The sequence below is a fragment of the Lissotriton vulgaris genome, chromosome 5 (assembly GCF_964263255.1).
Source record: "Lissotriton vulgaris chromosome 5, aLisVul1.2, whole genome shotgun sequence".
In the NCBI taxonomy this organism is placed as follows: domain Eukaryota; kingdom Metazoa; phylum Chordata; class Amphibia; order Caudata; family Salamandridae; genus Lissotriton; species Lissotriton vulgaris.
The window spans coordinates 550,793,253-550,937,431 of NC_141693.1; the positions used below are offsets into that span (position 1 = coordinate 550,793,253).

The 144,179-nt window shown below is 44.2% G+C and overlaps 1 protein-coding gene across 2 annotated transcripts; it reads right to left on the reverse strand.

The window, feature by feature from the left end:
• Positions 1-296: 296 nt before the first annotated feature.
• LOC147711222 (neuronal vesicle trafficking-associated protein 1-like) lies at positions 297-107,746 on the reverse strand. Of its 2 annotated transcripts, none has more exons than XM_086922008.1 (5): positions 107,727-107,746; positions 74,704-74,844; positions 45,604-45,723; positions 37,910-38,023; positions 297-3,720 (listed from the first exon to the last, which is right to left on the reverse strand). In XM_086922008.1, the coding sequence occupies exons 2-5, from the start codon at positions 74,827-74,829 to the stop codon at positions 3,517-3,519; spliced, it is 564 nt and encodes a 187-aa protein (XP_086778134.1). In that variant the 5' UTR covers positions 74,830-74,844; positions 107,727-107,746; the 3' UTR covers positions 297-3,516. The 2 variants fall into 2 exon arrangements, with proteins under 2 accessions (XP_086778134.1, XP_086778133.1); XM_086922007.1 differs by lacking the exon at positions 107,727-107,746 and adding an exon at positions 106,732-106,823.
• Positions 107,747-144,179: the final 36,433 nt, after the last annotated feature.

Genomic DNA, 144,179 nt, shown 5'->3' on the forward strand with positions numbered 1-144,179 from the left:
GTGGCCTCCTAGATATGATTTTGTTGTCTGAGCCGTTGGAGGATCGCAAAAAGTGACGCTCCGGTGGTGCAAGGGGATCATAAATGTGCCCTTAATTTTTTCACCTTTGTCTACTGTGCACACACACAGGCTTATCCTGTTACATACACAAGCATTCATGCGTTCGGGCCCCTGAGGGGTTGCCTATATGCTTTCTGTTGACACCCTCCAACTCAGGTTATACTTGGAGTCAGATACATGGCAGGGGTCCCTGAGACAGGTCGCGAGAGAATAAACAGAGACGGAGAAGCAGGGCAGACATTTATATGTTTTACTAACAGAAAAATGTGCATCAGAACAATCATTTGGCACTTGAGACACATGGGTGTGCAGCTCTGTGAATGCAACAGATCACAAGTTCTATAAAAAAAAATACAAAGTGTTATTAGAGCAGCAGCGCTTTCCGGGGCAGATTGAAGCCAGGCAGCGAAGGAGCTCAGAGCTGACTGTGTAAGGAATGGGAAGGAGAGAGTATTCGAATCAGAGGAGAGAAGCGGGGGAAAGGGAATGACGTAGGGAATCATGGAGGTAATATAAGAAGAGGGGATGAGGCCACCCAAGTGTGAAGTAGCCAGGAAAGGAAGGGGAATTGGAAGGGAAGGGGAAGAGGAAGGAGAATTCAGAGGAACTGTAGAGTGGGGCTGGGCTAGAAGGATGAACAAAGGAGAAGTCAAAAATAGGAAATTTTGAGAGGAGACAGCAAGTAGGAAAATCAATGGACAAGGAGAACAAGCGAGTGAAGAGGAATGAGAAAGAAAAGGAGAGGAAAGGAGAAGATCTAGAAATCACAACATTTAAAGGGAGGTTTGACAGGCGGGATAGAGCGTGAGAAGAGGAAAGGCGAAACAAGTGGATGAGCAGAAGGGGTTTTTGGGTGAGACAGATAAGAGGAGTGCAGGGTAGGTGGAAGTGGGAGGTAGGTATTGACTTGAGGAGCAGGGGAGCAGAGGAGGCAATCCTACTCCGGTGCAAATAGCAGGTAAGGTGCGCTGGGCAGGTAATGCGGAATCCTAACAAAAGCAATGGAGGAACATGTTCATCCAAGTCATGAATAGCGTTCAATTGGCAACAAAGATGCAGCAGAGCAGCCAGTCCAAGGGGGATGAGCAGGAACAAGGACAAGGAGGATTTCAGAACCAGAATCACAATGGTGATGGCTGTATTCCTGGAAGAGGTGGCTGTTCTCAGCTCCATCTTAGAATTCATAAAAAATTAGAGAGGAAGTCAATAGGGGCGTTGGGGTGTTTGAAGTTGAGATCCAAGAAATGCCTGACATGAGACTCATCGTTCCTAAGTGCTTCCAGCAAAGGTATGAGCTTTGCTTAGTTTGAGTTTAGTTTGCCTATGCTCAACCTGCACCTTTATTGTGAGCCAAGTATTTATTTTGGTACATTTCATGACTCTAACATAATGCGCTTTCATGCACTCCTTCATTTTTTCCAAACTTTGTTGGCAAACTATATATTTTTGCAGAACTGCTTGAGAGGGACTGCAGCACTTCTGATTCTGCATCCCCAGTAAGGGGGTGTGGTTAAATAGATTCAAAATAGGACCCCAGGCATCTGCCACGCCCCAAGCAGAGAGAGTTTTCCTCCTATTGGCTGCTTTGAACCTTCTGGGCGGGGGCACACCTTGACAAGAATGTGTGGATTCGGCAAAGGTAGACCAGAGCACTGGCTAATATGCGGTGAGACCCTCTACTTCAGGTCTCACCCTCTTCGGAGGGCTGCATTTCCACGACTATTGAGCTCAAACAAATATACTGTGTCTTTGCCTTGGTGTTCATCTCTGCCCACCCTGTACCCTTGTATGGCTTTCAGGAGTGGTGATCATCTCTTTGCAGTTTTGGGTCAGTGCCTGCTGACACCCTCAACACCTCAACGAATAAGAGGCCAGCTAAGATAGGTTTAAATCACCAGTCATGAATGTCAGCTTTGACATCAATCTAAATCACGTGTTTAAAGAAATTCATATGTTGCTTCTGAACTATTTCATAGGAGGGAATTATAATTGCAATAGGTTGCTTTTCCAAGTAGGGTCAATTCTGTTGTTTTTAAACAGTGGCCCTAATATCATCAGTGGTGGAGCAGATTGATCAGACGATGAAGATGATGGTGGAGCCCCGCAGAGGAGCCTGAGGTTAGGTATGCGCACAGATAATTCTGCTGATCAGGACCACTGAGTTAAGATTAGACCGCAGATTTTAGTAGTCTGTAAATAAATGAAACTTTAACAAGGGCAGAGCTGTAGTGACTTCATTCGTTCTCGGTTTTTTATTGGCTAAGGATTTCCGTACTGTCCAGGCTTGTTTGCAATGGGCTGCCACATTTGTCTATGTATTGTAATGTGTTACTACTCTGCCACTGGGGGCAGTGGATGGCAACATGCTGGCAGTAGGTGAAGCTGGTAGTATGAGAGTGTTGTGACTGTGGAGGCAGCGGGTGGCGCGGGACTCCCCTAAAACAGTGTGGGTGTGACACTAATTTATTTTGTATATTTTTACATATTAAGCACAGATATGGTACATTAGTGAGCCTTACATAGCCCTACTGGCCTTTAAGTGGTGTCAGATATGTGACTGGTTCTCCCTTGTGCCTGCACCTTTGGATGTGAGGACCCTCTCTGTTGAGCAGGTAGGGTGGGCTGCCAATGTAGATGTGGAGGCTGTATGCAGTGGTGAGTGACAAGAAAAAAATTATGGAAACAGGTGATAGGTGAAGAGAAAAGTTAAGCTAGGAAAAGCTCAGAGACTAGAAGTAAGAAAGGGAATGTAGGGTGGAATGTCAGCTTTGAGTTACATATCCTTTCTTGGTTTCACTGACTGCACTGAAGCGCTATGCAAAGAAACAGCCCCAACATCAAATAATACATAATTTGAAAATGCTAACTCTCGTTTTCAGACATAACAAGCGGTAAAACCAAAAAGCACAAAAAACCCTGTGTCATTCGAGGGAGAAGCATTCTCCTGCCACAAAATGATTTGAATCCAGGCAGAAGTTCTGAGGTCCCCCAGCCTTGGTTCTGGGGTGTCAATGAGGGAGGGGGAACACCGTGATAAACTGTGGTGCCAAGGGGCTGTGGTTTGGGGCGAGAGATGAGGAAAGTTATAGGAACCACAGGAGGCAGGGTAGAGTGCAGGAGCAGATGTCTGCTCTTCTACAAGACAAATACTGGAGTTTCAAAATATTACAAGGTATCTCCTGGGGAATGATCAATATGTTGTGTTGGTGACACCTCCACCTACCCTTTGCCTCACCTCTAATGCTCAAGGAGAGCACCTCTGTGGTCCGTGGCCTGCTTCTGATTTAGAATTTACTTTCGAAAGCAAGTGCTGTGTGTATAATGCTTTTATACTGTCCCCCAAAGTATCTGCGGTACTCCAGTCGCACAATCCAGCCTCGCCTCTCAGGGTGGACATGCTGTCTGATGCTGAGAGGGACCAATCAAGGGCCTCGTCTCATCCGCCACCCCACCGACCTACTGCGGTGAGGCTGCTGGCTTCTCTTGCACCTTGCCAGTCACCTTCTGGGTGCTGGGCACCGGAACCCAAGACGAGGTCAGCACAGGGGCACTCTTCTTGGCCTGGCTGAGGTGGCTGAGGGCTGTGTAGAGGCTTCCTCCAACCCCACCATGTTCCTCGGCGTAGTACATCTCCATGGCCGCTGGGGTGCAGTGCTTATGCTAAGCAAGAGAGAGGTACAAAAAAGTCAATGTGAAGTTCAGGTTTGGGTTGATCGCTAATAAACATGCCATTTAAAAAAAATGTGTTTTTAAATTAGATTTTAATTAGCAAACAAAGTACATTGAAATGCCACAGTGTAGAAGAGATAAAATACAGAACAGATCTAATTAAAATGTAACAAATTAACATTTATATTGAAACATATCCCTTGCACATATTTATATTTATTTTTATTAAAAAAGGGGGAGGGGTACAAATATTCTAAATTTAAAAGGGAAAAACTGGAAAAAAACATTTGAAAGTTAGAGCAAAAGATCATCATTGGCCATGCGCCACTCCATTGTCTTCAAAGGAGTTCTTTACATTCCAATGTTTTAATACAGATAAGAGCAACACAGTCATAACAGCAAATGATGTTATTCCCAATAGCGTTACAGTTTTACAGCCCCCATAATGACTATAAAAACCTTTCTTTCCATATTAGCCAATCTTTTGAAGTCCTTCAGCCACATTATGACTTGTTCATGTGTCAGATATGCAATGCCACCTTTTGTTCAGACCATACCAGAACAATGCTTTCTCAGGCCAGAAAACGGTCTTGGCCCGTAAGTGTCATGTGTCCGAGCTGGGAAAAACAACAAATGCCTCTTTGGAGCTTTTGTCTCTTCTAATCAATTCAAATTCTCTCAAAGTTGGACTCCCAGATCAACCATGGACTAGAAACCATGGACCATGCAGCACAGAAGAGCAAACGCCTAGCCTTCCGGCCATCACTTAAAACAAAAGAGAGAATGAAACCTCCCTAAAGGGCCCCATTTTGTGCATTCCTTCTGTTCCCTGCTTATATAGACTCTGGGTAATCTCCTGCTATTCCCTGGTGATTTTCAATACTACTTCACACCCATGCCCATCCCAAATCGATTGGATTACTTTATTTTTTTGTCTTGACTTCTGCATAAAAGAGGAACTTACTCCAATGAGGCCGCCCTTTTTTCATATTGAGGACTCTTCTGCTCAAGCTTCCTCAATTGGAAATACTACTTTGAGCCTCATACGGTCATGGCTTCAACTTGGTAATTGGTATCATTGTCCATAATACTGCCAACAGCAAATCTTACAAAAATTTACCCCCAAAATATTTGTATTGTTCATTTTTTCTTTGTCAATGTTTGTTCAAAATCAAGTGAACACAACTACTGCTTACATTTTAATATAAACATTTCTGATTGTATGTGAGAAGACACACCTGCCTTTCTGGGCACATTTAGACATCCTACACATTCATATATTGCATTATCATTGTCTGAATTCTGTGGGACCAGATAAGCAACCCAATAATAGATGATTGAATCTTCACTTCCAAGCTGAAATCAATACCTAGTGGCCTTCAGCCTCCCACCACAGTCTCATTTTATAACCTGTTGTTCCTACGCCGCACCACAGTGCCATATCATGATCATCCTCAGCTGTTCTTATACGGTCAATAATCACATAAAGCAAGACATGCAAGTGCTAAATGAAGACAAACTCATTGCCCCTCTTTGGGGCTGACTCCTGTATTAAGCAGAGGAAAGTCTAGAGCAAGGATATTTCACCACTTTAGGCAGTGGTAAATAGTATTGTTTATCACATGTACTTTAAAGGCATGTGCTGCTTTTGGCTGTAAATGTAGCTGCATCTGTTCACATATCTATACTACTATTATAAAGGAAGAACTTTGAACCTTTGAGGCGGGTAAACTCGGGAACCACAGCGCCAATCCACACACCCGATACATCGTTGTAATCGTCAGGGTGTGCAAATGGACATAGGCTATATAAACTTAATAAATATACATTATTTAAAAAATGTACCGAAAAAAAAAGTAGTCCCTTGGAAGAAGCGCCAGCCGCGACGTGCGTGCCCGACATGAGGAGCGCGGGGAGGAGCGGCATCCAAGAGCGCGAGGAGGACCGGCGGACATGACGCGGGGAGGAGCGGTGAGGAGCGGCGGGCAGGCGGTGAGGAGTGGCGGACAGGCGGTGAGGAGCGGCGGACAGGCGGGGAGAAGCAGTGAGCGGCGGATGAGGTAGGTTATTTATTTATTTATTCAGGAGCGGTGAGCGGCGGAAAAATGAAGTAAAAATGAAAATCGTGAGCAAGAGGAAGCAAACGGAGCATTACAAAAGTGAGCCAAACGGTGCATTACAGGAGGAAAAAGTTACATGTGCAGGTTACAAAAGCGTACATCGTGAGCAAGAGGAAGCAAACGGACCATTAGAAAAGTGAGCCAATTGGTTCATTACAGGAGGAAAAAGTTACGTGTGCAGGTTACAAAAGCGTAGAAAGTAAACATAGAGGTATAGGAGGAAAAAGAGACGTGTGCAGGTAGCAAGAAGAAGCAAACGGAGCATTAAAAAAGTGAGCCAAACGGTGCATTACAGGAGGAAAAAGTTACGTGTGCAGGTTACGAAAGCATAGAAAGTAAACATAGAGGTATAGGAGGAAAAAGTGACGTGTGTTGGTAGCAAGAGGAAGCAAACGGAGCATTAAAAAAGTGAGCCAAACGGGGCAGGAAAAAGTTACGTGTGCAGGTTACAAAAGCGTAGAAAGTAAACATAGAGGTATAATACTGAAATGTATGGAGGAAGGCTCAGGGGGACCCACGAACAACGTCGGGGCGGGCAGGGGCCCTGAAGCCTATTTGCTCCCGGACAACGTCGGGACGGGCTGCTAGTCTAAAGTAAACTAAAGAACATAACACAATAACATACAAAAGACACCACAACAACAATGTAAAGCAACAAAACAGGAACGCAACGCGCAATCCCAGAAACACAATATCATATTGCAGTAATGCTTCACAAAAATGCAGCAGCACAAAAAACAACAGAACCTATCACCACCACAACAAAATGCCACACAACCAATGCAAACAGATATTCTTTTCACTCATTGCCACCTCCAGAGACCTGCTCCATAATACTGTGATAAAATGTGTTTCGAGCAAACACTGCCTTAGCTTACCACCAAAGACGACATAAAATAGTCAGCCAGAAATGTTTAGTGATGCAGCCCCTTATTTCAAAGTTTGACCCCTTAATCCTAAACGCCTCTAAATATCCCGTTCAAACCTTATCTTACAACGTCTCCTCTCCAGGCTGATACTGTGAACTTGTGTCCAAAATCCCCCACCATGATCATAATGCAACCTCTTAGTTATCTTGTATATGATGTGTGATCAACATTGAAACCTATATTGATCATTGTAAGTAAAGCTCCTTGATAATGATGAATCGGAAGCGACTCCGAAGAGGGGTCTGTGGCGACTACCTTTACATTTATGTGTTATTGGTTTAAATGACAAGCCTAAGAAGGTGAGAGAATTAAGTGTGTACAAAAAAGCAAGAAACAATACATTTAATTATTTTCATAAGAAATACAGGTTGTGTCCTGTATGTCATTTCCTGAGGGCAGTCTCCTGTCAGTCAAACATGGGAACAGACATGTAATAAAATTGGTAAGTCAATCTCTGCCTTTAAAAAATTGAGAAACTGTGGAGAAATCAAAGAGAGCAACTCAAAAATGACCTATGACACCTCTGGGTGGGGGTTGTATCCTCCAAGCAGGAGGATAAGTAGGAAGAGATTGGGAAATGGTGAAAAGGCTACCAGGAGGACCCAACCAGGGGTAAAGGAGAGCTCAGTAGTAGGTTGGGGGATGGACATACCTGTAGATGGGGGGCCCACAAACCTAAACCAGGTGATGGGGGACAGAGCTAGAGACAGAGAAGAAGTAAGTAGGCATAACAGGGAAGAGAGGTCAGAGGGATTACTACAACACCGACAGCTAGAACTCCCTACAGATAACTGGGTGTTTGTAGAGCCATTAGGACAGGAAAAGGGGGGGAAAAGAACAAGGAAATTAAACCATTTAAATCGTTCACAGCTCCTATCATCTTTTGCAATGTGTCCCAGCCTAAGATATGTCAGCACCGCAGATTTAAAAGAAGTTGGGTTCATGGTGAATAGCAAGGGGAAGGAAATAACAAAGGTTCTACTCCACTCAGCCCTAATAAAAGATGCAATAGAAAAGGCAGAGTCTGAGATGCGTTGGGAAGGAATTCGAATAGTAAAAAGGGAAGAGGTGTTACTGAATAAGACAGGGAACTCTTTCCTTAGGAACCACGCAGCACTAGATGAAAGACAAATAAAGATGATTAGCCTGGGGAGAGGCAAGAAAGATGCCCTTGAAATTACGATAAAACCAAAAGATCAGAGGTGGAACGTGGAAGATGTCCTTGCGGGGAATAGATATAGAGAATTGGCCTATATGAATGGTGAGGAAGACAGCTATATGAGTAACATTGATTAGGAAGAAGGGTCGTTGCACAGCCTTGCCATTCTGTCCTGGAATGTAAATGGATACAATAGAATAAAAGCACAGAAAGATTTCAAAAACATCTTGAAGAAAAATGATATTGTATGCCTCCAGGAAACATGGCTGTGCGACGAAACCCCTGTTACGGAAGGCTTCACTCACCATGTAAAACCAGCAAAAAAGAACCAATCAGGTAGACCGTCAGGTGGCCAAATGACGCTGATCTCAACAAGGATAGTTAAAGATATGGAACCCCTCGAACTTAAGTGCAAATGGGCGTTGGGTAGTAGAGTGTGTACCGTAAACAACATGCTGGGGGGTGAAAACCTATGTATTATAAATGTGTACATACAGAAAGGGAAATCAAACGAATATAAGACTGATCTAGATTGTTTAAAATCAGACCTGGAGTACCTATGTGATTGCTATCCAAGAGATGTACTAATATTATTGGGGGACTTTAATCATAGACTAAATCCCATCAAAACGGACTCCTGGTTGAGGGATATGTTGGGAGTATATAAAATAGAGCTCGCACATTTTCCCCATTGTGAGATCTCCACTCAAGACGATGAGCTTGGGCAACTGCTGGGGGCCATAGGTATGGTCTGCGTAAATGGAAGGAAGGAAGCAGACCGGCCAGCAAATCGTACTTTTAAGATAGGACAACAAATGTGCCCAATAGATTATGCATTCATTCAGGCCTGGAACTTTTATTTAATCAAACAATTTGAAATTCTTAGGCTTGAGGGTAGTGATCATTACCCTCTTCAGGTAGAACTCCAGGTACGCAGTTCCCCACATAGACAAAAAGTGTTTCAAGTAGAGGTGGAATACCCCAAACGACTTACTACGAGAATTACCGATGAATATATAAAAAAAACTGAGTGCACACCAGCTAACGGTGAATTTAGATAATCTAGCACCAGTGGAGGGCATAATATGGTATGAGAACACAATAAGGGATATGGTGGAATGCCTCAGGTTAAAATTAAAACACGGTAATCGTAAAGTAGTAAATAATATGAAACCATACCCCGATAGTACCTCCCATTGGTTCGATGATGAATGTCGTAAGGTCAAGGCCACTATTAGAAAACAGGAGAGATATCTAAGAGCTTATTATAGTGATGAAGCGGTAATAGAACTTAAGAAACTAAAAATAAAATATAAGGCCACCATTAGAGATAAAAAAAGGACATTTAAGGACAAATGTTGGGGGAATTTACTTGAGACAATTGAAGAAAAGAATGTGAGAGGTTTTTGGAAGGTAATTCAGGAATGTACGGGGAAAGCCTCAGGAACCCTACACTGCTCGGTCCCAGAGGACAAGTGGGTGACATACCTGAAAGAAATTTATGGCATATGGCCAGAGAGGGAGGGGAGAACGGCCAATGATTGGCCTAGAATAAGGGAAGAAATTAAAGCACACTTCTCCCCAGATGCCATTAGAAGTATAATAAAAAGGCTAAATCTAACACGGGCTGCAGGACCTGATAATTTACCAGCAATTATAATAAAAACGAATGTAGATTGGTGGGCGGAGTTTTTTTCTAATATGTTTCAAGAGATCCTAAATACAGGCAAGTTCCCAGATAATTGGAAAGGGGCAATCGTCAGGCCAATACATAAGAAAGGAGACGTAAACTCCCCAAAAAACTATCGCCTAATAAACCTATTGGATATAGGAGAAAAGGTCTTTTCAAAAGTAATTTTGGGTATACTAAAGGACTGGGTGGATAACAAACAGATAATACCACCAGAACAGGGAGGGTTCAAAGAAGGCCACTCAACTGTTGACCACTGTTTCGCTCTTTGGTCCATTGCACGGAAGTCGATCGATCAGGGGGGAAAATTATTCGCCTGTTTCGTGGACTTCCGTGCAGCTTTCGATCTGGTGGACCGGGTGCAGCTGTGGACATCACTGGTTGGCTATGAAATACTGGGTGATCTGCTAGCCATAATCCAAGAACTGCATACAGAAAACTGGGCACAGATAATCCTGGATAAGGAGGGAGGATTGACGAAGAGAATCCCAATTGGGAACGGTTTAAGGCAGGGTTGTGTACTTGCCCCCCTACTATTCTCCCTGTTCTTAGCAGACCTGCCTCAAAAGCTGAGAGAGGTTAGAGGGGCAAACCCAAAACTGGGAGGAAACCAGATATCATGCCTCCTATATGCTGACGATCTGGTAATCATGGACCAGACGGAGATTGGGCTCCAAAGAAAATTAAATCGATTCAAAGAATACTGTACTACCAAAAAACTAGTAGTAAATATGGAGAAAACAAAAATTGTTTGTTTTGGTAGGAGAAAAACAAAGTTCTCTTGGTACCTGGGCACAGTATTACTCGAGAGGGCATCTGAATATAGATACCTGGGAATGTGGTTTTCTGGTACCCTGAAATGGCATACTCATTTACAAGCACTAAAAATGAGGGCATTGGCTTCCGTGAAAGGTCTAAAAAGATTCAACAATATATACGGAGAAATGTCGGACAGACCGGTCCTGAAAGCCTATCAAGCAATGGTGCCCCCTCAATTCTTGTACGGAGCTGAAGTCATTTATTTAAGCAGTAAGACCCCCTGGGATAGAGAGGAGGGTAATATATTAAAAAGCCTATTTGTACTGCCTAAATCTTCTATGGTACAGGCGGTTAGACTTGAGTTGGGAATTACCTCGTGGGCGATAACCGCCTGTATGGCCCTTGTACGATTCTGGCAGCGATTGGGAACAGATGAGCTCCTCAAAATCTCCCAGTGGGCCAAAGAGGAAATTACAAAGAGCGACCTACCCTGGGCAAAGGAGGCTAGAGCATCAATAAGGAATGCATACAGGGTGCTCGATCTGAAGGTCTGCCCACTACAAGATCATATAATAACAGGAAAGAGAGAGCTAAGGCTCCAAGGCACGGATATGTCCCGCACTTATGACCGGGAGTACCTCTCACAAAAAAGCTCAGTAGCCCACATGACATCTGCCTGGGAGCTTGATCAACACTTTCCGTATGTGGACCGGTTACCAAGTCATAACTTAAGGCGGGAAGTCCTAAAAATGAGAATCGGAATAAACCCATGCTACGCGAATAATGGAGCCCGAAATCAAATGATAAGTTGTAATGGGATCTGCACTTGCACTTTAGGTACTACCTGTAATATTATACACATTTTATTAGATTGTATGTGGTTTTTAGATTTACGAAAGGAGATTTTACGTCCGATTTTTAAAAATTATAATATTGTAAATAGGATGCAAGCTGCTAAATTGTTGATGGAAATGGAGAACTTAGATATAGCCTGTGCCTTGGGGAAATATATGAAAAAAGTTAAGGTATTCCTCAGCTGCACAGAGTAAGATCTAATAATATAAGCCCTTGACATCAAATAAACGTGAAACAATTAGTGATTAAAATAGTGCTGTATGATTAAGAAGATGATGTATAGATATGATTTGAGCGTCTCATTTAAATTAATTGTGATAACATTCCGGTTTTAAAAACGATAGTCAAAGTATATGTATATTAAGATGTAATATGTTTATTGATACCGTCGTGCTATGTATTTACTGTTGTTTTTATTTTCCCTGTTTTAGTAAGATAAGAGGTAAATTGTACTTTTATGGTTGTAACAAACCAAATAAAGTTTGTTTTGACTTGACTTGACTTGACTTGGGTTGTATGATGGGAAGGGGAGGGGGTGGAGGAGAATGACCAAACATACTGTGCATGCTCCTCTGCCTCTGTCCAAGGAATTATTGGAAGAAAACAGGTTTCTAATTCAAGAGCAATTTTAGGAAAAGCAGTGCAGCCTTACTATACAATCTCTTGACAATAACCAAACCTTTGACCTCTCTAAGTTGTCCTAGGTTTTCTGTGTTCTAGTACAGATAAACTCCAGGAAAATGTTTCTTGCCTGTGTCAGTCTCTTGTATAGTATAGCCTAGGGCACAGGTCAGAATAAATGGGCTATTATAGGAAAACGTGGTGCTGGAAAGAAGTACCAGGCAGGACTCATCCTGGCCACATTTGCTCTCTTCCCTGGCTTTGGAATCTTTCTTAGACCAGGTCAAACATAATCAGATATTAATCAATTTCAGGGCCCCCGGAAGGTTGGGAGAAGTAAAAGCAAGTCAGCAGATTAGGGTTTGCTCTTTGCTTATGGGATAGCTTTTTCTTGGGATATCCTAAGGTTTCAAGACCAAGGCAGATGGGCATGATCACAGAATTTGGAGGACAGTGTGAAATGGAAATTATGTGGCAGACGTCAATCCTTTTGATTGTAAAGGTGGAAAGGTCACATAAATTTAGTCTGCATTCTGAAAGAAGTATACAGATCTTTCAAACACCTTGGAATACAGAATACAAGGCTTCAGGACAAGTTCCTAATGTTCAATGTAAAAGTCTTCAAAGTGTGAAATGATGAGGGAAATTACCACAGTACTATCTAAAGTGAAACTACCAAAATGTGTATATACCTTACAAAATGTGACTTTTGAATGCTATTTCCATCTCTAAGAAAGAAGATGGAGATGCACGAGAAAAGTACCTAGGGGTCAGGCCAACCTTGTATCACACAGATGGTGCTGCACAGTTAGGTCTATGTGGAAGGGTATGGTTTAAAATACACATCTTGAGGTTCAGTAAGTAGTTTGAATTGCCAGTTGCCAATCTGTGGATGTGGGTGCCCTGGCCTAGGTAAGACATTGCTACTCCAAGAAAGAGGCAATTAGTGGAAGATTATTTTCAAACTCTGACATTTGGTTCACAACGGTCTGTCTCAACTAATTTCCCTTACACCTCACTAGCAATAGAAGATCACAAGGAAGAATGAATAGGTGGTAGTGCCACTGCACAATTCTAAGTTCTGTTTCTAAACTGAACTTATTGAAAGGGTTTGTCAGATGGAATGAAGAACTATGCGGGCATTTTATACCTAAAATCTCTGATAGGGAACTCTGGATTAACAGAAAGGAATTTTAAAAACATCAGCAGTTTCAAAATGCATTCAAAACATACACATTGCTTTTAGTCCCCATTATAGTTTTACTTCCTGGGATAAACATATGAACCTAAAACTATTTCAATATTATTTGGTGCACTGCTTACTCTAATTCAAGATACACTACATAAATGAAAAGACATTTGGTCAGATGGAAAAGTGGCGATGGCGGGAAGTTCTTTTGGGCCCCAGAGAAGTGAATTCTAACCAAGATTGTGGTTGGAGCAGTTAAAATATATCCAGAGAATTAGAAACTGCAGATCTTGATCAACTCAGATACACTGAACCCCTGTTTATATTGGCCTTTGTGCCTTATTAGACATAGGGTCTGATTACAAGTTTGGCAGATGGGATACTCCATAACAGACGTGACGGATATCTCGTCTGCCGTATTCCAAGTTCCAAAGGATATAATGAAATTGTAATTTGATGGAAGTAATATCCGTCACGTTTGTGATGGAGAAACCCTGTCCACAAAAGTCGTAATTTGGCCCACAGATATTAAATTGAGGAATAGGCGTATCAGGCATGGAAGGTTTAATGAATAGCATTGATACAATTGTAAACTTTGAAAAAATGGTCTACTTGAACATGAATCCCCTATAAATATGAAAAAACCTCTGGCTCACATATGTCCTGTTACCACTTTTAATTTGGAATGAATCAAGCTCCTCTGAGGATTGGAATTTGAAAAGGAGATCCGCACTGAGGCATAAGGGTGAAAGAAGCTACAAGCCTGCAGTGTATTTTAGACTCTATCTTCCTGAATAGAAGAGTTTAAATGAATTCTTATAGTCCGAGACACCTGGCAGAAAGAGACTGTTCTGAGTTTTTCAGTGAATGTCCTTAAAAAAATATTGTTATTCCTCTCTTTCAAGCAACACATTGATTTGGCTGGTATGCCTAGATATGTTTTGCTGAAGTGTCTGGAGTGTGGCTACTGCAAGCATTTACAGGGCTTCTATCAGTTTGGAGCTCCTGTAGTTGCTCTTAACATTTCAGCAATTTCAGAAAATGGTCTTGTCCAATTAAGCAAAATCAAATATGTTGTTCTGTTGCACATTCTAAGTTGTTGAGAACCTCCCTTCAGCTGATAGGTGGCCAAAGGATAGCTCATAACATTGCCTTTTCAATTTTACTCAAGAATGTCCCCCAAATTATGCCATTTCTCTTCTGCCTGCCTTAGAAAAGAAGACATCAGGAATCACTGCACAGGCAGGCCTAGTCCAGACCCCATGCAAGCAGGCCAGCAGCAGCCAAGGTAAGTGAATGAAGAGCTGCCAACAACTGAACGTGTAGACATTTTACTCTTATGTGAACTGTTAATTTGCCATTGCCAAGTTATCAACTTACAGGAGAATGACATTTCTATACCCTGTGTTCAATGCTTGACATTTCATTTCTTATACATCATGCCTGCAGCAGAGTGTTCATAATGGAGAAATGCAATCCATGTGTACTTCCCCATTCTCAGTCATTTAACAGGCAGTAGGGGAAGTTATGCCCCGGTTTTTATACAATGGCTGTGAGGTTCAATTGGTTCAAATGCAAAAACAACAGTTGATGGACAGAATGCAGAACAATGTCATACATTCACCCCAGTACAGAGATCTGGGCTTAAATCCATCGTTTTTTTGCACTCCACACCACCCCAGTTCAGACATGGCCATATGCAAATCAGCCTTGACCCTGTGCCTCATGGGGACAGTCCAGCCCGAACTGCCAAGCCATGCCTTTCCTGGACCGGAATCAAGCATCCTTGGATGCTTGTTTCCGGTCCAGGGAAGGCATGGCTTGGCAGTTCGGGTTGGACTGTTCCCATGAGGCACAGGGTCCGACTGATTTGCATATGGCCATGTCTGAACTAGGGTGGCAGAGTGGGCTAAAGAACGGTGATGGATCAAACCCAGATCTGTTGACTGGGTGTGAGTGTTTGATTGGTTCATATGCTCCGTCCATCACCACCCCCTTTTGTACCGCTTTGTTCGCCATAAGTTGGCAGGGTATGCTCAGACGTGAGTCCCTTGCTCACTTTGCCACTGGATTCAGACAAGCCGGGCTGAAGACGGCTGAAACGCCAGAAATCGGTCCTGGGAAGCTTGTTTCCAGTCCAGGGAAGGCATGGCTTGGCAGTTCGGGCTGGACTGTTCCCATGAGGCACAGGGTCAGACTGATTTGCATATGGCCATGTCTGAACTGGGGTGACAGAGTGGGCTAAAGAACGGTGATGGATTAAACCCAGATCTGTTGACTGGGTGTGAGTGTTTGATTGGTTCAGATGCTCCGTCCATCACCACCCCCTTTTGTACCGCTTTGTTCGCCATAAGTTGGCAGGGTATGCTCAGACGCGAGTCCCTTGCTCACTTTGCCACTGGATTCAAGCAAGCCGAGCTGAAGACGTCTGAAATGCCAGAAACCGGGCCTCGGAAGCTTGATTCTGGTCCAGGGAAGGCATGGCTTGGCAGTTCGGGCTGGACTGTTCCCATGAGGCACAGGGTCAGACTGATTTGCATATGGCCATGTCTGAACTGGGGTGGCAGAGTGGGCTAAAGAACGGTGATGGATTAAACCCAGATCTTTTGACTGGGTGTGAGTGTTTGATTGGTTCAGATGCTCTGTCCATCACCACCCCCTTTTGTACCGCTTTGTTCGCCATAAGTTGGCAGGGTATGCTCAGACGTGAGTCTCTTGCTCACTTTGCCACTGGATTCAAGCAAGCCAGGCCGAAGACGGCTGAAATGCCAGAAACCGGTCCTCGGAAGCTTGTTTCCGGTCCAGGGACGGCATGGCTTCGCATTTTGGGCTGGACTGTTCCCATGAGGCACAGGGTCAGACTGATTTGCATATGGCCATGTCTGAACTGGGGTGGCAGAGTGGGCTAAAGAACGGTGATGGATTAATCCCAGATCTGTTGACTGGGTGTGAGTGTTTGATTGGTTCAGATGCTCCGTCCATCACCACCCCCTTTTGTTCAATCTGAAGTAGGCAGCTGAAAATGACCTCTTCCTATGGAAACTAGGTTGCAACTAAAACTACTTTACGGAAACCACCTGTAGGGAATATATATTTCTTCACTGAAAAAAAACGAAGGCTACTGAGACTTTTTAGTTAGGTTTACTTTTTAATAACACTAAACCATAGAATTCCGCAGTTATAGTTATACTTCTTATGTTAAGAAACTATAACTTGTGGCCTAAAGTTACTTAACTTTGTAAAGCTAAGGAGTTAGACCCATTTGGGGCGTGGGGGAGGCTGGGCCTTAATATTACAAGAAACACAAAAATTCGCCTCCACCACCCTTATTTATAACTGCTCTTACTTGTGAAGGTCAGATCGCAATTTCTTTAGTTTGACCAGGTATTTTTATTTATACCATTCTTATATATATTTTCTTTTGGTTCAAATATGCAGAAAAATAGAACTACTGTACATTCCTCTATTTATACTAATATACAATACAATGTACACACATAAATTCACATATCGATGTTCAATCGAAAGAATACAAGAAATACATCATACATCCTAAAGAAACTTTTAAACAAAACAAAACATCACAATTATGCATACTATCTATTCCAAAAAATGGAAGACAAAGTTAACAAGAAAGGAGTACAATCATTAAATGAAAATGATCTTTGCACTAGCGATTGCTAGTTCACATCATGGATGATATTATTCGCTCCTTCAAATTCACCGACGCGTTTCGAAACCAGGAAACCAGTTCCTGGAGTCTGATCAGGGCTTTGTCATTTCTCAGATATGAAAAAATGGGGAGCTTATGATTAAAGCTTTCTTTGATCCTACTGACAAAAATGTTAATAAACGATCTGGGGCGACTTGATGCCCATGGTTGTGCTTCTTGATAATCTTCTCCAATTTAGTTGTGCAACAGAACCTTTGAACTTATTAATGAAATGGAAGCCAGTCATTTTCGTTTTTTGATTGGCAGTTTAAGCACTGCAGACGGCAACTTCCATCCTGAAACTGTTTTACAGTTGCGGCTTATTTTTTCTTTTTATGGTTGTGTGCAGGTGGTGTGAATCACCCGTGGATTGAGGCAACACCACGGCGTTGCCCAAAGATAAGGTACCCTCTGATCCTGCACACAACCATAAAAAGAAAAAATAAAGCCTGAACTATGTTTTTTCTCAAGTTGTCAGGAATCCACTTAAAAAGTCTCCTTTGCAATTTTAAAATAGCAAAACATTTGACAAAAGTGGCCTTTACCTGTTCTGGCATAGATAATGAATTATCTGAAAGGACTCCTAGACTTTTCGCTACCTTCTTGGACTCTGGTGCAATTCCCAGTGGGGTAGGCCACCATGAGGAATCCCAGATCCGATTGGCCCACCCAAAAAGTAGAATCTCTGACTTCTCAGCATTCAGTTTTAGACAATGCTTAGTCATCCAGTTTGCGGCCTTCAATAAACAATTAACCAGTTTGTCCTCGTATCCTAGCCAGGGGCGAAACATACACATTAAAAAGTGTCGGACTCCACATTTGACTGCTGTTGGGCATGATATAAATGGGCCTAGCTGTACTGTCCGAGTTCTGTTTCTTAGGAAAGAGCTAAATCATTAAGAGTTTTGGAGTGAAGTCCACTTTTCATCAGAAGTCTATGTGATACAGTATCAAATGCCACTGACAAGTCTATTAGGATCAGGGAAGCAGCTTTGCCCTGATTAACCAATAGTTTGATGTTGTCAAACACAGCTAAGAGTTTGGCCTCTGTACTGTTTTTGGCTCTGAAGCCTTTTTTAGATGAACATAAGAGATTGTTACTCTCCAGATAAGTGATCAGTTGTGTGTTGACCAATTTTTCCAACATTTTAGATATACAGGAAGCTGAGAGAGTGGCCGTTTGTTAGAAAGAATGGAACAATCCATGCCAGCTTTTTTTCTTGTCAGGAGGACTACCATTGCTTGTTTCCACAAATCCTGATACACTTCTTTGCCTAATGATAGATTGAATATATGTGCTAGGTAAGGGCATAGTATAGTTGCTAAACAAGAATAAATAAAATGAACACATGGTTCCAGAGAGGATCCAGATTTTTTTCTCTCTTCCTAATTTCTCAACTTGCTCTTGTGTAATAGTTTCAAATAATTCTAAATGTGAGGTTACATTCTGATGAGTTCCCAGAGATTCCCAATTTGACTCCTCTAATGCTGGTTGTGTCTTAAATGTTGAATAGATATTAGAAATGTTATACTTAAATATGTCACTGACTTCCGCACAGTGGACTACAGAGGAGGTAAGCACTTGGGAAAGAACGGTCGGAATAGCAAGTTCTTTCACTATTTAAAAAAATTCTTAGATGAGCTACTATTTTCTTCAATCTTTTTCACATGTTCTTTGTTTGTTTGAGCGCTTTGTGATATTTATTTAGTTCCTCTTTGTATATTAGTCTGTCTAATGGATTTTTGGAATGTTTCCACCTATGTACCAGAGATTTACACTTTCTCTTCATTGTTCCGAGTTCAGGCGAGTACCATATTTCTGAAGGTGGGTCTCTGGCTGGCTTTCTTGGTGAATGTATGAATGAATGAAATAGTGCTTGTATGGCGCGTTGATACCCTGAAGCCTCATAGTGCTTGTGGACCGCAAGGAGAGGGCAAGTCACTTTAGGGCATATTGCAAAAAAGATGAGTTTTAAGAAGTTTGTGGAAGGCCAGTATGTTTGGCTCATCGCGCAGGGTGGGGGGCAGAGAGTCCCAGAAGTTTGCGGCATTCAGGGAGAAAGGGCATCCGCCCCACTTGGCGCGACGAACCTTCCTAATGGTGGCGAGGAAGGCTGAGCTTGAACGCAAATTTCTTGAGGGCTGGTAGGGGGTGAGGAGGGAATGTGAAATAGCCGAGCCAGATTTCCACATGGCTCTATGAGCCCGGCATATCGATTTAAACTGGATTCTGGCCCGGATTGGGAGCCAGTGCAGCGTCCTCAGAGCAGGTTTTGCCGATTGTCTCCTGGGAATTTGGAGCAGTAGGCGGGCTGCGCAGTCCCGGATTACCTGGAGTTTTTGCAGGGTTGCCTGCGGGGCACCTAGGTACAGTGTGTTCCCGTAGTCCAGGCGGGAGAATATTAAGGCCTGTACCATGATCCGTCTCACCTTGAAGGGAAGCAGAGGAAGAACTTTCCTCAACATCCTCAGCAGGCCAAAGCAAGTGGCAGCTAGCTTGGTGGCCTGGTGTCGAGCCACATGCAGAGGCTCTTTATCTGCTGCTTAGGAGCAGGCATTGGGGCAAGACAGGTTGGCCATAGCTGAGCCGACAGGGGAGATGGCAATTTTCCCAAGAACATCAGCTCAGTCCTGTCGCCGTTCAGTTTGAGGTGAGACATTTCCATCCACTCGGCCACTGCCTCCAGGCAGCTGCCAAGAGAACAGGATGAACCATCTGGATGGTTTAATGACACTGTCATCTGCGTATGTTATGATCTGTAAGCCAAATGGACTAACAACCTCAGCTAACTGCGCCATTTAGGTGTTAAAGAGTGTGGGGCTCAGGGAGGAGCCCTGAGGGACCCCACAGCTAAGCGGCCAGCGGTTAGAGGAAGTGTTGCCCTCGAAGACCTGGAAGACCCGGTCTTTGAGGAAGGACCGTAGCCAAGAGAAAGCTGAGTGGGTCACTCCCAGGCTTTTTAGTCGGCTCAGCAGGATGTTATGATCTACAGTGTTAAAAGCGGCACTGAGATCTAAAAGAATAATGGCTGCAGAGCCGCCCTGGTCCAAAAGTCGCCGAGCTTCTTTGGTTACAGCCAGAAGGGCTGTTTCTGTCCCCAAACGGGGGTGGAAGCCAGTTTGTGAGACGTGAAGCAGATTGTTGGACTCTAGATACTGTACTAAAGTAGAGTTTATATGTCTCTCGGTCAGCTTACTTAGCCCGGGCAGGAGGGAAATGGGCCAGTAGTTGGATAAATTAGAAGGGTCCAGACTAGGTTTCTTCAAGAGGGCCCTCCCCTGGGCGCATTTCCAGGCAAGAGGAACCGTGCCAGCTGAAATGGAGGCATTTAAGGTAGCCAAGATGACTGGGCATATAACATCCAAGACTATGGAAAGGTGTCGCGGGGGTGGGGTCTAATGGAGAGCCTGAAGTCACTCTAGGGATGAGTGTTTTTAGAGAAGCCTCGTCTAGTAGGGGGAACTCTGTTAGGGAGCATGCATGGTTGGGGAGAGAGCTCCAGGTGTTGGACTCCAAGGTGTCGATCTGGGAGGGGGGAAAGAGTGGACAATCCGTTCGATTTTTGGGTGAAAGAATTCTGCTAGATTGTTGCATCGTGCGGGTGCATCCTCTGGATTATTTTTTTTGGGGGGTATAGTGACCAGGGATTTGGCGATGCAAAAAACCTCCTTTGGGAAGTTGGAGGCTGCACTGATTTTCTCCTCATAAAATGAGGTTTGAGCAGCTTTCAATTCGGACTCGTAGTTCCTAATTGCCTTTCTGTAGACAGTTTTCCTCATTTCTGTTGGGTTCCGTCTCCAACTTCTCTCTAATTTCCTGCAGATTTGTTTGAGTTCCCTTAGTTCAGCAGAAAACCAGGGTGCTGTTTATGGGTTAGATTGTTTTTGGAGAGATCTTTTGGGAGCCAGCGTGTCTAATGAGCTTTGGATCCAGAGGTTAAATTTGTTATTTGCCCTCTCTGGGTCTGGGCTGGTGGGCGGAATGGTTTCCTCCAGGAGAGTTGACCAGTGGCTAGCGGAAAGGTTTGACCATTTCCTTTCTAGGATTAGGGTGGTGCTCTTGGGCGGAATGCTGGCTACAGTTTCCCAGGTAAAAGGAATTAAGGAGTGGTCGGTCCAAGGGAGGGGTATGGGGGAATTGACCCGGAGATTCCGTGCATTACTAAGCACAGGATCCAGGAGATGACATTTTACATGTGTCGGAGCGAAACCTTTCTGATTGATTTGGAGTGCAGAAAGACTGGATAAGAGCTCATTAGCCAGATTGTCAGAAGGGCCGTCCAAGTGGATGTTGAGATCCTCCAGAACAGTGTAATTTTCTGAGGAAGGAACTAGATTGGCGACCAGAGTCGAGAGAGCGCTAAGAAATTGTCCTAGGGGACCTGAGGGGCGGTAGAGCAGTAAGACAGAAAATGTGCTGGTAGGCGAGAATTCTAAAGAAAAATTCATATTTTCACAGTCTGGCAGCTCCTCGATAGAGAACCGGCAACGGAGTTGCTCCCTAAAGATTATCGCTAGCCCTCCCCCTCTACCGAATTTACGATCCACTCTTTGAATCAGGTAGACAGGTTGGTAGGGTTTGAATGACAGCTGGATCTACTTCATCCTGTAGCCATGAGGAATATTGCATCAGGTTTAAGATCTTCTATTAACAGAACGAGTTCCACTGAGTCTTTAGGAAAGGAGCGACAGTTCACTAAGTAAAATTTTATGGGGGGGCCGATAAGTGAAGCCTTCTCACTATGTGGTTGGAACTTGAAGTTACAGTGATGGCAGCCAGGGGGGCTATTGGCCATATCAAGCGAATGTAGGCATTTAGCGCTAGAGGGCCCTGTTTTGCCACGAAGTGTCTGGGCACTGTATGATAGGATGCCTCTTGAAGAACAGCCAGGGTTCATGGCCCCTGGTCCCGGTCGGGCGCGGACGGGCGCAGACGGGCTTGTCTTTGGCGCGCCTTCAGCGCTCCAGCGGCATGCCCACTGCGCGCGTCCGCTGCGTATCTTGCAAGGCATCTGTTTTTAAGGTGTTTGTGCTGACAGCTGCAGGCAGCTGATTGGCAGTTTGGCCCCGGAAGTCGTGAATCACTTCCAGGTCCCAGAATCTTGTCCCGCGTCCCTCCACGCAAACCAAATAATGGCGGTGGACCGGGGAGCTTGGAACTACAGGTGAGTCTGTGCAAAATACAATTGAAGTACAATTATGCTTTTTTTTTAAAAGATCTTAAATACCGAGTATTGTGCAACACAGCTTTAAATAGTTTGTGATTTTAAAAATGAGAGCGAGCCCTTCTCTGGTACTCCTTTCACAGCGTAAAAGAACTTGCCTTCCTCAAGCGCGTCCCTCCATGGAGCACAATGGTCTAAAGATTTTATAATTGCTATGTTTAAATTATCTACCCGATTGGCAAGTGACCACTCGAGCATAAACTGGTGGCAAGAAATGACTTGCAAATGAGTCTGCATTTATAAGGCTCCAAGGTCTTTTCATACATCTATAACAGGTGTTTCTGTTTATAGACTTTCAGTGGGGGGAAGATAACGAATATGGATAGCTATAATTTGAGCATCATACAAACATGTGACGAGGTGATCAATAATACAGGAAATAGGACTATTTTGCCACAAAAATGTCAGGAAGCATAGGGAAGAAGAAGCAACAAGAAGCATCTTCAAATGTGTTTGATGAATCAGATAACCCTGAGGGAAACTGTAAACCTAGAGTCCCAACCAGCACGCAAGTGAATCTTACCCAAAAAGCTAAAAGGTCAGAAAAGTTAAGCAAGTTTAAAATGACCAAATAGTGGAAAAATATTATTTCGCTTTGGATGGAATCCCCCATGGATTCTGAATAGTGTTAATCCCGAAATGCTAGGGGGATGGGAAAACAACAATGTGACAGCCTCTATGGATATGCAAACTATTTTGGTGTAATATAGATAGAGAAAAAGTATTAAAACAAATAACAGCTTTGAATAATGATTATCACAAGAAAAGGGCAATGTTCTAGTGGAGTATTTAAAAACGAGATAACATCTAGACTAGCAAAAATTGAAGATATTAGAAAGAAAAAAATTGAGAAGTATATACCAGATCAAATTATCATAAAAACGGACAACGTGCACACATTTGCTAAAATGTTGAACCAAATATGGAAACATTTAATTCAATGTAGTTGCAGCAGGCAAGAATCTTGAACAACAGCATTTGAATTTGGAGTTGGACACCGACATGCAAGATGAAGTAACAAACTATAACAAAGATAGAAAAGTGTATTATTTTGTGGAATTTTGCATGATTCAACCGGTGGCACAACAAACATGAGGAGGACTGAGAAACAAAGATGAAAAGGGAATCAAGAAGTGGAGGATATGGTGCCAAACACAAGATAACAGTCGAAGTCCAACAATGTAAATAAAAAAAAAGAAAAACAATGCTATTGGGGCAAATGCTGATAATTCAACACTAATGGGTACAATAGAGGAAAATACCATAATCAACCTGAAAATCAAAACTCTGACAAAAGCTGTGATACAGATTTGTTCACTTGTCAGTGTTTCTGTCTAGAAACATGTTTTGATTATGTAGAGACATGAGGTGATATTTTTAAATGTATTCATAAATAGAAATTGAACAAACACTACAACCTGAATGAAAAAAACCAGATAGGTTACTTCTACCAATAGGATCAATCTTGCTGAAAATGTACAAATTAGAGACTTGGATTTAATGAAAGTACTTGACAGTTTAGAAAGAGAATATACCAATGAGGACACCAATAGACATGTGGGCTAGAGGGCTGGGTATATGTGGCTGTGCTAATACTAGTTTTAATCCCAAGTTGAAATAGATCTCTCGAAGTTCAGAAGACTCTATAGATATTTTTTATGAACTCATATTAAATGACTTAAAAGTATACCAACAGAAACTGATAAATATAACAATTACAACAAACAATATATTGATATAGTAAAGAAGCTCAAATGATTGTGAAACCCACAGATAAGTGTGAGAACTGTGTGATTTTTGCCAATGACCTATAATAAAGGGAGATGGAAAGACAATAGAGCGGTCAAACATTTTAAGAGAAAAGAGATCATGACGAGCATCTACAGCAGAAAATAAAAATGGGCTGAAATCTGCAAGACTGGCATGACCAAGGTTTAATCATGTATGAAAAGTGTAATAGCTTGGAAAATGATTACCCCGTGGTTCCTGTGTTATATTTGTTACCTTAAAGTACTTAAAATAGGGAACTTTCCCAAGGGAGACCTATCATTTCACCCAAAAGCAGGATCTTGGAGAACGTTTCAAAATATATTTATTACATATTAGGAACCTTTGTTAAACTGTACCATCATATTTGAAAGATACTACTGACTTGCTCAAATGTATATAACACATCCATCAGGAGCAAACATCACTTCTGATCAGTATATATCTTGATGGTGAATTACGTGGAACTGAGCTTTTTCGGAAATCAAGACCTATGACTCGGTAAAGGCACAATCCTAAGCTATTGAAAATGATACATCTATGTTTAACAGAGAACATTTTTTATTTGACAATTAGTAGTACAGTCAATTACAATGTACTGCTAGTGGGGCCCTTGTTTCTTGCCAGCTATGCAAATTGACACATAGGCTGGTAGGAAGAACAGGTATCTGATATGAGTAATAGAAGATCATGGTGGAAAATATATTATGGGTTTGATTCATAGATGGAATGGCACGGTACCTTCGACCAAATTGTTTATTGAAAAAAATAAACAATCTGAATTTGAATTTCACGGCCACTCTAAGCAGGATGGAAGTTGTCTTTCTAGAATATTGAGCCAGAAACTGGGTGGGATGAATTGAAACATCCATGCAGAGGAAGGGAATACAAGAAAAAAAAACATTCTACATGCTGATCGCATCCATTCCTATTCATTGAAACAGAACATAAGTTACTGCAAACAGCTTAGGGCAAAACACATGTTTAGTAATCCTGTAGCCTTTAAGACAGAGTAAAATAATATCTACAACAAACTAGTTAAGAAGGGATACAAGAAAACATAAAACAAAGCGCAACATACATAGAAAATTCAGTAAATAGAGAGACACTAATATTTGGCCAAAAAGAGAAGGATACAAATGATCAGGGACCATGATTAATAATTACCCCAAACAGAAAACAAAAGATGGTAAGCAATATAATTTGTAGGAAATGGAAAATGATCACAAGTGATCCTGTTATAGGAAGCTTAGTACCTAACAGACTGCTCAACTGGCCTCAGAAAGTGGAGATCTTTGAGAGGTCATCTTGTAAGAAGTCAGCACGAAGGACCCAAATAAACAATGGTTAACCGTAAGGAGGGTTTTAAGGGATGCAAAAATATGCTGTGCCTGTTAATACAGCAAGGTTTGTATGGAATTGTTCCTCTCCAATCAGAAGCAACCAAGAAAGATCATGCGAAATCTGAGCTGCAAAACAAAATATGTGGTGTGCATGTTGGTATGTCTATGTCCCAAAAAAGAATATTGGCAGCACAATTTACAAGTAGAAAAACACATTCTCCAACATGTTAGTGCCATCACAGATGCTGGTAAAAACACAATCCCTTAGCCACTTCCATAAATACCACCATGAAGGGAATGTTGAACTTTTATGATATTCAGTAATTGATTGTGTGCCTAAAATAAGCAAAGGGGGGGGCAAAGAATCCCTCCTGAGAAGACTAAGTGGAGTAATGCGTCCACTGTAGGGGCCTGGGTTTGACCACATGGTCAGAGGTTCAAATCCTGGCGGTTTCACCCAGCTTTTCATCATTCTGAGGCCCATACAATAAGTACCTTTGAGTTGGGTAACAATAAACATCTGTTATTCAGCACCAAGATACCCTGAACGTGTCCTTTACAAATACATCGGTTATTTTAAGACTGGAATCTAGGTGCATAGTCTTAATGAACAATACAGAGCCCAATAGCTTAAAAATTGACTAAGCATCATCTTCGAAGAAGTTTTTATAGCCTACTCTATAAGCAATAGTAATAGTTTATTTCATATTTATTTTTCACACTTCTTTTTAGATAACGGTGGATCTCTAAAAAAAACGAATAACAATTACATGCCATGTCCCGTTGAATTAGTAGCTAGTAAGGACCTTTCTTATTTCTAGTTCTACATATGAACTACCTACTTACAACTTTGGGAGCCCCATGGAGATAATGTTGCTAAAATGGGAAAAAAGGAAAAATATAAGTTACTTTAAGCTGTGTGAACAAATGTTTTAACACAAATTGCCCCACTTCGGCATACCAGAAAAAGAAAACCTGGTTAATATATTGCGTGGATTAGGGTACAATGAAAATTAAAAGAGTACGGGTGTTTGGTACCCTTATCACAACAATGTGTTTATATTTGAACAATGTTGTTAAAATGATTCAATACCACCTGAAAATTAATACGCCCTTATATACAGAATATGAATGACGAATATGAATTGGAAGGATGTTGATCTCGTTGATGTACGTTTTCTAGCATTGAGCACGATACACAAAGATTTTCAGCTAGATTTATCAAGCGAAATGCGCTCGCAAAAGGGCCAGATTCTGAGAATCTAGCCCTTTGCAAGTGCAATTTTTGCATTTGGGATTCATCATCCCAAATGCAAAAATCGCTAATAAAGAATTTGCAAATTTGCGAGGATTAGCATTTAAGGAATCTCTATTAGAAATTCCTTAAATGCTATTCATGAAACTTTTAAAAATTGCGAAGTCGCAATTTAGGACCGCTATTTACCACGAAGTCAAACCTCGTGGCAAATAGCGAAAACTTAGAAAAATGCATTTAAATGCATTTTTCTAAGGTGCATGTTACACACACACATGTCCTTTGGACATGTGTGTGCACAACACCAATGTAGATTACATATCAGGGGTGCTACAGGGTGTCTTTTGGACACCCCTGGCACCGTTGAAATTGCATCCTTATTTGCGATTAGCAAATTGCTAATCGCAAATAAGGAATAACTCCCCATTCATTCCTATGGGCCTTTAGGCCCATAGGAATGAATGGGGAGTTATTCCTTATTTTCGATTAGCAATTTGCTAATCGCAAATAAGGAATGTGTAGGCATCGCAATTTATTTAGCGATTTCTACATGAATCCCGTTTTGCACGTCCTTAACCCCTTAAGTGCTGCTGACGGCCAACGGTTGTCAGCAGCGCTACCTCCCCAGTGCTGCACACGACCATTGGACGTCCATTCAGCACTGGTTCCAATGGACAGCGCAGCACTGGGGAGGGATGTTTACACGCAGCTAAGGTGTTAATAGCGATTCCTTAATAATCGCTATTAAGGACTCGCAAAACAGGACTATGATGAATCTAGCTGTTTGTGTCTTTTTATGATTGAGGTGATCAATATACTGTGTACAATGCTATGTGCAATGAATCTAATTGGGAATCTGACAAGATCATAATATACGTATGTATATAAATTACGCTATTGATGGAAAATTAATTTTAAAGTTTGAAAAAGAATGATTTAATATGTTGATGGTCTATTTAATGCCAGTTTCATCGTACACCATGCTTACCCCACTCTCATCCAACAGGGGTGTGTGGCACAGTTTGTAATGTATTGCTTTAAATGGTCCAGAATGCAAGCAGGCAAGAGAATGTTGTCGCTGGGATGTATTGAACATTCAAAGGTTTAAGCAGGTAGGAGATCAGGTGCTCCCACTGTTCTTCGAACAAAAGCAATTGGGACGCAAACCAGGCTTACTAATCACACACCTTGAAAAGAATGATCTAATACAGAACACAGGTCTAGAAATGCTAAAACTGTTCAGAAGGGATCATCTTACACCAATAAAACAGATGACTTGGGGTCTAATATGGCTCTCACTGCTATTACGGTGGTTCTGGAGAGGGGTAATGGACTGTACTCTAAGGGGTTTGTCTACGGCAAAGCCTGCAACAATCAATCTGGTGCATGTGTCTTATGGGGACATTTCAGAGAGAGATAAAGTAGGAGAAGTGAAGACAGGAAAACAGCATGTCTGGGTGGGGTCTCAGGGTACCAAAACAAGGGATGAATATGTACCTGGACCTGGAACATAAGGTCTGCAGGACAATGAAGTCTAAATATTAAAGACTGACTATGAAATTGTAAGAAGTAGTTGTGATGTCAATGAGGCCAAGCGGATTTGTTTATGGGAAGGTGAGAAATAAATTACTACTCAGTTGCAGTTTGAGGTTTAGTGAAATGATTTAGTGTAAGGCTTTCAGGCAGATGATATGATATAATATCATATTTGAATTCCTCAAGTAAATTAAAATCTGCCTTTTATCAAATAAATTACGTTTCTGTGGGTCAGCCATGTTTTTCCACCAAAGCAGCTAAGGAGAAATCCTGGAACAGTGTAACCCCATCAAAACAGGAAGAATCCTTACTTTGCCACATTTTTAGGTTTGACTTGACAGCATAGCTGTCGCCAGACCTTATGCGATCAACAAAAAATTGTTTTTAGAGTACTACTAAGAGAGCGGAGTATGCTCCACCCACATTTTGGGTGCCCTGAGTACTGGATTTGATTGAACCAAGGTTGTATGTTACCACTGAAAAGAATGTTTGTACTGCACTTTTTGGCTTGTGGCAAAGTTAATACTCATTACAGAAAGACTAAGTTGGTTATTCTGGCAATCCAAAGATCATGACATTAGGCCTGATCTGTTTATTATGAAATGTTACAATAAAGGCTATCAGCATGTCATATTTATTGTCAAAAGCATATATTAGCATCAATACATTTATGAGTTGATTGTTATTACTATGAATGAAAGCCTCCAAAGAAGAATTTTGTTACATGGAATCTCACAGATTACTGTAGTAGGCAAGGCTTTTGGTGGTGGCTACACCCCGTGACAAACTGTGGATGTAGATTTGCTCTGTGATAATTCTTGTTAGGCCCTCTTAGGTGAGATAATGTTTTGCCTTAGCCTTAGCTTCTTTATTATGAAAAACATTTGTTAAAGTCAGTCAGCCGTAAACTTGCTATCACATTGTATTACAGGCTGCAGACACATATTTTGTTGATGTAATCTCAAAGATTACCATAGTAGCCAAGAGTTTTGGTGGTAGCCACCCACTAAGAAAAACCGTAAGGCTGTTCACTGTGATGCTTCTTGTTATGCCTTATTGAGATGGGCTGTATATTGCTTCGCAAACTGTATTGTTCTACATATGTCCATTTTTAAAACTGTATACCTACCAGTATATGTGCACTTTAATAGGCCCAAGTTGGTCACAGTGTCAGTCCGATGGTAAAGGCTGTATGCCTTATTGGTTCACTGGCAAAAATGTATGTATGATACCTTAGGTGCGATATTGTTTATAATAAAAACAAAGACAGCAGGCCTGAATAACGATTGTGAAAATCATATGTTAAAGGCATTAGGCTTTTATGGGTGGGTTGTTATTTCACTGTACTAAAGCCTGTGGGCAGGCTTATTACATGTACTCTCACAGATTACCATATTAGACAAGGGATTTGGTATTGGTGACCCACCCTAACAAACCACAGGGACAGAAAAGTCCTTTGCGGGCTCTTTTAAGAGGAATTTCATATTGTTTTGTAAACTGTAATTGTGTACACATTTGTAATTTTTTAAAGGTATTCCCAATAGTTGTCTTGTGGAAAAGCTCATGCACAATAGGCTTGAGCTGGTTATGGTGGCAGGCCACTGATAAAGATTATAGGCTTGTTTGTTTATCATAAAAAGTTATGATAAATGCCTGACATATTGATTTTTGGAAAGCACATGTAAAGTCAATAGGCAATGGATTGTTATTACTCTGTATAGGCAATTTGTGGCATGAAATATCACTGGTTGTCATAGTAGGCTATGGTTTTGTGTTGTTTACCCATCTGACAAACTGTAGGTACAAATGATTTGTTCTGCAATAATCCTTCTTAACCCCTCATAGCAGAGTCAGTATTTTACTTTGCCAACTGTAATTTTGTATACTTTTGTAATTTTATGACTGTATGTCTAATGGTTGCATTGTAGGAAAACACACGCTCAGTTCAAGAGGATTGAGTTGACATGAGTTGGTTATGGTGACAAGCCAATTATAACAGCTATATGCTTGATTGTTTTACTAGGCAAATGTATTTCAGATGCCAGTGTCTGACCTGCTGATTATGAAAAGTTATGAAATAGGTCATAGGCATGATTTATTTGCTATGTAACTAAGGCTCCCTGTTTTACGTTTTTACAGATTTTTACAGATAAATACAGATAGAAAACCATTTACATTCCGGTCTGTATTTATTTTTAAATGTGAATAAAAACGGAAATTGGTTGTTTTTGAGTGATTCTAAATCCTGTGAACCATGACTAAAAGGCCAATAGCTGTGCAGATTAAATAGGCAAGGGGGATATTAAACAGGCAAGGGGGTAAAAAAGGGAATTTAAGTAAAATACCTTAAATAGCAGTTTAATTCTAAAAGTGGCATGTTCTATCATCTGAGTGTGTTTAATCATTGAAACCTGGCAGACATTAAGGCACGAGTGTACATTAACTGGTTAAATAAATGTAGAAATATACACATTTCAGCTTAATTATTTCACAAAACCTAAAATAAATATGGATAAATACAGATAAAATGAGCACAAAATAAATATGGATAAATACAGACGGAAATGTCAAAAAATAAATACCATAAAACCGGGAGCCCTATATGTAACACATGCTAAAGCTTAGGTATAGAAGGCTTGAGCTGCAATGATTCTTGCTAGAATCTCTTTGGAAGGACTGACAGGCATGGCTGTCTGACAGGATATGAAAGTTAAAAAAAAATAATAATACATACACACATGTATATAAATATATATTCATTTACACAAATATAGGAACTTTGGGTCAGCCTTCTCCTGCCATTTATCTGTCTGAGTGCCATTTACACTCTGCTACCATCCATGAGAGTATACTTCATGAGGTAATGGTTCAGACTATATCAGTAATTGGCTCTCTTACTCTGTGAATGACGGAATTATGTGATCACATGTGCATATCAACCTAAAAATGAGTGTGTTTCAGTATCAGGGCCGGTTAGTCAGTCTTTTAGTTTTCAGTTTTTTACTTATACAGATTTACTTTAATTCTGTTGATTCTCCACTTTTTAGTAAATTTTTTCTAAAGAGAGTACTAAAAATTGTAAATTGATACTTGTATAGCGCACTACTCACCCGCAAGGGTCCAAGGTGCTTGTACGAATACCGCTGAGAAACCCATCCTGGCTTTCCCTGTGAGGCGTCCACTCCTGGGCACTCTCAAGGTGGAGGCCAGGCATCCTTAGCGTTGTGTGGACCGTTGTGGAAATTAAGCAAGCTATTGCCCAGAGTAGCAAAGTGGGACTCCATGAGTGGAATAGGCACTGAGGCGAGAATTATCAGGTCCGTGGAATTTTGAGCCCAAGACCCACCAAGGCGGGGAATTGAACCCTGGTCCCAGGCTAGACCTCTGCATCAGGGTCTGCTGCTCTAATCATTGAGCCACACTCAATGTTAACAGGTTGACTGCTTACCGCTCATCTTGTCTCTAATTCAGCATCCCATGTGGCTACTTCCTCTAAACAAGGCAACGATTATGGAATGCTGTTGCCCATAGTGAATCATTGTTTCACCATTCCAAGACATTGGTTCTAAATGTTGCAGCCATTCAGAAACTGTAAAACAATGATAGACTGTATAATACAACTACAAGCTGGGCACTCGTTGCTATGTTTAGTTTTATTATTGCACTCTATGTGCACCATCTTTAGGCTGTAGTATGTTTTCTTTTTCTACCTGTATTTTTAATTTATCCAGCCTATGCTGTTGTGTTTATTTATGTTTTGCTGTGGTTGTGTCAGAGGGTAAATGCAAGAATGAGTCAGTGGATGGATGAATAAATACATGAGTGCTTTGATGAGTAACTGTGTATATATGACAACTTTATTGAGTGCCTAAATAACACAAAAAACCCTCTATTCATTCGTAAGTCAGACTTATTGAAATTGCCATTGCATGTTTTCTGTTGAAGAGGAGGCTTTATAGTGCAAATCACACCTCGTCCTGCGTGGTCTCCTGCTCTAGTCATCATGGAGAATTGGATGCCAGCACAGAAGAAGTGCGACGAACAGGGCAGAGCGGAGATGATGATGTGACAGATGTGCACAGGTCACATTGGAGGCAGAAGACATATGCAACGTAGCCTTAAATAGATGGCCTTTGAAGTGCTGACCCTATGCAAGATTACTACTGTACTGAGTACTGTAATTATGTACTGTGCTTCATGTATATGGAAGGAGGATGTAGAATGCATAGGTGCAAGAAGCAAGAATTAATGGTGAGTGGTACACTTTGGTGGCTTACCTCAGGGAGTATGACAAATGTTGCTGAACTGGTGCCCCAATACTGGTTGATATGGTTGGTTACTGTACAATTGGCAGCCAGCATTGACTAACAATATGAGACAGAATCACGTTAAAGATTCCCTGCTTCACATAGGAATGCATTGAAGGTGTAACCCCCAAATGCCTTCTAGAAAGGATTTTACAATACACCCCAAAAAGGAGCCTCCCTCTTGCAGACGATCGTCTCCTGGTTACCACCAAAACCAGATGCAAACATAGAAGCAGCTGCTGTGTCTTTGTGCAGCCCACCGCCTCTGGAAAAACCTGCCCAGGCCAATCCACCACAGTCAATCATTGATGTAGTTCACTATTGTAACCTTGGTGCAAACAGCTATGCTACTGTCTCGCCTTTGTTGTACATTATGCAGGCCATGCCTCTCCTGAGTTTCCCTGCCAGATCCGACTACCACTTTCCCAGATCCTTTTGCCATGCTGTTACCAGTTTCTTTCTCTCTTTTTTCCCATTACCAACCTCTTCAACTGTAGTACAAGAGGCAATGTGTGCATTAACAGCCACAATGTATGCCATTTTACACTTGGGAGGAACCACAAGAAAAATAAACGTAATCTTAAAATCCAAAAGAGAATAACTTGAGCACGAAGCCTGGAAGATATTTTTCTAACAAAGGTGAAAACATTCAAAATCCAGAAATGTCATGAATTTCGTTGACATTTCACAGCGGTGCAATCTCTCGCCATTTTTGCCTGTGGGAAATTGCTTTGAGTAAAAATAGTCACATGGGAACAGTACAACTGTAGCTTACAGACTTTTTCTCATATACACTTTTTAGGTAAATATCTCTTTTTGTACGATTACCTCCCAAACTGCTGTTTTTTCAACTCAGTAGATCACTTGGCTCGGCTGACCAGGCCCATGTGCATGTGCTCTGACCCCTAATATACATGTGAAATTGACTAATACCTGAGTAGTATACTTAACTTACTTCAAAGTCCCTAGTATATGGTACTCTTGGTACTCAGGGTTTTTAGGTTAAGTGTCATTAGTGGACTGCAACACTTTCTGTGACACTACTAGAATGACAGGGTGAATACATTACTGTATGCCTGCCACTGCAGTTTTTAAACTGCCAACTTGACTTGCCAAAATAACCCTTTTCCAAGTCCAAAGCTTTCTTTTTGATATTCATGAGTTACCGTTAGGCTAGGCCTTAAATGCCCTGCCTTATGGGCTTCTTATATTTTACAAGATGTCTACCTTATGTTTTACATGTCCTGACTGTGAAATTCACCAATGTCGTTTTCACTGTAGCAACGCTGGTATTCCCATTGACTAACATGGGGTTACGCTCACACAACTGTTAAGTGCTAACTTCCAAATGCCAGCATTAATGACTATTGACATAAAATACCAGTATGAAAGATGGTAAACTATACATGGTGTTCATGGACCTGAGCACGGCCTTAGACTGCGTGGTCCATGATAAATTATGGGATATAATGGAGAGGATGGGGGTTGAACAAGCTATCTTAAATTACATTAGGCAATTGTATGTAAACGCCACGGCTTCAGTGCGCTATTCTAAATCGGGAGGAGTCAGACAAGGCTGCGTACTGGCCCCTTTTCTCTTCTCCTGATATACAAATGGAGGAGAGAAGGCGCTAACAGTGGCTACTAGGGACGTTCCTCTTTATGAAAATCAAATATAACCGATATTGTCCTATGCATACGATGCGCTTTTAATTGCAAGAACGGGAATAGGACTACAAAGGCTTATAGCAGCGAATTTCTCTTTTATGGAATCACTACAGCTAAAAGTAAATCAATCTAAGTCCTTTATAATCATAGCTGGGGTACTAAAAGAGATAAAGTCCCGTATTTTTGCGCAGATGCAGGAAGGTTTTCTTTTTGATAAAGACCTGTCATGGGCAAAATTGATGGAAGGCAGGAGGATGGTGATGGAGACGGGCATTGCTTCTGTAAAATCGTTTGCAAATAAATTGGGCGCCAAACCCCTACTGCCAATAAAAACATATATCAGGCTAGAGTAAGATCGGCTGTGACTTATGGAGCTAGGGTCTGGGGTACGGTTGCAGCTACACCTCTACAAATCACTGAACATTTTTTTTTTCAAATCTGTAGTGTGCCTCCCTCTCTCCTTTATGAATGTGATCTTACATACAGAACTAACCCTCCCTTACATATCAGATTACATAAAACTAGCCCCACTCCTCCTATGGCATTCCATTTGGAAGAGAAACAAATTACCTCTGACTCAAATTATATTTAAGAGTTGCATAGAGATGGAGAAATGGAAAAGATCTAAGTGTCTAAGCTATGTGGAGACAGTTTTAAAAGAGATCGGTCTTCACAAACGTTTTAAAGATCCTCTGGTCTGTAAGAGGGTGTCCAAGCAGAAAGTTATTGCTATGTTTATGTGGATGGTTGAATATAAGCGTAGGGAATACCATAAAGAGAAACATGTAGCACAGGTCTATTATCCTAACCCACCATCAATGGAGGGAGATTTCTCTTACCTGGTCAACATAAACAGTTCACAACAAGGATTCTTACTGTTAAGATTTCGTACCAACTTGATTCCCCTAATGCTTGGCTACCCTGAAAAAACGTGTAACCACTCCAATCTAAGTTTGTGCCCATGTGAAAACGTATCCCTTCAGACTGAACTGCATTTGGTTTTATTTTGCAAACTCTACGAGAGTAAACGGAAGGCCTACTTGAAGCCAATTTGAAAGAAAATGGGCTTTAAGCAGTGTAGGGTAGCATTATCCTTTTTAAAAACACTCCAAGGTTCTTTGGTTTGCTTCTCTGTCGCAACTTTCCTATGGGCCTGCATGATAAAAAGGAAGGGAATGACATGCAGTAAATTGAGTTTGATTAGCAATCTCAATGTAACTAGACCCATGATATGAAATGTTTTTTCTATATTTTTTATCTCTTTTTTGTCTTTTATACACTCTCATCTCAGCTTAGGATTGTGAAGAAATATTCGGAATTTTAAATGATAATATTTTGTAATAATATTTTTTTTATAGATCGATTTGTATGTGCTTTTATGGTTATTTTTAATATGACCAAATAAAGATGATGATGATGATGATGATGACCCTATGCCTGCCACTGAAGTTTTTAAACTGCCAACTTGACTTGACAAAATAACCCTTTTCAAAGTCCAAAGCTTTCTTTTTGATATTCATGAGTCATCTCTACGCTAGGCCTTAAATGCCCTGCCTTATGGGCTTCTTATGTTTTACTAGATGTCTACTTTATGTTTTACATGTCCTGACTGTGAAATTCACCAATGTCATTTTCACTGTAGCAACACTGGTATTCCCATTGACTAACATGGGGTTACGCTTACACAACTGTTAAGTGCTAACTTCCAATTGCCAGCATCAAAAATAGCACCTCAAGATATCAAATTAATAGTTAGATTGAATCTGAAATATTGCCTAAGCTGGATTTAAAGTAACTATTAAAGTAAAAATGACTTTAGAATGTCACCAACTTCTGGCCTAAAGTTTCTAGTACCAATTTCTGATTAACTCCAGCATCTTCACCCGAGACAGTCTGCTGTCATCCTGACAGGAGGGGTAATGGCTCGAACAGCAGGAGAACAAAGGGCTTGGTAGTAGGAGGAGGTGTGATCTCTTCCTGACAGGATGGCTGGAGGACTGTGCCCTGCAAATTGCCAGGCTTCAGAGGGGCAACTGCATGTCAAAGGCAAATGTGAGACACACCTTGCCTGCCCTCACCTTTGCACCAGTAGACAGGCAGGCATCGAACCCTTTGACCCAGGGAAGAAAAGTTCTGACATCTTGGATTTGGGCAGAGCTGCACTGTGGTATTGATTAGTGCCAAACACACAGGAAGTGATGTAGGAGTGGGTATGGTTGCCTGTGTGATTTGTACTTTTATAGGACCTACCCACCAACAAACTAGAGGCTAGCATAAACATGGCACTCCTGGATATGCATTTCAGAACACTACTGGACCTGAGGAAGACAGAAGAAGGACTGTGCCTGCTTAAGTCCTGTTAGACGCTAGCAAAGAGGACTGCACCTGCTGTAAAACTGGTGGAGAAAATCCCAAAGGGCTGGACCTATTTCCACTGCTGCCCATGACAGAAGAGTGGATTCCAAGGGCTAGTTGGCTACACCTGTTAAGCTCCAGGAACACAAAAGCTAAAGGTGCCCTCCATCTGTAAGAGCCAAGCTGAACAGTTTCAACTGGATTTGCCCTAAACCCTGACAATGCATTCTGGGAGTTCGACTCAACCCCCTAAGAAGAGCCCACAAGGTCCCTCCTCTTTGGCTGGTGATAAAGTATACTCTTTGTGCCTAGAAGAACTGCAATGGAGGAGCCTAAATTTCAAACTATAAAGTTTTTTTGCAAAAGAACCAGAGGCAACCAGATAACCGCAATTCAGTACCCTGCACACGTCAATGCGTCCCCGGGCTCCAGGCTTGACATAAGATTTCCATGCTGAAAGTTTCGCCGGATTGTGGGTAGCCTCGAACACCCCACTGAGAACCAAGGCTTTCAATGGACCGCTAGACCATACTTGTCTGCTGACAGCGGGCCCAGCATCGTACTCTGTTGCAGAAGATCACGTCGGCGAGCTACATTGACAGGGAAAAAACTCGGGCAATTTCTACGTGCAAATGTAAAACTCTCACCGGGAACAACCAGACCTCCGTATCCAACATGTGCTCCATCAAAAAAGGTCTTAAACTTTGACTTCGTCCCAGACAATAGTTTAAAGCTCACAGAGAACCGCTCACTGAGCGTAAAATGCGGTGATTACTGAAAACTTTAAAAAATCATAACTCCAGTTCCCTACATTCAAATTTTGACGTGATGATGTCTACTGTTAAATGCTTTACACTTGTTTCCTTTGCGTTAAGCGTAACTGCGCTGTGCCAAAATTACTAGGAATAAGCTAGGGTTTACATAAAAGTAACCTAAATGGACATGATACAGAATAGTGACAATATCATGTGGAGAAGTCTCAGAAACACCACACCTATTAATCCACTTTCCCACATACCTATGTTAAATCTGCACGCAAGACACCTTCCAAGTACATTTTGCGCAAATTTCCATTAAAAGTACGCATGTAATAAAATAAATCACAATTTTGCCCACAGTACATAGTGCAATTAAGTGCATTTTTGGGGCTTTGATTTTATAGAGCTCAGGATGAATATGAGTCTGGAGTGGGACATATATTAAAGTACTCACTGTTGCTAACAAAAAGCAGAGGATTTTGAAAAGGCCTAATACATGTTAATATGTGAGAAGATCGAGTACCACAAGTTGGGCATGCAGGAAGGTCATGCAGGAATATCGACTGCAGAATACGGAGTAGCATTTACTATTCTAAACTCCACATCTACATAGCTTAGAGATATAGATATTTCATCAAGGATAGCTGATGTGGAGTTAAGAATAGTTAATCTGCACTCATCTAGATACACTTACCTTGTCAATGTAGTGGGACTGAATGTCCTGCATTCAATATCCTCTCAGGACGATAGTAAACCCTTGCTATACTGGTAGTTGACATATGACTACTACATTCACCTATACTTTTACATTGTTACAAAATCAGAACAAAGCAGAATCAGCATCCATGCACATAGGTCACTGTATTATTAGTCTCCACATATCTCACTTGTGCTAGTCTAGCAGTGCTGTGTTGCAAGAATGTATGTCTTACCTTAAAGACAAAGCCTTCGGGACAGCTTGATTGATCGTACCACAGGGCCTTGTACATGACCAACATCAGCAGACATGCCAAGAAGGCCACGGTGATGAGTATCAGGCCTGTAAGCTGAAGGGTAGAAAAGGGAAGAAGAGTAGAAACAAATTTGCACCAAAGCTGAAGAAAGGATGAAGACACACACACTATAAGGCAAAAGGACCAACTCCTCCAGGACTAAGGCACCATGCAAAGACTAGATGTTATATCATTACTGTGTGACATTCATCTGTGAGTATTCGATGGGGGTGAGAGAGGCACACCATTTATTGGTTCAATCTCTCAATATTGAGAAGAACAGTTCATTCGAGAATTCCATGGGGGTGAGAAATGCACCTCTTTTATGGGTGCAATCTCTCAATATTGAGACGAACAGTTCATGCGAGAATTCCATGGGGGTGAGAGATGCACACCTTTTATGGGTGCAATCTCTCACTATTGAGACGAACAGTTCATGCGAGAATTCCATTGAGGTGAGAAATGCACTTTTTTTATGGGTACAATCTCTCAATATTGAGACGAACAGTTCATGCAAGAATTCTATCGGGGTGAGAGATCCACACCTTTTTTATGGGTGCAATCTCTCAATATTGAGATGAACAGTTCATGCAAGAATTCTATGGGGGTGAGAGATACATGATTAAAGGAAAACAGAAATATGGCTCCAATCATTATGATAAAAAGGATAAAAACAAGTTGATAATGTATATATATAACAACGAGCAGCACAGGACTGAGTTTCCTATCATGATGGATGACTAAGGATAATCGAATTTTTAAAAAATATATAGAAGGAGAAATAATTGGACCTCGCCACTGAAATGAACAGTTTTTATCATATATTTGAGTTTTCATTAGTTTGGAGGAGTATGGTTACATATACTGTAGTTTTTTGACATATCACATTGATTCGAACATGTGATTAAGGGTTTGGGGCTTGATTCAGTATTGAATGTTTAGAGAGATGAGGTATATTCCATCATGGGAAGTGTAGTTGCAATCATGACTATTAAGATTAGAGTAGAGGGAAAAAAGCAAGATGCCAGCCCGTAGTTTAGCTTTGGCTTGGAATGGGGAAGATGCTGGTATTCACCTGGAGGTACAAAAGGGAGTGGTGATGGACGGAGCATCTGAACCAATCAAACACTCACACCCAGTCAACAGATCTGGGTTTAATCCATTACCGTTCTATAGCCCACTCTGCCACCCCAGTTCAGACATGGCCATATGCAACTCAGTCTGACCCTGTGCCTCAAGGGAACAGTCCAGCCCAAACTACCAAGCCATGTCTTTCCTAGACCGGAATCAAGCATCCAAGGACCGGTTTATGGCTATCAGCCTTCTTCAGCCTGGATAGCTTGACTCCAGTGATGTGGAGAGCCTGGGACTCACGTCTGAGCATACCCAGCCCACTCGGGGTGAAAATTGCAAAAAACACAGTTGATGGACAGAATGCAGAGCAATGTCTTACATTCACCCCAGTACAAGGATCTGGGCCTAAATCCGTCGTTTTTTTGCACTCCACACCACCCTAGGTCAGACAATGGCTATATGCAAATCAGCCTTATCCCTGTGCCTCATGGGAACAGTCCAGTCCGAACTACCAAGCCATGTCTTTCCTAGACCGGAATCAAGCATCCAAGGACCGGTTTCTGGCTATCAGCCTTCTTCAGCCTGTATAGCTTGACTCCAGTGATGTGGAGAGCCTGGGACTCACGTCTGAGCATACCCAGCCCACTCGGGGTGAAAATAGCAAAAAACACAGTTGATGGACAGAATGCAGAGCAATGTCTTACATTCACCCCAGTACAAGGATCTGGGCCTAAATCCATAGTTTTTTTGCACTCCACACCACCCTAGGTCAGACAATGGCTATATGCAAATCAGCGTTGACCCTGTGCCTCATGGGAACAGTCCAGCCCGAACTACCAAGCCATGTCTTTCCTAGACCGGAATCAAGCATCCAAAGACCGGTTTCTGGCTATCAGCCTTCTTCAGCCTGGATAGCTTGACTCCAGTGATGTGGAGAGCCTGGGACTTACTTCTGAGCATACCCAGCCCACTCGGGGTGAAAATTGCAAAAAACACAGTTGATGGACAGAATGCAGAGCAATGTCTTACATTCACCCCAGTACAAGGATCTGGGCCTAAATCCATCGTTTTTCTGCACTCCATACCACCCTAGGTCAGACAATGGCTATATGCAAATCAGCCTTGACCCTGTGCCTCATGGGAACAGTCCAGCCCGAACTACCAAGCCATGTCTTTCCTAGACCGGAATCTAGCATCCAAGGACCGGTGTCTGGCTATCAGCCTTCTTCAGCCTGGATAGCTTAACTCCAGTGATGTGGAGAGCCTGGGACTCACGTCTGAGCATACCCAGCCCACTCAGGGTGAAAATTGCAAAAAACACAGTTGATGGACAGAATGCAGAGCAATGTCTTACATTCACCCCAGTACAAGGATCTGGGTCTAAATCCATCGTTTTTTTGCATTCCACACACCCTAGGTCAGACAATGGCTATTTGCAAATCAGCCTTGATCCTGTGCCTCATGGGAACAGTCCAGTCTGAACTACCAAGCCATGTCTTTCCTAGACCGGAATCAAGCATCCAAGGACCGGTTTCTGGCTATCAGCCGTCTTCAGCCTGGATAGCTTGACTCCAGTGATTTGGAGAGCCTGGGACTCACGTCTGAGCATACCCAGCCCACTCGGGGTGAAAATTGCAAAAAACACGGTTGATGGACAGAATGCAGAGCAATGTCTTACATTCACCCCAGTACAAGGATCTGGGCCTAAATCCATCGTTTTTTTGCACTCCACACCACCCTAGGTCAGACAATGGCTATATGCAAATCAGCCTTGACCCTGTGCCTCATGGGAACAGTTCAGCCCAAACTACCAAGCCATGTCTTTCCTAGACAGGAATCAAGCATCCAAGGACTGGTTTCTGCCTATCAGCCTTCTTCAGCCTGGATAGCTTGACTCCAGTGATGTGGAGAGCCTGGGACTCACGTCTGAGCAAACCCAGCCCACTCGGGGTGAAAATTGCAAAAAACACAGTTGATGGACAGAATGCAGAGCAATGTCTTACATTCACCCCAGTACAAGGATTTGTGCTACAAGATTGCATGATCCAATTGCCTTTATCTATTCCACTGGGAGTCACAGTATCAAAAGTTCACGAGTATCTGTTTTTTCCCTAGGCTCCACTTGGATTCTGTATTAGGTCAATATACCCGTATCCAGGGGGCCAACACCGAAACACATCAACGCCTTTTTTTGTAGCACAAATATTGAAAGCCACAACTTTTTCTGGGGGGTTTGTTTGTAGAGCAACATTAGGTGTTGTCTGTTTTAAAGATTAGGATTCGCTTATGTTTTTAATCTATTGATGTCTAGAGTGTATGAAGTATTGCAGATAATTTTGTAAAAATGTTATGAAATAAAATGCACAATGTTTTTTTTTAAAAGTATTGTTTTATTGAGATACATTGTCAGAAAAAGTTTTTCTTGTTGAAATTTTAAAATCATGTGTACAGGATAATCCATTTATCCCACTCTTCTCGCTTTTTTTTAATAAATAAAGAAGATTGTAAATGTTACATTCCAGTGTGGAAACTTCAATTGAATGTTTTTTTTAATAATGTATGTTGGACGTATGGAAAGTTGTTAGACCATTAGGACAATAGTTTCTCCAGGGAATTTTCTTTGACTTTTAGATATCATTCAATGCCAGTATTATATACCATGTTAGCGGATGGAGGGGTAGTAAGATAATACTGTTATGTTATGTTGGTGAACAGACAAAATATCGACTCCAAAATATCGACTGGACATAATATCGACTTTTAAATATAGACTGGACAAAATATCGACTGGACAGAATATCGACTACAAAAATATCGTTTTTAAGGTAAGTGAAGTAATATCGACTGTATAAAATATAGATAGCAAAAATATCGAATTTGTAATAATATATAATACTTTATAGTGTATTTTTATGTAATAATATGTGTGAAAAGTGTGTATTAATGTTATAAAATATTTTATTAAATGAATTTTGTTTTTATAATAATTGCGTAATGTAATTCTGTAGCGGGTTGTGGGTTTATAGGGGAATAGGTTGGGAAGTAATTTAATAATAATTAATTAATTAATATATGTTTGCAATTTTTTTAAATTAATAATTAATTGATAATTAAATAATATTAATTAGTTAATTAATTAATATAATTTAGTACATATTTTTTATTAGTAATTAATTGGTAATTAATTAATTGTAATTAGTTAATTACATTAATTAGAGTAAATTTTAAATATATATAATTTTGTGTTATTGTAAAGTAATTAATTGGGGTAAAATAATATTAATTATTAAATTAATTACAGCTAATGTGCTAATATATTTACTTTATTGTTATTGTTAATTAATAATTAATTGGTAATTAAATAATATTGATTAATTTTGGGTAAAGGAGTATTTTTAGGGTTCAGGGTCAGTTTTCAGTTTTTGGGTAAAGGGGTATTTTTAGGGTTCAGGGTCAGTTTTCAGTTTTTGGGTAAAGGGGTATTTTTAGGGTTCAGGGTCAGTTTTCAGTTTTAGGGTAAAGGGGTATTTTTAGGGTTCAGGGTCAGTTTTCAGTTTTAGGGCAAAGGGGTATTTTTAGGGTTCAGGGTCAGTTTTCAGTTTTTGGGTAAAGGGGTATTTTTAGGGTTCAGGGTCAGTTTTCAGTTTTTGGGTAAAGGGGTATTTTTAGGGTTTAGGGTCAGTTTTTAGTTTTTGGGTAAAGGGGTATTTTTAGGGTTCAGGGTCAGTTTTGCGTTTTTGGGTAAAGGGGTATTTTTAGGGTTTAGGGTCAGTTTTGGGTTTTTGGGTAAAGGGGCATTTTTAGGGTTCAGGGTCAGTTTTCAGTATCTTATTTAATTATAGTATGTTACTATATATATATGTTTTAACAAATAATATTGTAAAAAATGTTTTTATTACTTTCATTTATTATTTAATTATTATAAGTTAATGTAAGTATTTTTAAGTATATTTTAGTAATTACATTTTAATATTAATTTAATTTAACACTGTTTTTTATAAAGTCGATATTTTTTACAACTATATTATTGTAAACGATATTTTGTACTCAATATTTTTGTACTTACCTGTTTGTAGATACAAACTCGATATTTTGACTGTCGATATTTTGTCCACGATATTTTTGCAAGTCGATATTTTGTCCCTCGATATTATTTCAGTGATCCGTTATGTTATCTGAACTTATAGGGCGCAACGGTTACCGGGAAATGTCCTGATGCTAGTTATTATCCCTTTGGTAAAGAATCAGTGGACTGCGAGTTACAGGTTAAAAAGCCAAGTCTTTAGTCTCTTCCTAAATGTCAAGAGATCTGTGGAAGAAAAAATACTTCAGCTTGGTTGCGGTATTTCGGCGAATACAAAGAACGGAAGCCATTAAATAATTAATAAAGACAGAGAGATAGAGTGTAATAAACTGTGAAATATTTAGTAGGAGCAAATAGAGATGGCTGCGAAGAAGATTCATCAGGAAGGACTTGAGAAGATAAGAGTAGAGGTTAATGTGATAAAGCAGCTGTAGTAAGTGGCTACCTGTTTTGAGTATTTGACGGTGGTGGAGTGAAGAAGCGATACAGCCAGGAGAGTTGTCTGAGATGGTTTGATCAAGAAGTGTGAACCAACCTTCAGCAATATTTGAGGGCAAGGAGAAAGGCTGGCAAGGAACGACCCAAGGGCAGTATGTTATGCTATGTGAATTTGTAAAGTGCGGCTAACCACCTGCGAGGGTATCCAGGCGCTGAGCAGGGTGAGGGCCCGAGTAGTGATACACATGTGAAGAAAAGTAAACTGAGATAGCAGTCTGAGTATTCTATTAATCATTAGAAGTGCTATTTCCTGTTAGCTAATTGGGAAAATATTATTGTTATTGAAGAAGGTGATAAGATATTCTGGTGTTCCATTGCGACGATCGTCGTAGCAAACAAGTGCAAGACTGGCTTACATCTTCCTGAACACAGTTTGGCAGTCAATGATTCACTGAAGAATACCAGCAAGAAGAATTGATGGGTCTGAAGTACTGGGCAAGCTAAGCCTCACGCTCTTAATGCTCATTGAACTGATTTTTCTCTTAAAGAAGCGCAGTCCTTGGCTTCAGGATGCTTATCATTTACGCTACACATAGGTTTGTTATCCATTAAGAGTTAACCTGCATACAAGATGGGGGAAATTGTCAAAAGTGACAATTTAAGAAAAAAGGTGGTGACATCTGGTAAACTTTTTTACATATATATTTTAAAATATGCTTAGATAATATAACATAAAACTTTGCTGTATGTCAACATGGTAAATGCATTGTAACACATGATGAAGGTTTAGGGCTTCCAACTCAGGCCTCCATTAAAACAGACGTTTGAGCTCTCTGAAAACAAATTGCTAATGTTCGACTGCCACATAGTTTTCTGTTGCGCACATTAATAGCCAGAGAAAGCATGTTCCCATTCTCTGCATCTTTTTAGTCTTTTTTGTAGCTAGGGATCGTTGCAAGAGGAGTGACCTTGTGTAGTTTTGTAGCGTCGGAACTAAAAAGATACAACAGAGATGTTTCTGGGTTCATTCTAAATTGAAAAGAAGCATTGTTTACTGGCCTGTGTAACAAGCGCAGATGCCAAGTGTTAGGAGTCCCTCCTTTCTCAATAGGTCATAATAATCAAAGACGGTTTGGCATTAGTCTGTGGTGAGGCAGATGGACCAATTACTGGCGGGGATGTCGAAAGACAGAACTCCCATTTGAGACATATAGGCATAAAGGTATGCAGGAGTTATACTTGTCTTGGCAAAGTGTTTTAAAATAATAATACTAAAAGCCAGCTCTAAACCAAATAAATATAACACAGGGACATGGATTAAATTGGTTAGATATGTATGATGAACAATGATTGGGGTACACCTGCTGTTTACCCTTCTCTCGATTCTATTCCTTAGTTGCTTATAATTATGAGAACAATCACTCATAATAAATATTAGTTTATCCAAGACACTTGGGTCCCATGTTTCCATGCCACTGGAGTCAAGCTAGCCTGGCTGATGAGGGGTGGAACCCCGAAAACGGTCCCAGGATGTTTGTTTCCGGTCCAGGGAGGACCTGGCCTGGTATTTCGAGCTGGACTGTTCCCATTGGGCGCAGGGTCAAGACTGATTTGCATGTGGCTGGGTTTTAACTGGGATGGCATGGGTAGCAAAAAAAACGATGGATTTCGGCTCAGATCTCTCTGTTCTGGGTTGAATGTTTAACATTGTTAAGCATTCTGTTCATCAGTCGTTCTTTTTGCATTCATTTCCTTCCTGTCACCTTATTTATTTACTCGTAAGTGTAACTTAACTCTTAATTAATTTTTTTTATCTTTAATTTGTATGTATATAAATGTATCCTTACAATCGAATTACTATGTACTGAAATACATGTTAATAACCCCTTTAAGGTCGATAGAGGTTCTTGAATTGTGTAAGGATTCTTCATACCACCTCTATTATTCTGTGCACTCGCCCAGCCCCATAGTGAGATATCACACAACAAAGACACTCGTCGGTGGTGTGGTCTGAGTTATTGAGTGGGATTAGCATTACCTTGACCTTCTCCGACACCTCGTCATACAGGTTGATGTTGAGCCGTTTAATGCCGGGCACTTGTAGGCGCCTCTTCTTCTTCTGCTGCAGCTGGTATTCTGTCCTGGTCTTTACAATCACCTGTAGAAGGAAGGGTTTCAGCCAGTCAGTATCGCTTACTTCACACAAAGCAGATACAGCTTTGGCCTCTGTTAGAGACAGAATCTAGAAGGCAGAATTGTGACTGTAAGCAGTGTGAAAAAACATCTATTTTTTCAGGTAAGAGATTAAGGCAAAATTGTATCACCAAATTCGCAGGAATAATTATTTCATGGGAGGTCGGTGGGGAGGCACTTTCCCAACCATCCCTTACTAAATTGAAAAGCAGCAGTTTTTTCCTGCATACGTAGTTAGAGAAAACGGAAGCACAGAAATCCTCTCTGCAATAGAGCCCATCTCAACACGAAAACCCTAAATTCGTTTTTTTGAGGGATGAACAAAACACTAGTCAAATACTCAAATGCAAAATGCCCCCTGCACTCAAAATTAAAGTAAAGCAACAGATGTGTCCAGTTGGACACCACAATGATACAGTCACAGCTGCTAGAAAAAAAAGGACAATGTCTTTGAAGTGTGTCTTCGTTTAATACTGTTAAAGGCCAGCCGACACGTGTTTCGTCGCAATGGAATGTAACTTCCACAACTCCTCAGGGCTGGGAAAGATACAAAATAAAAATGCAATGTACAACATGGAATATATTTTTTGAAATTTACAATACATTGGTTACGTGGTTGGCATTGTTTACGTGTTGCATACTCAACTCACGGCGAGTCAAATACTCACCCAACATGGTGGCGTCAGAACTATTCCTAAACATTCCTACATCATAGTTCAGCTAAACTGATCTTAGTTGTGTGATACAGCGGATCAAAACTATCCCTATGGCTTCTTCAGCTTGACAGAGGGGGGGGGGGGGGCTCATATACTGCCCTCTTTTCTTGGGGATGCTGGTTCATTCTACACGGTCTACCTGCACTAGGCCACAGACTATGCACACAAAATCAATAATAGCAGCCGGCGCTCTTCAGTAGGTGCAGCAGCAACAGAACTGCTACTGTGGCAATTATAGTGGGATTAGCCTGGTGGGAATTGGTGACCTGAAGGAAGGGCCTCAGAAGAAGCAGAAGCTTCCACCATAAAAGGACGGGGTGGAGGGAAGGACTTTGACAAACTGTATGAGGCTTAGGGTATTGAAAGTTGGTAAATAGCCAAGTGTGAGTTGTCAGGGTTAATATGTGTCAGATATATGTTAAAAAGAGCCATCATTAGTAGACAGTCTCTGGGAGGGTGAAGAAAGCTGAGAAGACATTGGCTGCCTTTTTGTTCTCCCACCAGTATTTGTTGCCTTCACTCGTGGCAAGCATGGACTAGTCATCAAAGCAGACCTAACACACATTAAGGGAGCAGTCAGGACAGACATATTGGACTCCTAGGGACCTCTCTAGGAGGTTTAGTGGTGAAAGGGGTTAACACCCTCAAAGAAGATCAATGGTGTTTGTGGCTTCAATAGAAGTACACACATAATGCCACCCCTGCCAACTGAGTGATAAAAACCTGTGTAAGGATCAGGGGATTCGCAGAATAGGCTAAGAAAAGATGTTACAAGAAAAAATGCTTGATTTCGGATGAAACAGGCATGTCAGACATAACCAGTCAGCTATTGGGTGCCATAGTTAGTAGTTAACATTTTATGAGGGTTAGTAGAAGGAAATCCCGGGTACCTTTGGGGAGGGTATCTCTATTCAACTACATGCACAAGGAATCAGCTGGAGATAACAGTGGTGGTAGTGACGAGCACATGTTGATTTCTCACATACCAATGGGAACGAGCTAGTAGAAAGGTCTCCTGGACCATGGGAGAAGAGATTTTCTCTGTAGGTCAAAGTGCACTGCAGAACTTCACGTTAATGCTCTTGTCCCATCATCAAGGAGAAAAGTTGAGCAGAAGTCTGCTGGCTTGTCAAGCAGAAGCATGTCTTAGCTCATGCCTTCAGGAGGTACAGCCAAGTGGGAATGAGGATGGCAGTAGAAGCTGAGGATGGAATATCAAGAAGAGGAAACCTGGGAGTCAATGGGATGGTGGAGAAAAGACAAGGATGAGAATGGACTGTTTGGAGGCCCAGGAACCAGACATCATTACAGCAGAATAATCATAGAGGCGCATGGGCCGGGGGAGGGGTTGGGCAGGGCTCAAAGTGGCCGGTGAAAGGGATAGAAAGAAGGGAACCGCAAAAGAGGGGAAAGGGACTCCTCTGCGTCGGGTGCCAGGAAAGTGCTGATTAGTTCACCATAAAGTGGAACAGGCAATAATGCCTGGAGCAGATTTCAGCTGAGAAGGAAGGTCACAGGTTTGGCCACTCTGCCAGCAAGAGGGTGGTTCCTGCTGAGCAACGCTGAGGAAGGTGCGCGTTATTATCTTGAAAGTATGACTAGGCTACGAGAGGAAATGGTTGGGAAGTGGAAAGAAAGTAAATGGGCAGAACAGGGGAGTGTGGAAGGTGTGGACATGGTGGGCAGTTAAGGAGACAGCACTGAGGTGAAAGAATTTGGGGAATTCATTCAAGGTGAAAGGACACTTTGACTGAGACTGACATGGAAAAACAGACAGAGATAGGCGGGTGGCCCCAGCAGGGCAGCACCTGCAGCATGTGCAGCACCAGTTTAAAGCAAGATGGATCCCTGTGGTGTTACAGGTGCTACGCCTAAATCAAACTAACTTCTAGACAAAGGATGGGTTATGCAAGAGAGTTTTCCTAAGGAGTGTTAATGTTAGCCTATTAGCAGTGAGATGCTCTTTTCAGCATTTGGAAGGCTATTTCTGCCGTCTCACCCCCTGGGCTGTTTGACCCTTGATTGCCTACAACAAAAAGACAGGAACTACATTTTATTTTGCATTTCACAAGTCTACCACGTGGCATATAATTCAATCAGCTATTTCTAGTTTTTCAGCAAACAGAATATTACATTGTGAGGCATGTGGTTTTTGCTTTTAACAATGCTCAAAAAACCAACATGCAAAGTGCTGTTAGTTAAAATGACAACAGTGGCTGAAGGTATTACTCATGACATAGAGCCACCTCTCAGCTATGGTTTAACATTTTACCATGCTGTCTAGTCTATTTCAATACACTGCTTGTTTCACAAGTAAATCAAAACTATACTTGGCTCTCTATATTTTATACAAGTTCATTCTTTCGTTCACATCATGAATTCATACAAGCATTGGCAATGTGAAATGCTTTGTCTTTTGGGTAATGTAATTTTTTTTATCAACCTCCACAACACAACAAAAGTATACCAATTGTAACAGAAGTGCAGCTTTACCCAACACAAACAATAAGTAAATGACAAGTGGCAGTACACAGAGCAGCATCACAAGTTTCTCTCACGCATATAGAACTAGTACAATACAAGGAGCTAACACAACCTAGAAAATTAGGGGGGTCAAAGGACTGTTGAAAGCTCACATAAACAGAGTTAAACGCACAAGAAGTACAACATTCTGTGAAGAAACATCCAAATCTCTTATAGAATACATTCGTATGCTCATATAGGATGATGAACTCTCACCAGCCTAGTGTGGTATGCTTCATCAACGGGTTACTCATCTAGCACTTAGAAGCATCTGATGTTACTGCTGTTCACTGGTTCCTAGTTACGGGTTCCCTACTTTAGGTGACGTAATGTTCATCATGCAAGGTCATTCAATATATCCGTTACTTTTTCATAAAAAGGGGCAACAGCATCAAAACATCACTTTTTTTATAGGACAGGTACATCTTGGGTAGTAATAGTGCAAACTCATCCTTCAGAGAATATGTACGGACATGCAGTAGCTAATTCAGGTTTTCTCCAACCCAGGACATGCAGTGGCGTAGCAAGGGAGGGGCAGGGGGGCGGTCCACCCTGGGCGTCACAGGTTTTGGGGGTGGCGGCCTACTCCCTTCTTACCTGCTATCTTGGGGATGGCAATCGCCCTCCGCGGCCGCCGCGAGGCAGCAACCGGCGCTGATTCTCGCAAGCACCCCGCACTTTTTAATACAGTCACAGTGGGGCGGCAAACGCGCTGGCCGCCATGGGAGGCCATAGGGCAAGCTACGCCACTGAGGACATGTACAAATGAGGAAGCAGCAATGCAAGCTTTGCTTCCCCTAAAAACAGGTAGAACATGGCAGTAGCAAAGCAAGCTTCTCTCTTCTACAAGGGCAGAAAGTGCAGTGGTCCATACCGGACAGAACAGATTTAGCAGGACAGACTAGTACATGCTGCCATCCCTCAGAGAACATGTAGAGTTAAAGCATAAGTGGCATGTAAGTTACAGACAGAATTCTTAAACGGGTACTTAACTCACAGTGAAATGTATAATGTGTAAGTGAATATGCGAGTTCTGACACCATTCTCACTTAGATGAAATTCCATGACAGAATCCTGAAAGTTTTGCCACTGTCTCTTTAAGATCTGCTGTCATTGCTGTTACTACTGTTGTCATAGCAGTATTGCTGCTCTCACTTCCGGTTAGATCCAACCACTGCCATTCACATTTGTCAATGAACCTTAGATTGCAAAGACTGGGACCTTGCTTTACCAATACAGATAACTTCTCTTCTACTGGTTTAAAAGAGGATTGGGGAAAAGGGACGTGCCAGGTCCTGTCATTAAACTACAAAATGACAAAAAAACAAAAAGAAACACGCCTACCTATATGCTACAAATTTGTTTTTCCTCCCATTGTGTGTCTTTATATTCTATGTCTCATTATTAGATACACCTCTTTTTTCTCTATCAAGTCTCTACTTCTAGTTATTCTCTCCCATTTCTCTCATCCTCTCTCTATCTTTAACTCCCTCTCTCATGTTTGCTTCTTCGGATTGCATTTATTTCACATCTCAGCCTCTTCTTATTTTCCTTTTATGTCAAATTAATTTGCATTTTATCATTTTCTTTAACCACCAGCTCCCCCACATTCATCATTCACACCTGCCTTTTATTAGCCCTCTTCTATCCTAACTCTATCTATTATACATATATTACGAAACTCTTCCCTTTCCCAACTCTCACACCAACCCCCTTTCTTACTTCCTCTCTACTACTTCGATCTTCCTCCGCACAACCTAAAGCCAGCACAAGGATTTTTGCCATTCTAGTTCAAGGCACGTTTTTCTGTGTCACCCTATAGCAACAGAGCCAGTGGCAGCCGGCACGGATCGGGGGTGGCGAGGTGGGGGAGGAGAGGAGTGCAAAAAAAGAAGGCAAAAAAACGTATCTCCTTGCCGTGTCTCTCCTCTGTTGCCACTGTGTTTCTCCCAGCCAGGAACAGGAAGCACTCAGGCTCCCCTGACCTATCACAATGCTGCAATTCAGCGATGTGATTGGTCTGTGCCCAGTGATTCGGCACTTAGCCGGGGAATGGGAGCCTGGGCATGTTCTCCACCCAAGCAAGGAATGGCCTCTAGCCAGGCCCTTACCCCAACCCTCTACAGATAGCGAACCCCTTTGCACATGGCCTCTGCAGTGGTGATTGGCTGAAGGGTCTTATCTATAATCCAAAATGACATCCCCGTGCCTTGATCCCACTAACCGATTCAAATTTAATTTGCTTGGTGCCAGATCTGCAGATATGGGTTTGGCCAGGCCATTTGCCCAATCCACTGTGGGCAACCAGTCCCCAGAGTGCATGACTGTGGGCAGCTAGGGTTTGCCACGAAACTCACCTGTGGTCACGCCCTGCCCCCAAACCTCAGCTGGCGCCCTGTTAATAGACTGCAGAAGATGCACATGCGGTAGTCTGTAAGCATCACTCTGCTCTCAAAAACATAACTGTGCTCTCTAAATTGCTAACCTTAGCCCTGAAAAAAATCAACCTCTTCGTATTGAGGTGCATTGACATGAAATGTGGCTTTGGCACTGTGGACAGATATTTGCTGTTTTATTGTGAAAAAGGGGTGTACCACAAGAATTACTGAAGGTATGGTACTCGTGTATGAATGTGAATGGGCCACTGTTGATGCGAGAAACAATGATGACTTGGCCAAATTAATTCTGACATATGACAGTTCCAGACTTTATTCTAGGTGGTCGGTACTTCTACCAAAATTAGAGTAAAGTATATTCCTGTCCACGTTTGTTGAAAATCTGTTTATTAGCATAGTAGGTAAAGCAGTCACAGAAATTTCCAGTCCTGGAGGGAAACAGGGTAATACATACATAAGGTTGCTTAGAACATATAATTGCATAGTTGTCTTGAGTTTTCATTTTGTTGGTGACAAGAACCGTCACACTATAGACAAACCCCGGTCAATGCTATCCCTCCCCTCGCCCTCAACAAACCCACCCGACACTCTCACAAAAACATATGATTGAACAATCATTAGACTGGGGCACTTACGGTATAACAACATATGGCTCCATCCGTCTGTACACATAGATGGAACGAGACAAGTACAGTGATTGTGATTGGGGGGCCCCTCGCACCTCTCCATAGCGCACCACGGTCAGTGACAGTGCATGTCAGTCCGGCTAAGGACACATTTATCTTACATTCGGAGAGGCACCTGCATCCTCGTCCTCTCCGTCGTCCCCAGTTTCAAACATACCTAATGTGGTAAACCAGTCCAGTGAGATTGGCGTTTTCCTCAGGCCTCTGTATTCCTCCCGCTGCAGTGCATCTCCCTCTGCCTTACCCCATCGCACCACCTCTGCCTTCCACAGTTCAGGGCTGGGAGGTTTGGGTGACTTCCACCTCATCGTGATGGCACGCTTCGCCAGCAACAGGGCCAGGTCCGAGAAACGTGCCGCCACGGTTCTGGTGCGCTGTGAGGGCCCCAACCCCAGTAACGTGCATTCCAGTGTAGGAGATCGGGACAGAGCGCCCGCTTTCTGGAGCGAATCATGAACCGTGGTCCAGTAATATCCTAGTTTGGGGCATTGCCAAAGCATGTGTATTAGTGATGCGTCCTCGGTGTCAAATCGGGGGCAATTACTTTTCGCATCAGGAAACATCATATGTATGCGGTGTGGGGTCAGGTAGGCTCTGTGTAGTAGCATCAATTGAATTAACTTAAACTTGGGGTTCCTAGCTACTTTTTTGGGAAACTGAAGGATACGTTCCCACTCTCTATCTCTCAGGGGCCTACCAATGTCCCCCTCCCATGCTGCCCGGAGTGGTGAAGATCGAATGCCCTCCCCTTCTTAACACCTAGCAGTGAGCCACCTTGTCAGGTGGGCGCCCGTGCCCATCAGGTAGTGCATTGTGATGAGAGGATTTGTAGCTGGCTCTTGGCCTCCAGGGGACCACTTGTGTGCGATATAGTGGCGAAGGCCAGCGTGTAGGAGGAAGGTGCTTCTAGGGACTCCATGGGTAGTTCTAAAGTCTTCAAAGGACAATAGGTGCTCTTCCGCGAACAGGTCACCTACGTGTGACACTCCCGCCAATAGAGTCCCCGTGGCCAGCGGGATACCCAAGAGCGGGATCGTGGGTGCATAAGACGACCCAGGGGACGTATACATTAATGCCTTTCGCCAGTAAGTTATCGCCAGTTTGAGGAGAGGCGGGGCATCCCTCGGTATAACCGATTTGGGCAAAAGTAACGTGTGTATTCTCCCCATTGCATGCTCCCTATCCGTCATATTGATCTCCTGAAGATTGCGGCCTGCTACCCAGAAGGCCAGCCATTGCAGCTGACACGCATAGTTGTAGGCTCTAAAGTCAGGCAAGCCCATGCCACCGGCGTCAGAGGGGAGCTGCAGCTTGGACAGACCTATACGCCTGCGGCCGTGCCCCCACACAAGTTTGGTGAGTAGAGTGTCTAGGGTCTTAAAGGTTGCTGCTGGGATCAGGTGTGGCAAGTTAGTGAAGTGGTAGAGAAGGCGGGGGAGCATCACCATCTTGGATATCGCCACCCTGCCGGGTATAGAGAGTGGTAGTGTGAGCCAAAATTGTATCTGCGATTTCAGTGCTCTGATGGCCCTCCCAAGGTTACCGTCAAGCATTTTGTCGGCTTCCCTGTAGATCTGCATCCCCAGGTATCTGAAGGTGGTTTCAGCCATCTGGAACTCGTGGGGGGCGAAGGGTAGGTAGCCAGGCCTGCGGCAGCAAATGTGAATCCATAGGATTTGGATTCGCTTATGGTCAGGCCTGAGATCGACCTAAAGTCCTCAAAGACCTGGGCAATAGGGCTCAAGTCGCCCCTCAAGTCCCGGAGATATAAGATAATATCATCCGCGTAAGCGGACACTATATGTGCCGTCCCATGTCTTAGAATGCCATATCGGGGGGCCATCTGGCGGAGCCTACAGAGCATCGGCTCAAGGGCAAGGACGAAGAGGAGGGGGGAAAGTGGGCAGCCCTGTCTGGTGCCCCGTGCTATAGCTATAGGGGCTGTTATATGGCTGAGGTGCGCACTCTAGCTGTGGGGGCGGTGTACAGCAATCTGACCCAAGCAAGGAATTCGGGTGGAATCCCAAATTTAGACAGCGTGTCAAACATATAGTCCCATCTAAGGGAATCAAATTCTTGTTTCAAATCTAGGGATATGCAGCCTTCGGAGCTCGTGTCCTCACGGTCACTGAGCATGAGCTGGGCTAATCGCCTGAGGTTCATGGCCGTGTTGCGGCCAGGGACAAAACCACATTGGTCCGAATGGACCAGCTGAGGTACGTATTGCACGAGCCTCGATGCCAGCACCTTGCTCAATATCTTGGAGTCAGTATTGAGAAGGGACAGGGGTCTATAGTCAGCCATCTGAAGCCCTTCTTTAGCAGGTTTCAAAAGGGACGTGATTAACGCCTGCATAGACGATTGCGGTAGGGTAGTTGTCCGTAGAGCTTCTAAATAAATAGCGTGTAACCGTGGGGCCAGTAGGTCTATGTATGTTGCATAAAAGTCAGCCGGTAGGCCATCTGTTCCAGGGGTCTTGCCCTTTGGAAGGGCGCGTATTGCCTGTCTGATTTCAGTTATAGTGATGGTGCGCTTAAGGTCTTTGATTTGCCCGTCAGTAAGTTGAGGCAGGGCTAAGTCCCTCGTGAAGGCCTCGAATGCAACCTCGGGAAGGGGCTGTGGGGGGCTGTACAGCGTTGTGTAGTATTCCTTGAACGCAGTGTTGATCCCGACCTGGGTGGTAGTTGGGCTGCCTGCTTGGTCCAAGATTTTCAAAATGGGGTGGTTCACTGGGGCGGTCCCGCAAGAGGCGGGCTAGAAGGGGGCCAGCTCTATCCGCCTGTGTATGCTGCCTGGTCGTGTATTCTCTACAGTCTAGGAGCCTCAGGTCTTCCAGTAGCTCTGCGTGTCGAATGTGAGCTTCCTGAAGTGGTGTGAAGGGTGCATGGGTGCCGGCAGCCTCATTCTCTAGGGACGCTAGGGAGCCCTCCACCTCCTTCAGTTGATTAATTATCTCCCGTTTCCTGCCCATTCCAGCGGTCATTGCTGCCCCCCTCAGACAGACTTTAAATGCATCCCATTCCACTTGACGGGTGCTGGCCGTGTTCATGTTTGTGGAGAAATAGGTTACTATAGCATCGGACAGAGAGGCCCGGAATACCGAGTCCCCAAGGAGATCTGGAGACAGTCTCCAAGTGGGGATGGGGGCTAGTCGCCTGCCCCATTGCCAGGTGAGTTCTACGGAGCTGTGATCGGACAGAGTTTTCCCCATGTGTTGGGCCTGGACAATTGCATCTGCTACGGAGCTGGAACAGAAAATGTGGTCAATTCTGGTATGAAGCTGGTGTGGTGGGGAGAAAAAAGTATATTCCCTCTCTTGTGAATGTGTGCTGCGCCATGCATCAGTCAGGTCCCAGCCCTCAGCCCACCCAGTAAGAGCATCCGCTTGTTTCCTACTCTCAGTCGCCTGTAAAGGGGGATGTGACCTATCCAACGTAACATCAAGCACAGCATTGAAATCACCCCCAATAAACCAACGATGATCAGCCCATTCCGCCAGCACCCCGTTCACTGTTAACAAGAACTCCGATTGTTTTGAGTTCGGCGAGTAAACACATCCAAATACAACAGCATCCCCGTCTAACAGCCCCCGCACAAATACATATCGGCCCTCCTTATCGATTCTTTGCTCTAACATCTGGAAGGGGACAGAGCCGCGGAACCAAATCGCTGCTCCCCTCGAAAACGCAGAATAGGAGGTAGCAAATAGTTGTCCCCTCCATTTCTTGCGCAGCTTTACAGCTTCAGCAGCGTTCAAATGTGTCTCTTGCAGGCATGCAATCTGAGTCCCCCTGCGATTAAGCTGGGCCAATATTCTATGACGTTTCTGCACTGCTCCCATGCCATGCACGTTCCAGGTGTACAGTCGGTAATTATTAAGTGGCCCCATAACCATATGTGTGGTGCGACCCAGTGAAACGCCCGGGCCCCCATGTCAGTTCTGCGTTGCGATAAGGTGAGAGTGTCGTGAAAACAAATAACCCCTGAACAAAAAGGTCCCCAAGCCAATGTGCCCGGGATCCAAACCATGGCGCCCAACGTGGGCACAAGTCAATGGAGTCTGTGTGCATACCGGGGGGTGACAGGCCTCTGTCGACTGTCACTGAACGGTCTGCATGGGCTAGTTAGTCCTCAACAAAGTGGGTCCCCCATGCAACCCACCACATACGAAAGGAGGGGGCGGGGGGGGGAAGTTCAGTTATACATTACCACCCGGAGGGGATCATATTCTCAGCATATCAGAACTCCTCTGCCATTTGGGCTGTAATTTTCGGGAACAGCGGCAAGCTGTCCACTGAGCCAGACACCTCTGTATGAGTGTCGGTGGTGGCGGTGTGCCTGTCTACAAGTGCTTCCGCGTCGTGAGCTGCCAGTGCCTCCTCCTTGAGCTGCTGCCGGTGAGTTGACGACGGGCGGCTAGCCACCCGAGTACCAGGAGGGTGCGTCTTCGCAGAGGGTCCATGGGAAGAGTGGTGTCCCGGGCTGGGAGTGTTGTGCCGTCGGTCCGGTGGGTCTCCGTGGTCGCTGCGGCCGCCTCCGTGGTGCTCCTCGAATGGGTCCTGTGAGGTCGGTGGCGTCAGAGTGACCTCCATCCATTCCTCTGCCTCTTCTGGTGAGTCGAAGAAGTGGGATTTGTTGTCGTGCAGAATTTTGAGCCGAGCAGGGAACAGCAGCGCATATTTCATATTCCTGTCTCTTAATTTGCGTTTTACACCCATGAATGTGGATCTGGCGCGCTGCACAGTGGGCGTGAAATCAGGATAGACTGAAATGTTTTTATCTTCAAATCGTATCGGTGCTTTCTCCCTGGCCGCACGCAGTACAGTGTCCCGGTCTCTGTAGTGAAGGAGGCGCGCGATCAGGGGACAAGGGGGCGCCCCCGGTTTGGGGGGCCGAGGAGGCATCCGATATGCCCTCTCCACGCTGTACAGGGCAGTGAGATCTTCTTGGCCCACCAGCGTTCGTAACCAGTCCTCCACAAATTGGGTGGGGTTCCTCCCCTCGCTTCTCTCCGGAATGCCCAAGATGCGGACGTTGTTGCGGCGCGCTCGTCCTTTGGCCTCGTCCACCCTGTCCCAGAGATGTTTGAGCTGTTTCTCCACTCCCTCCAACTTCGTGGAGTGCTCCGTCTGTTGTGGCACTAGGTCATTCAGCGCTATCTTCTGCTCCGCTACTCGTTCCGCCAATTTGTTATGGTCCGCCCTTAATAGCGATAGGCCAGTCGCCATACTGTCTATACGCGATTCCAGGGCTTCGCGAGTCGCTCGTATCTCGTTGAGGATAAGGTCCAACTTTGCGTCCTGGGACCTTTTTCCAGTCGGCGGAATGATGTCCATGTTGGAGGAGGCCAGCGGGTCCTCGGAGCCCGTGGACTGCAGGTCCGCCGCAGCGCCCTGTTCATGAGTCTTGCCCCTATGTTTGCCCATGGATCTCCTTAGCAGGGTGGCGCTGGAAAGGGCACAGCAGATCGCCGCCACCCACCCTCGTGTCTACTCTGAACGCCGGACCGCGTCCACCGCAGGATCAGGGTGTGGTGGTCAAGGGTGGTAGTAGTGTAGACCCAGCGTTTGGCAGGGAGTGCGTGGAATCTCTGTCCGTGGCGTCGGTATCGGGATAGGCGGCTTCCACCGGGGGGCCCCATGGGCAGTAGTGACCTTAGCTCCCAAGAGGACAGATGAAGGGAGAAAGACCGTCTGTTGCAAATGTCAAGTGAGTCGGCCTCACGCAGGAGCACTTGAGAAGTCTGGGCTAGCGCGTGGTGACAGGTCCGCAGCGCACGTGTCTCACCCCTTACCACTGGCTGGGGCCGGCTGTCTGGATATCCAGGGTCTGCTGTCCACTGTCTGCTGTTTGCTGCCGGGCACACTGACCCCAACAGTGCGTCACTCCGCGTGAGATCCCTGTCGCAGTTCCGCCGGTCGGCAAGTGTGTGGGCCAGGGAGATGTCTCAGCGCAGGGCCGGGGACACTGTCCGTCCGGGACCCGAAGACAAGATGGCGCCGATGATACTGCGTGTGAGGCCTGCAGTGCCCGGGGAGGTCCGGAGCAAGCCCGGTTAGTAGCGCCGGTGTCAGGAGCCTGGCGCCGCCCGCCCCACAGTCCCGGTCAGCGCAGCAGATAACAGGCGGCTCGCTCACTGTGTAGGCTGGTGGCGAGCCGGCCAGTCGGTCAGGGAAAGCCTCCGCTCGCTCCACAGGTCCCCCAGCAGGGTGGCCGGGCAGGGCTCCGCAGCGGAGAGGGAGGCCGCAGGGTCGCTGTAGGAGCAGGGCGCTTCTTCAATGGCGGTGTCTGCCGCTGGTGTCCGCCTCTGTGTTCCGGCGCGGAGTCCCGATCGGACCGCGCCAGCGGCTATGGGGAGGCCGGGGAGATTGCCCACTTGAGCCCGGGGCTTCACCACGAGCAGCAGGCCGCGGCCGGAGCAGCCGTATCAGCGCGCCAGCAGAGCGGGCAGAGTAGAGAAACACCGCTCCGCTTCCAGCAGGACACCTCCGGGGGCCTCAGGTACAGCAATCAGGTGGGTTGCAGGTGGGGGAATCAGGATAATTCGCTTGTGTGGAGGACTACGGACGGAGCTCTAGAGCTACACGTCCACCATCTTCGGCTCCAGGCCACCTTCCTGTCCACGTTAATGAGTTAATTTTGCTCATCCATATTATGGTGACACTGCAAATATTACTGATCATATGAAGCTGTATTTGCACAATAATCATAACAGTAAACCACCAGAGAAGCAAAGTTATGTGGTTTGGCAGCTTCAACAGAAAATCCAATTGGTGTAATAAGTTTAAAGAGTTGAACTAGTCAAAGAGCACATCGCCCTGGGCCAGTGGCGTAACGAAACTTGAGGGGGCCCCCCTGCAAAGCACATGGAGGTGGCCCCCCTCCCCAGGCGGCGTGGCCCACCATCTACTACTTTGCCCTACCACCCAGAAATCTAGCATATTTTGATTTGAAACCTCCAACATTTAAATGAAATGCGTCTATATTGTCTTTCTCTAGGTTCTAATGAGAAAGTGGGAAACACTCTTAACATACAAGCTATGCCACTTGTAACAATATTGTCAAAGGCAGATTATTTAACTGAGGCAGCAATCAGAACAATGCCAAGGGGTGATCCTATTTTCTCAGGAGCTGCCTATGGCCGAAGAACAAAGAACAACTATGAAGGGTCTGAAATAGAATTGACAATACCTTGAAACTTTGAAAGGCCAACCCAAACCTGCAATTACATAAAAACTTGACTGACAATATACATGAGAAGTGCACAAGCTATAACTCAGTATCCTGTGAAAGTCAAGAGAAACAGACTGGTGAATTATCTGCATGCCACACACTAGTGACTGTCAAGGGTTGTGCATGATAATAATGTGAACTGAGGAAGCAATTACAATCATAATGTCTTATTAGTAAGCACTGCAAAACAGGCAGGCAAACAAGGCTGAGGAAGAAAACTGGATACTTCAGAACATTGATGCAGATGTTAGTCTATTTTAATTGATCATTTCTGTAGTGTAAACAATGCTAAATACAAGATTTAAGGTACACATATTACAGACAAGTGCAAGCAACACGATAAATAACACTGCATGTAGAATAAAAGCAAACCATATCAGCAAGTACCTAATGACAATCTATACAAACTGTAGTTGGTAAAGCAAAAGAAAAAGTGCAAATACTTTCAAAGTGCAAAATAAAGCAATCACCAGTCTATCAATATACAAAAATCGAGCATGTTTTGTAAAACAATCAGATTTTCTTCTTGCATCAAGGCAAAAATACTTTTAAAGTGCATGGTAAAAACAAGTCCAGCAGCTTCCCTCACAAGGAATTACCAGAACCACCAGACTGGGCCTTACTTCATAACTAACAGAGGTCTCAGACCTCAGTGTGTCAACACTGGCGGTATTTAAAATTTACTAAGAGTATAGACATGCCTTTTAAATTACAGATTCAGCATTGCCTCCAAATTGCTCTATCGTCATGTGTGACAACGCCAGCCAGGCCTGGAATTTAAGCCAACAGTGCCTTGCATTCTGGGAGTTGTGCTGTGGCCATCTAAGTAAGGGGTTAAACATTCCAGCATGCAAAGAGTTGTTGGATAAAAGCTATGAATGGACATGACATGGTGTCAATGCCACTTGGCAGCTATGTTTTATACAAGCACAAGGGGATGTTTCATTTCCTCAACACAAGCTGCAGAAGTCTGGCATCAAATAGCAAACTCGTTGTGCGGAGAACCCAGAAACGTTCTGTGTTTAGCCCCCGTGTATGGACCTGAGGTGTCATTCTCTAAGAGACACAGTGGTAAAAGCCCACAGTTGTCTCTAATGCATGTCAGTGCCAGGCAGTGGTTGAAGTGGGGGGGAAAAAAGTAGGAGAACTGTGGGAGGAGAATCAGAGGGCGGGAATAACCAATGGATTGGGTCAGTGGGCGGAGTGAGAGGTGTGGCAGAAAGAGCAAAATATCCCAATTTTTAGTATTTGTTTCCCATTTCACTAACCTGTTACAGCTTATTATATTATTTAATTTAACCAACAGATACACATGTTTATTTAAGGTTAAATATGTGTTATTGACAAAAAATACATTCACAAAGTGGGATACGTTTCCAATCACAGAATGTCCCAAACATTCGTAAAAGTGGAATCACAAGCCATTTATCTCCCAGCCATGGAGTATCTGTCATCCCTTTTTCAACAAGAACAGTTCAAACATCTTGTTTGCGCTATATAAAACTTTATAAATAAATAAATAAATAAAATGAAAGGCAATATATCATAGTTTGCAAATGTTTTCCACATAACTATGGCTTTGCCATATTTGCCACATAATACATCATCTGCTGCATAATCTGACGATTTTAACTAATACATTGTTTATAGCTCAAACACATCAAAAGTTACTAAAAAAGTGACTTGTACTGCTGTAAAGTGGAGGACCCTTTGCAAAAGGTTGACTGGTCACCTTTCTCATTGCTGCAGTTGTATGTTCCACTAGTACTAATAAGGAAAAATCTTTGCAGAGATTGTTAGCATGTGTAAAAATTTCAAAATGATAAAGTATCAGAAAATTGACAGCACCACTAATACCAGTGTAGGGTGTCAGAGCACTTTACATCACACAAATTACACAGTGACAAACATTCATATGTGTGTAAATCACTGTGTAGGAAATGTTACATAAGACAAAGGACTACAAGGTGTAGGAGTCACATGACAACCATACTAGTAGGCAGCATAGTTTAATAGTGATTGGTCTGCAGAAACACACACTCAGAATTAAAAACATAATACCATGGTTGAGGGTTCTCTTTAATAATCAGAATTGATTTCTACCCAAATGAACCCTTTTTTGCAACATTAGGATAATCGAAGACTGGGGAAAAAACATAACGCTATAATTTTTCTTTGGACTTTGCATGCATCTCTTACATGACAGTTAATAGCTCAAGGTTCTATGTTAGGATTATATTATCAATAGGGTCTCTCTGACAAAAGCAGTGACCCACTGACCTATTCACATTATGTGCACTTTGTGATCTGCATGGCACATGTTCTTAGCAGCATGGAAATTACACCTCTGCCATTTCTTTTCATGAGTCCAACCTCCCACTAGACAAAACATCATCTCTCTCTACTAAGAACATTAATCACTGGAGTTATCAAGACATTTTTATTGTTGTCCAAAAATGTTGGAGACCGGGAATGCTTTTAAAACCATATTATACTTACAAACACAACACCCCCACCTGAAGTTAGCGCACGGTGCGGTTGCACTGCCCTAGAGCCACTCTGCTCAAGGGTCCTGTGACCTCAAACACAGAGTCACTGCCACTCTATGGTGTGCTGCTTCATAGGTCTGTCCTCAAGACTGGAGGTGAACTTAATGGATAGTGGTGGACAGGCCTTCAATGTTAATCAGCACTTGCCGCTGCTAGGGTCCACCTGCTGGTGCTAAGACTCCAGGGCATTTAAGATCTTGCTGGGCCTTCTAAGGTCTAGCATGGGAATGTGCTCCCTCAGGGGAAATGGTCTGATGGACTGCTCATGAAAGCTGAACCTGGTTCACCAGTTCCACTTCAGCAGCTCTGACCATAGCGCCACATCTTCTCCCCCATTGAACACCATACCGCCCCACTTAGAGAAACATGCACTGCACTGACCCGCTATAAACACTTGGATGTGACTCAATTCTAATTACGCACTAGCCAAGAGCAATATGCTGCCTAAAAAAAATTAACAACATCCTAGAAAAAGCAAACACTCCTACGCAATGCAAGATTAAGTAAAGCATGTGAAATGTAAGCAGGAACAACATAGTTACCTTTTTCCTTTTACACTCATTATTCTGAAATTAGTGAGTGCTTTTGCATGAAAAGGTAAGGCCATGACTACAGGACCCGTTTCAGTGCCCATTACTTAAATTCTTTAAAAACATAGGCAGTATGGTTTAAAAAGACCACATTCGTAAACACACAGTCGCTGTACACATTTGTTTACCAATTCACCCATCAAGCAGGTATTTCAGTACCTCCAGGCAAGGTACACTTTAGCACACAGGGAAAACATTGTTGTTCAAAGAGAGAGGAGAAAACACTTCACTGGCGAACACTGTAAAGTGGCGCTAATGTGTTTAGGTGTACATAAATCAATCTGGCTACCTTGCAACCACCCTGCCTTGCTTTAATTAGTCATTTATTTTCACATTTGGAATGGTTTATTTCTCTCCACCCCGAGGCTGCACTTGTGTCAGAAAAAGACGTTTCCAGGAAAATTTGTTTTTCTTTTTTGGATCCATTTCACTGGGGGGCAAATAAACGAATGGAGGAAAGAGAGGGTAATACCCATTTCTTGAGGTCTTGGTCTTCACTGAGGAGCGAGACTGAAAGAGAGGGAAGATTCTGAGGCTTAGAGGCAGTCACCATGGCGTGTGCTCACAGTTTAATTTATGGGAGCTTGGGGAGGCTGTGCGTGCTGGAGCACCATTTTATTTGTGAAGACGGATGAGGCTAACTTGCAGGCACACCGCAGACGCCTCCCTCCTCTGATAGTGAGGGGGCCCCTTGAGCGTGGGGGCCCCCTGCACCGTGGGGGCTGCAGGGGCCTGTGTACGCGCCTGCCCTGGGCCATACAATGAATAATCTGGAAAACACAGCCACCACTTTAAAAGGCCATGATGAAAACTATCATAGGACGGATGCCCAGAAGTTGGTACTTCAACGTCTGCAACTCTTATAAATATAGCCTTAGAGCCTACCATAGCAGGCTCTACCGGCCATTAAAGGCCCCTCCAACGTTAAAGGCCCGAGCAGAAGGCGGGGACCTGTAACAAGGTAGAGGGCCTTTAATGACTGGTAGTGCCTGCTATGGAGTGATCTGGGGCTATTAGAACATTCCCTAGAGGGCAGAAAGCTCTAATTTGCAAAACAAAGGCTTTATGGAGCCCGAGAGACTCCGTGAGGCCTTTTGTTCACAGCTACAGCTGTGAACAAACATTGGAATTTTGGAGTTCTGAGCTTCTACCTGCCATTAGAAGCCAGGAACACAGTCATGGCCGGCATAACTCGTGTGTTGGGGGGTTACACAGGGGGGTGATTCATTTAAAAAATAAAATAAACTTACCTTCCTTGGACCTGTGCCGTCTCTTCTCCTGACCTGCTCTCCTGCTGTCCTGCCTCCCGCAGGAACAGGAAGCAGGCAGCCTCCCTCCCCTCCCCATAGCCAATCAAAACGATTCAATGGCAGCGTTGTGATTGGTCGGGACTGAGCCCAGCCAGGTGCCTATGGGGAGGCCATTTTCTCCATGTTTGCTCAGACGTGAGTCCAAGGCTCTCCACATCACTGGAGTCAAGCTATCCAGGCTGAAGAAGGCTGATAGCCAGAAACCGGTCCTTGGATGCTTGATTCCGGTCTAGGAAAGACGGATTTAGGCCCAGATCTTTGTACTGGGGTGAATGTAAGACATTGTTCTGCATTCTGTCCATCAACTGTGTTTTTTGCAATTTTCATCCCGAGTGGGCTGGGTCTGCTCAGACGTGAGTCTCAGGCTCTCCACATCACTGGAGTCAAGCTATCCAGGCTGAAAAGGGAGACCACGGCAAGCCAGGGAACTATAGACTAATCTTGTTGATTGACGTGGAAGCAAAATTATATGCCTCGTGTCTATTGAACCATCTGCAGGGCTGAATGGAGGAAAAAACATTATCCCCAAATGTCAAACAGGATTCAGGCAAGGCATGGGTACTCAATCGAATCTTGCAACCCTAGTCCTCCTGACAGAACAGGCGCAAAGAAGGAAAGTTCACCTCTTTGCCTGTTTCGTGGATATTAAATCAGCATTTGACAGAGTCAGCCGAAATCATTTAAGGAGCAAACTCAAAAGATGGGGCCTACCAAACATACTCCTCACTGCCATCAAAAACTTGTACACTGACACCTGGACAAGAGTCAAGTTGGGAAATGAGTTGAGCGCCACTGGAAGTATTCTTACACAAAGTGGTATTAAGCAAGGCTGTGTCTTGGCCCCAAGCCTTTTCAATCTGTATTTATCGGATATTGGCCGACACTTTGAAAACCCAGACTGCCACCCCCCGAAACGGGCAAACGAGCCCGTCCCAATCCTCCAATATGCAGACAATATAGTCTTGCTAAGCCAAACCCCAGTGGGGCTACAAAGATCTATAAATAACCTGGCATCCTACTTGGACTCGGAACAGCTAGAGATAAACAAATATAAAACAAAATTCGTCCGCTTGGTGGACAGTAGGAAATTAAAGTTTAAATGGAGAGTTAACGGGGCTCACGTGGAAGAAAAAAACTCATACAGATATCTGGGCGTAATAATTGGGCAGGGCACAAGTCACAAAGAGCACAAACTGGCCCTTAGAGCAAAGACTTAGTCCTTGATCTATGCTTACAGATCCTTGCGCAGAAAACTGGACTGCCCAAACTATTCACATCTGTTAAAAGTTATGGCTGCCCAAATCCAACCAAGTGTGTCCTACGGCCTCGTCCCCTGGTGTGGAAAAGATTCACATTTTCAGAACGAACTGCAGTCAAAAATCTACAAATCGGTTTTTGATTTACCAAAATGCGCCTCGCCTGCCCAGGTAAGACTGGATTTTGGGCTTCAGGGCAATGAGTAACTTCATTAAATTCTGCCACACTCTCCGGCAATCCGAGTAGACACTCTAAACAGACTTTGCTGGGACAAATTTAGGTCTCAGAACGAGCAAGAAATTCCAAACTCTTGGGGGAGTTTCCTGAGTGCATCTCTGGCCACTTTGGAACTTCAACCAGCATGGGAGAAAAAGATGGATCGATTGTCTTTTAATAAAACTGTGAATGTCGCGAGCAAAAAGAAATCTTTGTTGGAAGATAAATCGGTGCTCACAAAGAGGCGGCACGGATGGACAATTATGAAATCATATAGGACTACAAAGCCACAAGCCTACTTATCCCCCCTCTTTAGTTCCCACTTAAAGATGTGCTTCTTAAAGTACAGGATGGGGGTGCACGTATCTAAGGATTTATCCCCCTCTTGGGTGACACGTTTTGAGTCCGAAGGTTGTCGCTTATGCGGATACCAAAAGGAAACCCTGACCCATTTGTTGTGTGCCTGCCCAGCCATGTTAAGCCAAAGGAGACAGTACCTAAAGGCGATTTTAATCAACCTGAACATTCGCTCTAGCAGACAAGAAGTGATAGGCTGGCTGGAGGGTTTGTCATGCAGTCTGGCTTGCCGAGGAGTCAAGTATATGAAATTGGTAAACAGCTGCCTATCGCAAGCGGACGATGTCCAAACTTAAATGTATGTAACACCTCTCCACACTCTCACTTGGAGGCTCATGAAATTTTGTTTCTTTGCTGTAACTTGATCTTAATACAGTTTTAGTATGATTTTATAAAAATAGCATTTTATACACTTGAATTGTATGGCAGACATAGCACGGACATAATACGAACGCTCGCATAATGACAATCCTAGCTGCCTGTGTAGATGCAATTCATTTATTTTATGTAGTGGGGGGTTTGTGATGATTTTAATTAATCAAGCAATAAACATTAAACTTGAAAAAACTTGAAACTTGTCAGACATTGTTCTGCATTCTGTCCATCAACTGTGTTTTTTTCAATTTTCTTCATGTAGGCTGCACTGCAGCCTACATAGAGAAATGGCAGAGTGTGCATGACTGGATTGGGTGGCCCCAGAGGGCCGTCCAAACAGTCAGCGCCTTCAGTAGTGGGCAAGCCACTCCTCCCCTGCCCTAGAGCAGATCCCCCAACCAAACCCTTCTGCTTTCTAGTAGTGCGAGAAGCAGAAACCTAAAATGGTAGTTATTACCATTTTAAGTTTCTGCTTCTCGCACTTTGAGCTTTGAGAAAATAGTGGGGCGACGCTCCTCCGCCCTAGTGCAGGAGCCGACTCTGTCGGAGCACGCCATTCTTTTCAAGGGAGCTCCCAACATTCCATTGTTCTAATGGTGTATAAGGCAAACGTGCTGATATTTTTTCTGTACGGGCTCTATGTGAGTCTATAACAAGGCTGAGAAAGGTAGATAAAGTGGAAGGATGGCTATCACATGGGCCTCTCGGCCTTCTAAATTCTATAACTTTTCAAACCATATGCTTGTAATAGCGCTGCACTCTACTGCAGCAAGAGTACTCTAGTGATCTGTCATTTTTGGAAAGTGTGTTAAGGGCAAATGTAAACAAATCTGCTTTCAGTTTATAGAAAAGCGTTGTAAAATATCCCCGGACTAAAGGTGAAAATATCAAGGGCCAAGTGCTGTGGTTTGTGGCCATTATAAGAAAACTGCTCACACTTTAAAGCTTCTTTTATATTTAAAACAGCATTATTGTGTTCTACTCATGAAGATATGAGGTTTTTGATTTTGAGTACTTTTCATGTTTTTTTCTTTATTGTGAAGCATAACATAATGCCATCCTATTATTTTTTGTCCCTAGATCATGAACTAAAGACCCTTTTATGTTGCTTCGCATGAATCCGTTTCTTTTTATGCAGATGGTTGGGCTCTCGGTATACTAAAAGGGTCATTCAGAAGTGCCCTAAGTTATGCAAGATTCAGAAAAGGGGGTGGTGATGAACAGAGTGTCTGAATTAAGCAGACCACTCTTACCCAGTCCAAAGATCAGGGCATGCTCCATTTAGGTAGTTTAGTCTGCCCAGTTCCCATGATGCACTGGGCCAGGGACGGACTGATTTGCATATGGCCAGATTCTGAGCTGGGATGGTGCAGTGAGATAAATAACGGTGATGGATCAAGCCCTGATCTTTGGACTGGGTAAGAGTGGTCTGCTTAATTCAGACACTCTGTTCATCACCACCCCCTTTTCTGAATCATTTTTGGCCACTATAGGTGTGGCAGGGAATACTCAGACATGAGTCCCTTTCTCACTGCACCATCAGGATTCAAGCAAGCCGGGCCGAAGACGGCTGAAATGCCAGAAACCGGTCCCCGGTAGCTTGTCTCCTTTCTGGTGAAGAATTGGCTTGGTAGTTTAGTCTGCCCTGTTCCCATGATGCACTGGGCCAGGGACAGACTGATTTGCATATGGCCAGGTTCTGAGCTGGGATGGTGCAGTGAGATAAATAACGGTGATGGATCAAGCCCTGATCTTTGGACTGGGTAAGAGTGGTCTGCTTAATTCAGACACTCTGTTCATCACCACCCCCTTTTCTGATTCATTTTTGGCCACTATAGGTGTGGCAGGGTATACTCAGACATGAGTCCCTTTCTCACTGCACCATCAGGATTCAAGCAAGCCGGGCCGAAGACGGCTGAAATGCCAGAAACCGGTCCCCGGTAGCTTGTCTCCTTTCTGGTGAAGAATTGGCTTGGTAGTTTAGTCTGCCCTGTTCCCATGATGCACTGGGCCAGGGACAGACTGATTTGCATATGGCCAGGTTCTGAGCTGGGATGGTGCAGTGAGATAAATAACGGTGATGGATCAAGCCCTGATCTTTGGACTGGGTAAGAGTGGTCTGCTTAATTCAGACACTCTGTTCATCACCACCCCCTTTTCTGAATCATTTTTGGCCACTATAGGTGTGGCAGGGTATACTCAGACATGAGTCCCTTTCTCACTGCACCATCAGGATTCAAGTAAGCCGGGCCGAAGACGGCTGAAATGCCAGAAACCGGTCCCCGGTAGCTTGTCTCCTTTCTGGTGAAGAATTGGCTTGGTAGTTTAGTCTGCCCTGTTCCCATGATGCACTGGGCCAGGGACAGACTGATTTGCATATGGCCAGGTTCTGAGCTGGGATGGTGCAGTGAGATAAATAACGGTGATGGATCAAGCCCTGATCTTTGGACTGGGTAAGAGTGGTCTGCTTAATTCAGACACTCTGTTCATCACCACCCCCTTTTCTGAATCATCTAAGTTATGCAAGAGACATAGGGGCATATTTACAAGGGATTGGCGAAGCAGGACGTTAAGCAAACATTGCTAACGCCACTCTCCGTCATTCTGAAAATTCAGGGATGCGCTGTATTCACAAAAATGTGGCACACCCTTACGTTTTCCCTAGCGTTGGCACTAAATCTAGCTGCCTAGCACCAACTCAGGCACCCTTGCACCTTAGTGCAAGGGTGTTTGCGTTGGGGGGAATGATTGTTTATATGCAGGAAGGTGTCCCTTCCTGCGCATGAACAATCACTAATGGTGATTTGTAACTCCTATGTAGCACACATAGAAGTTGGAAATCATCATTTTAAAATGAGTGTTTATGTTCAGGAAGGTAAGCCTTGCTTAATGCCGCCTTGTAAATAAGGCAAAGGGTTTATCGCCACAGGAACATCATAAAAGTTCCAGTGGCGATAGGGGCTTGTAAATATGCCTCATAGAATCTCCTGATCATATACTATCTTCTCGCATAGCATTAAACGAAGAATGAAAGCAATTTACATTTATTATATTAGAAAATGCACATGAAGATGAGCAATTATCACCTTGAAGCTTTTGAAAACATTACAATTCAGGAAAGATTTTTGTAATGTTTAAACTGCAATATTCACATATAACTAATATTTGTCATGTGCTTAACAATTGTACTTGATTTTAAACTATCATCTTTCTGTCTAAAGGTTGTCCCAATATCAAAGTCAAAGTCAAAAGTTTTTATTTGTTTTGGTACTCAACAGAGGACCACAAAAGTATACATCACAAATTAATATAAAAGCAACATAGTTTTAAAAAATGTATACAAATTATAACAGACAAATTCGTTCGGAGGCATTTTGCCCACTGCTAATAGTTCTTTTTCCTTTGTTAGCCTGCAGGTTCGGTAAATAGGGTCAATATATGAAGCACGAGCTACTACAACTTTAGAGTTTGGGCAGACAAATAATAAATGCTCCACAATCTGCTCGCCTCCTTGACATAACGAGCAAAGATGGTTAGTTTCCCCAGCCGACCATTTAGATGTATGAGATTGGACAGGTAGGATCCCTAATCGTAACATCAAGATCACCCTCCTTACACTATGAGTTAGGGAAAACAAAATATAAGGCTGGATATGTTTATATTCTATGAGTTCAGTATATGGTTTAAAAGTTTTTAGTTTTCTGATATGCGCGTAGTCCAGGTCAAAACTCAACCTTGGTGTAAAACATTTAAGAAAAAGTTTTAGTTGTGATACAGACCAGGTAAGTAATATTTCTGTAGTAATTTCAGCCATTTGAAATGCAGCTGACATATTCCCTGAGAAAGTTTGTTTAGTTGCTTCTGTATCAAAGGTTTCCTTTTGTAGTAAAAACCTGAGTGTCCCCTCCTTTGCATGGAGGAGATTGTAGGCCCACCTAATAATGTTGGCCACAGCCGTGGCGTAAGCACTTGTTATTCCAAATTCTAACCTTAGAACCTGTACTGGTGTAGCAGCTGGGAACTTCATCATTCTTTTCAGTATTTTCCCCTCTTGTCGATCCATGAAGCCCCATTGCTTTAAAGGTATATATTCTGTAGCATAAGAGAGGACCGCATGGATTTTCACTTTATATATTTTCAGTAATGAGGAAAAGTGCCTGCTCCCCGTGGCACTATAGAGTCGCGAGAGTGCTCCGGCGTGTAGATCAGATTTCTTTGTTAATTTATCTATATGCTTTGTGTTTGTTAGATTATTTGAAAGAATCCTGCCGAGATATGTATATTCTGTTTCTTCATCGATCTTTTCATCTCCCAGCCTCCAATTGTATTTGACGTTTTTTTTCCTTCCAGAAAATGCTACAATTTTTGTTTTCTTTACATTAGGAAGTAAGAAATTTTTATTTGAATATAGATACAAAGTGTCAAGAGAATTTTGCAAACCGAATGGTGTAAGATTGAACATAACTATGTCGTCTGCATAGAGCAACAAATGGATACTTTGATTGTTTATTTTTGGAGGCAGGTTTGAGCCCTGCTGTAGCTGCTTTGGCAGGTCACTGAGGTAAAGCGAAAATAACATAGGGGCTAGTAAACATCCCTGTTTAAGACCGTTCTCTGTATTTATTACTTTCGTTAAACCTTTTTCGCCCCCCATTTGGACTTGACACCACGTTGTTGTGTGGAGGCTTATTATTACCTGTAGCAGATGTTCATTGATTCCAAAACCCCTCAGTTTACTCCATAAAGTAGGTCGATCGACACGATCGAATGCGGTCGAATAATCTATAAAAGCCATATAGACCGTCTGTTTTCTTCGTGTCACATATTTATCGAGAATAACCTGAATAATTGCAATGTTCGCATATAACTAATATTTGTCATGTGCTTAACAATTGTACTTGATTTTAAACTATCATCTTTCTGACTAAAGGTTGTCCCAATATCTGGTTTTCTGCTGTCTGGTGATGTTAAAGTAATTTTTTTCTCTTATAGATTTCATATACATGTATTGCTCTTATATTTTCAGGCTACCTTGTTTTGTAAGCCTATGGCTGTCTTGCTCCTGCACTCTGGGTTCACTTCTTTATATTTTTGTGGTCCTGGGCTTGCCATGTTACCTTGTTTTCTGATCTGTGGTTGTCCTACTACCTTGATTTATACTGAGGGTTTGTTATGTTTCTTTGCTTTTTGTTCTAGGGGTTGACATGTTACTTTGCTTTGCATTTTGGGATTTCGACGTTACTTGATGTCTGCTCCATGAGTTGGCACATTATTTTGACGTATACTCATTATTTAGGAAGTTCTTAATGTATACTGCTTCCGGCATTCACTGCTGTGGTTCAAATTAGCTTTTTCACTGTAGTGACATAACAGCACTGAAAAGAGTTACAAAGACAACATTTCTGCTCCTCTGCCTCTCTGAGTCTGCAGGGGGGCAGTGGTCTCAGTGGAGGTGTAGACGAGTGTATGAGGATGACGACGCATGTCCCCCCATAGAATTAACACAGATACGGGGGGAGCAGCGGGCTGACTGGTCTGGGTTCTCTCTTACTACCTCCTGTGTGTTTGTAGTACCACGAGGAGTGGTAACATGTATTTACAGCCCTTCATTTTCCCTGTTTCCTGAGGACCAGACAAGACCTATGGTGGATAACAAATCGGAGCCATGTTCGGCAGGGCTCTGAGTAGCAGTGATATTGTCAACTAAGGTACATGCTCTCCACTTTCTGATAGTAAAGAGGCTGTGGCGTAACGAAAGCCCCTCAAGCCCCTGCGGTGCTGGGGGACCTCCAACCATTCCACACCACTGGACAGAAGGCCAATGAATAGATGTGAGATACATTAGGCTGAGGGGCCCCTCATCATATTTTCCAGGGAGGCCTCTTCATTTTGCGTTATGCCACTGCAAACAGGAGTACTCTGTCTAGAAGAACACTACAGGGTTTTGGGTTGACAGGAATGATGCGGGATATGTTTGAATATATCATAAACTTGAGTGAGGTTACACCTGTGGGAGAACAACTAACAAAGTCCTGAACAATTGAATTATTTAACCCCTCAGCACTTAGATTTCAAGGGCAGAGGTTCTGAGCGAAATGCAGAGATGTGTTGATATGGGTACCGTGACACTATGGGGCATATTACCAAGGGCCTTATCGCCGCTTTAGCGGGACTTTTTCCCGCTAAAGCGGGGATAATTTTATCGCCCAATTACCAAGCTGTCGCTAACACCAGTTAGCGACAGCTTGTAGGCGATAGCGAGCATTTTGGTGCCCGCTTTGCCTGTCAGCGATAATTATCGCTAATGATATGCAAAGTGGGCGTGCCAAAATGTCGCTAACATCGCTTTCGCCTATTACCTACAAAGACGAAGCGATGGAAATATTTGTGCTAAGTGCGAATATCTCCAAAAGCTAACGCCTGCTACTACCAGTTCTTAGCCATGTTATCCAATGGGAGGTGGATAACATGGCTAAGAGCTGTTTCATGCTAATGCGTGAATACCGCTGTATTGTCAGCGATATTCACGCATTTCGCCTGATTTTTATTGTTTTTGAGATAAACCTTGCTAATAGCAAGTAATCTCAGCCATAAAAATCGGTGAAGCGCGGCGATAATAATTTGGCTGCTGTCCCTACTTAGCGCTAAGTATCGCTGTTCGTAGGCAATATGCCCCTATATTTTTTGAGGGACAGAAATATTTTTGATGGATCTGCTAGGAAACTTACCCGCAATAGATGGAGCATCCTAGGAGGCCATCATAGGACCCTAGACATATTATTGTAGATAGGTAGCTATCTAGATTTGTTTTTCCATCTTGAGGAGACTCCACAAAAAATCTGGTGCCATTCTCATTGTCTATGGGGTCACTTGGAACCCCTTGGTGGACAACATCTCATTGGTAAAATCTACCTTTCGAGAATACTGAGCTTTCAGCTCCATGAATGCCAAGTGATCAGCTCCGGGCCTGTCAGCTTTGATATCTGTGTTCTTGTTATTACAGTACAATGTTTTCTGCACTCAAGGGATTGTTTATATTCCTGTATTTTATGCTTTATGTGGCTTGTCACACTTCTATCCTTTATGACATGACGGTTAATATATAATCTTTTTTCTGTTCATTGTAGTTGCTTGATCTATTTATAATGGTTTCTACCTTCCATGGGTTGTCACAAAACTACAGAAATCATTCCTTAAATTACAGTGACTTTTTCACGTTGCGTTTTGTTCTTTTCTTTGGGAGTTGCCACCTTCTCTTGTGTTATAGGCTCTGTGCTTGTCAAATTAAATCATATGCTGCTCTAGGGGGGTTCTATGTTTGCTAGTGCTATTGAGGCGAAATATTACATTGGTATGAGTGTGTTACATTTGCTCCCTGATTTTGAGCTCCTGAATTTCTTTGTCTACTGCTCTCTGGTAGTTGCAGCATGACATAGCTTGTAGTAAGATCTCTCGCAAAGACTTAACAAAGGTTTATTACTCATTTAAATTAAACAAATTGCTAGGGAATGAACGGATGGGGTCTCTAACGTACTCAATTACTCAATTCAAAGATGCCTACCACTTGGAACCGATCCTTGATGGAATCTGCCCCGCCCTAACCAGGAAGCTATACTTGCAGTGGAGGTATGGCACCCTCCCTCTAAGAGCATTCACAAGTGACTGGTCTCAGCCCTCTTGTAACAAGCAATGCCCTGCATGTCTACATCAGCTCGAAGACGACATACATGTCCTGTTTTTTTGTAATGCGTACCATAAACCCAGAAAGTATTGGCTTGCCCCCCTTCTTAACAATTTAGGCTGTAGGCAATGTATCTCAGCCCACAGAATACTCAAGATGGACCTATCCCCTCCAACTGTGTTTGCGGTAGCCATATTTTTGACTGCGATATGGCATAAGCGCTCTCGCTACATGGCGAACTCTGTCAATGAGCTGGCCCCGGAACTCTAAAAATGTACTGTATTGACTTTTAAATTTGAATGGATTGCAACAAATTTTACCAAGTATGCTATTTTTGTCTTTATTTGGTCTTTTACAGTTTGATTCTTATTTTTGCACTAGTATTTCTTATGCATACCGAGCCGGCACCGACACTTTAAAAGTCTACTGTATTGATATTTACAAACCTGAATAGATCGCAAACAAATTTTTTAAGTATGCCAACAGTATTTTTTCTGGTTTTTAGCAGTCCAGCTCTCACTTGGCATTAGCACCTTTTATGAACATTGATAAATGGAATGTTTTTATGTTTTTGTATTTTAATTATGTACTCTGCGATGTTTTAAATTTCTGATGTGCATCTTTAAGGGTCCAAGTGACCGAAATAAAGATTGGATGATGCTTGATGCATGACATAGCTGTCTGCTCTCTATTTATTTTTACTTTGATTTCTGTTCTCTATTGGTTCTCTCCTCACCTTATTGCCTGGTGGTTTATTTTCTGATAAGGGGTTGTCACATTACCTTGTTATTTGTGTCAGGGGTTTGATAAATTTATTTTTGTCTGCTTTCTGAAAGTGTGGAACTTCCTTATTTTCCACTGCTGTGGTTCACCTCATTTCTTGCTTTGAGTTTCTTATAATAACCATCTGTTGTGTTTGCTGATGATGTTTCCTCTGTGATTAGAGATTGTTAAGCTACCTTGTTTCCAGCTGTGTGATTTGTCACACTACTATGTCTTCAGCTCTTGAGCTGTCTTTTACTCTACATTTTTCCGCTTTGGGTATCATAGTATTACCTTGTCTGGATATGGCTGCTGTAATTGGCTGACGTCCAGAGGTGCAATCAGAGGGATATTATCGAAAGCTTCCTCTGATCCTGGCTCCTTCTCCCCTTTTTCTAGGTTCATGCCGAGCTTCACCATGGTGAACAGGAAGAGCTGAAGGAAATAAGAACACATTGTTAGCTTTGTTCCAGCCTCAGAGTCATTCCTCTACTTACTTTCTCAAGCGTTGAAAAGGTCTCATATTAATGCTGGGTGTAAGCTATTTCAAATTCTCAATCCAACTGTAATGCTAAAACTACAGTATCCAGTGGTGACTCCTCTGTAATGGCAAATGCGCGTCGTCCTACTGCGAGCCAGCAAAAATAAAATGTTAATACAAGACTTTTATTATAAATGTACTTTACTAAATGAGCCAATCTAGGGGCGGGTGGCCCGGGCGGCCCGGGCCATGGGAGGGAGTAGGAGTGATGGGCACTGTTAAGTGTGCATGTTGGTTTGGCCAGGTCAGCTAGGACGGCCAAACTGACATGGGCACTTAGGTTTATCCAACCCAGCTGTAGTGCATAGCTGGTGGAGAAATGGCACAGACTCCCTGTGCCTGAGCGAACGTCAGATCATCCGTCTCAGGCCAATCCTGGTGCTTCTCTTATGCTTGATATAGCATGAGAACTGCGTTGGGATTGGGTGGGGCAGTCTTGGAGCCTGTTCTCTGCGCTGCTTGGCAGAGGAACACTGGGGCAGGCAGCAGAGTAAGGTAAGCCTTTTTTTTATTTAATTTGTATTATTCCCATCCCCCACTTTAAATGACTGCAGCTGTCACTGAAAGTATCCCTAAGCCTATCCCTCCCTATAAGCCTTCTTTACCTCCCTCTGTCTCAGATTGTACTAAGGAATAAGGATAACCCTAATACTAACCTGACATTAGCCTGAAGACTAAACCTTAAGATGTTGCTTAGCTATCTCCAGCCCTGATTCAGAGCAATCCCACAGCCCACAACCATCTAATATGAGCTTCAGTAATCCCTATGAGCAAACCTTAATGTTGCTAATACTCATATCAACCCTTAACCCAACCTAACTGCTAACAAACACTTTCGCTAACATGTGCTGTGACCCATCTCACTAGTTCCTGTAGGATAAGACTGTGTGTGTGTAACCTGATGCCTGACCCTACACTGAGGGGCAACTCTGCTCCCTACTTTTGTTTCAGGAGATAGAGACGATGGCTATAATGGTATTTGGTAACCAGAGGGATAGATCTTCTCGCCGGGTTCATCCCTTTGCCGCAATGGATGGCACTGATTTCAAAGATTATTTGTGTTCTGCTGCCTCATAGATAGCTCCCTCAGTCCACTTCTGACACAGCACCAGTCAAGTAGACAATTAAGATCTAACTCCCTATCCCTTGCAAACGTCCCCAGAATTAGGAAGGCCAGAACCGGCGGTCGCCTGTTCTCGTACAATGCCCCTAGACTGTGGAACTCCCTCCCACTCTCTCTGAGGCAAGAACACAACCACCTCAGGTTCAGGAAGCGACTAAAGACCCTGCTCTTCCCCTGAGCACTCCTCCTATGTTTCCCCACCTTGCTGGAGCTTGGTCACTAGCGCTGGGATGCCCTAGGGTAGCTACGCGCTCTATAAATCCCAATCAAAATCAAAATCAATCAAAATCAAAATCTATGCCTAAGGATATCTGTGTACACAGAAGGGTAGCTATGCTGTAAGTGTAAGGATTCACTCAGGCTCTTTTTTAGTCCTAGAGGCAGCAATTATAGTTGTTTTCTTGGGGGGGGGGTGGAATTTGCTTATGCAATGCTGATAAGTGTATGGTCTTTAGCTCTATGTCTTTTCAATATTTATATGGTCTTTAGCTCTATTTCTTTTCAATATCTATCTGTGCCGCTTTGATTTTGCTAAATTTCTCCTAATTTGAGTGCTCACTGAATTACAGACAAACGTATCAGGAAACAAAAGCAATAGGTAGCATGTGCTGCATGACCCTGCTTTTCCACCATTTCCAGGCAACTCTCCTACCCATTGTTCGCCAATCTTGAGGTCCATGTAGTGGTGGGAGCTGACAAATAGTGGCAATTCTTGCCTACAGGTTTATCCACGGGCTTCCTGGGTGCCAATCCTGTAGATTATTATGGCTTCACATGCTCCTGAGAGGGGCTTGCGGTTCCCAAAGTCCCATAAATCATTACACTAGGCAATGTAAACTTTAAATAAATAACAACTCAGGATTTCCGATTCTTGAATTCTGATTCAAAAGATGTAACCAAACTTACAAAGAGGAACAAGGCTTCTTTACAAAGAAAGAGCAGGAACCTTTGTCTAGATCGCAGGTCAGAAAAGCCCAGCTCCACTCTAAAGGAAGGACCACCATCTGAATGAGCTGAAATGTGTGTAAACATCTCTGCTGCACATAAAAAGAGGGCATTTAACCAAGAGCTGTTGAAAGAGAGTCAAAAGCCAGAACTCCAGAAGACATGAAGACCCAAACCCTTCATTGACAATGTCTCTTGGACAACACTCCGAAGGCCCTGGTAGGAAGCACAATGGATTCCCCATGCTCTGAACATTTGCTCTTAGATGTGGTTGGTGAGATACAGCCAGGACATCAGTAAACCTGACTCCCTCATGCTACCAACTTCAAGAAGGTGACTTTAGACAGGAACAACATATTGATGACCACAGAGACACAGCGAGGAAGTAAAAAAGGCTTATTAAGGAAGGTAACCCATAAACTGATGTCCCACAGGCCAGCCAATTTGTATCTGAGTCTCATGGAATCCTCCCACAGGGCTGCAGGTGACATAGGTAAGAATTCTGTGAGGTTCTACAGTCCACGAAGCTACAAAGCTACACCTTTCCTTTATAACAAAATATTATGAATAATTAGAACATTGGAATGTTGGGAGCTCCATTGCAGACAATGGAGTGCTCCTTGCTTCTACGGGCCGGTAAAGGCCTGCATAGCAACATTTCAATGTTCTACAAAGGCTTCTCGAAGTTCGAGGGGATTTATATCCCCTCGAGCTTCGAGACCCCTTTGTTTAATTTGTTAGCACATTCTGCCCTCTAGTGGCAAAATTTTCTAATAGCCTTATAGCCCTTTGTAGCAGGGCTATACGGCTATTAAAGTCCCGCTGTTTCGTTAAAGTCTCTCGCCTTCGGCTCGGGCCTTTAACGATTCAGCGGGTCTTTAATAGCCGGTATAGCCCGCTTCTGCGGGATATAAGGCTATAATACAAAACATATTTAGTTTTTGAGAAGATTGGCGGTCAATACAGCTTCAGTGACCATTCCCACATGTCTTGACCAGAACAGTTGTCCCCACGCGTCTTGGTGAGGGCAACTGTCACCACACATAATCACCAAATCTAGAGAAAGCTCTCCACAGTCTACCTCGGTCAGTTCTCATCTGTGCAGGGCTCACTCTAATCTCCCCCTGAATTCCAAGTAACCAAGGTGAGATTCTGGTATATTCCACCCTATTCTCTCTCTAGATGAATGAGGTGGTCAGCTTTCTGCAAGAAGATCCAGCAGACGCGCCAACCTTGGGGGGTGTCAAGGTAACACCCTCCTGTTTGCCGACTACACCTTGCTGGTGTCTAAGACCCCAGCAGTGTCTAAGACCCCAGCAGGGTTGCAGCGACTACTCAACAGGTTTCATCTCTTCTGTGACACCCGGGGATTGGTTATGAACATTATAACCCACAGGTGGCAGTGGAGAATCCCCCACTGTCTACAAGAAGGGGTAAGAGAAGTGTAGGTGAAGATAGGAATGCCGGGGCTCAAGGACACCAAATAGGTTGACTATGGGCAGTCAGAGTACGTTCGACTACAAGGCTACCCCACCATGACCCATGTGATATTTTCATTCCCTCAAGTTGGGCAGAATTTTTCGTTAACAGAAGAAGGGAGATAAGTATTCTCCCCACTGTCATTGATTTTATTGTGATTATTGTCATGAGGGCTACAGCTTTCTGTACCTTAAAACACCAATACATAGGTCAAGAAAAAGTTTTTTGGGTCAACACCAGGGAGGGAATATTTGCTGTGCCCCGACGAAAGCCTGTGGCCTATTTTAGCCACAGAATTTTGGGGTTTTGGGCTGAAAACTTTTGGCAGGGACTTAGTACCATAACCTCCAAGAACACCCATTTTTTATCACTTTAATATCCACTACATACCCAATAATAAAGGGATACCTGGTTGTGTAGTAGGATTTTTATCTTTAAGTCCCCCTGGCCTACATCTCCTAAGAACTCCCTGAAATACGGTTGAGCCCACCCTGACATTTAGGAGCCAGGGTGAATTTCGATGATGAAGCATGACACCAATAAGGTGTGTGAGGGTTAAATAACAAAAGGAATTTCTTCCTTCCCGCATTTTGCGGTATACACCACCTAAAGGAGTTGAGGATGTTTTAGGAGCCACATTTGGGTTTGGATACAATATTGTGAGTACAGTTGGCTATTAACACCCTAAAAACCACATTCATGGCCTTCAACCCACATAAGTCTTACAAAAGCAACCCTCTACTAGGTGGGATACCTCTGGAAAGGGTGGGCACCTTTGCCTATCTTGGTGTCTGACTCTCTAACTGTCATGGAAGCCCCACCTAGCAAAGATGTTGATGGGGTACAAACGAGTAGTTGGAATGCTTGGGAGGGAATATTGCTTCTCACACAGAAGACCGGTAGCCCCAGCCCTCCAGGTTTATGATGCAAAATTGGTTAGTACAGCACTGTATGGAGCAGAGCTATGTGGATTTGATAAGGCTCATGATCTCTGCAGATCTGAGCATAAGTTTTCCAGGGACCTGGTGAAGTTACACCAAAATGTCACCCTCACCCCTCTAATGCTTGACATGGGCTGGCGATTGATTGGTGACACAGCAAGGTTGTGCTAGCTGCTCTTTTGGGCTCGCATTAGGTGGACCCCTGAGCTTCTCCCCTATGCCGAAGCCCTCACTGAGATGAAACAAAGAAACACTGGCTGTAAAATAGGCTGGATCTCCAACATCAGAAAAATGATGGCAGCTCTGGGGCTCCAAGCGTATTGGGACAGGCAGGAGCCACAAAGGAAAGAAGAGCTCAAACGCTTGTATTGGGAATGGGAGGATCAAGAAGAAACCTGCAAACCAAATCTGGGTAGATTAACAGCCGAATTATATTGAAATAAACAGACTAGACACCTAGAGCCCTTCTTAGATATAATTCAGGCCCCACGGGACAGGATGTTATACATCCACTTCAGGTTCGGCACACAGTCTGTCTGCAAGATAACAGCGAAATGGCATTAATGTAATCAAACACCAAAGGACTGCCCATGTGGCAGGGCCCCGATAGAAAGTGTTGCACACGTTCTATTTGCTTGTGCAGTGTTAGACCTGTCAGCCCTTTGGGTGGTCCCTCCTTTTATTTATTTATTTTGTCCCCTTTTTGCCTCCTACTCCTTGTCATTTTTAAGTCCACCGGAATTTTTGGTGATGTCCTTGGGGTTAGGTGCTACTTTATTCCATAGCTTTTTGAGGCCTAAATGCTCTAGTAACTACAGAGACACACAAAATGGTGGCCTGTAACTGCCACATTTTTTTACCTCAGGAACATGAGCCATAGGATTATACTGGGGAGACTCTAGAACCTTCTGGCCCCTTCTGGTGAACTGGACCTAGAGTATATGAGGTCAGAACCTGGGCGGCCATTTTGTTCAGCAAGGAGTTGGTGGGAGTGCAGGCTGTGGCGTCAAGGGGGGTTAGAACATTGAGAGGGTTGACTTCTCTAGAGGGTTGCTTCCTTATTTCTGTCATCTCCCCTTCTAACCATGGATCTGGCCTTACCCAAACTTATCTCCTTTAAAACTCTGGCTGAGAGTCCTCATCGTAAAAGAGGGACTGACCCTTTCACTGGGTGAACACAGGAGACTGCAGGGGTTCACAAAGAGCGGACAGATCTGCTCAATTACCCCATCGGGAGGAGGAGCTGACTGAGAACTTTGGCAACCCCTGGGGGACACGGTGGGAGTCCGACAACCTTCCCCCACCCCCCAGTTCCTTCACAAACTCACTCCTGCCCTAGCCTGTCCCCTCTCACCTGTGACAGGAAACGCTGCACCGAGGTAGCCCCCCCTTCCCTCCTTTCGGGGGCGGGTAATGCGAGGATCCGCTGGAGTGGGGAATTGCCTGTCCTACAGAATCGGGACTGGAGGCGCGCCGGCATTGTGGCCTGTCGCTGAGAAGAATCGCTGAGGCGTCTGACTGCAGCGCAGACGCTGTGAAGGTCTCGGCGGTGTGGTAGGGGCGGAGCAGCAGTGAAGAGTCTCTATCAACGCGCAGGTCTGAAGAGGAACCTGACAACTGCACTGAGGAGGCGGCGTGGCAGTGCGGCCGCTGATTCCCCGCACAAGCCCAGTGGAGTGCGGCTCTCAAGGAGGCAACGTGTTGGCTTTGAAGTTCGGTGGAGCCAAAACAAAGTCGGCTTCATCCGGTCTCAAAAGCGTACTCTCCCCGCGCAGGCCCAGAGTGGGAGATGGCCTTGTCTGCGAGGGAGGAGACGCTACACCATAGAGCTGAAGGTGTGGCTCACTTAATTCCAGCTGCCTGAGTCGGCTGAGACGAAAACTAATAGCCCTAAAGCCACAAGTAAACAGGGATCTGGGGGCTGGTGAGGGACATAAACCCAGAGAAAATGATTCAGGGCCAAGTGGGCGGTCTGATCTCTGGAACCTTAGTAAAAACTGTTGTGTAGCCAAGGGAGCTCGAGTAACAGGACCACTATACTGAGAATCGCCTGTCCTAGAACTATTGCAGGCTTTCATCTAAAGTTAAAACGAAGCTAGAACAATTCATATGACCAGTTCTATTGCATGTTAAGATGAAAATTGATGCCTGTTCTTATTTTACCAGGGGTGAATTATACAGACTACTGCTGTGTCATAGCATAATCTAATGATACTAGAAAAGAGATACATGAATGGTCTCCAGGCGGTGGTAATGTGCAATCTTGCTTCTTTAAAGTTAAGTGGAATGTTTATCTTGATAAGGTTTGTTTGAATCCCAAAAAGTATTGCCTGAAATTTAAAGCATTAAGTGAATTACTGAATTCATTCTCCCCTAGAAAACCCAGTGCTGGTACTAAATGTAATGTTGTATGCTTATTGATGCAGGAAATCAAATGTGGAAGTGTTTAATCTATTTAAACAATTTTTGACTGACATAATAAGATAACTTGAGAAATTTTTATAAAGCATACTATATTTTTCTAACCTGGTGTAGTGTTATTTTTAGTGGATGGGCACTGTGTTGCTGTGGAAAGTGTGACGCAATCACAACACAAATGTCTCTGAGAATAGTCCTTACCACTTGTGCCAGGCTACCCTGGGCAGACTAGTAACTCTAGGTCCAACATAATTGGTGTTCAGTGGTGGGATAATAGCTTGTGCTGCGTCCACTTGACAGTGGCTTAGTGAGCACCATGTACCTACACCTGGAGTTTTCTCCTAGCGGACTCCCTAATTACCGTTTTGCTTTTCCAAATTCTTTCCTGGTGGTGGGCGGAGGAAGCCCTCACGTGATACCCTTCCTTGAATTCTTTCAAGTGGCTGTTTGATACCCTGTTGGCGAAATGGAATTTGATTTGGAAGAGTTGGAGACTTATACTGCGGCACAACTCAGGGAATTCTGCCAAGAAATGGGGGTGTTTTTCAAACGAGGTGCTAAAAAGGGGGAGCTCCAAACCAACTTGAGAGCGTGGGTGGCTGCTCACCCAGATTGGAAGGAGGAAGAGGGGGATCGGGACACTGTCATCGTAGTGGATGGACTGTACCAACCTGAAGAGGGGAACCTACTAACAGATCCTAGGACACTTTCCAGGGAGGGCAGTATTGTCTCTGTAAGGAGCTTGACCGAAGCCGAATTAGCTGACCGGAGAGAGAAAAGACAGTTGAAGTGGGAGCTAGCTAGGTTGGAAAAGGAGAGGGAGGAAAAGAGGATGGCTCATGAGTTAAGTCTCAGAGAGTTAGAACTCAAGGCCCTGCAAATAGGGACTCCCAGTACTCCTATTGGTGGCAGAGAACCCAAAGCTACAACCAGGGAACCCAGACCCTATTTGCCCAAGGACGTAGTTGCCAGCTACAGCACAGGGTATGACATTGCAAAGTGGCTGGCTGCCTATGAGGTCTCCTTAAGTGCCCATGGGATATTGAAAAAACACCGGGGGTGGCTTGTATAAATACATGCCTCCTGCAGGAAGGGATACACTGTTGGCCCTAGAGCAGGGAGAGCAGACCCACTACCCCACCATGAAAGTGGCGCTGATAAAAAAGTTTGGGCTGACTCCAGAAAAATACCGACAGAAATTTAGGAACAGCCACAAACTGGGCACACAGAATTGGGTGGATTTTCTGGACTATGCAAAGAAGGCCCTAGAGGGGTGGGTGCAAGGCAGCGAGGTGGGGGACTACGAGGGGTTGTATGATCTTATCCTCAAAGAGCACCTACTCGGGAAATGTTTTCCCGAGCTGCGACAACACCTGGTGGACAGCAAGCTAACCAGCCCCAGGAAGCTTGCTGAGGAGGCGGACATCTGGGCTAGTACCCGGGTGTCCTCAAAGGGGACTGGAGGGGATTCCCAAAGGACCGGACAGGGCGTCCCCCAGATGAAAGAGGGGGGAGATAAAAAGAGGGAGTTCTCAAGAGGCCCCCAAAACAGTTTCCAGGGAAAGGGAACAGGATTCATTCCCAAGGCTAACCCGCCAAGAAACCCTCATCCTGACCATAGTCAGCATCCAAGGGTTGTCCACTGCTATGAGTGTGGTGGGGTTGGGCACTATAAAGGTGATGTCAAGTGCCCAAAGAGACCACCCCCTCCCACTGGAGGAAAAGCCCCGGGAGTAGCTAGTGTAGTGCTCGGGGAGGAGTTGCCCTTAGATAAGGGGGGGGGGAGTGGGCGGGAGTCACTTTAGTGTCCCTGGGAGATCGGGAGATGGTTCCTAAGATCCAGGTGCCCTCAAATACTACCAAGTATGGGCAGTGGGTCACCATCAATGGCCAGAGAGGGGAAGCTCTGAGAGAGACAAGAGCCAGTATGACTATGGTAAGGAGTCATCTGGTGTCTCCAGGGCAGGTGATTCCACATGTACTCCCCCCCACCGTGATGGCTGACGGCAGAATGGGCCACTACCCAGTGGCCGAGGTTCCATTTGAGTGGGAAGGGGTTAGAGGTTTACTTCGAGTCGCCGTAAGCCCTGCCGTGCCAGTTGATTGTCTGTTGGGGAATGATATGGAGCACAATGCTTGGAAGGAGGTGGAATACCGGACTCATTCTGAGATGCTGGGTACACCTGACTGGGCCTGTGCTAGCACAAGGTCCGCGACCACCCGGAGGGGGAGTTCGCTTGGGCTGGAGCCTAGAACAAAGGCACAGCCAGCTGCCAAAAAGGGAAAGATACGGGGACAGGAGAAGTCTGCCTTGGCATCCACGCCCCGTGAGACCGATAGGCCACCTGCGGTGGTGGGCCAGGAGTCCGCGGAGGGGGATGTTGTCTCCCTGGAGAACCTACATATCCCTGCTGGGTGGCATGTGGAAGGAGGGCCTACCAGGGAGGAGTTTTGTAAGGGCCAGAAGGAGTACCCTACCCTTGAGGGACTGAGGCGACAGGCCGAAGCCCAGGTAGCAGGAAACGTTACTGGGAACTACCACATTTACTGGGAGGATGGACTCCTCTACAGTGAACCTAAGGCACCAGTGCATGGTTCGTTACGGGCCTTGGTTGTCCCTCAACGTTACAGAGCCATTCTTTTACAACTGGCTCATGAGATACCCTTGGCAGGACATCTGGGTCAGGACAAGACCTTTGCCCGGCTTGTCCCCCACGTTTATTGGCCTCAGATGAAGGTGGCGTCCGACATCTACTGCCGGACATGTGTGTCTTGCCAAGCCAGTGGGAAAACAGGGGTGAAGCTGAAAGCTCCCCTGGAACCACTTTCTGTCGTTAGCACCCCCTTTGAAAGGGTGGGCATTGACATTGTGGTGCCATTGGATCCACCAACTTCAGCTGGTCACAGGTTTATCCTGGTTCTGGTGGATCACGCCACATGGTACCCAGAGGTAATTCCTCTGAGGACCATTACTGCACCTACAGTGGCTAGGGCCCTGATGGGGATCTTTATCCGAGTGGGTTCCCCCAAGGAGGTTGTGTCCGACAGGGGGACCAACTTCGTGTCGGCTTACATGCGGGCTATGTGGAAGGAGTGTGGGGTTACCTACCGGTTCATCACTCCTTACCACCCACAGACCAATGGTCTAGTAGAAAGGTTCAACAAAACCTTGAAAGGCATGATCAGAAGTCTGCCTGAGAGCCTGCGGAGGAAATGGGACGTCCTCCTACCCTGTCTGTTGTTTTCCTATAGGGAAGTGCCACAGAAGGGAGTGGGCTTCAGCCCCTTCGAACTTCTGTATGGGCACCCTGTGCGTGTACCTCTCAGCCTGGTGAAAGACGGATGGGAAAAGACTCCCAGGAAGCTTCCCCAGGATGTGGTGAGCTACATGCTGGCCTTCCAGAGCCAAATGGCTAAGTTGTGGAAGCAAGCTTCTGACAACTTGGAAGCCAGCCAAGCAGTGATGAAGGAGTGGTATGACCACAGTGCTCACCCTGTGGAGTTGGAGCCTGGCCAGAAAGTGTGGGTGATGGAACCTGGAGAGCTTAGTACCCTCCAGGATCGCTGGACAGGCACCTTTGAGGTGATGGAGAAGAAGGGTAAGGCCACTTACTTAGTGGATCTGAAGACCCCCCGGCAGCCCCTGCGGGTGCTCCATGCTAACCGCCTCAAACCCCACCATGAGGGGCCCGAGGTCATTTTAATGATGGGGACCGATGGAGCAGAGGAAGAGGAGAGTGAGCCTCTCCCTGATCTATTTTCGTCTCCGGAAAAGGATGGGTCAGTGGAGGGAGTGATTCTCTCCCCATCCCTAACTCCTGAACAGCGGGAGGACTGCCAGCAGGTCTTGGAGCAGTACTCCTCACTGTTCTCTCTTGTCCCGGGAAGGACCCACCTGTGTACCCATGATGTGGACACAGGAGACAGCCCACCTGTGAAGTCTAAGATCTACTGGCTGTCTGACAAGGTGAAGGCCAGCATCCACAGTGAAGTCACTAAGATGCTGGAGCTGGGAGTAATTGAACCTTCGAGTAGCCCCTGGTCCAGTCCGGTGGTTCTGGTACCAAAAGCTGCCGCACCGGGTACCACTCCAGAACTAAGGTTCTGTGTGGATTACCGGGGACTGAATTCAGTAACCAAGACTGATGCTCATCCAATCCCTAGGGCGGATGAACTCATTGACCGGCTGGGAGCTGCCCAATACTTGAGTACCTTTGACGTCACCTCAGGGTACTGGCAGATCTCCCTTACAGATGGAGCAAAGGAAAGGCCAGCCTTCTCCACGCCTGAGGGCCACTATCAGTTCTGTGTGATGCTCTTTGGGCTCAAGAACACTCCTGCCACTTTTCAGCGGCTGGTGAACAAGGTCCTCTCCGGGATGGAGGCCTTCTCTGCTGCGTATCTAGACGACATCGCCGTCTTTAGCAGCAGCTGGGAGGACCATTTGTGTCACTTACAAGCTGTTCTCTAAGCCCTGAAACAGGCTGGTTTGACAATCAAGGCCAGTAAATTTCAGATTGGGCAGGGGTCGGTGGTGTACCTAGGCCACTTGGTGGGCAGGGGAACGTTGCAGCCCCTCCAGGTGAAGATTGAGGCTATCATGGCCTGGGAGCCCCCCAAGACTCAAACCGAGGTCCGAGCTTTCCTGGGCCTCACAGGATACTACCGTCGCTTTGTGAAGGGGTATGGCACCATTGTGGCACCCCTAACTGAGCTTACATCCAAGAAGCAACCCCGACGGGTAGTCTGGACGGAGGCATGTCAGCAAGCCTTTGACACCTTGAAACAAGCAATGTGTGCTGCTCCAGTCCTCAGGGCCCCTGATTTTTCCAAGGAATTCATTGTCCAAACAGACGCATCAGAACATGGCATTGGGGCAGTGTTATCGCAACTCAATGAAGAGGGTCTGGATCAACCTGTTGTCTTACTGTCCAGGAGACTGCTTCCCCGGGAACAGAAGTGGAGTGCAATTGAGCGGGAAGCCTTTGCGGTGGTATGGGCTCTGAAGAAGCTGCGGCCATACCTGTTTTGCTCGCACTTCCTGGTGCAGACCGATCACCAACCCCTTTGTTGGGTGATGCAAATGAAGGGAGAGAATCCTAAGCTGTTGAGATGGTCTATATCCCTACAGGGAATGGCCTTCCGGGTGGAACAATGGCCTGGAGTGGACCACGCCAATGCAGATGGTCTCTCTAAGTATTTCCGCCTTAGTGATGAGAACTCCCAAGGGGTTGGGTAGCTCTCCCCACTTTCAGCCGGGGGGGACGCGTGTTAGACCTGTCAGCCCTTTGGGTGGTCCCTCCTTTTATTTATTTATTTTGTCCCCTTTTTGCCTCCTACTCCTTGTCATTTTTAAGTCCACTGGAATTTTTGGTGATGTCCTTGGGGTTAGGTGCTACTTTATTCCATAGCTTTTTGAGGCCTAAGTGCTCTGGTAACTACAGAGACACACAAAATGGTGGCCTGTAACTGCCACTTTTTTTTTACCTCAGGAACCTGAGCCTTTGGATTATACTGGGGAGACTCTAGAACCTTCTGGCCCCTTCTGGTGAACTGGACCTAGAGTATATAAGGTCAGAATCTGGGCGGCCATTTTGTTCAGCAAGGAGTTGGTGGGAGTGCAGGCTGTGGCATCAAGGGGGGTTAGAACATTGAGAGGGTTGACTTCTCTAGAGGGTTGCTTCCTTATTTCTGTCATCTCCCCTTCTAACCATAGATCTGGCCTTACCCAAACTTATCTCCTTTTAAACTCTGGCTGAGAGTCCTCATCGTATAAGAGGGATGACCCTTTCACTGGGTGAACACAGGAGACTGCTGGGGTTCACGAAGAGCGGACAGATCTGCTCAATTACCCCATCGGGAGGAGGAGCTGACTGAAAACTTTGGCAACCCCTGGGGGAGACGGTGAGAGTCCGACAACCTTTCCCCCCCCCCGGTTCCTTCACAAACTCACTCCTGCCCTGGCCTGTCCCCTCTCACCTGTGACAGGAAACGCTGCACCGAGGTAGCCCCCCTCTTCCCTCCTTTCGTAATGCGAGGATCTGCTGGAGTGGGGAATTGCCTTTCCCACAGCATCGGGACTGGAGGCGTGCCGGCATTGTGGCCTGTCGCTGAGAGGAATCGCTGAGGCGTCTGACTGCAGCGCAGACGCGGTGAAGGTCTCGGCGGGGCGGTAGGGGCGGAGCAGCAGTGAAGTGGCTCTATCAACACGCAGGTCTGAAGAGGAACCTGACAACTGCGCTAAGGAGGCGGTGGCGTGGCAGTGCGGCCGCTGATTCCCAGCGCAAGCCCAGTGGAGCGCGGCTCTCAAGGAGGCAACATGTTGGCTTTGAAGTTTGGTCGAGCCAAAACAAAGTCGGCTTCATCTGGTCTCAAAAGCGTACTCTCCCCGCGCAGGCCCAGAGTGGGAGACGGCCTTGTCTGCGAGGGAGAAGACGCTACACCATAGAGCTGAAGGTGTGGCTCGGTTAATTCCAGCTGCCTGAGTCGGCTGAGACGAAAACGAATAGCCCTAAAGCCACAAGTAAGCAGGGATCTGGGGGCTGGTGCGGGACATAAACCCAGAGAAAACGATTCAGGGCCAAGTGGGCGGTCTGATCTCTGGAACCTTAGTAAAAACTGTTGTGTAGCCAAGGGAGCTCGAGTAACAGGCCCACTATACTGAGAATCGCCTGTCCTCGAACTATTGCTGGCTTTCCTCTAAAGTTAAAACGAAGCTAGAACAATTCATATGACCAGTTCTATTGCATGTTAAGATGAAAATTGATGCCTGTTCTTATTTTACCAGGGGTGAATTATACAGACTACTGCTGTGTCATAGCATAATCTAATGATACTAGAAAAGAGATACATGAATGGTCTCCAGGCGGTGGTAATGTGCAATCTTGCTTCTTTAAAGTGAAGTGGAATGTTTATCTTGCTAAGGTTTGTTTGAATCACAAAAAGTATTGCCTGAAATTTAAAGCATTAAGTGAATTACTGAATTCATTCTCCCCTAGAAAACCCAGTGCTGGTACTAAATGTAATTTTGTATGCCCATTGATGCAGGAAATCAAATGTGAAAGTGTTTAATGTATTCAAACAATTCTTGACTGACATAATAAGATAACTTGAGAAATTTTTATAAAGCATACTATATTTTCCTAACCTGGTGTAGTGTTATTTTTAGTGGATGGGCACTGGGTTGCTGTGGAAAGTGTGACGCAATCACAACACAAATGTCTCTGAGAATAGTCCTTACCACTTGTGCCAGGCTACCCTGGGCGGACTGGTAACTCCAGGTCCAACACGCAGCATATAACATCCCACGGGCCAAGTGCCTAAAACCATTGTGCCGGCATCTGGGCACACGGGACTATCACGTTGCCCTGCGCATCCTTAGGTCTGATCCCAGACCCTTCTTTGTGTGTTTTGTCGCAAAGTTTCCTATTCATGCATGGCTCACCAGACGGAGGTTCTTGGCAGGAATAGCACAGCACTCTGCGGAACTACGTTAATACGCAATCACTGAAGGGCTCAAAGGCTGCTTATTTTAGCTTTAAAATCATATGCCATGCATGTGCACTTTCAGACCTTATTTTTAACCTTATGTGCTGCTACCTTAAGGAGGGCTGATTTATAGTAAGCAGACCTAAAAAGTCTACTCACTGCGGATCGCATACAGTTCATGTGAGCCAGGCGCGTGCACTGCAATTTGCCACCCCCTACCCCTCCCACAAAGCAAGACAGACAAGAACATCAAAGCGCACACCATCTGTCCGCCTGCAGGCTGTGGGAGAATTTTCACGGCTGCTTTGATATTCTCAGTGAGCAGCGCGGCCACTGAGAACATCAAAGCGGCCGCGAAATTGCTCACCATTTGCCACCCACTTCCTTCATTGGCACTTGATTTTTATTTGTGAGAGGCCTCATCCTTGCCGAGAGTGTGTTACAAAGCTCAAGGGAATTACCATAACCTGGCTGTGCAAATATGGGCACTTACACTTATACTGTTATTTTAGATGCATGAGAATACAGTCTGCGTACACTTCTTTGACTCACCAGAGAGGGACATTTCGCTTGTCCTAGCTACGTTCTTATTTAATTTCCGCGTAACAGTTTCTCCTGCCTTTTCCCAACACATCAGAAAATCTTGTCCTCTTCAGCTTCTGGTTCCTGGTCCTCGCACAGCGACAGCCTTCAGGCGTTTTTTTCGGCTCGGAGGCACAATTTAGTTTCTTATGTGGTGACATCCCGGGGGTGGCATTGCTCCGCTACAACGCAAGTGTAGGAATGTATCACTATACATCCTGCCAAATTAGAAACATCTGCTGTACCCATGAGGAAAGGGTACTGGCCACATCACTTAGAATGTGCATGTGTTTGTTACAGTATCATCATATATGTTGCAACATTATAAAATTGATCCATGAATATATGCAACCTTATGTATCTTTGCGTATGCTCTGTGTCTACACGAGTAACGCAGCGTCTCAATTTTAAAGAGCGCATGCTGTGCACACTCATTCTTTCCACTATCTGTTTTCTTTTATCAGTAAGCTGACAGATTGTGCTGATGCCACATGACAGTCGGTATCTATGGCGTGCGAGTTAGGCCGCAAGCCCAGCGCATTTCCTTCCATACGGAGTCAGGGCGCGACCAGGTTTTGACAGCGGGGCGGGGACTCTTTTGTTCCCGTCGGCAGATCTGTGAGCGAATCTGGATTCTGTCTGGGAAGTCTCCCTGTATCCAGTTCTGCCTCCCGATGCTGGGATGTGACTCATTCAGAAACCTTTTTGCTGAATGGAGGAATTAATCGATGGACGAAAAATAGCACGGTACATAAAAAATGTCAAAAAGCTGCATTGAAGTTTTCTGTTTCTGTGTGGGATTGAACTGCTGTGTTATATACATTTTAATAGTAAGTTTCCCCTTGGAAATCTATTTGTGTGACTCCTTTACTGACTACACTTCACAGATTAGATTGCATCAGTTTTCTTCATGACTTGGTTTCTGGCAGAACATCGATCCAGTTGGGACTTTCGTTTCTCCCTTGTTAGAAATGGGATCTTTGGCTGGCCAGGGCTTGCGCCAAAGTCAGTCTGAAACCACCACTTCTAAGTCAGGACAAGGGAGTTACACGCCAAGATAACCCCTGCTCAGCCTCCAGGTAACGTGGCGCGAGCAGCAAGGCTAAACTTGGAGGCTATGTGAGTTACGTATTTGCGCACGCACCCCAGCAACAACACCCAACGCCCACTACAAAGGAAACTCCACACAAGGTTATATATAAAAATAGCCTTTGTTTTATACCAAAACACATTAGATAAAACACACACTTTACAATGTGCCAACAGGCACGGGCAGAATTTACAGGGGATATGTACAAGACAGGGCCACATGGACCACTGTCAGGAATCAGCACTTTTAGAACTTAGCACTAGGTAGAATTAGCACTTAGAACATAGAATGTAAATCACTGTAGCACAAAATAGAACATAAAGCACACAACCAGTAACTACTGGTAAAGGTTAAGTACCACCTACGCAATCCTAACCACCTTAGGAACAGGTCACGCAGGGAACCAGGACCTCACTAGCACCACCTGTACTAGCAAGAACAACCACCTAAGTATCACGATACCTGTAGGGGTATAAGCACATAACACATGATGCATAACATACATTCAGCGGTGTAAGAACATGGCACATGACGCATTAATTCACATTAGTCACCACCTGTGACTGTCCCTAGGCCAACTGGCCTTGTTGGCGCTAGGACGCCCTGTGTCCCAGTGTCAGGGTCCTAAACGTGGCATCTGCCCACAAAGTGCTGGGCAGCTGTGAAGACAAGGATGGGCCAACGCTGGAGCCTCGCAGGCTCTGCGCCACTGACTGGGCCCTCACGAGCCTCTCTGGACTCAGAACGCACAATGGGGGCTGTGAGCCTCTCAGGGCTCATAACTACCACTGTGCCCTCAGGAGTGTTAGAGTCCCCCCTCTCTGGGGCCTTGAAATGCAAAAATGCCCCCTGAGCCCTGTGGGCTTGAAACAAGCACTGCGGCCGCTGGTGAAGCCTCGGGGCTCAAAAACAACTGGGCCCCTTCGTTGGAGCCACTCTTTAGGCTCAAACACCAAGTACTGCCCCCGGAGCCTTCTCAGGGCTCTAAGAAACAGATTGCCCCCCGAGCCTCACAGGCTCGTATTTACAAATGAGCGCCTCGAGCCTCTCGGGGCTCTCCTAACCAATGGTGCCTCGAGCCTCGCAGGCTTATAAATATAATGCCCCCAGGGCCCCTCGTGGGCTCGAAGGAAATGCCCTGAAGCGTTGGAGCAGCCCTCTGCCAACTGGGGCCGCTCCGAGAACAAAGAGAGACTGCCCCCGCACTCACCGGGACCTCACTGGTGCTGCGGGGGACAGGAAACACTGCCGGCCTCTTCTCTTGGGCAGCGCGGGGCTGCTCTCCTTGCAACGGAGCCTCGTCAGTGGCGGTCCTCTGGCCCAGCAACAGCAGCAGCCCCCTCAGGCAGAATCCTGGCAGAGAACATCTTGTTAGGGGACACAGCCCCTTCTTATACTGTAAATTCCTTTGTCTGTAGGTGCAGGGTGGGGGAGAAACCAGTCGCAGCTGGTTTTGGAGCACCCTTGATGGCTCAATCACCCTTTTCATTCACTGGCAGGACTAGCGTCATCAGTCGCACCACAGGGGGCGGAGCCAGCATTGTGTGGGGAAAACCCAGCCTCATTCAGGACACAGGTGCACTCCTCCCTTCACATCAGCATGCTAATCTCAGCACTCACCACTGGGCAGACCCATCCAGACATCCTGGAGCCTGGCATTCCAGCCAGCTCCAGCCAATCACACTCCAGCACCCTCACAGCACACTTACAGCCATGTCTAGAAGTGGCACTTCCCCACTAAACACATACACGCCGCACATACCATTGCGCAGCATTCACTCTCACAAGTTCGCACATACCAAACTTGAGCATGTACGCTTCACGCATCAGGAACTACCAGGGACACAGACATTCCCCATGCATTCCTATGGGAGGGCAGGCCAACCTCACTCCACGCACTTTCCACTGGGACACAGTGAAAGTGCGCAGAAACCAAAAATCACTACCACCAGGTCACCATTAAAAGCAAAAAGTTCAGGGGTGAACCTGCCAGAAGGGCCAAGTCCAACATCCCTCCATGGCTGTTTTACAGTTCTAAGTGGTGGTAGTTATTAGTGTATGGATTGTTGAAATCTGCAGAAGATTGAGGAGGGGCGTAGTCATTTAGCAACTAATTTTGGAATGTGAAAGTTGAGCTTTATTGTGGGCAAAGCTTTCCTTTTCACACGCTTTGTCTTCATGCCTTCTGGAAGCCTTGAAGGATCACCTCCTTTTGCTCTACCTACGGTAGAAGACGACCCCACCGAAATGGCTTTCAAACAACCTTTCAGTTTTTCTGTAAATCTACATGGGTCTTTGTCACACGCCAAAATCCATAACTTTTTGAGGTTGTATTGTTTTTTCAATGGGATAGCGTTTATGTTTACCAAAGACATTCGTGTTTCTAACATGGTTTTTAGGAACCACCACCACGTCCACCACCACCACGGCCACCACCACCACGTCCACCACCACCACGTCCACCACCACTATGTCCACCACCACAATGTCCACCACCACTGCATCCACCACCACCGCACCCACCACCACCGCCTCCACCACACCCACCACCACCTCCACCACCACATCCACAACCATCACCTCCACCACCACCTCCAACACCACCACATCCACCACCACTACGTCCTCCCCCACCACATCCACCCCATCACATCCTCCACCACCACCACATCCACCACCACCACACCCACCTACATCAGCTCCACGTCCACCACCACCACATCCACCACCACCACCTCCACCACCACCACATCCACCACCACCACGTCCACCACCACCACCACAGCCACCACCACGTCCACCACGAGGCCACCTCACTCTATCTATCTATCGGCCTCACTCTATCTATCTATTGCCCTCACTCTATCTATCTATCGCACTCACTCTATCTATCTGTCGCCCTCACTCTATCTGTCGCCCTCACTCTATCTGTCGCCCTCACTCTATCTATCGCTCTCACTTTATCTATCTATCGCCCTCACTCTATTTATCTATCTATCTATCTATCGCCCTCACTCTATCTATCTATCGCCCTCACTCTGTCTTTCTATCTATCGCCCTCTATCTATCTATCTATCTATCTATCTATCTATCTATCTATCTATCTATCTATCTATCTATCTATCTATCTATCTATCTATCTATCTATCTATCTATCTATCTATCTATCTATCTATCTATCTATCTATCTATCTATCTATCTATCTATATATCTATCTATCTATCCGCCCGTCTGTCTGTCTGTCTGTCTATCTATCTGTCTATCTATCTATCTATCTATCTATCTATCTATCTATCTATCTATCTATCTATCTATCTATCGCCCTCACTCTATCTATCCATCTATCTATCTATCTATCTATCTATCTATCTATCTATCTATCTATCTATCTATCTATCTATCTATCTATCTATCTATCTATCTATCTATCTATCTATCTATCTATCTATCTATCTATCTATCTATCTATCTATCTATCTATCGCCCTCACTCTATCTATTTATCGCCCTCCCTCTATCTATCGCCCTCCCTCTATCTATCTATCGCCCTCACTCTATCTATCTATCGCACTTACTTTATCTATCGCATCACCACAGCATCACTCAGCACCACCACAGCATCACTCAGGGGCACCACAATAGCACTTAGAGGCACCACAACATCACTATGCGCTACCACAGCATCACTGAACGCCACAGCATCACTCGTCGCCACCACAACATCACTCAGCGCCACCACAGCATCAATCTGTGCAACCATTCAACAACAACTGGTTCAAATATGCTCTCTCAATGTTTCAAGCTTTATTACAAATGTCACAAAAAGATGTTAATATTTCACTTCTGTTCTTGGATTTTCGTCACAATAAAATACACTGAGCATAATCTTCACAAACGTTTTTTATAAAAAATTAAGCTATTCCCATTATTAATTACAATAGCTTTTATTTAAGTATTATTACAAAAAATTAAAAGCCATTGTAATTTGTAATATCAATACATCCAAGTCATGTAAATACAACACATAATGCATTACAAATGCTATAGGTGTCACATTTGCGAAAGTTAAAACTATTGACATTGTAAATGACAAAGCTATTAATTTTGCAATTTTCAAAACCAACACATTAATAAAAAATGTGTCATTTACAATACCAATAGCTCAAACTTTCCTACTGCGAGACCTATTGCATTGCAAATGCTTGTTGCTGATATGATGTGTATTAACTTCTTAACTAGCTGACCCTCCCTCCCGGCTCCCCTCTTATGACGCCCCCGGAGCGACCGCGCAGTGGACGCGCGCAGCGGGAACACCGACTGAGCGCCGAAGGTGCGCCAAAGGTAAGCCCGTCTGCACCCGTCCGCGCCTGGACCGCGCCCAGTGCCAGGACCCCTGGGCCCCGCAGACACCAGCCCACCCGCCGGACGTACACCGCCGCCACCCTCAACGCGATCAACACCGGCTGAGTCCCGGGATGCTACCGAGCAACCCCGAGACGCACCCACGGACCCTTCAGCTGCCACGCCTGCAAGTTCTCCTGCATCCGGACCTGCCCCGCACCAGCACCCGCCAAGCCGAACACCAGCAGCAACCACCTCAAGTGCATCCTGCTCAACACCCGCTCCGTCCATAGACACGCTATCGAACTCTGGAACCTCCTCGACACCACAGCTCCTGACGTTGCCTTCCTCACGGAAACCTGGATGAACGACTCCTCAGCGCCCGACATCGCCATCGCCATCCCAGAGGGCTACAAGATCACCCGGAGGGACCGCACCGCCAACCAGATGGGAGGAAGCATCGCCATCATCCACAGGGACACCATCCACATCAGACCAACACCGACGACACCCTGACTACCGCCGAACACCTACACTTCCAGATCCACACCGACCCGAAGACCACCCTCAGAGGCACCCTGATCTACCGACCCCCGGGACCACGCACACAATTCAGCGAGGACATCGCCGACTTCGTCAGCCCGCATGCCCTCCCCTCCGCTGACTACATCCTCCTGGGGGACATAAACTTCCACCTGGAGAACAACAACGACCACAACACCATCACCCTGCTCGACAACCTCGCCAACCTCGGACTCAAGCAGCTGGTGTCCACCCCCACCCACCTCGCCGGACACACACTCGACGCCGTCTTCTCATCTAGCAAAGACATCGCCTACAGCCACGCCACAGGACTCCACTGGACGGACCACAGCTGCGTCCACTTCACCTTCAGAAGAACGACGATCCACCACCACCAGCAACAGGTTGCCCGAAGAAGCTGGAACAAGATCACAGCCGACCAGCTCGCCGCTTCCCTGAGCCAGCACCCTCCCGCCAGCTCAGCGAACCCCAGCCAGGCCGCCGACAACCTCACGAAGTGGATCAGCAACTGCGCGGACGAACTCGCCCCACTGAGGACCCCGCCCAGCAGACCCGGCAGCAAGAAGGCCCCATGGTTCACCGACGAACTCAAGAGCTCCAAGAAGAACTGCCGAGCCCTCGAGAAAGTCTGGAGAAGGGAACCAACACCGGACAACATGACCACCCTCAAGCTTGCCACCCGGAAGCACCACCAAGTGATCCGCACCACCAAGAAAACTGCATTCAAGGACCGGCTGGACAACAACGCACACAACTGCAAGGAACTCTTCAACATCGTGAAAGAGCTCTCCAACCCCAACGCCGGAAACAACGACATCACCCCATCGCAAGACCTCCGCAACTCCCTCGCCTCCTACTTCCACAACAAGATCGCGGACATACACAACAGCTTCAGCACTCAACCGACGCACGCCACGACCGCACCAACGCCCCCCACCACCACCCTCCGCGCCTGTACTCCGATCAGCACCGAAGACACCGTCCGCATGATGAACTCCATCCACTCCAGATCTCCGACCGACCCCTGCCCTCACCACATCTTCAACAAGGCCGACGCGGTCATCGCACCCCACCTGCGGGACATCATCAACACCTCCTTCGACACCGCCACCTTCCCGGAAAGCTGGAAGCACGCCGAACTCAGCGCTCTACTAAAGAAACCAACAGCGGACCCCACCGAACTCAAGAATTACCGCCCCATCTCGCTCCTCCCGTTTCCAGCCAAAGTCATCGAGAAGACCGTCAACAAACAGCTGGCCGCCTTCCTCGAGACGAATGGATCCCTCGACCCCTCACAGTCTGGCTTCCGAGCCAACCACAGCACCGAGACCGCCCTCATCGCTGCCACCAATGACATCCGAGCCCTGATGGACAACGGAGAAACAGCGGCCCTCATCCTCCTAGACCTCTCCGCGGCATTCAACACTGTCTGCCACCACACCCTAGTGCAGCGCCTCAGCAACGTCGGAATCCAGGAGAAGGCACTGGAATGGATCATCTCCTTCCTCGACGGAAGAACACAGAGAGTCCGGCTACCACCGTACATGTCAGAGGCCACCGAAGTCATCTGCGGCGTCCCTCAAGGATCCTCGCTGAGCCCCACCCTCTTCAACGTCTACATGAGCCCCCTCGCGGCCATCGCACGCCAACACAACCTCAACATCATCTCCTACGCCGACGACACCCAGCTGATCCTCTCCCTGACCAACGACCCCGCCGCCGCCAGAGCCAACCTTCACGAAGGGATGAAAGACGTAGCCGAGTGGATGACGACCAGCCGCCTGAAACTGAACTCAGACAAGACGGAAGTCCTCATCGTGGGCTCCTCACCCTCCGCCTGGGACGACTCCTGGTGGCCCCCCGCCCTGGGCACCGCACCCAAACCGACAGACCATGCACGCAACCTGGGCTTCATCCTGGACTCCTCCCTCTCCATGACCAGACAAGTCAACGCCGTCTCCTCGTCGTGCTTCAACATCCTGCGCATGCTACGGAAGATCTTCCGGTGGATCCCCACCGAGACCAGGAAGACGGTCACCCAGGCCCTCGTCACCAGCCGACTGGACTACGGCAACGCCCTCTACGCCGGAACCACTGCCAAGCTCCAGAAGAGACTCCAGCGGATCCAGAACACCTCAGCCAGACTCATCCTCGACATCCCACGACACAGCCACATCTCCGGACATCTGAGAGGCCTGCACTGGCTCCCCGTCAACAAAAGAATCACCTTCCGTCTCCTCACCCACGCACACAAAGCCCTACACGATCAAGGCCCGAGCTACCTCAACAACCGCATCAACTTCTACGCTCCCAAACGCCACCTCCGATCAGCCAGTCACGCCCTCGCCGCCGTCCCCCGCATCCGAAGAACGACAACAGGAGGAAGGTCCTTCTCCTACCTGGCCGCCAAGACCTGGAACTCCCTCTCGACCGACCTGCGCCTGACCCAAGACCACCTCTCCTTCAGGAAGAAGCTCAAGACCTGGCTGTTTGAGCAGTAGCAGCACTCCCCTGCCCCCCCCCCCTAGCGCCTTGAGACCCTCCGGGTAAGTAGAGCACTCTATAAATGTCTTTGATTGATTGATTGACCCAGTAACTGCACTTTACACTGAGGGCGCAGCTGTGCACCTGGATGGATCGCTTGTATATATTATTTTTAGTATGCTGTTGTTTGATATGCTTATTTTGTATTTCTCTCATAAAATGTCTTTTATGACAAAAGAATTCAAAATAAAGCTTTTACAAACAGATATAAAGAACCACGCACAAATCCCACTTTAAAATACAGTAACCAGCACCAATCTTGACCACCCAAACCCATCCATTTTTGGAGACCTCAACACATGGTTTGCAAAAGAAATCTAACCACAGCTGTTGCAACCAACCTGAAGCCTTCAACCTACAACGTGTTGTTTCTTGCCCAAATCACTGCACGGGGCACACGCTTTTTTTCTTATTTGCACCTTAGGACAAGACACAGTTACAGAGAACTCTCCCATAAGCTGGAGCAACTACAACATCATCACCTTCAAGATCCACATGCCTACCAATAACAAAACTTCGAAAAACAACAAAAACAAACGTTTTTTAGGCCCGGCCCGTGCAGGGCGTTATACCGGGCGGTGACGTCAGGCGGGGGAGGGGCAGTGTGGGGGGTTTTAAAATGCGGGATATGGACCATTACAGGCAAGTAACGAAAAAAATGAATAAAACGTTATACCGGGCGGTGACGTCAGGCGGGGGAGGGGCAGTGTGGGGGGTTTTAAAATGCGGGATATGGACCATTACAGGCAAGTAACGAAAAAAATGAATAAAACGAATTTCGTTGCCTACGCTGCATCGCCAAATGTGATGCAGCGTAGGCAACGAAATTCGTTAAGGAATCGCAAAAGGGCTTGTTCATACATATGCCCCATTATTCCTTGAGCATGTGACATACTTAGCGAGCTTTCCACAACAACCTAACCCAAATCTGTGCCCTTAAAGAGGTCTACAATTGAACTCTAGGAAACGTACCAGATAAGGAGGTTTGCAAATGTCATCTGGACCCGGAGAAGGCAATGTATGACCATATTACACTTGTTAGCTGTTATGTATTTCTTACGTATTTTAGGACAGTTAGCAAGACAAAGGTGTAGAATGCTTATTGAAAAAAGTAAGTGAAATACTGGGCTACATGTGGGTGTTTGAAGTACAAATCAGACAAAAAGAATCATGTAGTTAAGAATGTAGAGTTTTTGAACAAGAAAAACATGCTCCGCTTTGGTAAAGCAAACAGTATGGAAATGCCATTTGTTTGTGTGTCTGCACGGTGCATGTGTGTGTGTGTGCGTGCCTCTTTGTGTGTCTATCCTTTGCTGCGTGTGTATGTTTGTCCTGTGTAAGTTTCTGCCTTTTGGCCGTATCCTCAATAATGTGATGTTGTGCCTGGGAATGCGAACAGGATATCTAGAAGTATGTCAATATAACCTTTCACCCCAGATAGGAATAATATTTCCACTGAGCCTGCCCTTGATCGACAGTTCTCATGAGTAATGCTTCTACGACAGGGTGGTGTTACATTTATAATCAGTAAACTGTAAAATGTTACCGATGTGACTTTGCCTTATGAGTGTCATTAAAGGAAGGTATTTAGATAACCTTTGACTCCTGCAAATGCTAATTAGTGACCCGGCTAACTATGCTTGGCTTTGTTCAAAGGACAGGGTGAATACATGGGTTTGCCTGCTCTTACTGACTCACATTATCTCTCGTGACTTAGGTCATTTGTTTTTACACTTCAACTACTGATTGTGTCTCTTGTCTTTAAAGCTAATTGCTAATTAAAAGTGCAAGGACTTGCTATCATTCTATCATTACTCCAAACGGGGATTTATTAACATGCTATGTTACATACTGAAAATCATACAGCTGCACACTAGCAAACTGCTGGATGTTGATTGGCTTCCAGCTGGTCAATGTCTACCCAGTAGATTCATAGCTAATACTTGAGACAAGACTAATTACAGTATCAACACACACATCACTACATATTGTTCCCCAGCACCTTCCGGTAAAGATCATAGAGGGCTTAATTTAGTGTATGGCAAGCATTCCATCTTCTTTCTGGATGGTGCAGGAAATTACGTCCACCACCCTGACGGAATACCACCTGCCAAATTTAGAGATCTCGCCGGCCCAACAGTGATCACTGGGCCATCAGAGAAAACAAGGTCATAGCAGTTATTCTGAAGATACCATAAAGTTTGGTGGATGGCCCTTGTTGGTCTTGAAGGCCATCCACCAAGCGTTGTTCTTTTTCAAAAACAAAACACAAATATTTTTGTTAATATCAGGACACATATTAACTGATTATTATGCCTGAGTTTATTAGAAGAGTCCGCATGCATTTGAATAAATGGATCAAAGGTGCAAGGATGGGAAATTTGAGATATTAAATGCTTTAATTTCTTTTGTGGAAAAATCCATCTCAGGGCAATTTTCTACACTTCATAAATCCCAGATTTCTCTAATTTAGAATAATTCTAGAACACACACACACAAACAATTAAAAAATAAAATGTTATTTGAACTCCCCTCCACCGCACGTCTTGCTGGCTGCAACTAAAAAGTTTGCTGTCAAATACAGAAAAAACAGCTCAACACAGTTACACCAAATTTGACAAAAAGTTAGAACTTAACTCTGAAAACATTCATTTTGGTAATTGCTATACATCTGTTCTGACATTTTTTAGATATTAGTGTTTAAAATAGTGCTGTGATTGGCTGACCACGACTTGAAGAATATGTTGTAGTAGCTATTACAGGACCTAGGGGACCCCTTCCCCTCTTGGAATGCATGGGGAAATATTTTTTAAAGGCAGGCAGTGGTCCATGGGACCACTGCCTGCCCTCAAAAATTAAACAAAAGGGTTTCTTTTTTTTTCAAATACATCCCGTTTTTCTTTAAGAAAAACTGGCTGCATTTAAAAGAAAACTGCTTTATTTAAAATCAGTCCCAGACATGGAGGTCTGCTGAGTTCAACAGGCCACCATCCCTGGAAGGGCAAGTCATTCCCAATAAGGTCGCAAATTGTGAGTGGCTCAGTAAAATTCATGAGCCTCGCATTTTGCGACCCCATTGGGAATTGCTAAGAGTGTCTCTGACACTGTTGTACATTTGGTTTAGCGACTCACAAATTGCGAGTCGCAACTTTTCACAATTTGCAAGTCGTAAAAGCAAATGGTCGTACATCTAGCCCCTAGTGATGTAGCATACTCATAGTACAAGGTTTATCAAATTTTTCAATGTCCAGGAGAGCAACAGTTCCTAGAAATATTTTAGGGTACAGTGGCATTAAAACAAAGTCTCTTCTGAGTGTCTTTTCATGAAGAGATCATAATTCTAATTTAGGTTCCAGGCTTTAGTAACAAGAGAACCTGGTGAAATTCCATTTTAAGAAGGAGTGATCATCTACAGTGACCTTCCATAACCACAGACACTGAGAATCCCAAATGATGTTCCCTCTCAACTAATAATGAGAGTCATTGGTGTTACATTGCGACCCCTTGTGCAGGGTGAGGAGAATTTTTCATGGTGTTCTGATCCAGAATCTTTGAAGATCTGCCCTAAAGCATGCAGATACCATGAGGACATTCGTTCTGTGAATATATGTGAGATGTTCAAGGCACCTTAAATGTTGTCTTGTGTAAAAGTTGTGACACGGGTGACCGGGATCAAGCCTATCTCACCAAACTATGAAATACACAGAGGATCTCCAGAGATCTCCAAGAGCAAATGTTTTAGACTTTGGCCTGGAGCTCAAGGGGACGTTAGGCATCTTAGGAGGTATCATGCAAGTTGATACCATAAAGAGGTCCATTGAAATAATTTGTATAATGTGGTTTCTGTCAGCTACATGAAGGTCCCGAGAAGTCACTGCCTCAGCCTGCTTAGTCCCTGATTAGAATGCACCTGCAAAATTCATGTACAAATTACACACCACCTAGTTTACATTAGCGTGGGGTGCACACATTGGTGGGTGGATAATTTGCATTTGATTGCAGATTGTGTATCCAGAAATGCAGGGTTACACACAATTTATACATGTTGGCAAGGTACAGGGTTTGGCGTAACGGCCAGAGCTGCCAACTTTGGAGCTGGGAAACTAGGTTCAAGTCTGGAGTCGGCTCAACATCTTGTGATTCTGGGCAAATTACCTAATCTCCTCTTGCCTAGGAACAGCGCCTTGAGACTCTCGTGGGTGATTAGCTGAGCTATATAACCCAGAGTATTGCTATATTATTATTTTATTGCTGGGTGTACAATACAACATTGCATGTAATTTGTTCCTGCGATGTTGGCATGTTCTCTGTGTCACAAATTGCAGGGGCAGTTTATGTCTATGCTATAATTCTGTTTTATGATGCAAACGGAGACTGAAATCAAAACAGGATTTGCTGCCTGATCTCAACCGGAGCCTTGGTGGGCCGTTCCAGACTGAGGAGATGGGATTGCATTGACTGGTCCAAAGGGATGTCTTGCATAGCCCTGCATACAGTTCCCAGGACTTGCGCTAAGGTGTTGTAAGGTTCAAGCATGTGTTTACACGGTATATGGGAGGGAGGAGATGTAACACAGATGGTGCCCTCCACTAAGCAGAATTGCAGACACAGTTAGATCTCATCTAGAGAAAGCTTTTAGCTGTCTATTGCCAAAGGATCTCTTGTGGATTATACCAAAATCTTACTGTGGACTTAAAGCCGATAGCCGATGTGCAGAGGACTGGCTCTATGGACACTCTCATTTGCCTGCTTCTGATGGCTTGCCTTCCTCTTTTTGTGTTTGTTCCTCCCCCGAAGCACAGTCTCTTTACCATCCTTTTGATTGAATCCCTTGTATTTTCCACTCTTCCCATTCAGGGAACTACTTTTTTCTTTCTCAACGAAGATTCACCATATAAAACAATTATTGCATTTGGTTAAGTACATTTTTAGTCAATTCAAGAGTAAATCTGTACTGTTGGTTAGATAGGTATACTAGCCCACATTGTCAAAATATTATACAAAAAGCACCAAAAACCTTGGGATTTGAAATGAATCCAATCGGATTATCTTATTTAATATACAATTCAAAAAAGGAAAGAATTTAGCACATCTTTATACAAATATTTACATTAACAATAAACAAAAATATATTTCTATGATAAAAGAGAGGCGTGCACAGAGAAAGATCAAAGTGTGTGCTCAAGTGATTGATCAAGGAGATCAGAGAAACAAAGTGCAGATTACTTATATACAAAAATTGAGCCTGCCCTAGAGAACGCTTTCAAAAAATGTAATTCTTTTTTACTAGCTTGTAGTTATTCAAACTCCGTTATCCTTGGTGTGCACAGTCGGCAATGGGATATGAGAGGGAAGGAAATCGGGAGAGGGGGCAGAGACTAATAGGTGCAGGCTCCCACAGGGAAATGTCGACGTTTCGACCCAACCATAAAACGGGTAGTTCAAATGAAATTCCGCATTCCATAACGCGAAGACGAGCAGGCAAGTCGGGCAGCACGTTTGTGAGAAGATTAATTCCTCCGTGCTTTGGACAGCAAAATTAGCAATTCAACTTAATTTTTTCATTGGAAAGCATCCCCGAACTCAGTGGTGGTGTCAATCTGTGATTAAATTTTTTTTGAGTGCGGACAAAACGTCGCACGTGTGTTGATACACTACAGAAGGGTGCCCAATGACAATGGTTTTTAACCTGCGTGCACTCTGAAAGACTTTTTGCGCCCCCTCCCCATATCCTGTCCTGATGAAGACCCTGTGTTGAGGATTTGAACTACCCGTTTTATGGTTGGGTCGAAACGTCGACATTTCCCTGTGGGAGCTTGCACCTATTAGTCTCTGCCCCCTCTCCCCATTTCCTTCCCTCTCATATCCCATTGCCGACTGTGCAAACCAAGGATAATGGAGTTTGAATAACTACAAGCTAGTAAAAAAGAATTACATTTTTTGCAAGCGTTCTCTAGGGCAGGCTCAATTTTTGTATTTAAGTAATCTGCACTTTGTTTCTCTGATCTCCTTGAACAATCACTTGAGCACACACTTTGATCTTTCTCTCTGCATGCCTCTCTTTTATCATAGAAATATATTTTTGTTTATTGTTAATATAAATATTTGTATAAAGATTTGCTAAATTCTTTCCTTTTTTGAATTGTATATTAAATAAGATTATCCGATTGGATTCATTTAAAATCCCAAGGTTTTTGGTGCTTTTTGTATAATATTTTGACAATGTGGGCTAGTATACCTATCTAACCAACAGTACAGATTTACTCTTGAGTTGACTAAAAATGTACTTAACCAAATGCAATAATTGTTTTATATGGTGAATCTTCGTTGAGGACCAACTGTTTTCTATATTATCGAATACCCAGGTCCTTTGACTAAATTGGGTCAACCCCTGTTCTATAACAATTTACTTTTTTCTTTCAGCACGTCATGAGAATACACATGTTTTCTAGCTCTCTTCCTGGTGTGCTATTTCTCCCCCAAACAACTGGCCGCCACCTGCTCCATGTTTTAATTAACAAAACGAATTTCGTAGCGCGCGCTGCGTCACATTTTGCAATGTAGGGCACGCTACGAAATTAGTTTTATTTATTAAATTGTTTACTTATCTCCAATTTCCATAATCCGGTTTTTATCACCCCCCACCCTGCCCCTCTCCCGCCCTGCGTTTCTGCCCCACCGGAACTCCCTCCACAGGCCGTGGCTGGTTGGGTGTAGTTTGGTTCCGGTGGCATAGAGAGCACAGGACACATATCTGGACATATCCTTGTCACTTAGGGCTTTACACTAAACATGCAACTATTGATCTGAGGAATGCTTGCAATAAATGTTACTAATGGCAATCACTCTGCATAGCATTCCAACCTATTGTTTTTCAGTCCACCATGCCACCCCAGTTTGGGCCCAGCCATTTCCAAATCAGTCTCGACCCTTTTCCAAAAGTAACAGTCCCGCCCGAACTGCCAGGCCAGGTCCTCCCTGAACGGAAATAGAAGCAGCTCAAGGCTAGTTTTGCCCTCATTGGGGCTTGTCAATCAGGCATAGTTTGGTTACAGTGGCACAGTGAGCACGGGAACCATGTAGCATTAAACACACAAAAGGTGATGTGAGGAATGCTTGCAATAAGTCTAACCACTGGCAATGCTCAGAGTATCCTTCCAACCCATCGCTTTTTGCCCACTATGTCACCTCAGTTTTGACTCGGCCATATGCAATAAGTCCTCGCCCTGCTCCAATAATAACAGTTCAGCCCGAACTACCAGGCCAGGTCCTCCTTGAACCGGAAAACAAGTACCCCAAGCCCCCTTTCACTCTGATTGGCTCAGCAGTCGGGTGCAGCTTGGTTCTCGTGGCACAGTGAGCATGGGACACACGTCCGGGCATGCCCTCGCCACTTAGGGCATAGCATCAAACACACAAATGGAGATGGGCGGAATGCGTGCAATAAGCCTAACCACTGGCAATCGCATGGGGTAGCATTCCAAGCCATTGTTCTTTTGCCCACCATGCCACCTCAGTTTGGACACAGCCATATGCAAGCCGGTCTACAGCAGGTAGGGCACATCAATGGCATTCACACGGATGTGCAGCAGTGAAGTAAAGATGGCTGTGGTGCCTCCTCCGCCTTCAAGGCTAAGAACGCAAGCGCCCGAGAAATTTGGGTAGAGTATATTTAAAACCCACGATACAATACTCGCTGGTTATTTAGCATACACAACAAAACGAACGCCCTACTCGCTTCATATGCCTTTTTTGTACCCAACTCCCAACAAAATCCAACTCTTATGACCGAATATAAAAGAAGACAAGCATCGTGTACCTGCATGGATTCCGTCGTGTAACCTGCAGGTTAAGGTCAGATGTCTGTAAGAGGCTCTGAACCCACCGAGTTACCCTCCCGGCTATTAAAGTCACATTAACATCGGACAGACAATTAATCATTCGGGATATTCGACGAAATTCGTTAACGTTCGAAAACGTCAGCCTGCGCCTTCACCCCCCCCCCCCCCCACACACACACACAAACAGAGCGCCCCCAAACAAGATGCCTTCGCTGCTGAGAAACTGCAGAAGGTTGCCCCATTAGCCCCAATCAATGAGAAAGTGGCCTGGCCTTAGACAGGATCCCATAGCCCGATAAAGGGGGCGAAATCCTATCCGACGCTGTGACGCCAAGTGCCAGTGTGCCTGAAACCTTGGCCGGTAGACAAAGCACTTGGCGGTCGCTAGTGGGCCTCGAGGCGCTGACGGGCACGCCTGGCGTACAATAAGAGCTGAGATAACTTACGGGGGTCTTCAATGGCGCAGAAAGGCTGGGTGCTGCGGGGTCTCTCTGTGTACAGGGATGCTGGACCGCTGCTGCTGCTGTGCAGAGGAGGAGCAGGGTTGCCTGGCAACAGTTTCCAAGGTGACGGATCCAAAGGATGTGCAGAAGGGATTCAATGAGTGAGGGGGAGCGGAGCGTCTGGGGGACGTTGTCCCTCTAACAGAATCTCTGTGGTGCAGCATTGCTACAGTGTCATAAAAAACAAATGAACACATAAAAAGAAGGTACGCACACGTCTCGCTGAGACGCCACCGGTTCATGTCCCTCAGTGATCATTCTTCTGTGAGAGAAAGCCCCTGGCAGAAGTATCATCATGGGGCGCTTGTTTGCTTTGAGACACGTGCTCTCACGTGTTTTTTTCTCTCCATAGCATCCCACAGAGGATGCTGCGCAAACGGAGCCTAATCAGCCGTGCCATGAAGGCGAGCGTAGATAGTAGGGCGACTGGCCTGCAGGGACATCTGAAGTGTCCCGTCAGGCCGGTCCACACAGACTCATGTGAGGTGTGCCATAGAAAGGCCAACGGGGCTGCGAGAAGCCAATTCGAGTGAGGAACTAGCAATAGTGCAGCAGGCGCAGTGTCACCCGGGCTTACCAAACCAAGAGTGGGGAGTGGGGCGGCATTTGCTATGCTTGTTTAGTGCCAGTGACGACCTGCTACGTTACTGAGCCATTCTGATGGCTGACTCGAGTCTCGGGTGTTCGGAACGGATTAGATCAGGGCAGATTCCATCATGACTAAATTCATCTTTGAAACGCTTCCGCTTGCCAGGCCGCCTTTTAAAATACCGGTAGCGAGGGTCGGTCAGTCACATCCGGTCAAACCAGCGTCTGGAGGGGATTGGTAGGCAAACACCAACCTTGTGGCTGGAATGTCGAGAGAACTGAGTTTAGTTAAAGTACTGACGCAGCAGGGTGGAAGGCAGGGCCCTCACCCGTTGGCTCGTATGACTGACCTGCTTACGTGTTTCCGAGGCACTCATTCTGTATGTCTGACTTGTGACTGAATCTGGCCCAGCCCTGTTGGACGCCAACCTCTCTGCGACATTCCTCAATGTCGTACTTTCCTTATTTTCCCAAGAAGAGAACTGCATCACTTATAATAAGTATAATAATAATAGTAACTATTATTATTGTTGTTGTTATTGTTATTATTATTTTGTGTTGTTTTTGATGATTATATGTGAAGATCGCATTCATAGCATCAGCAACAACCCAAGTCTGCTGAACTCTGATTGGCTTCGCTTTCTGTCTCTTGAGGCACAGCAGCAATGGACACCAATGAAAGATATGTTGCAGGACCCACACCTGCACAGGTGAATGCTGGGTTGAATCGAACATGAAAACGAGGCTGTGTCACAATCCTTCCGTAGAGCGCGAAAATCGCTTTACTACATACAGGCTGTTTGTTTTTGTGTGCACATTGCCTTGCTGAGTAGCAAGGCAGCTTTTTAGGTCTCGCGACCTATCGATGTGCGCAAGCGCATCGAGCGGAGCGAGAATTCATGTGGCGAAAACATCTTCAAACCAAAGGGCTTTCAGCCCCGCGGTTCTCATGAAGTTCACGTGAACATGCACGCGCATCGCATGCAAGCCCAGCCTCTCCCGCCCCCATCCGGCATCAGGCTTCTCCTCCCCTAGCAGCACTCCTCCCACACCAGCAACTCCCCCCTCCCACACCAGCACCTCCCCTCTCTCTCCACGCAATCACAGCCTCCCCCTCCCACACCAGCACCTCCCACACCAGCACCTCCCCTCTCTCTCCATGCAATCACAGCCTCCCCCTCCCAGCACCTCCCCCTCCCCTCTCTCTCCACGCAATCACAGCCTCCCCCTCCCACACCAGCACCTCCCCCCTCCCACACCAGCACCTCCCCTCTCTCTCCACACAATCACAGCCTTGCCGCACTGCCGCCCAGCTCCGTCACATGGCTTCTGCTTTGCTCACTTTCGCTCTCCTCAACCCTTCCACTCTTGTTTATATTTTACTCGGCCTCAGCACGTTGTGCAGGCCTGTTTCGGTACTTGGTCGTCTTTCAGGGTGGTGCTCTTTATAACATGCTCATATCTGCTCATCATGGCCGATGTTATCGATCCAAACTGCTAAATCATGTCCACCATGTGATGTGGTAAGTTTGAGTGCGCTGTATCTAAATATTCAGGCACCTCGTCATTCCTTACACGTTTGTATCTTCCTGTATTATTTTTTTTATCTCAGAAGCGTGTTTTGATTCTGTTGCATGTGTTACAGAATGTCAGCACCGCCTTGAGCCAGTGCAACAAAAGCACTCTTTCATTATTCCTCCACAGTGTTGGCCGTTTCCTGTTAAGCTTGATCTGTTTCATATCTGCATCCGTAGTGATTTCTGATGTGTGTGCTCACTTTACAGTCAGTTCCACCAAGCTCTGACCTTAATGCAGGATCGTACAGTCATGTTCATTAAGCAGCATCCCCTTCTCACCTACCATTTTCAGAGGGGGTGTTAATCCCTTCTGTAATTCTACCCTGGTCTGTTTTTGTTACAACATTCAATTTTGCGATTGAATTATTGACGTCTTCCCCCAGGCATCGCATGCAAGCCCAGCCTCCCGCATTCCCAGGCTCTCCCACCCCCATCCGGCATCAGGCACTCCTCCCACACCTCACGGACATCTGTTCACTTCTCCTCCCCCTCCCCAGTCAGCTTCCCCCAGGCCCCTGCTGCTTCACACTCTCATTGCCGTTGGCCCCCTCCCATGCCCGCCGTGTCGGATTTCTCCTCCCCCCTCCCCTTCTCTGCCTTGTTTTTTAATGTCTTACTCTCCTCTGTCCTGCCAAACCTATTTCCTTTTTTCCCCTCATCCTCTTCAGTCCCCTTCTGCCCTCTATCAAGCCGACTCCCGCATTCACTCCTCTCCTCTCTCGCCCTCAACTTACCCAGTATTCTCACCCCCTCCACTCCATGCTCCCCTCGGCCCACCTCACGCCTCTTCCTGGTGACTGCTATCCTCTTCAGTCCCCTTCTGCCCTCTATCAAGCCGACTCCCGCATTCACTCCTCTCCTCTCTCGCCCTCAACTTACCCAGTATTCTCACCCCCTCCACTCCATGCTCCCCTCAGCCCACCTCACGCCTCTTCCTGGTGACTGCTCTCTGCTGCTTGCCCTCAGCTTCCAGAATCTCCCTCCTCTCTCGTGGTTCCTGGAAACGCTTCATAGACTGGACTGGTATCCCGGCAAATCCCGACAGCCAGATTCACCACGTGCCGGGGTCGAGCAGATTAAAAAATCACTGCACTGTGCCTGGATATCTTTTAAAGGGTCTTAAAGCGCTGTCGGGCACGCTCAATGCTGCAGACAGCCAGTTTGTTCATCTTTACAGATTTCATTCGTGTGGTATTAATATTAACATTCGTGTGGTCTTTCTCTATGCGCCTGAAGACTAATATTTATCAGACACTAAACCTTTCATCTGATTTCAAATGGATACCACGCTTTTTAATGTATATCCTTAATTTCCATTAGCCTTTTTTATTTTTTTCCCTTCATTTCTCCCTACGTTTTTTTTTATTATACGCCACTCAACAACGCAACGCCACACACACATGCAACGCCACACGCACATGTAACGCCAGTCACACATGCAATGCCACTCACACATGCAACGCCACTCACACATGCAACGCCACTCCACCATGCAACGCCACTCAACCATGCAACGCCACTCAACAACCCAACGCCACTCAACCACACAACGCCACTCAACCACACAACGCCACTCAACCACGCAACACCACTCAACCACGCAACGCCACTCAACCACGCAACACCACTCTAACACGCAACACCACTCTAACACGCAACGCCACTCTAACACGCAACAACACTCTAACACGCAACGCCACTCTAACACGCAACGCCACTCAACCACGCAACGCCACTCTAACACGCAACACCACTCTAACAGGCAACGCCACTCTAACACGCAACAACACTCTAACACACAACGCCACTCTAACACGCAACGCCACTCTAACACGCAACGCCACTCAACCACGCAACGCAAATCACACATGCAACGCCACTCAACCACGCAACGCCACTCACACATGCAACAACACTCACACATGCAACGCCACTCACACATGCAATGCCACTCACACATGCAAAGCCACTCACACATGCAACGACACTCAACAACGCAACGCCAGTCAACCACGCAACGCCACTCAACTACGCAACGCCACTCAACCACGCAATGCCACTCACCCACGCATCGCCACTCACCCACGCAACGCCACTCACACATGCAACGCCACTCACACATGCAACGCCACTCGCACACGCACGCAACACACACATGCAACGCCACTCACACATGACACGGAACTCACACATGCAACAACAATAACAAATGCTACGCCACTCACACACGTAACGCCACTCACACAGGCAACGCCACACACACAGGCAACGCCACTCACACACGCAACGCCAATCACACATGCAACGCCAATTACACACGCAACGCCGCTCACACACGCTACACCACTCACGTTCCCAATAGGTATCGCAGTAGGAAAGTTGGAGCCATTACTATTGCAAATAACAATGCCTTTTATTTTTTTATCATTTTTAAAACATAAAGGGCTTTGTCATTTACAAAACCAATAGCTCCAACTTTCCTAATGCGAGACCTATTGGCAACGCCAGTGCTTGTTTTCTCTGTGCTGAAGTTCTCATTTTTCTTACCGTTAGCGTGCAAAACAGTCTGAAAATGGGAAGTGAAACCTAACTTGGGCCACCTCATTAATTCTTGCTCAGGTCACAGTGTTTGCAACATTTCAGACCGCAAGTAAGAAAATGCAGTGTATAACTCTAAAATGGGCTTAGCTCGCTCATGCGAGTCCACGAAGGTATTGTGTGTTATCCATCACTGAGACAGGGAGGTCAGGCACATTATAGTATCACAGGCAGGAAAACTTAGGGCTGCTTGTTATATGCCCGGTTGGTCCCCCTTTACCTGTTCGAGGGAGACATTTTGTGGTCCTGGGGCACTTGACCAAGGCAGCTTAATTTCAGGGGGAGCTTCTAGAAAGTATGAACAAATACACGTGTAAACGATAATATTTAAATCAATTCTGTTTGCACTTTACTACGTGTAAACCACTCCGAGACTGGAGTGAAAAAGGAAACACTTTGAGTGCAAAAACGAAAAGCTGTTTCTTAGCAAAGACAAAGTGGAACACAATGCATGTTAATAATCTGACATGAGCTTATAATGAGATGCTTCAATGCAATAATAACAGAAGCATAGCATTCAGATTTATATGAAAGAAGAACACCTTTAAAACATGTTAAATTCAGTAAGAATAATCATACATTAGATTATATATGGAGAAAAATGCATTAAAATGAATGCCCAGAAAAATGCTATCTAAAAATACATTTGCAAATATTCAATATTTAAGACAAGAATTCTTATAATGTGTACTAACGATTGATCTGGGACAGCCCACTTGCGTCTCACCAACACAGTAATGCAAATCCAACGACTGGACAGTGGTCAGATGTTTTAGTGGGCCAGATGTATCAAGATACCCTTTTGCAAATCTCAAATAGCGATTTTTAAGGAATCGCTATTTGAGAATTGCAAAATGGTATGTATGTAGAAATTCGCTATTTTTTAGCAATTTCTTAAAATTCCTTAATTGCGATTAGCAAATTTCTAATCGCAATTAAGGAATAATTTCCCATTCATTTCTATGGGCCAGAAGCCTATAGGAAGGAATGGGAAATTATTCTCAATTTGCGATTCACAATTTGCTAATCGCAAATTGAGAATAATTTCAAGGGTGTCTTAAGGACACCCTGCTGCACCCCCTGAAATTGACATGTGTGCGTATATGGCGTACATACATGCTCTAAGGGCATGTATGAGAGTCACATGCCACCTTTACAAATTACAAAAAGTGCATTTGTAAAAGAAGTTGCAAATTACCACCAACTACAAGTTGGTGGTAATTTACGATTTCTCAGTGTGAATTCACAAAACTTTCTTGTTTCTTACAGACCATTTAAGGAATCGCTTTTTGCGATTCCTTAAATGGTAGCGCAAAAGTAAGGAATCGCAAATTTTGCGATTCCTTATTTTTGCGATGCGATTTTCTTCATACATCGCATTTCCTGTTTTTTTGGTCGCAAACGCTGCTATTTTGTGATTCTTTGTGATTCGCAAAGTTTGCGTCAAAAAACCGCTTGATACATCTGCCCCATAGTGATTTAATGCAGAACCATTAGACCATATACGTCAAAGGTACGTCAATGATACGCAAATCCTGTCTCTATTCAGACATTGTTTATCGAAATCGTTTAGTATCATTTCTCAGAATCCTTAAAAAAGCAGAAGAATTACAGGTGTTTTTGGCACGCAGCTGCCGTAAGTTTCGATAAGGCAAGCTGGCGAAAACAATTACGATAAATTGAGAAATGTAGAAAATGTGAAAGCAACTGTTGCCCCATGTTGTAGCATGACTAGTTTACCTGTCATTACTTGTTTATAGATCAAATCTGAGGCATCTTGTTGTACTCCCCTCTTCTCCCACAGTTCTTTTTCTTGTGACAGGGATCTTTCCAGTATCTCCCTGAGATGTAGCTGTGCAATGTGATCATATTGCTCTGCACTGTCTATTACATATGGTGATGTAATTTTAGGAGTGTCAATGTTTGCAGCTTCTTTGTCCTGTGGTGTCACTGGTGGTACATGTTGTGCAAGGAAGATGGGGGCAGGCTGTCCTTCAGGGGGGCACATAGGGGGAGATACATCCGGTGGTGGTGGTGCAGGCGTGGGGATACTAGCTGCGGCTTTAGCTGCCCAGTCTGCCAGAGCATTACCTCTGGAGACAAAATCTTGGCCATTAGTGAGTGCAGCACATTTCACAACAGCTACCACATTTGGCATTGTCAATGCGTCTATCAGCTCTTCGAGCAATTGTCTGTGTATTACAGATGTGCCATCTGATTTAAGAAAGCCTCGCCTTTTCCAGCGTGGAATACTGGAATGTGTGGTCGTTGTGACATAAGCAGAATCTGAATACACAGTGATGCGGGAGTCTGCGCCTTCTTTCAAGTCAGCTATTAATGCAACAAGTTCTGCCGCTTGCGCTGAGTAATGTGATGGTAGAGTTATTTGCTGTATGATGTCTAGGGAATCTGAGGAGTAATTTTGTTGTGCTCGAACAACAGCAGCTCGTGTATGTCTTATGCCTGTGTCTTGGTCGATGGTTGATGAACCATCAACAAAGTACACTGTACTGTCTTGCAATGGGTCCTCCTTTGCTGTGCCTGACTCATCTGGACAGTATGTGGCACAGTCATGGGGATCATAATCTGTGCTTACAATGGGGTGGGCAAATAACGTGTCGGGTTCCACTGTGTGACACTAAACAACTTTCAGAGATTGCAATGATAAGATGACTTCGTACCACGATACTCTTTGTGTAGTTAGTGTTGTTTTGGCTTTCTGTATGATTGCAAAAACACCATGTTCAGTGTACAGTGTTAATGGGGAACCAATGATTATAGGGGTGCTTTTTTCAACGGCAAATGCAGCGGCAGCTAATGCTTGTTCACATGGATAATGCCCTTTCAATACTGAGTCTAACATGCCGCATAAGTAGGCAATGGGCTGTGGCCCATGGGGTATTTCTGAGTAAGGACTGCTGTCATAGCTTGACCATCACAGTGGATAAAAAGGTAGAATACTTTGGTGTAGTCAGGGGATCCTAACACTGGTGCATTGGTAATTTCATTTTTTATCTGCCTGAAGGCTGTGGTCATTTCAGGTGTCCAATCTATTTTGTTATGTCTGTCTTTGGCCATTTTACCAGCTTTTAGCAGTGGGGCAGTGATGGTGGAAAAATCAAAGACCCATTGTCGGACACAATTCACCAAGCCTAGGAATTTCTGCATGTCTTTGACTTTCTGGGGCTGAATAGTACCCTGTATAGCTCGTATTCTGTCTTGGGTGACTCTTCTTTCTGACGCTGAGAGCAACTGTCCAAGGTATTGTGCTTCTTTCTGACAATATTGAAGCTTCTTTTTGTCTACCTTATAGCCTCTCTGTGCTAGTGTTGTAAGCAGAGCAATTGTATCCTGCCGGCACTGTTGCTCCATTGGGCTACAGAGCAGTATGTCATCGACATATTGCAGCAAGGTACTGGCACATTGGAAACTGGATAAATCATCTTTGACAACTCTTTTGAAGACACTGGGGTACTCACAGTAGCCTCGTGGCAATCTTCCGTATGTTAGCTGCATATTTTTGATTGAACAAGCGAAAAGGATCTGTCTCTTGGGGTGCAGTGGGACACTAAAAAAAACATTTTTAAGGTCTATGACAGAAAAATACTGCGCATCTTGGTGAATGTTGGTAAGTATCACTGAGGGGTCTGGGACAATGGGAAACTCTGGAATTACAATGCTGCTAATGGAGCGAAGATCATGAACTAGGCGCCATTCATTCCTATTGCCTTTGCGAACGGGGAAAAGGCAACATGATGTACAGGGGTACATCATTATCTAGCAGTGCTTGAATGGGAGGAGCAATTCCCTCCTCTGCTTCCTTGGACAGGGGATACTGGCGCACTCTTGGGAGTATGGTGCCCTGTTTCAGTGTCACTCTGATCGAATGAGGCCTACATCATTTGGACCTTTCGTCCACAAATTGTCAGGTACCTGAGCTAGGTCTGAGTCTCTTATGTTGTCAACTTGTGCAGGTGGTGTTGGCGTCCGTATTTCCATTGCTACTGAGAGCAGAACCTCATTTAAGTAGATAATTTCTGCCAATTGCCACAGAATTGATCATCTGAAATGTTTCTCACCAATTGTTGAGGCTCCAGAAAATGACGCAGGCCCAGGTGTGGGTGTTAAGGTCAATTGCTTGGAATGCCCAGTATGTGGATGTAAATGGGCAGTGCTCCACCTGTGATATAGAAGTAAGTTGCACCAGTGTCAATTAGAAAGCTGTAGGTTTTGTTGTTTATCGTGACATACACGATCAGATCCTCTCTGACATTAGTGATCCACGACAATACAGGACATACAAGAGTTGTCTGTGGGCTGTCCTAACTGGAATACCCTCCAGCCTGGCACTGCTGGATGGTGCCCTGCGTAAAGGTATTGGTAGGGCTCAGTACTGTGCCTCCCTGAGGCGTGAACGCTTGCATTTGAGGCATCATTTGGTATACAGGTGTCTGTGGCTGTTGTACTTGCTGTTGAACCTGTGGGGTCGGTATTTGCACTTGCGTCATTGTAGGGGCTTGAAGTTGCAATTGTTGCTGCATGGGTTGCGACTGGGCAGGTGGGAAGTAAGAGTATATTACTTGGGGCTGAGCCACCTGTGGCTGTACTTGCTGCTGTTGTTTGTACAAGATGGGCTGTATCTGCTGGGGTTCTCTGACTGGCCCCATACTTTCATCCTGGATTTTTCTGGCATTCTCTTGCAAAATGTCCTGGTTGGTGACAATAAAAGCATACCTGTGGGTCTGTCTGTTGTGTGCATCTTTGTTGTCCCATTCCTCTACCTCTCCCTCTGACTTGCATGCTTGTATATCTAGGCCTCATCTACTGGTAGCTATAATTTTATTATTGCTGTGCATTACCATATGACTGTTGTTGTACATAGTCATGGGGAGGCTGCAGGGGCTGTGCTTGTATAGGTGGGGCAGCTATCTGTGATTTACCTGCTAATGCATTGAGGGCATTTCGAGGATAGTTGGTGATGGCAGTCATTTGGTTGACTGGTGAGGCGAGCATGACTGTGGAATGTAGACAGGCGGAGGATAAGAGCATTTGGCTTGTTACCCTAGTGGCTGGTACATCCAGGGATGTATACAAGGTGGGGTCATAATCACATGCGTACTTCTGCCATACTTTGAGACTGGCTGCCATGTATGCATAGTCCCAATCTTCTTCTTCCTCCCTATGCATGATGAAATCTTGGGCCATTGCCAAATGTTGAGGGTAGAAGGACCCTCCTCTTGGCCATGGAAACGTCTCTTCGCTACTGCAGTCTGCCAAATTATCGGAGAAGGGTCTGATATAATAGTCAGAGGCCTCTCTAAGCGTCACCATTTCATTAGGTGTTAAGTCGGTATAAGGTGATGGCATATCTTTGCTAAGCATCATCCTTGGTTTTCTCCTATGTCTGATAGAGCGTAGTGATGCTGTGCCTGTGACATCATATAGTGTGTCATCTGGCCTACCATGCATCCCTAATACTTCCAATTGCTCTATTTCTATCTTTTTCCTCCTTTTAGGTTTGGCTCCCTCTCTGTCATGGGGCAGCGTTTTTGGGTTGATCATTAAGTCAGGGGTGGGCTTTGATGATGAGGGCGAAAGAAAGGGGTTCATATTCATAATGGGGGCAAGCGTCTGGGATATGTTTGAAGTGCCCTCTACAGTCCCGTATAGTCCAGTTGCACCCTGTGTTATCTCATTAGTAGATTAAAGCATCCTCTAGTTAGAGGATGACCCTCTAGGCACAGCTCTCAATCCGCTATGTAGCGTTTAAATCCTGAATGAAATAATCCACTAGGAGTCTTTCTTTAGATAACTTTTTGCATTTATTCAGAAGAAAATTGAAATCATTAACGTCTTGTATGATGTTTTATTTTCCATTTACTTTGTGATGAATAGAACTTTACACTTTTTGAAACTTTTCCAAAAGGCGTTCCCAATGCATTACGTGCACTAGTTGCACTTCGTCAGGGGAATATCTAAACAAAAAAATCAATGAACTCAATCTCCTCGATACTTTAGTCAGATTTTTTAAGTCACTTTATAACATTGTATACCTACTCACTTATAGGATGTTATCCTCTAGATGAGTTCATTGATTTTTTTGTTTAGATATTCCCCTGACGAAGTGCACCTAGTGCACGAAATGCATTGGGAACGCCTTTTGGAAAAGTTTGAAAAAGTGTAAAGTTCTATTCATCATAAAGTAAATGGAAAATAAGACATCATACAAGAAGTTAATGAAAACAATTTTCTTCTGAATAAATGCAAAAAGTTATCTAAAGAAAGACTCCTACTGGATTATTTCATTCAAGATTTAAACGCTACACAGCGGATTGAGAGCTGTGCCTAGAGGGTCATCCTCTAACTAGAGGATGCTTTAATCTACTTATGTTCTTAACACTCTAAGAGGTAGAGAGTGATACCTTGGGAGCACGCCGTAAAAGTACAACTATTCATGCACCGAAGCCTGTGCGCCAACCTAATGATTTTATCTCATTGTTGTCTACGTGCAGTGTCAGCTGTGACTGTGTGTTTGGCCCTGCACCAACTTGAGACCTGGGAGCTGTGATGGACACACCATCTAGCAGATGCGTAATGTTGGTGAGGTGGTGGCATGCTCGTTCGAATTTCATTGACATGCGCCTCATGGCTGCAGCATTCCCAGGGGAGCTAGGCGACTGGCTTTCTGGTATCACATTAGTGATTGGATCATCAAATGAGATGCCATTAGTACTTGCATTCATATCTAGCTCACCCCTCCATTTATTGGAAGGTGCCTGAGAAAATATGTCAGATGTATGTTGTTCACAATCCCTACAGTTCATGTTAGTAATTGGGTGGTCGAGCAACAGGGGCCCATCTCCATTTAGGGGAAAAGCAGTTGAAGGTAATTGCTTATTTTGTTGGCATTGTGGGCTTGGATGGTGCTGGTCTGTAATAAGGGACAAGGTGTTGGAATGAGGGAGAATCGCTGGCTTCGGAACGGGGTAAGAGCTATGCGCTGAGGGCTGTTGTGTTTCGTTCGTCCATTGAGCATGGAGTTTAGAAGCCAGGCGCTAACTAAACACCGGTTGACAGAGAGCAACCGTAACAATTGCGTGTGGGTATTGTGGACGTACACATCCCCAGGAAAGGTGGCTGCTGGTATGCAAGGTGTGAGCAACCAGCGGGTACATTATTGAACTTACAGTCTGGTGAGGACTGACCCCTAGCCCTGAGGAAATTGCTGGAAATTTTTTAAAAGGCAATGAAACCGGTTGGCTTTCCATAAGAACTGATGGAGTGCGACAGTAGGTCTTGTTTTTAAATTGAGCAAACACACGGCAGTGATTAAAACTAATGGTTGTGCCAGTGATTCTTTAGCTTGTTTTTAGTTTGTGAAAGCAAAAATATATATAATTTTTGCTTTGACAGTAGAGGGTCAGGATTGGTGGGCACACGAATACTATTCATGGTGCGTGTTTTACCTTTTTCACACTTTAAATTCATTTGTGCACATTTTTTCACATTTTCTTTTTGGTTGTGGAGGCTGCCAATGATGATAATCGGAGCACACTGATGAGAACCTATCAGTCGCTCCCATGGTGGTGTTTCTGTGAGGTGTCTCCACTACCTTTACACATTTTTTGTTGGATATGGTGTGCAAAATCTCTGAGTGTGAGAAACGTATAAAGGCCATCTATGTACTGGGGGCAGACACATTTGAGTACAGTTGGATAACCTCTGGCCTAAATAAAGCTTTGAAGTTTTGAATGTTACTCTCTACCCACATGTTCTGAACCCTCCTTCAGTTGAATGACAAGCCATTCAACAACAAGCTATCTATAGATTCCTGCCAAGGCATTCACAGTAGTCCATGGTACTTTTCACATATTTTCGCCATATGCATCACCGCCTTGACATTGGAGCCTGTATCAAAACCCTCCTAATTGCCAATGGATCAATCAATCAATAAATCAGTGGTTTATAAAGCAAGCTACTCACCCGTGAGGGTCTCAAGGCGCGGGGGGCAGCTCCGGATCAGTCGAGGAGCCATGTCTTGAGGTCCTTCCTGAAAGTGTGCAGGGTTGGGGAGCATCTGATGTTCATGAGGATAGTCATAGTTAGGACCTCATTTCCATAGGAAATAGTTTTTTTTTGGTGTGCAAAAACTTTGATGCCGTTTGACGAATCTTCACAATATTTTCCAAAATAAGTCTCATCCACCTCAGCTCCTTCCTCAAAGGTTTTGGAGTGATCCATCAAGTGGAGCAGAGAAAATTAGGGGCCCCAAAACTTATTTTTCCCATACAGTTTTCAATAGGCACATTAGACACAGCTACAGACAAAACGACTTAACGGAATTATATCAAATTTGGAAGAAAGATAGATCTTGGCCCACAAAGCACGCTTTATGTGATGTAGTGTTATATGTTCAGTTGTTTTTTGAGAAATTAAGGTTCAAAATTGCTGTTTAAATTCTCTGTGCTTCATCTCGATCCACATTCTCCGCTTTTTGCAACTCATAATAGAAAATCCTTATGTCTAATATACCTACAACCTTCTCACTTCCATCATTCAACACTGAAATCAAAGTTCATCTTCTCCTTTTCAAAACCTAATATAACAGCCAATCCCTCCAATCCTAAATCCCTGTCAGTTAACATGCTGCTTAAAACACTACTGCACCCAAGACCTTCACATGGGAAAGCAGATGGGGCTTTTTGCCCCCTGCCTCGGATATTTTGAAGTCCCGCTTTTTCATCAAAATGTGTTTTTAAATTTTAAAATGGGAAACCAAAGTCTGTTCCTTCTTGCTGCAGCTAATGCAGCAACACCACTATGTGGCCAAATACTTTGTTTTCTCTCTCCTCCAGAATACATGTATTATTGATTCCAAGCTACTCTTTTGATCAGGCACCAAAGAGAGGCCCAACAAAAACTTTGGCCCATGGACCCACAAAAGCTTCTGACATACCTGACTGCCCCATGAAGTACAAGCCTTTAAATGTAAAAAAAAAACACATGTATCTGATCTCATATATTGTGCATATGGGTTCTCTATATTCCTCTATTCATCAGTTAAGGCCGCACCTTTGCATGAAACTAATCCACCCAAATCATTGATTGCCTCATGTTCCATATTAATTGCTATGTACAGGTACATAGCCGCACCAATGGGAGCAATGCTGTACACACCAATTCTGCTTAATTAGCAAAAATAGTTAAATAAATAAGTGAGGGTCCCAAAGTTTTTCTTAGGATCCCACTATAGCAATTCCAAATGCCAAGATTTCCGAATACCAAGCCTGCCTAGTGTGGATTCTAGCTCATGGCTCTTTCTTCCACCACCTTACACTCCCTGTCTCTTTTTTCTCAGTTTTGCTCGTTCTTTAGTATCCCTGATTTTCCAATGTATCATTGTTTTCCTGTCTTTTTCCCCTTCATTGGTCTCCTTCGTCTGCCTTTCTCTCTCTAGAGCTGGGTCAAAGTCTGATGATGGTGAGTATGTCCTTGGCCCCAAAAATGAGTCCTTGAGTGCACCACAGATTAAGAATTGCATACCGAAACACGTTCCAAAGCAGCGCTTGTCTGTTTGTGCACCCACACATCAGTAAATGAATGGCACCCTTGGAGGACACAGAAAAGTCACAAGGGAACATTTCTCGACTTACCAAGATGTTCTGTTTAGTAAGGTCGTGTACAACCCCTCTGTATAAATACGACTAGAAGAAATTGCGTATTATATTTAAAGCACCATTTAGACCTCATTACATGCAGAATGTCTGCCGGATGAAAGTCTATTGGGAAAGTGTAGTGTAAAATCAAAATTCAGATTTAAGTGTCAGTATCTAAGGGATCTCTTCAATACAAATATGTGCATTTTAAAATCAGACAGGTCTCACCCATTAATCATTGCTGTGTTATCAACTGGCATCATGGAACATCCCAGCTAATCCCCTGCACGCATTACAGGTACTGTGCTCTGAAACCTGGGCAAAGATTATTTTAGGACTGAGTAAGGACCCAATACCAAAAGGACAAGGCCTCAAACAAGGTTGTGTTCTTGCCGCAACATTGTTCAATCTTTTTATTTCATATTTAAGCAATGCTTTGGATGATGTGCACTCACACCACACAGAATTGGGATAACAACCACTGACGTCACTTCAATACGCAGACCTCATGAATTCAACCACTCGTGGTCTGCAAAAGTTGCTTTTTTGGCCCTTTACTGTGCAACAAACCGCATGAGAGTTAATTTAGAGAATACTAAAATAATAATATTCGGAAATTTGTAATTGGTACCTGGGAGGCAGTCTAGTAGATAAGATTTCCCGCGACAAATATCTTGGTGTTTGGGTTTACGAGCTCCACTCTCCCGGGCTTCATCTTAATACACTAAAGCCTTGCCTCGCTTTACTAATCGCTGCCTTTCAACAACAGCAATAAATTACCCTCGCCAACTTGGAAACCAATTGTGGCAGCAATGAAAGTAAAACTGATCCCAATGCTGCTCTACGAATCCATAGCCTTCCTGGTAAAGCCAAGCCTATTTCTGAACAACGCCCAGAGTAAAGTCTTCCGCCTGATACTACATCTTCTACAGCACCCGTCACCTGCACAAATTCGTTTTGAGTTTGGGCTTCAAGAACGAGGGCTAGCACAGTAAAGTGCCCTCATCCAGTACCTCTCATCCTTAAGAATGCCCCCCCCCCCCCCGATTACACTAAAAGCATTAACTTGGAAAGAGAATCGGGATAACAGCCAAACGAACTGTTGGGCCCACCCGAGAAGGGAGGCCTTAGACGCACCGGCCTTGCAACATCATTAGGAAGCTCACTTACCTCATAATGCCTTTAAACTCACAATGAGCAATAAAGAAAAGCTATGATCCTGGCAGAAAATAAGAAACGCTTCCAAAAGCCTAAACCCTAACAGCTAGGTATCAACACATATAAATCGCCAACGCCACAGAGCTATCTTATTGAAACCATCAAAGGCTTTTCCAAATCCAGGGGCCTCATTTATGAAAAGTGACGCATCGCTGCGTGAAAACAGCGATGCGTCACTTTTCACTGCGCACTCCTTGCGACACCAATGATGCGTCATATTTAATGTATGACGCATCATGTCGCAAGGACTTACAGATACGTCAGTATTTCTGACGTATCTGTAAGCGCAAAAGTGACGCATTGCTGGAGTGTGTCACAAAAGTGGCGCAACTCCAGCAATGCGTCCTTTCACATGGAGAAAGCCCCATGTGAAAGGGCTTGCGTCAGTCTTACGCCTGCTGTGAGGCAGGCGCAAAATTTTGACGCAACAGCATCCTAAAAGTGACGCAGTGAAATCTCATATATTTCACTGCGTCACTATTACGAGGCTTTTTGCGGGGGAACGCCCCCTCTCCATACATTATACCTGACGCAGGTATAATGTGGCGCAGGGGTTTAAAAAGTGACGCATCTACCTAGATGCGTCACTTTTTAAATATGGTGCAACAAGGCGCATATTTTACGCTGCTGGTGCGTCACAAAAAGTGACGCACCGGCGGCGCAAAACTGACGCAAGGCCTCATAAATAAGGGCCCAGATTTTTTGCGCTAAGATTCTGCCTTCTACCAACAAAGGCTCTGCCCCCACCATGGGCCCCGGAACTGAGTTTGCCGCTATGCAGGCAATGTCAGGGGCCAGACAAATGTCTTTGCACATGTTCTGCATATGCTCCACTCTGCAACCCGCACGCAGAAAGCTTCTACGCAACCTTTTTAATGCTAATGGAGCAAGAACATGCTGTCAAGCCTCGTTTTCTGCTTGCAGGGCAGGAGTTCCCAAGTAACAGCTTGCCTGGTAAAACGTATCATCATTGTGCAACAGGTATTCAAAGTTGTCCCACAACCAACCTGAGGAACTATTTCCTAAAGGCTTCCACTCTTTTATCTGCACTTTCCCGTCGGTATGTCTGGCTCAATTAAGGACAATTACTGAAGGAGACCTTTTTTTTTAGTATGTTATTGCGCCTTTTGACAATTTTTATACTGGTGACATGCCCCCTCTCTTCATTCTCACTTACTACACACTAGCTCTTTTACACGTTTTGGTTGCATTAAAGACAATTATTGAAGGTCCTTGTGTTTATCTTGTGCTTTTGCATCTTTTCTTTTTTTCTTTATATACTTGCAATGTGTTCTTCTTTAATGTAAAGGTTTTAATTAATTGAGTCATGAATGATTAATAAGTACAATGCATCAATCGTGTGGTGCATCTGGTGCCTCAATCATGGGCCTGTGTGGCACAGCAGGCAGTTTCTTTAAATGGATGTATGACGATTCAAAGCAAACAAGCACAACGCACACCATTACATCGCATTCCTCACATCGCACACACCATTACATCGCACGCATTCACCACGCAAACCATTACATCGGACTCCACATTCTCATGCATGCAAAAGACTTTTTGATCGCACATTACGACCACGCAATCACACCGCAAAAATCTCACTTACGGCCCCCGCAAACACAGTACAACGCCCTGACACTTCCCCTCTCCCCTACGGTGTAAACAGTAAACGCAAAACATTACCATACACTAACAACCCTAAAGTGTAAACGGTAAAGGCAAAACAGTACCATATAGTATCATTAACCCCTAGGCCTAACCTTAAAGCCTAATACAGCACCATAAACGACTCCTAACCCTAAGCCCTAGCCCATAAGCCTAAAACAACCCCATATTCGACTCCTAACCCTAAGCCCTAGCCCTAAAGCCTAAAACACCCCCATATTTGACTCCTAACCCTAAGCCCTAGCTCTAAAGCCTAAAACACTCCCATATTCGACTTTTAACCCTAAGCCCTAACCCTAAAGCCTAAAACTCTCCCCTTCACTAAAGTTCACCGTACCTATCTCGGCCGCGTTCGGCCGTCCCTGCGTTGTAAAAGCCCCCGTGATGTGATGGCGCACGCGATGTTGATGTGTTTTATCTAGGAACCCGATCAATATTATGACCTTATGCCCCTATACGGCTATAATCAATAAATATCCCTATAATGGCATAATAATCAGAGCCATATTTCAGTAACTCGCCTCTGCAGTCTATGACACAGCAGAAGCTACTTCCTTAGATTCCTAGAGAGCGCACCGAGTTCTTTCGACACACCAAACCCCCAGCAACCTGGGAAAGCCCCGCTTGCTTTGTTTTGATTTGTAATAGAACTCCTGCGAGCACTGTAAGAACGACCAGTTCTTAGTGACATCTTTATTGACGTCTTATGTCCAAAACTTACGTCAAACTCAGCACCTTTGAGGTATAAATATACCAACGTTGCCTTAAGCAAATACACGGTGGTGAATTCTGGAGCAGAACAGCTGTCCCCTTGCAGAGAGCCCAGCAGATGCGAGAAGCCCACGGATGCTGCCCCTCCTCTTTGACGTGCTGAGAAAGACGCTGTCTTTTCTCCTGCCGAGAAAATCTATGCTCCGGCGTTTCCAGCCTACCCTTGCGGGTGACTGGGATATCGGGTCCTGAGAGGGAGATACCAGACCTCCTACATTCTATTCCAAAGGTACGGTGCTGACTAAACCCTTAGAGAGAATTCTTGGATCAGACTCTTGGCAAAACCAACTTAACTTAAACTGCTACTTACTTACTCCCTCCCACGTATTAGGCTTAGATCAGGTACACCGGGGTAGGCGTAGTTAAAATCACCAGTTGAGGTTGTTAGCCAATGTATATATGAATGTATATATAGTATATATTTTATTCATTTTAACTATCTTATGGCTAAGAACCCATATGAATGCTTTCAGTGTTATTTCATAATACTCCTTTTACTGTACGTAATTTACTTCATATTAAGTATTGCAATTGTGGCAATCCATTTCTCTTGCATGAGAAGGAAGACTGCTCAATAAATCATACCCTTTATTGAAAACGCCCGTCTCTCTCTTCTCTACACTCTGGTGAAACTAAGAACGCACGTCTGACTGAGTGAAATAATTGTCTATTGTTTTCACACAACTCTAGAGATTGACTCTTATTCTGGGGAGAAAAGTTGTCATGTTTATGCGGTTGTCGGAAGCTGAATTCCTTCTTGTCTGAGCCAGGGAAGCTGATCACTTCCTATTCAGTCAAGAAAGTTTCCAGTGACCTCTGAGCTAGCTGGCGCAAACCTAAATTAAGGCTAACATAGTCAGTAGAGACCTAGAAGACCACAGTCCTACGTCTAAACTGCTGTTTATGTTATTCCAATGCGCAGGGCCTATAGGGAAAATAGGAACTACACTACATGGCGCCCAACGTTTGGTAAGGCGATAAAACTAACGCAAGACTTTAGAGTAACTCAGTCGTGCTTTTTCACACAGACCCTTTCTCCCGTAAATACTCCAATAGACGTCTGGAGTGGGTGAAAGGTTAAAATCCGCCGGAACTTAGTAGGAAGAGATTCCTATTTAGAGTTTTTGGTTTAGTCAACGTTAAAGGATACAGTGTTCCAAAATATTGTGCACCTAATCTTTTGTCTCCTTGAAACTTGATCTGCAACAAAAAACCTTTCTGACAGTAAAATGCCAGATAGTGAAGACGAAAGGGAAGCAGCTAGATTAGCAGCCCAACTAATGGAGGATGACACGAGTCTCCTACAGAATGACCAGAATGCTATCCTCATTCCGGTCAACATAAGAAAAGCTATAACTTTAAAACTTATAGAAAATGGACTGACAGCACAAGGTGGTACAGTTATTTTCGTGATAGAGGCACACGAATATCGGCAGACAGAGGTATTCTATTCATGGATAAACTTTCCAGCGGCAAACGCTACAACACACGAGTTCCACTATTACAAAATAGAGGAACCTCCGGAAGAATACGCTCCTTTTGAGGAGATTGAAATTCCATTAAAATACCAAGAGCACCTGCTCTGGTTTAAAGGCGCCCTGAAACATAATGATCACATCACCAGGCTCGGTCCACTAGGTGGACCAGGAACAACGTGGCCGGTTCTAGCCTGCTACACACCACATCCAGACATTGATAAAATGTCAAGAGAAGAACTTTTAGCACAGCTAAAATTATTAATTAAAATACACAGACAGTTAGTCCAATATGTAATGCGGACTGCAACAGTCCAAACAGCTGTTAATATTCCACAGCTGACCCCTCATCAGGGGAACACAAATAAAATTACACCACAGAACATACAATGATCACATCACCAGGCTCGGTCCACTAGGTAGACCAGGAACAACGTGGTCGATTCTAGCCAGCTACACACCACATCCAGACATTGATAAAATGTCAAGAGAAGAACTTTTAGCACAGCTAAAATTATTAATTAAAATACACAGAAAGTTAGTCCAATATGTAATGCGGACTGCAACAGTCCAAACAGCTGTTAATATTCCACAGCTGACCCCTCATCAGGGGAACACAAATAAAATTACACCACAGAACATACAATCATGTCTTGGAAAAACACCCGCAAAACGGGAACAAATTCCATTCTGGCTAGCACAGAAAATAACTCAAATAGAGGCAGTATTCCTGAATACTACCCCTATTGAGAAACACAGAATTCTGACTATCTGCCTTCCAATGGGGGTCGCACCACATGTGGAGGACTGTGACACTTGGGGCACAGTCTGTGCTTCCATTTACACAAAAACACATGGTGTTCCGTCCATGGCGGTAATACCAGATGTGCTAAAACAAATTCAGAATGAGTACGGTCCAGAACCTGCTTTAACTCTTGGTATGAAATTACTGAAAGACTTCAAGCAGGTCTCGACTATATTATTAGCCAACATAAAAGGAGAAGCAGCATCTGTGGCGATCCGCCAAAAATTGAAAGAAACAGATATAACAGATCAACCAATTGAGCTTGCCAGAATCATAGAAAAATCCTATGAAGAACTAGGTAGGGATAGTTTGGGTGGTAAACCGGTAAAACTCCAACTACTTGAAAATCCTGAAAAAATATTTATTAAAATTAATCAAAATACTCCAAAAAAGAGCTGGGATGGAAATAAACAATCCAGTCCTAAAGAAAAAAGATTCCAGTCCAGAGGAAGGTCTCCTCGGCGGAGGGAAAGCACTCCGAACCGAGAACACCAGTCTCCCCAAAGGGAGCCCTCTGAGAAAAGATATAACCTTAGAAATAGGGATAACTTGAAAAAGCCTGATAGATATCAAAGTAATGATACACGTCCCGCTCGATCTTTTTCGCAGAAATCGGAAAGAAGAGGACGTTCAGAACCAAGGGAAGAGCACACCAAGTCCAAAGACAAGGAACCTGCTCAAAGTAAAAAATTACAATTTCCAAGAAAGAAGGTAGCCAGTATTAGAGTAATCGAACATGCTGAGAATACTGAGGACACAGCTGAAAAAACGGAGAGTGGGCACAGACAATGCTAGACAGCGCAGCAGAAATCAGCATAGCTCGCAAGATCCTGATGAATCATCTGGAGACAGTGGACACGAATGAATACATTCAAGTAGAAATTGCAGATACCAGAGTTAGCGAACCTCATAAAATATACGAAATAACACTGCGTATAGAGGGAGATAAGACTAGGAAAATAAGAGGTCTGTTTTGGGATAACCTCTCAAAGGGCTATGACATTCTGTTAGCCGGGAAAGATTGGCCCCCAGAGTTTGTCAGGGAGTGCCCTCATGGCGAAGAAATGATTATGCCTGCCTTATCAAATCATATTCCAATTCACACTAAATATATATATGCAAGGAAATGGGCAGTAGCCCAAGCACCTGCACTATATAAGAATCATGTAGGATGGGATGAGGACTCTCCTCCTCACAAAATCAAGTTAAAATGTCAACCAACTGCACAAAGGCAGTACCCAATTAAGCAAGAAGCTAAAAAACAGGTCAGGGAGATTTTAGACCAACTTGAATACCAAGGGATGATTGAAACATGCACCTCTCAAATGAACAATCCTTTGTTTCCTGTCTCCAAACCAGACAATTCGTATTGTCTAGTCTTAGACTACAGACACCTTAACTCATGTTGCAAAACATTTGCGGTACAAAATTCGCACAGTGCGGCACTAATGAACAACATAGTTCGCAAAAAATATAAAACAACATTAGACATAGCTAATGGGTTCTTTTGTCAAAATATTGCACCAGAAAGCAGGCACTTGACCGCTTTCTCAATAATGGGGTCACAGAAAAAAATTCTGTAGGCTCCCACAGGGATTCAAGAACAGCCCAAGAATATTCTCAGCCAGAGTAACGGAGTCACTACAAATGTATGATGATGAGGCATAATCTTATGTCGATGACATCTATCTCACAGACGATGGCTTGGATACTCACTTGAAAAGAGTGAACACCATAATACTTGGGTTCGCAGCAGAGGGTTACACATTCAACTTTAAAAAGTCACGAATTGCCCATCTAACTGTCCTATTTTTAGGATACGAATTATCAAGTGAAGGCAAAAGCCTAGCAGACAACTTCTTAGAGAAGTGCGCTGTACTCCAAGCACCAAAAACGCTGAAGAACTTACAATCGATCCTAGGCTTCCTGAATTTTGGAAGAACTTACATTCTAAACTAGGCAGAGAGGATTAAACATCTCTACGAATTAATAAAACCTGGTTCAACTGGACTCAAAAACACACAGAAATTTTTAGATCACTGCAAACAGACATATTAGCTAAAACAAAATAAGAAACACGTGACAATACACACAACCTTGTAATCCAGGTCATCCCAGGAAGATGCGGATTCACGTACCTGACCTCTAATGAGGGAGAAACGGTACCTATAGCTTACAAATCACATTTGTATACAAAAGCTGAAATAAAATTCAGTTCAACGGAAAAAATTCTAACTGCGGTTCAGACTGCCGTAGCAAAAGAAAGGGCCCTAGCACAAGGTAAACGAATAATAATCGTTACACCTATACCTGCTTTAGAAGCGGTAACTAAAGCGAGCATTCCAAATGCTAAAACTCTGCATCCAAGATGGATCCAATGGGTTAATTCTCTTGCTGCAACAGACGTAGTATATGAATTTGATCCTAATCTAAAGACACAGGAATTTTTACAATATGAATATGAATGTCCTCTGCCAACTGAAATCCTGCCTCTAGAACAATAAGGATGTATCATATATACAGACAGATCAGCACAACCCGCTGTTGGGGGTAAACAAGCTTACAGTGCTGCGTGCGCGATTGTCAAAGGTCGTTGGCACAAAGGTAAATTTAGACCACTGGTCATTAAAACGCAATCTCTAGGAGATTGTACACTACTAGCATTTAAGATGGCGCTTGAAAATACCGATCGCGAATTTCCCACACTTATAGTGTGCGATTCATATTATTGCGTTCAGTCTTATAATGAATACTTGCAGAATTGGGTTGAAAACGGGTTCAAAGATGCAAAAGGTGGCACAATCAAGCATAAAATACTTTGGGAACAAGTAGTTCTTTTACAGAAGGAACTACAAAAGACTCACGTGATACACACTCTGAGTCATCAACGTGATGGCGTTCACGTTGCAGGGAATTCATTGGCTGATGAAGCCGCGAAGGCAGCTGTGCAAACGGCTTCCGTAGCTGCTATCACCCGGTCAAAAACAAAAATAGACAGCAATATACTACAAGCTGTCAGTGCCTCAGTAAAAGAAGATAGAAAAACACTCCCAAGAGGCTTTCCAGAAAAGTACTCATATATAACAGATACGAATAATGTTCCTTTTACTCAAATCCCTGGAGTGGGGGATAGAGTTATTCCAAACTTGGAACACAGGTTAGGACTAATTACAGCGGCACACGAAGGGCTTGCTTCTGCACACGCTGGCTTTTCCGCCACAATATCATTATTAAAACAGAGATATTGGTGGCCGCGCATGAGAATACAAACTAAGAAATATGTGCTGGAATGCGAAATATGCCAAAAAATGAAAGTATCAACAGTGAAACGACCAGCGCAGACACCCCTTCTCATCTCAGATAAACCATTAGCATGTATTTACCTGGACCACTGTGGTCCCTTACAAAGGGATGGCAACTATAAATATATCATGGTCGCAGTGGACTCCTGTACGAGATTCATATGGATGTGGCCCCAGCGCTCGGCTGATGCCAGAACTGTTATAAAAGATTTGCGAGTCTTTATCGGCACATACGCAATTGCCATGCTTCATTCTGACCAGGGTCCTGCTTTAAGCTCTCGAGCTTATAAGGAGGCCATGACCAGCATGGGTATTGGGTTGCGGTTCTCTTGTCCCTTCCATCCTGAGAGAAACGGGGTTGTGGAAAGAAAAAACTGAGACATAAAGCAATCTATAACGGCAAAGGTATTAGGTTCGGGTGATGGGTGGGTCCAGCATTTAACAAGTGTCCAACGTAGTCTTAATAACTTCCAAGAAATTCTCTAAAAGGTTTCAGCCCGTACGAACTATTGTTCGGAACTAGAATGTATGTTCAGGACTTAGATAGTCATGCTTCAGTGGTAGAAAATAAGAAAAAATGCTTTTACATCAAAGATCGTTTGGCTGTTTTACAGGACTTAAATGAAACAAGAAAAGCCCTGAGCAAAATAAAGTTAAAGCAACAGCCAACAACCACTAAAGACACACCACCTGTCCCAGCAAGACCTGTCTGGATTCCAAAGATTGGCTATCTGGTCAGAGAGAAAATAGCGGTGAAGAAGGAATTTGGGCCTTCTTACAGAAAAGCAGTACCTGTCTTAAGCAATCAATGGAACAAGATCAGTTGTACTAACGCCCCTTGCTGGTAAAAAGGAGAACTGAGTTGTATCCATCGACCTGGTAAAACCACAATCATGTGGCCAATAATAAGTAGTAGGCCCAGTGGACTCCCAAGAAATAACAGAATACCCAAATTTGCTTGTATCCAAGAGGTTCAAACTGAAAGACTAATCACATTTGATAAACCTGCAGTGAACAAAAAAGGTCTAGGCAACAACAATGTCATGGAACTTGTGCCTCTTGAAACCCAAATTGAAACAGTTCGTCATGAAACACCAGTCTACAATGATGTAGCATCAGAATGTGCTAAAGAAAGGCAAATTGAAAAAACAATTCCAACAATTGACAGAACTGCATCTGGCTACTTCATCAATTTTGATAACTTTTCTGAAGATCAAAGCGACCCTGAAGTAACGCCAGCAACAAATACTTTTAAATACAAAGCAACAGAACTCTTGCTCCAACTCAAAGAAGCATATCTAAATGCGCTGTTGATTGAACATTGGATTGTATCAGGGTACTTATACTCCTACTATGCCTAATTTTAGTTTTAATTTTAGGAAAATGTATTACAGTACAATGGATACAGCTAGTCGGAACATCAACTTAGCTCTGAATCCACACAAATCATCTCACATCGAGAAAAGAGAACTATCATCAGTGAATGTCACAGCCATTCCAATACCCGGCGGGGTAGTTTGGGACAAAACAGATTACGAAATATATGGTCCCGTCGAACTCTTGAAATATCCTCATCAGTTTAAGGTTTCATTAAGTTACTTTGCAAAACCAAGTACATTCTCTGATGATTGGGACTTTGAAAGCATAAATAATATGATGTCGGATTTAGTTTTGTCAGCAAAATTTACAGAACATGATTATTTGCAAGGTTCAACGAATTATGAACAGATGTATTGTTTTACCCATTATGCAGACCACTATTTGCATAAATCTGCTAAACCTAGAAATGTTTTTAAATATAACCAATGGGAACATTGTGCTACTCCACCTAAAAGCAGTTCAAAAAAATTCTATGAGAAATTCCAATCCTTCTCAGGGTTTAACACAAGTGATGCAGAAACATTTTATTATAAACTGTTAGATAAACCAGGGACAAAAACCATGCTGACAAATACTAAATTGATATATTCAGAAGCATTTTATGAAAAAATGATTACATTTGGTTTTGATTTCTGGAAAAACAACATTGAAACAAAAACCATCTGGGGTACAAAAGATTGGCAGGTACAAGGCCTAGAAGCATTATTTCGAGCCAGCATGATCCCAGAACAAATAATGTTCTTGAATGACACAATTCAACAAACGAGTTGTCTTGGCCTAGCCAGGATTAAAGACCTTAACAAACCGTCTATTCCAAAGCCAATACCTGATAATGCAACTACAGATATAGAGGTAGACGTATCCCAAGTTTTACATGAAAACAGAACACATCCTGATTGGAAAAAGTGGTTAATCTGGCCTACAGACACAAATAACTGTCAAGACAGATTCCTGAACAAAATACAGGGGTTAAAAATGACCAGACCAGACCCTAGATACTCCCAGAGACAACATCCAGGGATAGTAACAACATACAGTGTAGGAAAACTATGCCTTGAATGGCTACAAACATCCACACTGGCAGAAAATAAGCAACACTTATCTTTACTTAAAGATGGTGCTGACTTGCGCAATTTCACAATGGGACCACGGAAACAGCGTCAAAAACATTTCATAGCGGCCAGTATATACGCTGCTTACAACGAGGCATGGAAAGTGACTCAAATTGAGACAGCAGAGAAAATACGAGAAATTGATCGTCGTAATTTGGAAAAATCACTTTCTGTTGTGGACAATGGGTTAAGGACTTTGTCCTCCAGAATATATTCACTGGACAGTATTGTATCATCTGCTATCGGTATAATAGACCAGGACTTGCTAATGTACTCCAAGCACCAAAAACGCTGAAGAACTTACAATCGATTCTAGGCTTCCTGAATTTTGGAAGAACTTACATTCTAAACTATGCAGAGAGGATTAAACATCTCTACGAATTAATAAAACCTGGTTCAACTGGACTCAAAAACACACAGAAATTTTTAGATCACTGCAAACAGACATGTTAGCTAAAACAAAATAAGAAACACGTGACAATACACACAACCTTGTAATCCAGGTCATCCCAGGAAGATGCGGATTCACATACCTGAACTCTAATGAGGGAGAAACGGTACCTATGGCTTACAAATCACATTTGTATACAAAAGCTGAAATAAAATTCAGTTCAACGGAAAAAATTCTAACTGCGGTTCAGACTGCCGTAGCAAAAGAAAGGGCCCTAGCACAAGGTAAACGAATAATAATCGTTACACCTATACCTGCTTTAGAAGCGGTAACTAAAGCGAGCATTCCAAATGCTAAAACTCTGCATCCAAGATGGATCCAATGGGTTAATTCTCTTGCTGCAACAGACGTAGTATATGAATTTGATCCTAATCTAAAGACACAGGAATTTTTACAATATGAATATGAATGTCCTCTGCCAACTGAAATCCTGCCTCTAGAACAATACGGATGTATCATATATACAGACAGATCAGCACAACCCGCTGTTGGGGGTAAACAAGCTTACAGTGCTGCGTGCGCGATTGTTAAAGGTCGTTGGCACAAAGGTAAATTTAGACCACTGGTCATTAAAACTCAATCTCTAGGAGATTGTACAGCTCAGCGAGCTGAACTACTAGCATTTAAGATGGCGCTTGAAAATACCAGTCGCGAATTCTCCACACTTATAGTGTGCGATTCATATTATTGCGTTCAATCTTATAATGAATACTTGCAGAATTGGGTTGAAAACGGGTTCAAAGATGCAAAAGGTGGCACAATCAAGCATAAAATACTTTGGGAACAAGTAGTTCTTTTACAGAAGGAACTACAAAAGACTCACGTGATACACACTCTGAGTCATCAACGTGATGGCGTTCACGTTGCAGGGAATTTATTGGCTGATGAAGCCGCGAAGGCAGCTGTGCAAACGGCTTCCGTAGCTGCTATCACCCGGTCAAAAACAAAAATAGACAGCGATATACTACAAGCTGTCAGTGCGTCAGTAAAAGAAGATAGAAAAACACTCCCAAGAGGCTTTCCAGAAAAGTACTCATATATAACAGATACGAATAATGTTCCTTTTGCTCAAATCCCTGGAGTGGGGGATAGAGTTATTCCAAACTTGGAACACAGGTTAGGACTAATTACAGCGGCACACGAAGGGCTTGCTTCTGCACACGCTGGCTTTTCCGCCACAATATCATTATTAAAACAGAGATATTGGTGGCCGCGCATGAGAATACAAACTAAGAAATATGTGCTGGAATGCGAAATATGCCAAAAAATGAAAGTATCAACAGTGAAACGACCAGCGCAGACACCCCTTCTCATCTCAGATAAACCATTAGCATGTATTTACCTGGACCACTGTGGTCCCTTACAAAGGGATGGCAACTATAAATATATCATGGTCGCAGTGGACTCCTGTACGAGATTCATATGGTTGTGGCCCCAGCGCTCGGCTGACACCAGAACTGTTATAAAAGATTTGCGAGTCTTTATCGGCACATACGCAATTGCCATGCTTCATTCTGACCAGGGTCCTGCTTTAAGCTCTCGAGCTTATAAGGAGGCCATGACCAGCATGGGTATTGGGTTGCGGTTCTCTTGTCCCTTCCATCCTGAGAGAAACGGGGTTGTGGAAAGAAAAAACTGAGACATAAAGCAATCTATAACGGCAAAGGTATTAGGTTCGGGTGATGGGTGGGTCCAGCATTTAACAAGTGTCCAACGTAGTCTTAATAACTTCCAAGAAATTCTCTAAAAGGTTTCAGCCCGTACGAACTATTGTTCGGAACTAGAATGTATGTTCAGGACTTAGATAGTCATGCTTCAGTGGTAGAAAATAAGAAAAAATGCTTTGACATCAAAGATCGTTTGGCTGTTTTACAGGACTTAAATGAAACAAGAAAAGCCCTGAGCAAAATAAAGTTAAAGCAACAGCCAACAACCACTAAAGACACACCACCTGTCCCAGCAAGACCTGTCTGGATTCCAAAGATTGGCTATCTGGTCAGAGAGAAAATAGCGGTGAAGAAGGAATTTGGGCCTTCTTACAGAAAAGCAGTACCTGTCTTAAGCAATCAATGGAACAAGATCAGTTGTACTACCGCCCCTTGATGGTAAAAAGGAGAACTGAGTTGTATCCATCGACCTGGTAAAACCACAATCATGTGGCCAATAATAAGTAGTAGGCCCAGTGGACTCCCAAGAAATAACAGAATACCCAAATTTGCTTGTATTCAAGAGGTTCAAACTGAAAGACTAATCACATTTGATAAACCTGCAGTGAACAAAAAAGGTCTAGGCAACAACAATGTCATGGAACTTGTGCCTCTTGAAACCCAAATTGAAACAGTTCGTCATGAAACACCAGTCTACAATGATGTAGCATCAGAATGTGCTAAAGAAAGGCAAATTGAAAAAACAATTCCAACAATGACAGAACTGCATCTGGCTACTTCATCAATTTTGATAACTTTTCTGAAGATCAAAGCGACCCTGAAGTAACGCCAGCAACAAATACTTTTAAATACAAAGCAACAGAACTCTTGCTCCAACTCAAAGAAGCATATCTAAATGCGCTGTTGATTGAACATTGGATTGTATCAGGTTACTTATACTCCTACTATGCCTAATTTTAGTTTTAATTTTAGGAAAATTTATTACAGTACAATGGATACAGCTAGTCGGAACATCAACTTAGTTCTGAATCCACACAAATCATCTCACATCGAGAAAAGAGAACTATCATCAGTGAATGTCACAGCCATTCCAATACCCGGCGGGGTAGTTTGGGACAAAACAGATTACGAAATATATGGTCCCGTCGAACTCTTGAAATATCCTCATCAGTTTAAGGGTTCATTAAGTTACTTTGTAAAACCAAGTACATTCTCTGATGGTTGGGACTTTGAAAGCATAAATAACATGATGTCGGATTTAGTTTTGTCAGCAAAATTTACAGAACATGATTATTTGCAAGGTTCAACGAATTATGAACAGATGTATTGTTTTACCCATTATGCAGACCACTATTTGCATAAATCTGCTCAACCTAGAAATGTTTTTAAATATAACCAATGGGAACATTGTGCTACTCCACCTAAAAGCAGTTCAAAAAAATTATATGAGAAATTCCAATCCTTCTCAGGGTTTAACACAAGTGATGCAGAAACATTTTATTATAAACTGTTAGATAAAACAGGGACAAAAACCATGCTGACAAATACTAAATTGATATATTCAGAAGCATTTTATGAAAAAATGATTACATTTGGTTTTGATTTCTGGAAAAACAACATTGAAACAAAAACCATCTGGGGTACAAAAGATTGGCAGGTACAAGGCCTAGAAGCATTATTTCGAGCCAGCATGATCCCAGAACAAATAATGTTCTTGAATGACACAATTCAACAAACGAGTTGTCTTGGCCTAGCCAGGATTAAAGACCTTAACAAACCGTCTATTCCAAAGCCAATACCTGATAATGCAACTACAGATATAGAGGTAGACGTATCCCAAGTTTTACATGAAAACAGAACACATCCTGATTGGAAAAAGTGGTTAATCTGGCCTACAGACACAAATAACTGTCAAGACAGATTCCTGAACAAAATACAGGGGTTAAAAATGACCAGACCAGACCCTAGATACTCCCAGAGACAACATCCAGGGATAGTAACAACATACAGTGTAGGGAAACTATGCCTTGAATGGCTACAAACATCCACACTGGCAGAAAATAAGCAACACTTATCTTTACTTAAAGATGGTGCTGACTTGCGCAATTTCACAATGGGACCACGGAAACAGCGTCAAAAACATTTCATAGCGGCCAGTATATACGCTGCTTACAACGAGGCATGGAAAGTGACTCAAATTGAGACAGCAGAGAAAATACGAGAAATTGATCGTCGTAATTTGGAAAAATCACTTTCTGTTGTGGACAATGGGTTAAGGACTTTGTCCTCCAGAATATATTCACTGGACAGTATTGTATCATCTGCTATCGGTATAATAGACCAGGACTTGCTAATGTTACAACATGGCCAGTCCCAATTACGTTCTATTGTACAGCTAGGCTGGACGTTGCAAAACCTGCGTTCAGGCTATGTGCCATGGCGTTTAATCAACACAACGTCATTGCTTTCTACCTTTAACCTTACTGATAAACAAATCAGTTTGGCACAGAAAGGAGCAGACTATACGATTCTGAACATTGAAAAACTTGAGAGATTACCATTGACAATGTCAGAAAGACCTGTCATTGAATGGATAATACACGGAATAATCACAATTCCGATAACAACTTTCCAATTTAAAAATTGCCAAGAGTATATACCAGCAGGCCAGTATGAAAGGTTGGGTAAAGGATACATTAAGTCATCATGGAAATTACCTTGTACACACACATGTTATAGTGACAATAACAAAAATGTATTTCTTAGTGGTAATGAGTGTAAACTATCAGTAAGCGGTATACTTTTGTGCCAAGGTATTAACTTGCATGGGGCCTGTGAAGGGACTTCAAATAACCTTTCATGCCACCAGCACGGCACACCTGCAACACAGATAGAGCCATTCTTTAGACAACTTTCTAACAGGAGTTACGTTCTAATAACGGACCACAGCTGTTGTGGCTTGGTGCCAGGGAAAGCATATCTCTTAAGCGTCAGTTCCATGGTCACTTGCTGCATGCAAGCATTGTATCCAAATGGCCCTGGAGACTCAGAGGCTCCGAGTTGGCCTCCGTTGAATTTCTCTTCTATACGAATTGATACTTTAAGCAGAATGAAGTCTGTGCTTTTACAAACAACAGTGCCCATCACGTCATCAAAAGAGACGTATGATCTCCAAGTTGCAAGGACAACTGCAGAGATACATACACTTTTATCAACAAATTGCCCCGTGCATTTCGTAGAAATGTTAAGCCAAATCCTAAATATGTCGGATGCCGGTGGTATCTCGCATGTATTTAAGACAATTTTTTCGGGACTGTTAACACCCTTCGAAGCAGTCCTGGGCATCTTTCACAATTTTGTCCATTCGGTTTTTGGCGGCCTACCACTACTTTTGGGACTCGTAGCAGGGATTTTATTTTTGACCCTTTTGCTCCGATATGGCAAGCCAAAACGCAGACATGACTCCAGCAAGGATGGAAGAAACGATCCTAGCAATACGCTACTGGGACCGCATAACTAAAGTCCTTGGACTAGCCCGGCAAAGAGATCTGAATATGACCTGGTTTCTTTCATTCAGACCTATATGGCAGACCAGCATTTTACATGTGCTTTGATGTATGCTATGCGGAGAGGAATGCGTGTTAGACACCTGTCTTGCACTACAATCAGCAGTACCAATGGATATCGCTACTTTGCTAAGTCCAGTAACGGCTCATGCATCGTGTTGTCCCCAGCGGTTACCAATCCTGATGACGGCATTCGTTGAGACTCCTGCGCTACGATTAGGTGGTGGCAGTGAAGCAAGAAATGAAAGCAACATCACCCAGGTACGACCCTCTGTGAGCATTGCTGATCTTGAAATCGATGATAGCAATCATTCTCACGACTGTCAGGTTACAGCATTATCAAACTTGGTCGAAATGTCACCTGAATACGTAGACCAATTTTTTGCGAGTCTGTCTGAAATGATGTTCTCCCCTAAACAGAAACAATAACTTTTTGGAAAACAATCCGGCACACAGCGTTCCCATGAACTCTGAATTCGGCCTTCGGCTTTGATAAACAAGAGCTACTGAAAAACGGTTGGAACTATTTTTTCCCCCGCTCATGATGAAATTATTTTTTCCAAAATTCCAAAATATTTACCTTTTTTGTTTAAAGTAGAACTATTCATAAAGAACAGAGCTTCTATTTTTAGTAGATCTAGAGACAAAATATTACCTCAGCCTCCAGCACATTTTACAGCACCTGTATTCATATGTGATGAAATAGTCTCGCCCGTCTTTTCTGTATTAAGAGACATTTCATGTGTAATTTTTCGCAAATCGTTCAGTCGATATACATAAGCAATTTTTCTGAATGACCATACTGCTTAAAACGTACAGTACCTATTATCATTTTCATGTATTTCGTATACACCATTTCAAATGCAAAATGTGTTTTGGGGTGGGTTGGAATACACATGCATCTTTATTGCTTAAGTTTTTAGTAATTTATGGACATAAAACCGTGGAGCGGATGATGTGTTTTATCTAGGAACCCGATCAATATTGTGACCTTATGCCCCTATACGACTATAATCAATAAATATCCCTATAATGGCATAATAACCAGAGACATATTTCAGTAACTCGCCTCTGCAGTCCATGACACAACAGAAGCTACTTCCTTAGATTCCTAGAGAGCACACCGAGTTCTTTCGACACACCAAAACACCAGCAACCTCGGAAAGCCCCGCTTGCTTTGTTTTGATTTGTAATAGAACTCCTGCGAGCACTGTAAGAACGACCAGTTCTTTGTGACATCTTTATTGACGTCTTATGTCCAATACTTACGTCAAACTCGGCACCTTTCAGGTATAAATATACCAACGTTGCCGTAAGCAAATACACAATGGTGAATTCTTGAGCAGAACAGCTGTCCCCTTGCAGAGAGCCCAGCAGACGCGAGTCAAGTCAAGTCAAGTCAAAACCACTTTATTCGATTTAGTTAAAAATCATAAAAGCATTCTACAATCACAAAGAAGGAACAATATAAATTCATGAGAAAATACAAATTCATTAAGACAAAAATATTTACAAATGCACAGAAATAAAAGGTAGTTAAAAGACATCAGTAAAATTCATATAATTCACGCTTTAAAAATACAGCTCAAAAAAAGGTACGTATTTCGCTTTAAAAATTTACAAATTCACAAAACATTATCCATTTTAGCCTTCCGTATAAAAACCCATATATTAAATTTTAAGTCTTTTTCTCCTGATCCTTACTGCAGCAACCAGATAATTGGCCACGCTAAACATAGCCAAGGCAGAATCCAAAAGTTGAAGGTACAGGAGGGCCGGTTTTGCCTGTTGGAAGGTTTTATCCTTCAATAATGGAACCAGGTATTTCTGTCTGGGCACAGTAAGAAAATGACAAAACAGCATAAAGTGCATATTATCTTGTACTGAGAAATTATCACAGTTACAAACGGGGGCGTCTTCCTCCCTATACCAGCATTGACTATCACAGAGAACCGTATAGATCTGATTAAACCGCAGTTTAACCAGAAGCCACCTGTGAAAGGGGATGTTAACAATTGTAAGGTATGGTTGTATAGTGAGGCGAGTAATGGTCAGATAGTGAGCTCTGACCGTGGTTTTGGTCAATTGACATTCCTCCCTCTCCACATTTTTAATTTTAATGAAGTTGAGCTTAACCCAATCTAGATCAGATTTCTTTAGACCTTGAGGGGCCGAAAAAATATCGGGACGTCCAAGGTCCGAAGAACACTTTTGAATATATGAAAGCCAAACTATTTTGTTGAAATTGTCCAATTTTAGAGAGTCCACCAAGATTTTATGGTTCAGGCCTAGATTAATGTTAGTCCAGGTCCTTATCCATAACAAAATTGGGGCCATAAGGAGAGTGTCTGCAATATACCCTTGACCAAGTTCCTGGTGGACTGAAAACGTGGCTGTAGATTGGGGTAGCCCTAAAATGGAACGGAGAAACTTATTTTCTTCCCTTTGGACCGACTCGCCGTTCACATGCCCCCACAAACCTGAACCATACCTGGCTATTGCCACTGATTTCGCCCTATACATGTTTAATAAAGCACCTGTTGGTTTCCCGCCCAGTCTCCTGGAGAAGCTTAAAATGGCGTTAGCCGAACTCCTGACTGCTTTAGTTTTAGCTGTAATTTGGGGAGCCCAGCTCCCCCTGGTGTCAAAAATCACACCCAAATAAGTAAAAGTTTTGACGTTAGTGATCACGTCGCCATTGCAGTAGAACTGTTTGGAATTATTTTTAACAGCCCCAAAAGCCATGACGTGAGATTTAGAGTTATTTATCACTAAGTCCAGTGAAGACATAAAATCATTAAAACCATTTAAAAGTCTTTGTAAACCTATGGGCGTACGCGCTATCAAAGCAGCGTCATCCGCGTACAGGAGAACAGGAATTCTAGTTTCCCCTGCACGCGGAATGTCCAAGGTGGCATTTAAAAGAGTCTTCTCAAGTGAATTTATATAAAGGGTGAACAGCATGGGCGCAAGAATGCAGCCCTGCCGCACCCCCCTGCTCGATTTGAACCAAGCTGTACAATTTCCTTCTTGGTCCATCCTAATAGAAGCTTTTAAATCCTTGTGTAGTTCTGCCAAAAAATATACAAGGGGTGGATCAAGTCCCAATTTTAACAACATGGTCCACAGCCGAGCTCTATTAACTAGATCAAAGGCTGTGGACAGGTCCATGAAAGCAACAAAAATTGAGCCCTTTTTAGCGACAGTATATTTCGAAATAATCAGATGAAGATTGAGGCATTGGTCCTCAGTCCCTCTACCTACACGAAACCCGTACTGGGCGTCTGCTAAAATGTTGTTCTCCAGCGACCAAGTATTAATTCTAGCTAACAAGACCTTGCCCAAAATCTTCATAGAAGAATCCAATAAAGAAATTGGACGAAAACACTTCGGGTCACTTCTTTGTCCCTTTTTAAAAATGGGTACTATAATTGAACATGCCCAGGTTTTTGGCAAGCCCCCCTCATGTACACAATTAAAAACATTAGCCAGGATCTCCGCCCACAGCTCAGGTTTACATTTGTAGAGGTCCAGAGGTACCCCATCTGGGCCCGGAGCTTTGTTGGCAGCAGAACCCAAAATTGCCAACTCAACTTCTGATTTACTAAAAGTTAGCTTGGTAGGGTCGGATAGGGAGTAGGGTATAGCAAAGGCCTCCAATATTTCATTTGAGCCATATATATGAGAAAAATGATTTATCCAAGCTGCTTCAGGGATATTTATATCGAGATCCGAGTTATTAGTATTAGCAAACAAAGGATTATTAATTATGGCCCAAAATTTGGAGCTTTGCTTGAGAGTTGTGGAATCCATTAAGGAATCCCAGGCTTCGTCTTTAATGGCTTTTTTCCGTAATTTAACCGCCAAAGCATATTCTCTTCTCAACTTGGCCACCAAAGACCTATTTCTAGGCGAATGTTTGAGCGCCCTCAACAGAGCCGAATGAGCCTTCGAGCAAGTGTGGTCAAACCACCTGAACACTGGGGCCGGACCCCTCCTTGGTTTTGCTGTAAGCTCTTTTTCAATTCTAGCACAAATAGCTTCAAAGGCACCCACAACATCCCCCCCCCAACTCTCTCTATCCCTGCATTTCTCAATTTCACCTGTCATATGTTGCTCAATCTGTCCATGAAAGTCCTCCGGGCAGACTTTGCACCATTTAAGGCGTCTTCCCTGGTCACTACTCCTGACATCCCTTGTAGAAGTAGCCATTTGTTCCCCTTTTCGTAAATCGGAGAGAGTGTCCAGAACCAACAGCACCGGGTTGTGGTCACTGAACCCACTTACAAAAGCATTGTAAAACAAAACATAACGTAAGAGCCCCGGGGACATAAAAAAGTAATCAATAATTGATTCGCTGCCCCTCGCATTATACGTGGCCACACGATTTGTTTGGTCTTCAAACCCTGGCTCCTATAAATCATTGGATAATAACAGGTTTTCCATTGCCACGCCCTTGGGGCTATGTTCAAAATGAGGCAATGATGTGTGGTCTGGGCCGGTATCATCTACAATCTGGCAGTGAAACTTACATAAATGAACATTAAAATCACCCATCATAATTAACTGTACAAAAGTGGTTTGGTTTGACATATACTTCATTAAAAAGGCTGATAAACCATCTAGAACAACATTTGGGGGCCCCCCTTGGGTTGAATTATAGCAGTTTATAAACACAAACTTGTTCTTGTCTGGCAAGCAAATTTCCACCAGCTGAAAGAATGGGGATGAACTGGGTATTTCTCTAACCTTCCCTGCCAATTTAATTGAAACAAGAAATAACAGGCCCCCTCTATCCCTTCCCGCCATGGAGCTCTGTGCATCAACAAAGAAAGAGATGTAACCATCTAGCCAGAACCCCTTATCTTGGGACCAAGTTTCTTGTAGGGCGACTATGTCGTGTTCCTTCAGTTGTTTTATCCAAATAGGGTCATCCTGCTTTGCCCTCAGGCCCGCAATATTCCATGATAATAACCGGACATGCCCTTTGGCCAAAAGTAATGGGACATCTGTAACAGATTTGGCCATGGCCTCAGATGCATTAGCCTCTGCAGGACCTAAACATGGGACAGTCAGGTTTCCATGTACGGGCACTAGTCATTCAGTATCCATTCTATCAGTAAGGGCCGCAAACCTATTTGACAAAAATAGATCATTTGAAGGAGGGTTCCTATCAACATTAGGTAAACCGTTCCCCTTAATTGGCTTAGTGACCCAATCATTAGTCGCCACAGATGAAATAAGTGTATCCTCCGCCCAGGCTTTTTCAGTAGGGTTTGGCATGTTAATCTCCATACTACTCAGTCTATGTACTCGAGGATAGAAAAAACCAAGAGGCATCGCCCGGACACCTTTACTTACAGGGTCCAGAGGGGAATCGTCCCAAAAGAGTCGACTAGCGACATTTCTGGATTTGAAATTAACAATGACACAGTCTCCCACTGCCTTTTTCTTACTTGAGCCCACCCAGTTCACCCTTCTACTTGTCAAAATATTGTCTGCAATATTACTTTCTCCTGTGCAGTTGGCATTACACCATTTTTTAACATGCCTA

Excerpts from the sequence above, each read along its gene's own strand:
- LOC147711222 (XM_086922008.1), bottom strand. The coding sequence starts at position 74,829 with ATGGTGAAGCTCGGCATGAACCTAGAAAAAGGGGAGAAGGAGCCAGGA. Across the intron at positions 45,724-74,703 it reads AGCAGCCATATCCAGACAAG|GTGATTGTAAAGACCAGGAC; the intron begins GTAATACTATGA and ends TTCCTTCTACAG. Across the intron at positions 38,024-45,603 it reads AGGTGTCGGAGAAGGTCAAG|CTTACAGGCCTGATACTCAT; the intron begins GTAATGCTAATC and ends TCTACCCTTCAG.